General features: G+C 45.2%; 4 protein-coding genes across 9 annotated transcripts; 3 read left to right on the plus strand and 1 right to left on the minus strand.

Moving 5' to 3' along the window:
- Positions 1–32,479: 32,479 nt before the first annotated feature.
- Positions 32,480–45,035, plus strand: irf3 (interferon regulatory factor 3). Of its 2 annotated transcripts, none has more exons than XM_068019757.1 (9): positions 32,480–32,621; positions 36,203–36,368; positions 36,610–36,781; positions 37,926–38,023; positions 38,698–38,752; positions 39,710–39,955; positions 41,340–41,708; positions 42,110–42,231; positions 43,852–45,035. In XM_068019757.1, exons 2-9 carry the CDS (start codon positions 36,204–36,206, stop codon positions 44,002–44,004), a joined length of 1,380 nt encoding a protein of 459 aa, XP_067875858.1. In that variant the 5' UTR covers positions 32,480–32,621; position 36,203; the 3' UTR covers positions 44,005–45,035. The 2 variants fall into 2 exon arrangements, with proteins under 2 accessions (XP_067875858.1, XP_067875859.1); XM_068019758.1 differs by having other exon boundaries at positions 38,701–38,752.
- A 2,868-nt stretch (positions 45,036–47,903) lies between these two features.
- scaf1 (SR-related CTD-associated factor 1) lies at positions 47,904–85,124 on the minus strand. 5 transcript variants are annotated; one of them, XM_068019762.1, is made up of 12 exons: positions 85,021–85,124; positions 72,275–72,389; positions 67,652–67,773; positions 66,403–66,478; positions 65,223–65,350; positions 64,625–64,761; positions 62,971–63,107; positions 57,390–61,472; positions 55,526–55,599; positions 54,457–54,720; positions 53,387–53,515; positions 47,904–50,766 (listed from the first exon to the last, which is right to left on the minus strand). In XM_068019762.1, the coding sequence occupies exons 2-12, from the start codon at positions 72,366–72,368 to the stop codon at positions 50,584–50,586; spliced, it is 5,427 nt and encodes a 1,808-aa protein (XP_067875863.1). In that variant the 5' UTR covers positions 72,369–72,389; positions 85,021–85,124; the 3' UTR covers positions 47,904–50,583. The 5 variants fall into 5 exon arrangements, with proteins under 5 accessions (XP_067875863.1, XP_067875862.1, XP_067875861.1 ...); XM_068019761.1 differs by having other exon boundaries at positions 72,275–72,392; XM_068019760.1 differs by having other exon boundaries at positions 85,016–85,124.
- A 4,077-nt stretch (positions 85,125–89,201) lies between these two features.
- On the plus strand, positions 89,202–94,933 carry LOC137353458 (ATP-sensitive inward rectifier potassium channel 11-like). The gene is made up of 2 exons (XM_068019765.1): positions 89,202–89,373; positions 93,358–94,933. The coding sequence occupies exon 2, from the start codon at positions 93,383–93,385 to the stop codon at positions 94,625–94,627; it is 1,245 nt and encodes a 414-aa protein (XP_067875866.1). The 5' UTR covers positions 89,202–89,373; positions 93,358–93,382; the 3' UTR covers positions 94,628–94,933.
- Positions 94,934–113,567: 18,634 nt separating this feature from the next.
- Positions 113,568–139,106, plus strand: LOC137353463 (ras-related protein R-Ras2-like). The gene is made up of 6 exons (XM_068019774.1): positions 113,568–113,763; positions 130,463–130,550; positions 131,993–132,095; positions 133,379–133,487; positions 133,581–133,699; positions 135,795–139,106. Exons 1-6 carry the CDS (start codon positions 113,665–113,667, stop codon positions 135,880–135,882), a joined length of 606 nt encoding a protein of 201 aa, XP_067875875.1. The 5' UTR covers positions 113,568–113,664; the 3' UTR covers positions 135,883–139,106.
- The last annotated feature ends 5,073 nt before the right edge of the window (positions 139,107–144,179 follow it).

The raw sequence follows: 144,179 nt of genomic DNA on the forward strand, positions 1-144,179 counted from the left end.
ATCTAGGGTTCCCTTTCAGCCTTCACCTGGTCTTACTGTAACAGGGTTTAATTTTAAACACACTGTGTTTTTAGTTCCCCATTAGTGAATCATTGTTCACCACTTTCCAATTATAAGGCAAAGAAACCAGCACAAACAGGCTTTCTTAGGTTGAAAGAAGAAAAGTTGAAATTTATTAAACTTAAACTCTAATTTAGTTAATGCCTACGCTAGCATGCATACGTGATACACACATGCAAATAGAGACAGAAAAAAACATAAGAAAAATAGAGTGAAAAGTTTGAGGTAATATCAGAAGAGCTTTTGTTACAGTTCTTTGATCTCATTGTAGAGTCCTTGATTGCAGGTAGATCTTGCTTTTCGTTGCAACCCAGTATTCTTCTTAAACTTTTTTCGCTGTAGGAGACTTTTCTCTCTTGGGGTTCATGTGTCTTCAGTGGATTCAGAGGCTTGGTGAGAAAGAGATGGGAGCAGACAGGAGAGATCTTCTCAGTCCAGGAACAAACTGCTTTCTGCCCAAACTGTTTGTACAAATTCAAAAAACTCAGGTTGCCCAGCAGGTTAGTCACGTGACTAGCTGGTTTGACCATATCCGTTTGTGTAATCGGCCATCTTAGCAGTCAACCTGGAATGTGAGCTCCCCCACCTTCAATGTCTGGTGATCAAAAGTCCATTGTAGGTTGAATGTGTTGGGAATGGCTGCTTTGTCCTTCCAAATACTGTCTGTTAATATGCAAATGTCATTTCCAGCCATGGCTGATCTGTTTAACAAGTCCTTTCTTCACTCCAGTAACAGTTTAAAATCAATGTTCATGACAAAATTAATGTACCTCATTCTTGGCAGGTGGGGGCCTAGTATGAAAATACATACACACACACGCACTCGCATATGTATGGTCCCACATGTGTATGCTTTGTGACACATGAATGCTCATGGAGACAGGGAGAGAGAGGCAGTGTGGATTCGTTGAGACAGAACTAGGCATGAGAGTTAAGAGAGATCCAATAGGAGTGTTTAAATTCTGAAATGGGTAGGTGGGGGTAAATAGTGAAAGTTTGTTTTTACTGAATCAGCAACAAGGAAGCAGAGGCTTTAGATTAGTTCTGGGGAAGAGGAGTGGGTTATAAGAATATACAATTAATTACCACAAGTGGGTATTTGAAACAAGGGAATCGCTATTTAAGGGGTAAATAGAGGTAACATGAGGTACAGCATAGAATTAGGGAGCTCTCATGGAATCTTGCAGCACAGAAAGAGGCCATTCAGCCATCTTGCCTGTGTGGCTAAAATAATTATGTCCAAAATTGGATGGTTGAAGTTTATGGTAACACAGGAGCTCACGTACATAACACCATATGCCCTAACGCTGAACTACATCCCCAAAGCCTGCCAGTGTCCTGGACAACATTTGGACTAAGAGGTCGGTTTTAAGGAGCGTCATAAAGGAGGAAAGCGAGGTAAAGCATTGGATAGGTTCAGAGAGGGAATTCCATAGCACGGGGCAGAGGCAGCTGAAGGTCAAAGGTCTGCAAAGGAAAGCCGACCCCAGTCCGAATGCCGGAGCCGGAAGCCCGACATGACCTGACCTGAACCCGACACGTGTCGTCGGATCCCGTCGGGTCGGGTAGCAGGCCTTTACATCAGTACACGGGTAAAGTACTGCTACCCGACCCAACCCCTACGGGTCCCAACAACACGTGTCGGGTTCGGGTCGGACTTCCAGGTCCGGAATTCGGGCTCGGTCGGGTTTACTTTGCACACCTTTAGCTGAAGGTGCAGCCCGCCAATGGTGGAAGAATTAAAATTGGGGGGTGCTCAAGAGGCCAGAATTTGAGGAGCGCAGAGATCTCAGAGGGTTGCAGGAGGTTACAGTGATAGGGAGGGGGCAAGGCCTTAGAGGGATTTGAAAACCAGGATGAGAACTTTAAAATCGAGACGCAGCTTAAGAGGCAGTTACGGTTATGATATGTTACCAGACACACACTCCCAACATATGCTGTGGGCATTGCATCGCAGCACTGTCACCTCACCCCGTGTGGGTCTGTAAATGACAACAACAAAGTGAAACTCTGCTTGGTATCATACTGGGTTTTATTCATCTGTCGCTAAAAATCAGCTCAATTCTCATAATCCTTTAGCATATGATACAGAAAAGCACGTGCAATAAATAAATAAATATACACTCGAACGATACGTGGCAAGAAAATGTTACAGAAAACTTGACAGGATATACATAATACGCTATCAGGTGGCATTGTCATAATTTAAAGGGACAGTCCACAGTTTATAAGTTGTTGACATACCCATTATAGAATTAATAATGAATTGTAGGGGGAGGGAATGGAGGGGTGGGGGAAGATTTTCTTTGTGCTTGGTATATACTATAATTGTAAATGCATCTATGAACAACAGGTTCACATCCTCTGCATTTAAAGTGTGAACAACTAAACAGACCAGGGGTGGGGGAGAAGGAGGCCGAGGGGGGTGGGGGGCGCATATACAAGCTGCCAGGTTCACTCTACGTTCCCCCGCTGACCCCCACTTTCCGTCCTCCCTCCCTACCCCAAGTGGCCATTCATGACACATGAGCCATGACTGTGAGCTTCGGCAGGCCATTCGACTATGGAGGGCATCGCAATGGAGCACAGTCCACTGGCGTGGTTAGCTAACCCAGCATCAATGGGGGTGCACTGAACTTGGGGCTTTCAGCCAAGTAGGGTTTTAAGGGGACAAATACAGGTCGGCCTTGATCCACAGGGGCATTGGGGGAGAGTGGGGGTTAGGTAATTGAACTTAATTGTTTGGCATCTATACCCAGTAAAATAAGATGGAGGTCTGGCAGTGTAAAAAGTTTTAAAGGGATTCTGTGAATTGCCTTTCTGGTAGAGGTGGAGAAGAAAGAGTTTAATCAAAAGGTCCTATTTTTTCCCCCTCAAGGCACAAGTCACTGACAGAATAAGGGAGGATTCATATACACCAAGGAGTCCCAATCCTGCTTACTCCAGTTCCGTGTTTTATTAGAGGGCTGTGGTTGTGTTTCAAAGATTCCAGACTTTATTGAGGGTGGGGACAGTGGGGAATAGAATAGTGGAGGTAAGAGGTTGCTCTCACTGGGGTGAGATCCTGTCAGTCCCTTCCACGGGATGGTGATCAGCTCTCCAGTGCCTTTGAAAAAAAAACAAAAAAGAAATCATCAAAACCCGTAAGTAGAGATATTAAGAATAGGAGGACATGCAAGCCCTTGAGCCTGTTCCTCTATTCAATCAGATCGTGGCTGATCTGTAACTCAACCCCATTTTACCTGCCTTTCCTTCCTCAATACCCTTAACCAATAAAAACTTATCCATCTCAGTTTTGAAAACTGCAATTGACCCCCAACATTCACAGTCTTTTGGAGGAGAGAGGGTTCCAGATTTCCATTGCCCTTTGTGTGAAGAAGTGATTCTTGAGTTCATGCCTGATTCTGTTTTGAAGGTAACTCACCCATGTTCTGGATTCCCATGCCAGAGGCAATATTTTCTCTGTCTTGATGTTATTGAGCAGGCAATTCTAAAGCTGAGACTGTCCCTTTCCCCATATCTCCCAGCCATTTGCACGTACACGCCCAAGCAATATGTGCCAGCGAGCTAGTTGACAGTGCACTAAGCACAACCCTGTCTTCCATTTCCCAGCAGCGTTTGCAAGTTAGCGATTGGGAACAGGAGTCTCCTGACTTCCCAAAGCCTGTTCACCGTCTACAAGGCACAAGTCAGGAGGGTGATGGAATACTTTCCGCTTGCCTGGATGGGTGCAGCTTTAGCAACACTCAAGAAGCTCGACACCACCCAGGACAAAGCAGCCCACTTGATCGGCATCAGATCCACCACCTTATACATTCAGTCCCTCCACCACCGACGCACAGTGGCAGCAGTGTGTACCATCTACAAGATGCACTGCAGCAACTCACCAAGGCTCCTTCGACAGCACCTTCAAACCTGTGACCTCTACTGCCTAGAAGAACAATGGTAGCAAATGCATGGGAACACCACCACCTGCAAGTTCCCCTCCAAGCCACACACCATCCTGACTTGGAACTATATCGCCGTTCCTTCACTGTCGCTGGGTCAAAATCCTGGAACTCCCTTCCTAACAGCATTGTGGGTGTACCTACTCCACATGGACTGCAGCGGTTTAAGAAAGTGGCTCACCACCACCTTCTCAAAGGCAATTTGTGATTGGCAATAAATGCTGGCCTTGCCAATGCCACCCTCATCCCATGAATAAATAAATAAACAAAAAAAGAACCTTGGCTGAATTTCCCTCCCCTCCCTACCCCATGGCTTTGGGACCAATTGCCATATCCTTTTATTTTGCCACTGAGGCTGAGGTCAGTTAACTTGGACCAGGGCAACTCCACTCCTCCTCTCTGAAATAGTGGCTGTGTAACATTTTACATTCACCCAAGACAGCAGATGGGTCTTCAGTTTAACACTTATCCAAAGAACAGCACTTCAGTAGAGCAGCACTCCCTCAGTACTACACTGGGATGTCAGGCTGTATCACATGCTCAAATCTCTGGTGTAGGACTTGAATCTACAGTCTTCTGGTTCTGAGACAAAAAGCACTACCCTCTGAGCCACCAAATCCTGGAGACCCAAGGATAGTAAGAACTGGATTAAGACTGACAAACTCATTTCACACAGGACCCAGGTAGAGGAGACCTTTAACCCCTCGGTGTGGGTGGATTTGAACCCAAGTTGGCGAAGTGTCTAGTTGACTGAACAACCCTTCCCCTCTTTAAGTTTGCATAAATGCACCAAATCTTCATGAAAAGGAATTATACACATGCTGGATATACCTGATTATTGAAGGTCAATTGTGCTCAGGAAGGCTTGTATTTGCAGCTTTATTAATAGCTGGCGAATGATCGTGCACGTTTGGTGATTTTTCGGAGCTGCAACTGGCAAATGGAAATCACCGGAGAAAATACTGAAAACAACACAAAGGAAAAGCATCAGTCCAGCTGGATTGGACCGGGCTGGATAAATGACCTAGGGTATAAGGAATAGGAACAGGAGGAGGCCATTCAGCCCCTCAAGCCTGTTCGGCCATACAATGAGATCATGGTTGATCAGTATCTTAACTCCATCTACTCCATCGAGCCTTGGTTCTGTAAGCCGAATACTCTTTCCTAACAAAAATCTATCAAGCTCAGCTTTGAAATGTTGAAGTGACCTCCAGCCTTGTTGGCATTTTGAGGAAGGGAGTTCCACATCCACTACCCTTTGTGTGAAGAAGTGTTCCCTAACATCACCCCCGAGCTACCTAACTCTAATGAAGTAACATATATTCTGATTGACAAACCAGCTCCCATCTGTAGCGTCCAACTTCTCTCTCCAACACAACCATTTTTTTCTTGATTTTATCATTATGACTACAGTCAGTCCTTTGTTAAATTTCCTCTCTTCCTCCTAAGTTTCCAACCCCTCCCCCTTTCTCTATAGTCTTTGTCCTCCTTGCATCCTCACTGTGTTAAAATGGAGCCTTATCATACCACCTCCTACACTAACGTCATCTTTCTCAGGACCTCCCTCAATCTAGTAGAGGTCTTTGAAATTATGGAAGGTTTTGATAGATTGGAAACAGACAGAATGTTTCCTCTTGTGGGGAAGAGTATAACTAGAGGCCATCGATGTAAGATAGTCACCAAGAAATCCAACAGGGAATTCAGGAGAAACTTCTTTAGCCAGAGTGGTGAGAATGTGGAACTCGCTACCACAGGGAGTAGTTGAGGCGAATATTATAGATGCATTTAAGGGGAAGCTGGATAAACGCTCGAGGGAGAAGAGATAGATTTGGATGAGGATGGATGGGAGGGGGCTTGAGTGGGGCATAAATGTGGCACGGGCCGGATGGGTGAATGGCTGGTTTCTGAGCTATATGTTCGATGTAATTCTGTGAAATTGTCTCTTCCTCCTACACTCACAGGGCTTTTCAATCTCAAAATTAGACATTACCTCAACCCTCTGCTTTCTGTTTAAACTCAACTTCTCCTTTACTCTTTTCAAACCTGGTGGTGTCTTGCCCTGTGAACTTTGACCCCTCCTCAATGATACCAATTGTTCTAAAAAAAGATTAGCTGGGTTCCACGGTGAGCATTTAAACCAGGTTTTGTTTGATTAAAAATGACTGTAAAATCGCTTTACTCTGGTTAAAGACCAGCTTAACGTTCCTCACACCTACACCTGCATGGTCATGTTGCAAGTGCTCTGGACTCCAGGGGACTGGGGTCTCGCTTTTATATAAGTGCTTTGCAACATGACAAATTACTTTTAAAGTGCAATTATTGAGTTGATGTAGGCAGATGTAGTAGCTATTTGTGCACAGCAAGATCCCACAAACAGATTTTGAGACTAAAGGGTCAGTTCATCTGTTTTCTAGTGGTTGAGGGATAAATATTTGGCCAGGACACTGGAGAGAACTCCCCTGCTCTTCCTTAAAATAGTGGCTGTGGGATCTTATCCATCCACCTGAGAAAGCAGAAGGGGCAGATGGGAAAGCCAACAAGATGACTTGTTACCAAGGACAGTCACAATGATAAGGAGTTTCTTTACCTCATTGCCTGGTAGTAGCTGTGGAACCATCTCATGCAGGGCTGCTCTTGCAAACTGTGCAGCCTCAGTAATTTGCTCAGCATTGTTGACACTTCATGGCTCCTCAGCGAGAGTTCATTCTCTTTGCTGAAAAGTAGAACAGAAATAAAGACTTGCATTTATATAGCACCTCTCATAATCTCAGCAAGTCCCAAAACTTTACATTGTACTTTTGAAGCGTAATCAGTGTCATAATATAGAAAACATGGCAACCAATTTGCACACAGCAAGCTCCCACAGACAGCAATGACCAGATAATCTGTTTAGTGATGTTAGTTGAGGGATAAATATTGGCCAAGACACTGGGGCAATCATTCACTAGGTAACCTTCTTCAGATAGCCCCATAGGATCTTTTATATCCATGTGAGAGAGCAGAAAGGTGTCAGTTTAATGTCTAGCCTAAGAGAGAGCCGCTCTGATAGTGTAGCACTCCTGCAGTACTGTACTGGGAGTGCCAGCCTGGACTTTCTGCTTGAGATTCTGGAGTGAGGACTTAAACCCATAGCCTTCCTGACTCAGAGGTGAGAGCACAACCCCTGAGCCACAGCTGACACCAGACAGTATGAAGAATGGTCTGCTCAGGCGCTCACACAGCAACTAACAAGGAATAGGCCTTGGATTGGCTCAGGGTTGCGAAGCAAGCTCAATTAACTCAAGTCAAGCTCGTAGATCAGAGCCTGGAGTGGTCCAAAACCAGGAAGTGATCGAAGCTGCTCTGGAGCAGCACAATGTCAAGGAGCCTCCAGCTACATTGTGGTTAGTCCCTATTTGCGAGAATTCTGCACAACAGTGAGTGCTGGGCAAGGTACAGGCAGCTGAGACAGGGCCAGGGAAGAGGAAGCAGGTATCAATCTGCCACTGTATCCCTGGGAGTGAGCTTGTGATGCAGTGATATAATTTCTGCCTCACGTTCAAATCCCTCACCAGACTGTGGAGACCAGAGCTCCGAATAGGAATTCTGGAATGATGCCCAGCCGGATACTTATGTCCTCTGGGCGTGGGTGGTCCCATATGGATTGTGGGAACCCATAAAACCCTCCTCCCATATCAGACCAACCCTGCTATTAGCTAGTATAAAGATGGTTGCCCCCCCATTGAAGGAGTGTTCATGTTACAGCCTCTCAGACAGTTAATAAGGGAAAATCCTTTCACTGCTTCACAAAGGGGAGCAGTGCAAAAATATAACAACAAATATATCACTATTCCTAATTATTAACTCTCTCGGATTGAGATTTCCCAGAGCAAAGAGACTTTGTGACCCAATCATTCAAAAACAAATACTATAGACTTTAAAAGTATACTATGCTGTGGTAAAATACTACACTCCTGATGTGTTGGGATTAGATTCCTTCATCGGTTATTTGAAGGGATTTATTGGAAATGGTCTGACTTACGCAGATATTTCATGGTTGAGTTACACATGGGGAGCCAAGACTTGAGATCTGAGTCAACTGAGGTTTATTTCCAAAGGTTGGGCCAATCCAAGGTCCTCGAGTGACCTGTAGTCTTCAGCTGGGGTTAGAGGGCAAGGGATGATTGGACGAGGTCCTATAGGTATAATTCAGTCTCCATTTTAAAATTCTATATTCTATTATTTTTATGCATTGCTTTGACTTCCTATTATTTCTAATTCAATAGCAAAACTTACGGCAGAGAAGTAGAGTTGGTTAGAGTTTCCCTGCAGTAGTATTTGGGAGCTGGGAGATGCAAAACGGAGGTGCTGCAGTGCCACCACTGGTGGGACGTTATCATTCACATGGTGATGAGTTTACATAGGAATTGCCCATTATATGGACATGGGAATTTATAATGGAGAAGCACTGGCATAAAAGTGTGACAAAAAACATATCAGCAGCAAGTAAGGTCTTGCAGATAGGAAGTGTGCACAGACATACTATTTTTATAGTTACAGATGGGTTAGCATTACCGCACATTATGTTGTGTTACTAAAAATCGAAAAGTGTGAGTAGGCAATGCTGCTTTAATAATGATTTTCCTCTCACCTTCCTTCATCGAGCTGGAGGGCTGTGAGTAACTCGAGCACATTCTGCAATGTGGCGGATGAACCCGGGTGCACAGTGTCCTCTATGTCACTGAGATGCCTCTTCACTTTTCCAGGACTTGAGCTCAGACTAGAACTAAAACACAGACAAAAGCAAGGGATAATCCACTGGTGAGCAGTCCTTCATTGGTTGTAAAGCACCTTAGGACTTCCTGACGTTGTGCAAGGTGCTATATAAATGTAGGTTTTTTTTTTCTGAGCATTGCGTCTGTCAGCTTCACCCGTCATTATCTGAGAATTCTTAATTTTTCGTGTTAACTCTAAAGGTATCAGTTGAAAGGACAAACACCATTCCATTTATATAAAGCACCTTGCTCCTCTCCAGGAAGTTCAGTCACTGTTGTTATTTGGGCAAACTTGCCAATCAATTTTAACAGAGCAAGATCCCACAAACTCCCTTTGCTTAATGGTTTCATGAAATCCCTCCCATTTACCAACCTCAGTTCGATGTCTCACTTGAACTCCCTCAGTCTTGATTTTGTGCTCACTTCTTGGAGTGGGACTATGAACCTGAGCCAAGCTAGCACTCCTGAGCATTGCTAAGCCTGTTATCAAATTCCCCCCCTCCATTCTGGGATCTTACCTTGTTTGTGTTCCTAGAATCGAGTTGAGGAAACTTCGAGCCACTGCAGTTCCTCTCACTTTACTTAACTCACTGGTGAACAAGCTGTCTGAGTGCCTCTTGTGTCTGTTTTAAAGGAGGAGAACACCTTTTAAAATGTTAAGTGGTTAGTAACCCTGTGTCACAGGGTTAGTAACCCTGTGTCACAGTGAGCACACAATCATGGGATGGGGCAGAACATATTCTGACAAGGTTGGAAACAGGAGCAAAGTGCACACTAATGCAAAACAGACCCGACTGAGCACAGGCAAGTGTAAATGTCAGTCAACTAGTGCCTGTGCACAACCTTTTCAACCACATTAGATTTAATAGAGGTGTTCAAAATGAGGAAGGATTTTGATGGAGTAGATTGAGAAAATCTGTTTCCACTGGCAGGAGGGTCAGTAACCAGAGGATACAGATTTAAGGTAATTGGCAAATGAACCAGAGGGGGAGATGAGGAGAATGTTTTTACACAGCGAGTTGTTGTGATCTGGAACGCGCTGCCTGAAAGGGCGGTGGAAGCGGATTCAATAGTAACTTTCAAAATGGGAATTGGATAAATATTTGAAAAGCAAATTATAGGGAAAGAGCAGGGGTGAATGGGACTAAGAGGATAACTCTTTCAAAGGGTCAGCATAGGCATGATAGGCCAAATGGCCTCCTTCTGTGCTGTATGAGAATGAAGATCAGACTTTCCATTCCTCAAAATGGCAAGGCAACCACCTGCAGCCTGCACATCCTACCTCACAACTCTGGAAATATTTTGCTTTGAACAAAAGTACTGTTGAGAAACCTGTGTCTGGGGTGATGATCCTCACCTGTTCAGAGGTACTGACTGCGTCACTTGTACAAAGGATGCCGCCATCAGGAGAATCTGTATTTTGCACAAGGGTCTGGTTGCCATGACTCTGTAAAAGCATATATATTTTTAACCTTGTGTTTGCCTCAGCGAGATAGAAGATTTACATCAAGCTTCTTCTGACTTTCTGCCCATTCCCTTCCCTTCTGCATAACCCAGACATTTTTCCCAAGAGTGATTCGACAAAGAAGATCCTTTGAGGTAAGGGGGTGAAAGGTTATCGGGGGGTCGGCGGGAATGTGGGGTCGAGGTTACAATCAGATCAGCCATGATCTTGTTGAATGGCGGAGCAGGCTCGAGGGGTCGAGTGGCCTACTCCTCCTCCTAATTCATAAGCTCCATTTTTTTCTTGTTTTATTCATTCTTGGAATGTGTGCCAAGGCCGCTATTTATTACCCAGCCCCAGATTGTCCTGAGCAGGTTGTGGAGGACCGTCTTCTTGAGCCACTGGTAACATGTTTGATACAACTGAGTGGCTTGCTGGGCCATTTCAGAGGGCAGCTGAGAGTCAACCAAATTGGTGTGGGACCGGAGTCACATATAGGCCCAGACCGGGTAACGACGGCAGGTTTCCTTCCCTAAAGGGACTTCTTTTGGCACCAATTTTATATAAAACTGAATTAAAATTCTCAAAGTGCCATGGTAGAATTAGAACATACGCCCTTGTTGTTTCGTTAGTCTAGCTCTGGGTTACCTAGCAAGAATACCACTACACTACTATACCCAGTTAATCTCATTGAATTTCACCCCTTCCAGAATACCAATCCCACCATCTGCCTGTAACAGAATTCAGTTGTTTCTTATATGAGTCCAGTGTCCTGACTTTGCCCACAGTGGGAAGAGATGTTTACTGGCATCGCTTTGGCACCATGAGTGCTGATGCAACAAGGTGGGATTTTTCTGTTTCGGCACTGCTGGTTCGCCCTGCAACCAACGCATAGGGGATCTGTTCTGGAGTAGAGAATCCCATTGCTGGGTCTCGATTTGTGTCAGGATTTGTATCAGGCCTTTAGTGTAGGAGAGAACATGAGGTAGATCTGCAGCTTGACAATGCCAAGCCTGGGTTCCAGATTGTAGGGAGAAAGGAAGGTAAGCAAGAACTCTGTTTTTGAGATTACAAGAATGAGGCTAGAGTAGGAGACAGAACAATACTTTCAGCATGGTGAGGGTGCACGGGGAGTTTCCAATGACATACTTTGAAGACAAGAAACAACAAAGACGAAAATCTAAGAGAGCATTGGCTGTAACATAAGGCAGATAGAGGAAGCTCTGACAGAGAAAGAGAGGTTGGGGAGTTAGAGGTGAAAGAGATCTTAGGAGGAAATTCTTTACTCAGATAGTAATGAGAATGTGGAACTGTATGAAGTGGGTGAGGCAGATAGCATTGATGCATTTAAGGGGAACTATGCAAAAATGAAGGAGGAAGGAATGGAAGAATAGGGAGGGACAGATTGGGAGAGGTAATTAGAGTGGGAGGAGGCTGGTGGGGAGTAAAAGTACAAAAGGCCATCAACCCTTCAGTCTATCAACTTCCATAAGAGCATAGGAAATAGGAGCAGGAGTAGGCCATTCGGCCCGTCGAGCCTACTCCACTATTCAATTAGATATCATGGCTGATCATCTACTTCTAAGCCATTCATCCCCACTATCCCCATATCCCTTGATGTCATTAGTATCCAGAAATCTATCAATTTCTGTCTTGAACATGTTCAATGACTGAGCTTCCACAGCCCTCTGGATAGACAATGCCACTGATTCACCACCTGCTGAGTAAAGAAATTCCTCCTTATCTCAGTCTTAAATGTCCTGCCCCTTATTCTGAGACTCTGTCCCCTGGTTCTAGACTCACCAGCCAGAGGAAACATCCTAATCACAATCCACCCTGTCACGCCCTGTAAGAATTTTGTAAGTTTCAATGAGATTGCCTCTCATTCTTCAAAACTTTAGAGAATACAGGCCCAGTTTCTGCAATCTCTCCTCATAAGACAATCCCACCATCCCAGGGATTAGTCTGGTGAACCTCCGTTGCACTCCCTCTATGGCAAGTATCCTTAGATAAGGAGACCAAAACTGTACACAATACTCCAGGTGTGGTCTCACCAAGGCTCTATACAATTGCAACAAGACATCTTTACTCCTGTACTCAAATATCCTTGTAATGAAGGCCAACATATCATTTCCTATCCTAATAGCTTGCTACACTTGCACACTAGTTTTAGTGACTCATGAACAAGGACACCCAGATCCCTTTAGACATCAACACTTCCCAACCTCTCACCAATTAAGAAATACTCTGTCTTTCTGTTTTTTTCTACCAAGTGGATCACCTCACACTTATTCACATCATATTCCATCTGCCATGTTCTTGTCCATTCACTTAACCTGTCCAAGTCCCCTTGAAGCCTCCTTGCATCCTCCTCACAACTTACATTCCCACCTAGTTTTGTGTCATCAGCAAATTTGGAAATATTACATTTGGTCCCCACATCCACATCATTTATATAGATTGTGAACAGCTGTGGCCCCAGCACTGATCCTTGCAGTACCCCACTAGTAACAGCCTGCCATCCTGAGAATGACCTGTATATTCCCACCCTCTACTTTCTGTCTGTTAACCAATTCTCAATTCATATACAATCTACCCATCCATTCAAACCCCTGGTAGGAATTTCTGTATGAACACTCCCTAATTCCCAAACAAACTCACGACCACAGGGAGTAGTTGAGGCGAATAGATTAATCTAAAGGGGAAGCTAGATAAATACAAAAGGGAGACAGGCTATGCTGATAGGGTGAGATGAAAGTAGGGTGGGAGGAGGCTCATGTGGAGCATAAACACTAGCACTGACCGGATGGGCTGAATGGCCTGTTTCTGTGTGGTAGTCGCGATAGAATTCTATGAAAGCAAGCAAAGGCCCAGACTGTTTACACACTGTCTGACTTCCATGATATGTCTCTGGTCTCTACTTTCCCAACTCAGGAAACATCAGACATTAATTATCTGAATATGTCGTTAACTTCAAATCCACCTGTCCCATTCCCTAGCTGTTATTTATCCTTTCTGAAAGAGTTCAGGAACCAAGCTATCACTGAGAGTCCATTCTCCATGTTCACTAAAGCTGTCAGGTAAAGATTCCTTCTCATCTCCATCAATGTCCCACTCACTGCAATGCTTTGGGACAAGATCAAATAAATGGCAAACTATATATGTATTACAAAATGCCGCAAAATTACCCGGGACATGATCCCACTATAAAATATCAGATGTTACAAAATGCTGAGGATATATTTTGCTGAGCTGGAGCAGCATTGTGTAGGCACAGCTGGGATCTTTTCCTCCCTGCTCTGTGACTGATGTTTGTTGCTGGCACTGCTCAGGATGCGGAGGGTAGGCTGCCAGGGTAGGGCATCCCATCTAATGAGCAAGCACTGTCTCTGACTACGTACGGGCAGGTTTATGCACTGGCATCCCTACACTATGCTAGCAGAATTGGAAGAAGAGTAACATCGCAAAGCTGCTACTTACATGTCTGTGGGCCTTTAAGAAGCAGCTAGTCTGTCCTCTTGTGAACTTGACAATCCAGGAAAAGCCTTTGACTGAGGAGTTCGAGAAAACTATCTCTCTCTATATACACTCCTAATCGGATACACCCACTCACTCAATCCTTGTCAAGCACCCTTCCCGCAATTAATTTCCTTTATTGACAATCAGAATGTTTCTTATCTTGTTACTGGAAGGTCAAGGACAGATAACCGCAAATGTCACTGAGCTTATTCACCAAGGCAAGCCAAGGAGCTCGGGGTGGGGTTGGGGGTGAGCAGTTGGGAATGGTCTATGATTCTAGGGTCTATCTTCCTGGTCCACCAGACAATCAACATTCAATATATAAAAGCTGAATAAATTTTTGACAACTGTTAATCGGGGCATGTGTATTCATTAAATTCCTTTTATGAGAAAGTGCTTATTCTAAAACTATCAATGAATAACTAATGATCCAATGCCAGCCCGTCAGTTTCACTAGTTAGCCTTTATTGGTATTGATTTCAAATATAGAAAATGCAGCAGGAAGTCTCATCAGATAGTCTGGTCTGATTAAATGAACCATCGCATCACCATCAATATTCTGCAAGAGTATCGGGTTAAGGGAGCATTTAGACAATCCTGAGATGTGCTCTCAAAGCTATGTTGAATAGCGTCCAATGCCTTCTCCTGTGTGACATTTTTGTAGATTTGCTCATTTTTTCAGGCGTTGACTTGTTACTTTTGTAAATGTTCCATTTGGATAAGGTATCTCTCTTTGGCACAGAGCTATTGGGTAAAGTGGCAGAGTGGTTTGAAAGTGACCTTGGTGCACCCCCCCCCCACCTCCTCCGGAGAGGGATGAGGACTGGGATGTCAGTGCTCACTACTGAATACTGTAAAATGGGCATCAGCGTGCAAGATACAACTCACTGTTGAGTGAACCAAAAGTGTGATCACTGACTAATTGTCTTCTAGAGTGATCACAGAATTATACAGCCCAGAAGCAGACTGTCTGGCCCATCGAACCTGCACTGGCTCTTTGGAAGTGTTATTCAATTAATCCCTCTCCTTCCTGCTCTTTCCCCGTAGATCTGTAGTTTTTTTTCCCTTCAAGTATTTATCCAATTCCCCATTGAATCTCGTTATTGAATCTGTTTCCGCCACCCTTCCAGGCAGCACATTCCAGATCATAACAATTCACTGTGTTAAAGTATGTCACCTCTGGTTCTTTTGCCAATTCACTTAAATGTGTTGTGGCCAAATAGTAGAAAGATTTGAGGTTTTGGGCAAGAGGTATAGGGGGGAGGTGAGGAAGAACTTTTTTACACAGCGGGTGGTAATGACTTGGAACTCGCTGCCCATAAAGATGGTGGAAGTGGAGACAATGATTTCAAAATGAAAATGGATGGGCACTTGAAGGGCTATGGGAATAGAGTGGCGAAATGGGTCAGAACAGATTGCTCTACAGAGAGTTGGTATAGACCCAATGGGCTGAATGGCCTTCTCCTGTGCTGTAATAACTCTATGACTCTAAATCATAATTGTGAATACAACTTGGACGTCCAAAATCTGGCTGTCCGAAAACTGGAATTGTCCAAAAAAACGGACATTTTTGCAATAGTTTAAAAATTCATGGTTAGCTTGGTTAGCTCATTTTATGCCCTGGTAATCCACAAAAATAAAGTCAATAATTACTTAATTCTGGATATATTTATAATTAATAATCTAGTGACTTGGAGTGTCTTGAATTCATTGATCACAACAGCAGTGAAACTGTACAAAAGCCTCAAAATTAAAGTTTAAAAACAAATTAAGATTAAAGTTTATTTAGGATGTTACCACGGAGACCCCCTCGCAGTTCCGGGTAGGGAATTCTTCTTCTTCTTTCTTTTGGGCCTCCTTATCTCGAGAGACAATGGATATGCGCCTGGAGGTCCAAAATCCGGGAAATTCCGGAATCCGGCACGGTCTTGGTCCCGTGGGTGCTGGATTTTGGACAACGGTCCTGTAGTGCGATAACAATGCATTCAGTGTGTTCAGCTATGGCAAGTTAACCCATATTATTTTTTGCTCAAGGATTCCTCTCAGTTACTGGTCAGTGCTGACATGTCAGTAGGAGCTGCCTTTGGAACAATATCTGGGGGAAGCCCAAATCTAACAGTGAGTTTGCCTTGGGCTAATATCGAAATGATATCGAGCCGTAGCTGAGATGTTGTTGGCTGGTATTCACCTACTGTCTGACTGAGGATGAGGCATTGGTCTACAAGTGGGAGCTGTGGAAGAAAATTGACCTGCGTTTACATGGCAACGTCAGGACATCCCAACATGCTTACATAACCAATGATGTACCTTTGAAATGTAGTTACTGGTATAATGTAGGAAACACAGCTGTCAATTTGTGCACAGCAAGCTTCCACAAACAGCAATGAGATAAATGTTTCAGTGATGTTGCTTGGCCTGTACACAGAGGGGGGGGGGAGGGGGGGGGGTGGAAGCTCCCTTGCTCTTATTCAGATCACACCACAAGACCTTTTACATTCTACTGAGAGAACAAACGGGGGCCTCGGTTTAACCTGAGCAACGGCACCTCTGACAGTGCCGCACTCCCACAGTGCTGCATTGGAGTGTCAGCCTAGGTTATAGGTTCAAATCTCTGGAGTTGGATTTCTTACCCACAGCTTTCCTGACTCAGAGATGAAACAGCTGCCAAGTGTTGGTTACTCTATGTGAGCACTTTGCAGTTTGCACCCAGCCACAAACTGAGGTGATGGATGTTTCTGCATTCTTTCATGTTTCATTTGTACTTTCAATTCACGAAATAGCAAAATCTAAGAACAAGATGAACAGGCAGCTCGAGAATAAAATCTGCACTGACTAGACAAATGAGAAATAGATTGATGGCTAGAATGTTCAGCTTGGGGCAAATCAGAATGTGCTTGTAGCTTTGCTAGTGATAAATAAAAGCAATTGAAAGCAGAGTGCAACACTAACACAAGACAGTCATGCGATAGAGTACACGACTGTCCTGTGGACTGGGAGTTATTGTTGGTTAGCATTTTTAGTTCCAGGATCTGGTTGAAATGCAGTTAAGTAAAAACTCTTCTCTCCCTGTAGAGCAGGAGGGTTACGACTCTGGGGCAGTCTAGCTCCATAGAGTCATAGAGTTATACAGAACAGAAACAGTCCCTTCGGCCCATTGTGTCTGTTCCGGCCATTAAACACCTAACTATTCTAGTCCCATTTTCCAGCACTTGGCCCACAGCCTTGTATGCTATGGCGTTTCAAGTGCTCATCTAAATACTTAAATGTTGTGAGGGTTCCTGCCCCTACCACCCCTTCAGGCAGTGTGGTCCAGATTCCAATCACCCTCTGGGTGAAAATTTTTTTCCTCAAATCCCCTCTATACCTCCTGCCCCTTACCTTATATTTATGCCCCCTGGTTATTGGCCCCTCCGCTAATGGAAAAAGTCTCTTCCTATCTACCCTATCAATGCCCCTCATAATTTTGTATACCTCAATCAGGTCCCCCCTCATCCTTCTCTGCTCCAAGGAAAACAACCCCAGCCTATCCAGTCTCTCTTCATAGCTGAAATGCTCCAGCCCAGGCAACATCCTGGTGAATCTCCTCTGCACCCTCTCCAGTGCAATCACATCCTTCCTATAGTGTGGTGCCCAGAACTGTACACAGTACTCCAGCTGTGGCCTAACTAGCGTTTTATACAGCTCCATCATAACCTCCCTGCTCTCATATTCTATGCCTTGGCTAATAAAGGCAGGTATCCCATATGCCTTCCTAACCACCTTATCTACCTGTGCTAAAATAAAAGCAAAATACTTCAGATGCTGGAAATCTGAAATGAAAACAAGAAATGCTGGAACCACTCAGCAGGTCTGGAAGCATCTGTGGAAAGAGAAGCAGAGTTAACGTTTCGGGTCAGTGACACTTCTTCGGAACCGTCACTTACCCGAAACGTTAACTCTGCTTCTCTTTCCACAGATGCTGCCAGACCTGCTGAGTGGTTCCAGCATTTCTTGTTTTTATTATCTGCCTGTGCTGCTGCCTTCAGTGATCTATGGAAAAGTACACCAAGGTCCCTCTGACCCTCTGTACTTCCTAGGGTCCTACCATCCATTGTATATTCCCTTGCCTTGTTAGTCCTCCCAAAATGCATGACCTCACACTTCTCAGGATTAAATTCCATTTGCCACTGCTCCGCCCATCTTACCAGCCCATCCATATCATCCTGTAATCTAAGGCTTTCCTCCTCACTATTTACAACACCACCAATTTTCGTGTAATGTGCGAACTTACTGATCATACCTCCTGTATTCATGTCTAAATCATTAATGTACACTACAAACAGCAAGAGTCCCAGCACTGATCCCTGTGGTACACCACTGGTCATAGGCTTCCACTTGCAAAAACAACCCTTGACCATTACCCTCTGCCTCCTGCTGGCGGGGGAGCACCCTGACTGGAGGCAACCATGTTCCAGACTCTGAATAGATCCCGGTAAAAGACAGGCAACTCCCTCAGAGAGGGGCAGTTAATGTTCTCCACTGGGAGCTGCCTGTCGTCTTGAAGGCAGTGCCCCTGGTGGAAAAAGTATGTCACCAGCCCATGCATCTAACCCCATCCTGTGCCTGTCCTGGGAGTGTTTGATGGGGACAGTGTAGAGGGAGCTTTACTCTGTATCTAACCCCGTGCTGTACCTGTCCTGGGAGTATTTGATGGGGACAGTGTAGAGGGAGCTTTACTCTGTATCTAACCCCGTGCTGTACCTGTCCTGGGAGTATTTGATGGGGACAGTGTAAAGGGAGCTTTACTCTGTATCTAACCCAGTGCTGTACCTTAGTTTAGTTTAGTTTAGAGTTTAGAGATACAGCACTGAAACAGGCCCTTCGGCCCACCGAGTCTGTGCCGACCATCAACCACCCATTTATACTAATCCTACACGAATCCCATATTCCAATATCATCCCCACCGGTCCCTATATATTTCCCTACCACCTACCTGTACTAGGGGCAATTTATAATGGCCAATTAACCTACCAACCTGCAAGTCTTTGGCATGTGGGAGGAAACCGGAGCACCCGGAGGAAACCCACGCAGACACAGGGAGAACTTGCAAACTCCGCACAGGCAGTACCCAGAATCGAACCCGGGTCCCTGGAGCTGTGAGGCTGCAGTGCTAACCACTGCGCCACTGTACCTGCACTGAGAGTGTTTGAAATTGACATGGGTATGAGAAATAGAATATACTACACAATCAGTATTTATTTGATAATCTTGTACAAAGAAGCTCAGACTGAGGGAACTGGAAATGTTTCACTATTGTAGGAGACTGATGCTTGATGTAATTATCAGGACAATGTCTCGGGAGATAGGCACCTGTGAGCACTATATAGTTTGTGTAAGATCCAGCTGACTGCGTGACACACGCAGAATCCTAAGAATCTCCAAATCAAACTGCTCAGCAATCTCTTTAGGAAGGTGGGTTCAAATCCCACCACCGCAGTTTGCGAATTTGAATTCAGTTTTGAAAATAATCTGGAAATAAAAGGCTGGGATCAGTAAAAGTGACCATGAAGCTGTCAAATTGTTGTTAAAAACCCAACTGGTTCACTAATATCCCTCTCGGAAAGGGAACCTGCCGTCCTGACCCAGTCTGGGCCTGTATGTGACTCCAGTCCCAGACCAAGGTGGTTGACTCTTAACTGCTCTGTGACATGGATTTGTGAGACACTGAGTTGAATCAGACCCGGGGCAATGAGGGATAGGCAACAAATAATGGTTTTGTCAGTCCCGAGAATAAATCAAAATAATCTATTGTGGAAATGCCACAGTGAACCTCAGCAGTCCTGGGGTAAGAGATTCAAGGAAGGGACAGAGTCAGACAGGGGTCTTGTTTCCTGACTCCTGTCCAGTCATTCATGCCAGACAGTGGAGTTGACTGAGGACAAGGATGAGGCCTGTGCTATTTGAACTGAGGGCGGAGTGGTCTCCTGGCACTCAATGAGCTTGCACTTGAGAGAATGCAAACTCACGCCCGAGTTTCTCCAGGGGAGCAGACGAGAAAACGAGCAAAACAAAAACATTAGGTTTAGTAGACTTGTTGCTATTAATCAGAAATGAAAAGGATTGTAGCTCCCAAGGTCACCGACAGGTAATGATAATATCAGCAGTGACCTTACAGAATGGAATGCAGCTGAAGTATGCATGCAGGATTGAGTAATATGATTAAGGACACAAAAGGATCAGACTTTCTAAGATCTGCTTGGCTCATGTCCAATGGTCCCGATTATCCCTGGTATTCTAGGCAACTACTTAAAGGATCATTTTACAGCCAGTTGTTCAGCCATCATTGATTAGAGATAGATTCAAATGTAGCATCATGGCCCTTATTCAACCTTCGTCCACCACTGGACTCTTGATTCAATGTGCAGAGCTGAACCCTGTGGTTTCAGTGTTCATTTTGTTAGGGGAGACAAAGAGACCATGGATGTTGGTCTACTCCTGCTCCTAATTCGTATGTTCTTTGAGATCTTCTGGACAAAAGAGAGGAAAAATAGGCTGAGCACTTCTGGGGATGCTCCCTCCCTAGGTGATGGGTGAAAGTGGAGATGGGGGGAGGTGGTGGTGGTTGGTGGAAAACCGGGTCCCAGGCTGGCCTTGCAAATTCGAGAAGGAAGATATAGAGCAGGATTGAGAGCACTGTGAAGGCCGGTGCCAAAAAGTACTCCAGTGTGCAGGGCTTCAGGGAGGAGGGGGCTGGGTTCAGGGGGAGGGATGGAAACCAAAGAAAGAATGTAAACAAAACAGGTGAAAAAATGGAAATCAAATATATCAGTGTAAAATATTTGAAAAATGCACAAATGACAGGCCCTTATCTCCCAGTCTGTGGATAAACACATGAGAATATTACTCTAATAAATGTCTGTAAATGTTTATCTCCTCAGTGATAAGTTCTGTACGTTGTTATTGTCTGCAGGTGTTGCTTACACTGGGAATTTCAGAGCTTGGGGCCCAGGCAGCTGAAGGCATGGCTGCCAGTGGTGGAGCGATGAAAATCGGGGAGGTCAGAATTGGAGGAATGCAGAGATCTCAGAGGGTTGTGGGGCTGGAGGAGATTACAGAGATAGGGAGAGGGCCGAGGCAATGCAGACACGACTCTCTCGTCCTCTGGCAGATGACTTAATCAAAGTGACACATTGCCTGCACTCACCATCACCCAGGGAGGGAGATTCCTCTCCCTGCTCTCTGTGCAATCTGGGATTCCTCGCATAAGGACTTGGATGCCGACTCAGTCAAGGGTATTTTCAGTTTCTATGGTAACTTGAGTTGTCTCAGCATCTTGAGCAAGGGGCACAATTCAGCGGAATAACCCGTGTTGTATGTCATGCACACCACGTCACTAAACAGTAAAAGGGACGTGTGCTTTATTTTTATCTGGTAAGGGGCAACATCTGCATGCGAAAACGGTTGCCAGATGTTTCTGTGTTTGCAAACACACAGCAAGCTGATGTAAATTCATCTCGAAAAGTCCTTTTGTCACTTTGATTCGACAATTTGTCAGAGGGAGAGGGACAGAAGGACATCTCCTCGTCCCCTCTCTATCTCTGTTATCTCCTCCAGCCCTTTAACCTTCCCAGATCTCTGCGTTCCCCCAGTTCTGGCTCCCTGAGAGAGGGGACTGAGAGACACCAGTCAGTGTACAGATATCTTCCTGAGAGAGAGGACTGAGAGACACCAGTCAGTGTACAGATATCTCCCTGAGAGAGCGAGACTGAGAGACACCAGTCAGTGTACAGATATTTCCCTGAGAGAGGACTGAGAGAAACCAGTCAGTGCACAGATATCTCCCTGAGAGACAGGACTGAGAGACACCAGTCAGTGTACAGATATTTCCCTGAGAGAGGACTGAGAGAAACCAGTCAGTGCACAGATATCTCCCTGAGAGACAGGACTGAGAGACACCAGTCAGTGTCCAGATATCTCCCTGAGAGAGAGGACTGAGAGACACCAGTCAGCGTACAGATATCACCCTGAGAGAGAGGACTGAGAGACACCAGTCGGTGTGCAGATATCTCCCTGAGAGAGGACTGAGAGAAACCAGTCAGTGTACAGATATCTCCCTGAGAGAGAGGACTGAGAGACACCAGTCAGTGTACAGATATCTCCCTGAGAGAGAGGGCTGAGAGAAACCAGTCAGTGTACAGATATCTCCCTGAGAGAGAGGACTGAGAGACACCAGTGTACAGATATCTCCCTGAGCGAGAGGGGACAGAGAGACACCAATCGGTGTACAGATACCTCCCGGAGTGAAAGGGGACTGAGGGACACCGGTCAGTGTACAGATATCACCCTGAGAGAGAGGACTGAGAGAAACCAGTCAGTGTACAGATATCTCCCTGAGAGGACTGAGAGACACCAGTCAGTGTACAGATATCTCCCTGAGTGAGAGGGGACAGAGAGACACGAATCAGTGTACAGATACCTCCCGGAGTGAAAGGGGACTGAGGGACACCAGTCAGTGTACAGATATCTCGCTGAGAGATAGGGGACTGAGAGACCCCAGTCAGTGTACAGATATCTCCCTGAAAGAGAGGGGACTGAGAGACACCAGTCAGTGTACAGATATCTCCCTGAAAGAGAGGGGACTGAGAGACACCAGTGTATAGATATCTCCCTGAAAGAGAGGGGACTGAGAGACACCAGTCAGTGTACAGATATCTCCCTGAAAGAGAGGGACTGAGAGACACAAGTCAGTGTACAGATATCTCCCTGAGAGAGAGGGGACTGAGAGACACCAGTCAGTGTACAGATATCACCCTGAGAGAGAGGGACTGAGAGGCACCAGTCAGTGTACAGATATCACCCTGAGAGAGGACTGAGAGACACCAGTCAGTGTACAGATATCTCCCTGAAAGAGAGGGGACTGAGAGACACCAGTCAGTGTACAGATATCTCCCTGAAAGAGAGGGACTGAGAGGCACCAGTCAGTGTACAGATATCACCCTGAGAGAGGACTGAGAGACACCAGTCAGTGTACAGATATCTCCCTGAGAGAGAGGGGACTGAGAGACACCAGTCAGTGTACAGATATCACCCTGAGAGAGGAGAGGGGACTGAGACAGATATCTTCCTTGAACAAATTACCATTGAAAGGGAGGAGGTATTAGTTATTTTAGCAGGCTTTAAAGTGGATAAATCCCCAGGCCCAGATGAGATGTATCCCAGGCTGTTATGTGAGGCAAGGGAGGAGATTTAAGGGGCTCTGACACAAATTTTCAAATCCTTTCTGGCCACAGGAGAGGTACCAGAGGACTGGAGGACAGCGAATGTGGTACCATTATTCAAGAAGGTAGCACGGATAAACCAGGTAATTACAGGCTAATGGGTCTAACATCAGTGGTAGGGAAACTAATGGAAAAAATTCTGAGGGACAGGATTAATCTCCACTTGGGGAGACAGGGATTAATCAGGAATAGTCAGCATGGCTTTGTCAGGGGGAGATCATGTCTAACAAATTTGATTGAATTTTTCGAGGAGGTGACTAGATGTGTAGATGAGGATAAAGTAGTTGATGTAGTCTACATGGACTTCAGTAAGGCTTTTGATAAGGTCCCGCGTGGGAGATTGGTTAAAGGTAAGAGCCCATGGGATCCAGGGCAATTTGGCAAATTGGATCCAAAATTGGCTTAGTGGCAGGAGGCAGAGGGTGATGGTCAAGGGTTGTTTTTGCGATTGGAAGCCTGTGACCAGTGGTGTACCACAGGGATTGGTGCTGGGACTCTTGCTGTTTGTAGTGTACGTTAATGATTCAGACATGAATATAGGAGGTATCATCAGTAAGTTCGCAGATGACACAAAAATTGGTGGTGTCGTAAATGGTGAGGAGGAAAGCCTTAGATTACAGGACGATATAGATGGGCTGGTAAGATGGGCAGAGCAGTAGCAAATGGAATTTAATCCTGAGAAGTGTGAGGTGATGCATCTTGGGAAGACTAACAAGGCAAGGGAATATACAATGGATGGTAGGACCCTAGGAAGTACAGAGGGTCAGAGGGACCTTGGTGTACTTGTTCATAGATCACTGAAGGCAGCAGCACAGGTAGATAAGGTGGTTAGGAAGGCATATGGGATACTTGCCTTTATTAGCCGAGCATAGAATATAAGAGCAGGGAGGTTATGATGGAGCTGTATAAAACGCTAGTTAGGCTACAGCTGGAGTACTGTGTACAGTTCTGATTGCCACACTATAGGAAGGATGTGATTGGACTGGAGAGGGTGCAGAGGAGATTCACCAGGATGTTGCCTGGGCTGGAGCATTTCAGCTATGAAGAGAGACTGGATAGGCTAGGGTTGTTTTCCTTAGAACAGAGAAGGCTGAGAGGGGACCTGATTGAGGTATACAAAACTATGAGGGGCAGAGATAGGAAGAGACTTTTTCACCTAGCTGAGGGGGCAATAACCAGGGGGCATAGATTTAAGGTAAGGGGCAGAAGGTTTAGAGGGGAATTGAGGAAAAACATCTTCACCCAGAGGGTAGTTGGAATCTGGAGCACACTGCCTGAAGGTGTGGTAGAGGCAGGAACCCTCACAATATTTAAGAAGTATTTAGATGAGCACTTGAAACACCATAGCAAACAAGACTATGGGCCAAATGCTGGAAAATGGGATTTAAATTGATAAGTCCTTGATGGCCAGCATGGACATGATGGGCCGAAGGGACTGTTTCTGTGCTGTATAACTCTATGACTCTCTATGAGAGAGAGTGGACTTAGAGACACGAGTCAGTGTACAGATATCGCCCCGAGAGAGAGAGGAGGCTGAGAGACACCAGTGTACAGATAGCACCCTGAGAGAGAAGGGACTGAGAGTCCAGTCAGTGTACAGATATCTCCCAGACAGAGAGGGGACTGAGAGACACCAGCCATGCGAATATGAGCATTGAGATCACATGACCAATGACGGTGTTTGTTAGTAATTTTTATATTCACTTATCAAAATTCAATTAGCCACATCTGGATCCCCAATTAGCCAGAAGTGTCTAGTGTCTAGTATAATAGTCGGCACTGTATGGGGCTAATATATTGGCCCAGTTCACCAAATTGTTGTGCTATTTGATGCAGTCTGGGCTCTTTGAGCACACTCTCCTGTACCAGGTGGAGTCAGGGAGTCAGGAGCAGGAAAATTGGATCAGGCTGTGCGTAGAGCCCCAGTATGGAAACACCAAGTGTCACTATGTGCTGAGGTTCTATCTGTCCCTGGTGTTGCGAAGGATGAGTCTGGTCACATTGCTGCGGAACGCTTCATCCATTGGACCGTGCCGTATCACCTATCCTTTGTGGAAAAGTTTGTGCAAATAAACACATCAGGCAGTGGTCTGCACGGAATGTCGTCAAGGCCCTACGGGAAAAGGAGATGGTGGATCCGGTCAGATGGTTCCCCGAGCAGACTGCCAAAGTTATTTGGCAGAATGCCTCATCACCAGAACTTTCAAACAAGCACCAAGACGTAGCTTGGCTGGTGGTGAGAAGAGCCCTCCCCGTCAGATCCTTCCTGCACGTCCGGAGTCTCGCCCCCTCCGCACACTGCCCTCGAGGTGACTGTGGTGGGGAAGAGAGCGTTGCCCACCTCCTTCTGGAATGTGTCTTCGCAAAGCAGGTGTGGAAAGAGATGCAGTGGTTTTTGTCGAGGTTCATCCCAAGCAGCTCTGTAACACAGGAGTCTGTGCCCTACGGGCTGTTCCCAGGGACGCACACCGAGATAAACACCAACTGATGCTCTTTGGTCTGCCCGAAACTTGCTGGTCTTCCACCGCAAAGAGTTGTACATGACCGAGTGTTGCAGACTGGCACATTCCAAGGTCCAGGACTACGTGCTGAGGGACGCACTAAAGCTTGGGGCAGCCGCTGCAAAGGCTCAATGGGGAAAGACCACTGTGTAAGGCCCCCCCCCACCAATGTGAACTGAGGGGCTGGATCCATGGGAAACCCCTCGAGCTGTATACACCAAATATGGGTTTGCTGTAAAATGTACATGACGTAAAATGGAATGGAAGGGTTGTGAGGCAACTCACTCCTGTATCGAAGAAAACTGATTTCCTTTGCACTTTTTGGAATGTCAACTTGGTGCTGTTTTGAACTGTTCTGTAATGTATTTTTTACAAATTTTTATGAATAAAGTATATTTTTGGGGAAAAAAAAGAAAATTGGAAAATTGAAATGAGAAGGGAACGGACAGACAGACACCAGGAGTTCGCTGAAGGCAGCAAATGCTTTGAGATACAAGCGTGAAGATTAAGTCCTCCTCCACACCCTCGCCCATATCCAAGCTCGGGAACATGCAGAACCCTAACAGGACATCTTAGGTTCTTTTTTTTTCAGAACAAATTCATATAAACAATGATCAACATGGTCTGATATTCCAAATAGTCTCTGTCTGTGGGAATAAATTGCTGAGCACTGTTGACTCTCAGTAAACAAGTGCAAAAACAGATAAAAGGTCACAGCCAACAGGGTTGGGAGAGTCAGGGTGTGTTTTGAGAGTTTTGTGCTGATCAGAGGTATACATAGGATAATCATAGGGGCAATGCCACGTGCAAATTGCTGATTTTCATCGCCCTGACTTCAACTGCCTGGGCCCTAAGCTCTGGAATTCCCTCCCTAAACCTCTCTTCCTCTCTCTCCTCCTTTAAGATGCTCCTTAAAACCTACCTCTTTGACCAAACTTTTGGTCACCTGTCCTAATATCTCCTTATGTGGCTCAGTGTCAATTGTTTGTCTGATAACGCTCCTGCGAAGCACCTTGGGATGCTTTACTATGTTAAAGGTGCTATATAAATGCAAGTTGCTGTTGGAACGCACACAAGGGGTGGGTGATTGGAGGAGTGATCACACATCTCGCTTGATACTCCAGCCAGAAACCCTAAACATCCAGGCCACAACTAAACATTTTGGACGCCTAAAAGTGCACAAAAGATGGTCTTGTTTGTAAAGTAAACTATAGCTACTTTCAGGGTTTCAGTGGGTGCAGACAATGTCTGAGTCTGGTACTGAGCCACACAGACAAGCAATTTCCTAGGTTTGTTAGATCTATGTCGAGTTAGCCAATCTCAGTGGGGACAGCAAGGGGAGAGGCCTTTACAATCTGTCACATTGTCCTCCCGAGAGGAGGGAAAACTAGCCATGGTTCCTGCTCCTGAACCTGACCCATAACTGGAGCGAGGAGAGGATGCGGCTTCTCTGTGAAGCTCTCCATAGTCATTAGCCTCCAATGTGTGTTGATGAGGCTCACCGTGAGGAATGACCATGTAGATGAAGTACCAGAGCCTATGCAACCTTACCCTACCCAGCTAAGAGTCCATGCCTTCAGGAGAGGAGGGTAGACAGTGATTCCTTTCCCTTAACCCTGATCCAATTGCTTTTTTAATATCTCTCGTATTTTGACTCTACCATGCTGCTTAGGGATGAGGCCTTTGCCTCACTGGTAATACTCACTGCAGACAATCTAAGTGAGAGTGCAGACTACAATATGGTCTCTAAATAGCTGGTTGACAACCAGTGGGGATACTTGTGTCCAATGTGTATGGGTGTCCTCCCCAGTATTGTAAAGCTTAGGTCAGGCTCTTTAATCTTGGTTATAGTTCACCTGGGTGAAAGGACTCCAAAGACATGGCATGGCACTGTGCCATCTATGAGGAAGGCAATGGAAAACCACCTCAGCTCTCCTTCCCTGGTAAGTGTGAGAGTTGAGTTAGGGTCTCCCCTGGGGTGGAACACCAACAATTACACTGAAGACCTCTTTGAGTAAATGAGTTCTTCGTATTACCTGTTTAAATTCCACATTGTGTCATCTGGTTCCACTTCCTTGTTTTAATTTGAAGTAATCTCTGTGCTTACCTCATCCGTATCAGTTAACATGTTATTCACCTTGAGAAGATCGTCATAATCTTCTTTGTATGACTTAAGCCTCTCTAACATTTCCTTGTTGCTCCTCCCATTCCTTTTACATGTGGGTTGCCAAGGTTGAGTTTGCAAGACTCTACATTGTGTCAGGAAAGGTTGAAGAGACTGGGGCTTTTTTCTCTAGAAAAGAGAAGGCCAAAGGGTAACCTGGTAGAGGCCATTAAGATCATGAAAGGATTCAATAAGGTGAATGTAGAGAACATGTTTTCACTTGTGTGGGGGAGACCAAATCTCGGGGCCATAAATATAAGATCATCACTAATAAATCCAATAGGGAATTCAGGAGAAACGTCTTTATCCAGGGAGTGGTGAGAATGTGGAACTCACTACCACAGGGAGCGGTTGAGGTAAATAACATAGATAAGCATTTGAGGGCGAAAGGAATAAAATGTTAAGCTACTAGGGTGAGATAAAGAGGGGTGGAAGGAGGCTGGCGTGGAACATAAACACTGGCAGGGGCCAGTTGGGCTGAATGGCCTGTTTCTGTAATAGAGGAGGAAAGGAAGGCTGCCTTGACAATGCCCAAGTTCACTAGACTGATTCCTGGGTTGAGAAGGTTGTCCTATGAAGAGAGATTGAATAGAATATATTCTCTGGAGTTTAGAAGAATGAATGGTGATCACATTGAAACATATAAAATTCTGAGAGGGTTGACAGGGTAGACACTGAGAGGCTGTTTTCCCTGACTGGGGAGTCTAGAATTAAGGAGCTTAGGGGTAGGCCACATAGGACTGAGATGAGGAGAAATTTCTTCACTCAGAGTGTTGTGAATCTTTGGAATTCTCCACCCCAGAGGGCTGTGGATGTTCAGTCGTTGTGTCTCTGACTCTCTACACCTCTCTCCTCCGTACAGATGCTTCTTAAAACCTAGCTCTTTGACCAAGCTTTCAGTCGCCTGTTTTAATATCTCCTTATGTGGCTCAGTGTCATTTTTTTTGTGGATTGCACCTTGGGACATTTTACTACATTAAAGGTGCTACAGGAATGCAAGTTGTGTGGTTGTAGAATCACAGGCGAAGAACAGCCATCATAAAATGTCTGGCAGTGTCACATTGCTCTGTAATAGGAGTCAGTGACCTCTGGGGAGGAGGGGAGAAGACTGGAGGGAGGTGGAGGAGATAAACTCCAGGAGATAAAAAGTAATAATGTATAGGAATGTGAGGTGATTGAAGGAACCGATAAAACAAGTAGAAGGAATGCACATTCCTTCTTCCAGCTAGACGTTTTATTGATAAGGGACGGGTGGTGTTACAGAGACAGGGTTTGGGTCTGATTCTCTACTCTTCTCTGTTGAAGAATGTCTTGAGGAAGGATTCTTCACATTCTCATTCACTGAATGTTGTCAAAAATGGACAAATTTGAGGTGTGTGAGTCGCGGTTGTGAGCCATATAAAAAAACAACTTGCATTTCTATAGCGCCTTTCACAATCTCAGAATGTCCCAAAGACCTTTACAGCCAATGAAGTACTTTTGTAGTGTAGTCACTGTTGTTATGTAGGCAGCCAATTTGTGCATAGCAAGCTCCCATAAACAATAATGAGTTAATAACAAGATAATTGGCCTCAGGTATTGCTTAAGGGCTAAGTATTGGCCCCAGGGAGAACTTCACTGCTTTTCTTTGAACAGTGCTCCAGTTTAATATTGCATCTGAAAGACAGCACCTTCAACAGTGCAGCATATCCTCAGTACTGCACTGAGAGTGTCAGCCTTGTTTATGTGCTCAAGAGCAGGGACTTGAACCCATAACCTTCTAGATGTAGAAGTGAAAGTGCTACTTACTGAGCCACAGCCCACATGTAATGGCTGTTGCCTCTGCTGGTGAAGTGCCTGGTCTTTCCCATGGTCAAATAGCTGCTCACATATATGGGCCTGGGTAAAATCCTGAAAGGCAACAGGCTTGTCTGGAGCCTTACCCTTGTGAGGGGTCTCTTTGGGTCCTTTGGGACAGGAAGGGAAAATTTGGCAGAGAAAGGACTCGGCTTTGATTACACAAGGTTGCTGGTGGGAACCCTGTGTGTGTTTCTGTGTGTGGAGCCCAGCGTTCCTCAGCTTCGCAATAATGCAACAAGCAGTGAAACTGTGGCTTCTATTTGTGTCTGTGTGAAAATAGATCCCTTATTATCTCCATCAGTCTGACGTCAGGTGACATGAATGCACCGGCCTCTCCTTTACCCTCTCTGCTGTTCTCCTCTTTTGCCCCAACTTTTGCTGTCTGCTGTGCTGGGCAGGCTGTACGATTGATCTGAGAGTACAGGGTGTGGTTCAGCCAGGCCTTTTCCCTCTTGTTGTTCTCCAACAATCTCTGCTGGATATGTGTGTGGGTGCATGTGTGCGCGTGAAAGTGTGCGTGTGTGTTATGCATGTGTGTGTGCATGCACGTGTGCACACATTGAGAACAGGACTGGGCTTAGCTGTGATGCCCACTGGAATGTAGCACTGGACAGGCAGCGAGTCCTGTGGACCCTGAATCCTCAGGAGAGATGGGATAAGGATAGAAAACCCGTAATACTGTCGGGAACCCATCTCTTTGTGTTTCTTGGTGCACAGCTTGAGGATTGGCTCGTGCGTAGGTCCATTACTGAACAAAATCTAAAACAGAGGAGAAAAGCACCACAGGTTGCCTCTCTAAATGTATAGCACAAGGGCTCGTGCTGGCTGCTTGGCATGGCAGAATCTGAATGATTCTTGCATATCAAGAGTACACTGAAAATGAGCATAAACCGGATTGGTGCCTTGCAAATGAGACGCATCGTAATCAATATTGTGTCCGTGGGCCACACATCGCGTGTAGTTTGACATCACTGGGACTTGTGTGGGTTCTGTGCAGAATCATAGAATCGTATCGCACAGAGGGAGGCTATTTGGCCCATCGTGTCTATGCTGGCTCTTTGAAAGAACTATCCATTTAGTCACACGCCCCCTGCTCGTTCCCCGTAGCCCCTGCAAAGTTTCTTCCCTTTTGAAAGTTGCAATTAAATCTGCTCCTGCCACCCTATCAGATCGCAACAACTCGCTGCGTAAGAAAATGTAACCTCATCTCAGGCTCTTTTGCCAATTATCTTAAGTCTGCATCCTCTGCTTGGCAACAGTGGCGCAGTGGTTAGCACTGCAGCCTCACAGCTCCAGGGACCCGGGTTCGATTCCGGGTACTGCCTGTGTGGAGTTTGCAAGTTCTCCCTGTGTCTGCGTGGGTTTTCTCCGGGTGCTCCGGTTTCCTCCCACAAGCCAAAAGACTTGCAGGTTGTTAGGTAAATTGGCCATTATAAATTGTCACTAGTATAGGTAGGTGGTAGGGAAATATAGGGACAGGTGGGGATGTTTGGTAGGAATATGGGATTAGTGTAGGATTAGTATAAAAATGGGTGGTTGATGATCGGCACAGACTCGGTGGGCCGAAGGGCCTGTTTCAGTGCTGTATCTCTAATCTAAAAAAACACTCCTGCCAATAAAAAAATGTTTTCTCCTTATTTGTTCTGCCAAACCCTTCATGATGTTGAACGTCTCTATTAAATATCTCCCTGCTCTGAGGAGAACAGTTGCAGCTTCTCCAGTCTTTCCACATAACTGATGCTATGTGAGAGATATCAATCCACAGTGCGTTCCGGGTGGGGGGGATATTGCCTCAGTAACGATTGCTCACTAGTATTCCTGGTCTGTGGTATTATGAATATACGAATTAGGAGCAGGAGTAGGCCCTCGAGCCTGCTCCGCCATTCAATAAGTTCATGGCTGAACTGATTACTCCACATTTCCACCTACCCCCAATAACCTTTCACCCCCAAGAATCTATCTACCTCTGCCTTAAAAATATTCAAACACTCTGCTTCCAGTATGCTGTTAATAATTGGACGGCTAGCTGTTATAAATTGGGAGGACCTTGTACAGAGAGACAATCAGCAAGTTGGCCAGGTCACATGTTCATCATGCACTGGGCATGCTCATAACATAGGAATACATTACACCAGCCATGTTTGTTAATGGGGTGGAGCTGAATAGGACAGACCCATGAATCCAGCCTTCCTCCCATTCACCTCCATAGATAACACAACCACAAGCCAGCAGTAACTGCACAAGCAGCCAGAAGCTGAACGCTCAGAGTTGACTAAACCCCTGCAGTGCCCCAGCACAAAGCCAACCTGCACTTACTTTCTCTGCACTTAAGTAAGTTGGGTAGGTGTCCCTATAGGAAGAGAGTCCATATCTTTTTTCAAAATTCATTTTTGGGATGTGGGTGTCACTGGCAAGGCTGGCATTTATTGCCCATTTATTGCCCATCCCCTAGTTGCCCCTTGAGAAGGTGCTGATAAGCCTTCCTCTTGAACCACTTGAGTTCATGTGTTGAAGCTACTGTTAGGAAGGGAGTTCCAGGATTCCGATGATGAAGAAATGGCCGATATGCGTCAAAGTGGGGATTATGTGTGTGACCTAGGTGGGGAACTTTTAGGTGATGTTGTACCTCATGTGCCTGCTGCCTTTGTACTTCTAGATGGTGGAGGTCATGGGTTTGAAACTCGACCTGAGCGAATTACTCACCTGTTTGGCATTGGGTTGTGTTTCCATGTGTGTCACACACCCAACTATCCAAAAATAGAGTGCCTAATTGAGGGGCCGAATGGCCTACTCCTGCTCCTATTTCTTATGTTCTTGTGTCTGGGAATTTTGCTTCATAAAGAGTGCAGCAGCACTGGGTCCAAGATGCAATCACATCTTTGTTTTATAAGTGGTGAAATTTCCCTTTAAGTATTTCCAGAGAGAAAGGAGGAACTGATGTCATGGAAGGAGGGACATCCTGGCTCTCTAAATGCAATTGGCTCTCTGAGGGAAATTCTGAATTGTAAGTATAAGAACTGGCCTGTAGCTGGGGAGACTTGATCTTCTCCCTTCTCACAAACTTTGAGAGACTGTTGAAAATTTGGACCGGATTTTTTTGAGTCCAAAAAGGGACAGATTGAGAACACAGTACAAGGTAATGATGTTTTCATTCACTTCTCTGAGTTAAAGAGGCTCTTAAAGAAGCCTAACCTAGTCAGTCTTCCTGGTTTTTAAGAAGCCTGACTTTTTACAAAAGTGGACAGGGACAGGATAGGGTTAGGACTAGGGTGTAACCATAGTGATTGTGCTCTTATTGTCTATAGCCAGGAAAAAAAATGCCATTGAGCATTTTAGTAATGAATGGCTGAAGGTGTTTTAGAAATTCGCACACAGCCAGGTGCAAAAAACTGGATGGTTCAGTTCAGGATCAAACAACTAGTGACCTTATTTGCAAAGCTCACCATCCTTCCTTCATTAGCGGATTGTCAGCCAGCCAGTGGGTTTGATCTTGGAGCCCAGGGAACGATTGGAATCAAAGTAGTCAAATGCCCAAGGCCAAGGGAATTTGGCTCAGAGTCCCAAGGCCTATATTCCCTTGAGTTTAAAAGAATGAGAGGTGATCTTATTGAAGTGTATAAAATTCTTAGAGGGCTTGACAGGCTAGATACTGAGAGGCAGTTATCCTTGGCTGGAGTCTGGAACTAGGGGTCACAGTCTCAAGATAATGGGTTGGCCATTTAGGACTGAGTTGAGATATTTCTTCACTCAGAGGGTTGGGACTCTTTGAAATTCCCCACCCCAGAGAGCTGTGGATGCTCAGGCATTGAGTATATTCAAAACTGAGATTGATATTTTTGGGCATCAAAGGAATTGAGAGATATGGAGATAGGATAGGAAAGTGGAGTTGAGGTCAAAGATCAGCCATGATCTTATTGAATGGCGAAGCAGACTTGAGGGGCTGAATGGCCTACTCCTGCCCCTATTTCTTACATTTTAAGCCGTCATGGGCCAGAGGTCTGAGGAGGAACCCCTCATTTGCGTCTAATAACCACAGGTTCTGAGAGGTTTTAAATGTTCCAACAACAGTGCAAAGGGCAAAGAAGAAAGGTTCGATCAGAAAAATGTGTAAGTGTGTGTGTGGGAGAGAGGAAAGAGGTACCTGATAACTGCTATAAATCCTGGGAGCTATCAGCTGACTCTCTCAGATTAGAAAGGCACCAGGATTCATCCCAGTATTTTTTTAAATTTATTCATGGGGATATGAGCATCATTGGCCAGGCCAGCATTTATTGCTCATCCCTAAATGACCTTGAGAAGGTGGTGATGAGCTGCCTTCTTGAACAGTTGCAGTCCTTCTGGGGGTAGGTACATCCACAGTGCTGTTAGGGAGTGCCAGGATTTTGACCCAGTGACGGTGATCTCGTTCCAAGTCAGGATGGCAAGTGGCTTGGAGGGGAACTTGCAGGTGGTGGTGTTCCCATGCGTCTGCTGCCCTCGTCCTTTATTTAGAGATACAGCACTGAAACAGGCCCTTCGGCCCACTGAGTCTGTGCCAACCAACAACCACCCATTTATACTAACCCTACAGTAATCCCATATTCCCTACCACCTACCTACACTAGGGGCAATTTACAACGGCCAATTTACCTATCACCTGCAAGACTTTGGCTGTGGGAGGAAACCGGAGCACCCGGCGAAAACCCACGCGGTCACAGGGAGAACTTGCAAACTCCGCACAGGCAGTACCCAGAATCGAACCCAGGTCCCTGGAGCTGTGAGGCTGCGGTGCTAACCACTGCGCCACTGTGCCGTCCTACTGGTTGATGAAGGCCGCGGGTTTGGAAGGTGCTGTCAAAGGAGCCTTGTGGAGTTGCTGCGGTGCATCTTGTAGATGGTACACACGGCAGTTTGTATTCAGTCAGCCAACCTCAGCATTTCAGATGCTACAGTGAGTTTCCTGAGCTTAGACGGTGTGTGTGGGGGGGGGGGGGGAAATCAGCCAGGGTTCCAACTCCTGATTGTTGCCCAGTGACATCACACCCCCTCCCCCCACCTCCCACCCTCCCCACTGCTCCAGCTAGTTTGGAGCCTGGGCCATTTGGGCCAAATGGCCTGTTTCTATGTTGGACATTTCATGTATTGGCCCTTTCCTAATCTCCAGGCCCATGTATTCAAACAGGGAAAAAACCAGCAAGAAATAAAAGAGAAAATAGGAAGGAATTGCTAGGAGTTCAAAGGCTGGATTGCTGGGGTTCAAAGGTTGGACACCAGTCTGGACTATTAAAAGGCAAATTTAAGGTTGATATGAGGAAGTTATTCTTCACAGAGAATAAGAACACTTGGAATGGGATTCCATGGTGGCAGCTGGAGGAGAAAATCCTGGAATAATTTGAAGAATCTATTGGTTGCTGCAGTCTATCTGGATGGATGGGTTGAGGCTGGCTGACTGGCCTCCCTCAAACATAGTGATCTTGTGAACAAGAGTGGTGTCGAGTGGACATGGAATGAGCTGTGACGACAGCTAGAGAAGCTCAAGTCCAATTGGATGAAAGTTAGAGGAAAGACTCACTGAGATATTTCAAGTGTTAAAAATGTATTGATGAGGTGAACACATAAAACGTAACTTGAAAAGCTAGGGGACATACAAGTAATGAGTGAAAAATAAATTGAAAAAAGTGCTTAGAAAAAATGTATTTATCAAAGGTGATAAACTTTTCGAAATACTGTTAGTTGATTTGCAGTGCAGGTGATAATCTAGGCATCCGATTCAGTGGCCGTTCTCATCCTGAGCTCTTATGTTCTTTAGTTCTTGTGTCCATTGACGCCAAGCTTGGATATTAAAAGCCTCTAACAATAACAAGTTGCATTTATATAGCATCCTTAACATTGTAAAACATCCCAAAGCACTTTAGAGTAGCAATTTATCAAAATTTGACACCGAGCCACATATGGAGATATTAGGAGAGGTGAGCAAAAGCTTGCCTAAGGAAATAAGTTTTAAGAAGGATCTTATAGCAGGAGAGGGAGATAGAGAGGTTTAGGATGGAATTCCAGAGCTTCAGACCTTGGCAGCTAAAGGCATGGCTGTCAGTGCCCAAGTGATTAAACTCGGGGCTGTGCAGTGATCAGAATTGAAGGAGCACACAGAGGTCTTGGGATTGGGGAAGGTTGCAGAGATGGGGAGGGGGCAAGGATCTGAGGGGATTTGCAAAGAAGGGAGAGTATTTTAAAATTGAGGCATTGCCACACCAGGATCCAGTGTAGGTTGGTGAGCACAGGGCGATGGGCGAATGGGACTTGGTGCGAGTTAGGATATGGTCAGCAGAGTTTTGAATGAGCTAATGTTTGCGGAGTGGGATGGATGTAGGAGGAAGGTACAACTGTGGAAGGTGTAGAATTCCGCAGTTTATTCGACTGGGAAAGAGTGATAGATTATGGTCTCCTCCCAGGTGATGCCAGTATTTTATATCCATACTCTAGCTATCTTTGAACATATACATGGAGCAGAAGGAGTGAAGGACTACTGTTAAGCAAATTTGCTTCATGTCAGAACATCTACCTCACATTTGTTTTGCTTTTCCCAATTTTTCTTTCTCGCTCTCTTCATTCCTCCTTTGTTTTTTCTCATTCTTTATCCCTCTTTTCCCACTGATGCCCCTCCCCGCACTGTGCTCCCAAACCCCCTACATCTTCAGTTCCTCAGGCAGTTTCTACTTTTTGCCTTCTTCCCAACAGAATGGGTTCCCAGAGGCCTTTGCTATGTCCGTGGCTTATCGAGCAGATAAACAGTCAGCAATATCCTGGTCTCCACTGGATAAATGCAGAGAAAACACAGTTCAGGATGCCATGGAAACATGGTCTAAGGCAGGACATTTCTGCAGATGATACCAAAATATTTGAGGTAGTATCAATTTGCTACTTGTCCAAAATGTTTATGATTTATTTTTCTAAAGAATCTTGTTTGGCTGTAAAATTGCTGTTAAAAAGAACTTGTATCCATTGGTTCAGCTGGGTAAGGGCTACTGGTTATAACTGTATAGAATTCCTGTTTATTCAGCAGGGTAAGCGTTACTGACTTGTATCTGTATGGAGTTCCTGTTTGTTCAGCAGGGTAAGGATTAATATATTTGTATGTTCTGCAGGCTTGGGCAATAACAAGTGGTCGATACAGACCATGCATCGATTCCCCTGACCCTTCCGTATGGAAGAGAAACTTCCGAAGTGCTTTACATAGGAAGAAACATTTCCGCAGAGTGGTGGACAATAGGAATAACTCAGAGGACCCTCACGTGATCTACGAGATCCAGAGCATTGGTGAGTAATGAACATCCCAGATCCCAGTCACAGTGCTCTCTCACTGCTACACTAGACTAGGTGCCCAAGTCTCTGGAGGGGGACTTGAATCCACAACCTTCAGACTCAGTGCTACTGTCATGGAACTGTTTGTTTTTTCTCCTCTGCTTAAAAACAGTGTGCCTTTAAAAACTAAGGGGTATGGTGTGCCAGCAGCTGCACCCTTTTCCTAGGCAACAGCAGGAGAGAGGAGGTCACATGGTGTATTGTAACTTTTGACTGTGTGTAAAAGATTGGCTATAACCAGTCTGAACCAGAGACCAGCGAAGCATGTTTTACACTGAAGGAAGGTTCTCTAAAATTTTTTAAAAAACAGAACGTGTTGGAAATACTCAGGATCTCTCTCTCTTACAAGAAAATCTACATTCCTGCAGGCTACTTATTTATTCCTAAGAAACATCATTTTTAAAACTGGTTAACCATTGGTTTTTGAATATGTGTGTGCATTAGGGTTAAGAGAAATAAGAAGTTATAAAGTCTTTAGACATAGATTTATCTCAATATTGTTTAAGATTTAGTTTATTAATACATAGTTAATTCTTTGTTGTTCAAAGATACCTGTTTAGTCTGTTTTATTCTGGAGGTTACTAAAGTATTTAATTTGGCTAATTTCCAGTAGGTGGGAAAACTTTCATAATATGCTGCAACCTGTGGAGTATTGGGACTGAATTGACAGTGCATTACTCCCGCCTCAGTCGTAACACTGCCCACAGAGCCATTGCTGACACCTTCTGTACTGTTTATCGGAAAATGGCTGGGTTAAGGGTCTTGGAGCTAATTGAACTTACTCAATCCGCAGACTGTCAGGGAAATGAAGAGAAAATGCTGGAAACACTCAGCAGGTCAGGCAGCATCTGTGGAAAAAGGGAGAGAGAGGGAAACAGTTAATTGTTTCACCTCCATGAACTCTTATGACAACTGTCAGTATGGGTTCTAGACCTGAAGCTATACTTGAAATGCAGCAAGGAATAAGGAAATCTGGAAGCGTCATTGCCACTGGCATGGTACAGCCTTGCCGGTTTGTTGAAATCTGTGTTTTACCTCAGCTTGTGAAGTTATAAAGTGGATTCTGTTTCACTGTATTTTAAATCTTCTTTCTCTAAAGACGAGGGGGCCAGTGTCAGTGCTGAGGAGGAGAGTGAGGATGTCAGTCCTGCGACAGACAACAGCTACAGTGGACTCTCCAGCATATCTCCAAATCCGGTACAGTGTGCCCATGTTACAACTTAAAGTGTAAATAGTCAACTGGAATGTCAGTGTTTTTTTTTTTACTTAGAACTTACAGCACTGAAACAGACCATTCGGTCCAACTGCTCCACGCTAGTGTTTATGCTCCACACGAACCTCCTCTCACCCTCCATTTTCTCCTTTTATCATTTCCTTTCTCCTTCATGTGTTTATCCTGCTTCCCCTTAAATGTATCTATTCTATTCACCTCAGCCACTCCCTGTGATAGCGAGTTCCACATTCTCACCACTCTCTGGGTAAAGGAGTTTCTCCTGAATTCCCTTTTGGATTTGTGAGTGACTATCTTATATTTATGGCCTCCCACATACTTTTGTCTACTCCACAAGCGGAAACATTTTCTCTGGATTTACCCTATCGAACCCCTTCATTATTTTAAAGGTCTCCATCAGGTCACCCCACAGCTGCCTTTTTTCTCGAGAAAAGAGCCCCAGCCTCTTTAATCTTTGCTGATAGTGTAGATCATAAATCGCCATGGATACTGCCCTTGCCAAAGCTCCCATTCCATATTCAAGTGGGGGTTTGGGTGTGTAGAAGGTGGTCGTGAAGAAGATCACTGTTGAAATCTGAGCTGTCTTTTATCTCCTGCCCCTGTAGTTTGATCTGGGCAATAATCTATCTTCATCTTCCAGCAGAGAACCCTAGAAAGCAGCTTGAAAGACATGACGATATTGGAGCAGCTAACAGGTACCTTGATGTTGTTTTTGCTCAGCTCCTATTTCAGGCTGTTTGTCGTTGAGGCTCTGGTCTCTCATCATAATGCGCATCCCCACAAAAGAGCCACTCTCGAACAGATTTTTACCTTTTCACTTTAAGGGGACTGAGGCCAATTAAGGACCCCCTTTCCACCATCCCATAACTGAGTCACAGATCAGGAATGCCACAATCCAGCTCACTGGGCAGTATGTTTGCAAAGGAAGCTACAGCCACGGAGTATTGGAAGGGGGAAAACTGTCCCCTTTACCGAAAAAATAATTGGTCTGCCTTTCCTCCAGTGGGCTCAGTGGATATGTCTCTCGCCTCTGAGTCAGAAGGTTGTGGGTTGAAGTCCCACTCTAGAGACTTGGAGCACAAAATCTAGGCTGACGCTCTGATAAGGAGTGAGTGTGGGGGATGGAAGAGTGGGCTTTTCATTTCCAGTTTTCCATCCCCTCCTCAAAATGCACTGCCTCAGAATGGGGGAGGGGGCATCATTGTACGGGTAATAGTGGAGGTGATAAATAGGCCTCGGGTGGGGAGGTAGAAACAGGGCATTGGGGGAAGTCTCTCCTGACTGAAAACCACAGCATTGCAAGTTCTGCCTTCAACAAATTTAGATAGATTGAGTTCTCAGTTTAAAGGCTGCACACTCCCCTGATCCCTCCTCCAGAGTAATCCAGGCCTTTAACCTTTCGACGAGTGCAGTTTTGCTACTGGAAGCACATGTTGTGAGGCAGGGACTATCCTTGTAGAGTAGAGCAGCCTATCTGACCAGGGGCCAGTGAATTTGAAAATGGGTGCATCGGGACGTCCAGTTGAGACATTGTAATTTCACCTCGGCGGGGTGGGATGGGGTGCTGGGCTGTCGGGGCTCTCACACCAGTTGAGACAGCAGCACGAGGGGCAATCTTGTAAATCGATCTAACAGTGTCTCTCTCATTTTAGTGGACAGTGGAGAAATGACCCAGTTGGAGAGGGACATGGCCTTCAGTGCTCTCAATTATTCTCCAGACCATGCTGTGCTACCGAGCCATCTGAGTCAAACAAGTCCCATCACTGAGCCCCTCCTTGGTGCGAGTGGAGGTGCTGCTTGGGAAATGCCTGCCCCAGTCGAAGATCCCAGCAGCATGACCCTGAACATTGGTGAATTTCAAGCACAGATGAGGGGATATTTTCCAAATGGAGAATTCGGTTAGTTGTAGCTTTCTGACCTTTTTTTGTTTCTTTTTCACCTTTGTGGCTTTCTGTGTACACAACGTGGCTCTAGTCTTTGGGTGCTTGGTACGTTGGATTCTGAGCTAATCACAGTCTCCAGCTCCCAGATTCCATGCTTTGTGCAAAGTTGCTGTTTCATTCGATATTTGTGTGTCTCAGGATATGAAAACACTGACACTACGTTTCAGAAAGCACTTCATTGGCTGTACAGAAATGCAAGTTCTTTCTCAAGTGTCAACCTTGGCTCAGTGGTAATACTTCTATGAGTTAGAGGATAGTGGGGTTGAGCCCCACTTAGAGACTTGACATTTCAGTGCACTGCTGAGGGAAGGTTACATTAAACCCCTGTTGACTCTCTCAGAGGGATGTAAATGATTCCTGGACACTATTTGGAAGAAGAGCAGGCGTGGTGTCCTGGCAACCAACACCATCAAAAACAGGTCATTCATCTGATTGCTGTTTGTGGGATCTTGCTGTGTGCTAATTGGCTGCCAGAGGGCAATGGCAACACTTTAAAAGTGAAACATTGACTGTAATGAGCTTCGGAACATCCTGAGAATATGAAAGGTGCTATATAAATGCAAGTCCTTTTTTTTTCTCCCCTGCACAGCCGGGAAGAGGAATATAACAACTCTGAATCCCGAGCACTTCACCGCTTAGCAACATGGGAGCAGGAGAAGGCCATTCAGCCCCTCAAGCCTCTTCCTCCATTCAATGAGATCATGGCTGATCGGTGACTTAACTTCATATACCCAGCATCGCCCCATATCCCTAATATCTTTAACAAAAATCTATCCATCTCAGAGTTAAAGTTAATAATTGAGCATCAGCTGCCATTTGTGGAAGAGAGTTCCAAACTTCCACCACCCTTTGTGTGTAGAAGTGTTTTTTAAATTCACTCCTGAAAGGTCTGGCTCTAATCTTTAGACTCTGGCTCCCTAGTCCCAGACTCTACAACCAGCGGAAATACTTTCTCTCTATCTACCCTACCTGTTGCCCTCAATAGCTTGAAAACGACACTGAAATTATCCTTAACTTTCTAAATTCCAGGGAATACAACCCAAGTTTATGTAATCTCTCCACTTATTTTAACCCTTGGAGCAGAGGAATCATTGTGCTAGGCTGACCAGGAAAGGAGTAACCACATGTCTGCTAAGGGTCATAGGTGAAGAAGTGTGGGGTGTAAATAAGCCCCGGGCTGTGGAATGACTAATGGCTGTACTAGGTAGGGGGGTCAATGGGGGTGAAATCCAGACCTTGAAATGGGACAATTTGATCTGAGGGATGGGATTGAAAGAATTGCAGTTAACACGCTGAGTGTAAGGGAGGAAATATTCACGCAAAACTTGTGTTTCCACAGTAACCGAGTTTGAGGTCGCTGTCTACTATCGTGGCAGGAAGGTGCAGGAGAAGACTGTGAAGAACATCAATGGCTTCCGGCTTTTCTATAGCTCAGAATCTACCTTCCCCTCCCTGCAGGACCTGCAGTTGCCAGACATCTCTATGATCTCAATTAGTGACCAACAGCAAATCAAGTACACAAACCAATTGTTGGAACGGATGGGCCAGGGCCTCATAGTGGAGGTGCAGAACAATCAGATCCGCGCACAGAGACATGGGAGCTGCAAAGCCTTCTGGTCGATGATGCAAAATCCCGGCAGTTCTGAACCTCAGCAAATTTCGAGCAAGGAATTAACCGTCCTGTATGACTTTCCCCAATTTAATAGAGGTGAGTGGTGGGGATGATAAAACGCATCATGCCGTTACATGGAGACATCTGCTGCATTTCTGTCACACTTTGGGTCACACTTTCGATGTCCCGCTTCAGAGGTTTGTGCTTTAAGGCGTGAAGTGAGAAATGAGCAGAGTCGGGACTGAGTGCCTTCATTTGAAGGAATCCAATTTCCAGGGCTGTGGGCCGAGGGGCAGCACACAGAAGCCCATGTGTTGATGTTTGGACTTCTTGGGGAGCCCATGTTTAGTTCTAAAGCCAACTATTGGTATAAACCCTGTCAGCTCAAGTACTGTTTGTTACCATGGTGATGGCTATTGCAGGTTGCTCATTGCCACCACCACGTGAGATCGCTGCATTGTTAGGGTACTGTAAATATTCTAAACCTTCCTCCACAGAAATAAATGCCTTTCTGAACTCTGCGGGTGGCTCTCCGCAGTACTCGATGTGGCTGTGCTTCGGGGAACTTTGGCCGGATCCTGACGGTAAACCCTGGAATAAGAAGCTCATCATGGTGCAGGTAAGGCCAACCTGTGATAGTATCAGAGTGAGGCAAGAGTTCACCACTTAGCGTGTATACCTTCCTCCCAGCCCTGCCTGCCTCCCTCCCATCTCTCAATCCCATTCCTCAGTCCCAGCTCACTTGCTCCCCCAAAGCAATCGTCTCAGTCTTTCATTTGCCCCTGACAATCTCTCCATTTAGTCTGCTGGAACTCTCTCTGACAGTCCGTTAGACAGAGGTGTTTCAGACCCTGAGCAAACGATTGCCCATGACTGGTACTAACTTCATGCCTCTGAGTAAAACCAAGAACATTTCGGTCATCCACTTCTCCCCTGAAGCTGCCTCTCTAAGATCATTTCTTGCCTTTCTCTGTTTCTTTCTCAACCCAAGCGCTGACTACTTTTCACTGATCGGTTGGTCTACCTTGTTAATTTAATTTCAATTATGTTTCTGGCATAGTAACAGCTATGCAGGTTGTGTGCCTGTATCAGTACACTAGCTGGATTTACTGAGTCAAAGCGAGTATCATTTTTCATACCCGACATTTCAAAGACGTGGGGCGCAGCGGTTAGCACAGATCATCTCCGTCATAGGCAGGATGACCATACCTGTTCATCAGTCAACCAGCCTTGACTCAGTTGGTAGCTTTCGAGTCAGAGAAGGTTACGGGTTTAAGCCCACTTGGGACGGGCTGATAGTTTAGATTACAAACCACCAAAAACATCAGGAAAGATTGAACAGGCTGGAGCTTTTTTCTTTAAAAAAGAGAATGCTTGGGTGATCTGATAGAGGTCTTTAGAATGATGAGTGTTCGATAGGGTGGAGGTAGAGAAGATGTTTCCACTTGTGGAGGGGGTCAGTAGAGGTTATAAATATAAGACAGTCATTAATAAAACCAATAAGGAATTCAGGAGAAACCTCTTTACTCAGAGAGTGGTGAGAATGTGGAACTCGCTACCACAGGGAGTGGATTGTGGTGATGAGTATAGATGTATTTAAAGAGAAGCTAGATAAACACATGATGGAGAAAAGAATAGGATATTTTGATCAGGTGAGAGAAAGTAATTAGAGTGTGAGGAGGCTCATATGCAACATAAACACCAGCATAGAGCAGTTGGGCTAATGGCCTGTTGCAATGCTGTACATTCCATGTGATCTGGGCTGATACTTGAGGTGTTAAACGAAGGGCCCTGCCTGCCAGTTTGGATGGTTGAGAAAAAATCTCAGGCCAATATTTGAGGGAGAGCAGTACCCCAGAAAACATTCCCACAACCAACACCACTGAAACCCACTTCATTTCCCTACAAAACGGACTATTGTGTTCACTTATATAACTGGAATTAGCAACTATAGGAGGCCATTCAGCCCCTCAGGCCTGTTCTGCCATTCAGTTACATCGTGGCTAATCTGTACCTCAACTCCATTTTCCTGCTTTTGCTCCCTATCCCTTGATACCCTTACCCGACAAAAATAGTTATGTGAAGTGATTGGGGATGTTTGAAAAGTGCAATTAAGTCCTTTGTAAATGCGAATAATTAAAGACCTGTAATCCTAAGTTATTGGAGATATTACCCATGGCTTTAGCTTCCTCAATTTTCCAGCTTCTGTATTAATGGGTCGTCTTTCCCCCTTGTTCAGGTGACACCTGTAACCTTCAAATTATTACATGAAATGGCTCATGGAGTGGGCGCTTCCTCTCTGCAGAGTGACGATGTAAACTTACAGCTCTCGGACCCTCTCTCCACCTCCAGCTTCCTATCCATACTAGAGGAGTTCATGGACATTGAATAGGCGTGCACCATCTCCCTCTACCTGCCTGCAGTCGGTGACCATTACTGAGTTGGTGGTCGCGGAGAGAGCGATTGTCTCTGGATGAATAATCCAGAGAACGTGAGTTCAAATCCCACTACGGCAGGGTGAGAAATTGAATTCAGTCTTTGTTTAATAATCTGGTACTTGTAAAAGTGAATGTGATATTGTTAGATTGTGGTAAAAATCCAGCTGGTTCACTAATGTTTCTTCATGGAAGGAAACCTGCTGTTCTGATTGTGTCTCGGCCCATATGTGATTCTGGGCCCACACCAACATAGTTGACTCTTGACTGCCCTCTGAAGTGGCCTGAGTCCCTCAGTTGTATCAAACCACTGCAAACCTGTTGAAGGAGGAGGTCTACCAGCTCCTTGGGGGAACTAGGGATAAATTCCAGCAATGGCGACACCCTGTAAAAGAATATATAAACGTCCCATAACAATTGAACAATTGATGTGAAATGAAAAAGAAAAGGTGGGCAGACACTGGAAATCTGAAACGGGAACATGTCGGTGACTGTTGACTGATCTGCCCTGTCCACAGATGTCTGAAGAGGCTCCCTGGAAACGTTAATGTGTTAACAATGTACGTGGCATACCTGCCTTGCAGTGGGAAGTCCTGCTCTGAATTGGGTTTGGCTCAGTACCTGGAGACACCTATAAACAGATGAAGATGCAAACCTGCCAGTCCAGGTAGCCTTTGATTCTGACTGTGGGCGGGATAATGCTTTTTGTTCTTTTTTGCTCTGAGATTCGCCCACGAGCTGTTTTAAGAATCTGTAATGTAATCTCTAACAGAGGAAGCAATCAAAAATAAGGACAACTCTGCTAATGGTACGTGATTGCATGGCTACTTTTCCTTCATCGATCATATATCAGCTAAGCAGAGGCTTCCCCTGCTGTTAATCTGCTCTGGATTTTTTTTAAAGGAGTCTCCGATGTTCTGCATATTTTACTTCAAATTGAAAATTTGATTGCATGTAAAAAGTTTTCAAATGTTGCATTAATGAATAAAAGAGTTAAATTTTGCAAGTGCATGCTTTCATTGTTTAGTGTCATAATAAACCGTCACACTTGAATGGTACCATCCCCATTGTTATATGGTCCCCTGACTCAGAATCAGTGCCATGGGAGATCTGTCAATATAATAACTTCTGTATTTGCTCTTCTGGTGATCTGATTCATCTCTCTGTATTCTTTCTATCATTTTGATTGCTCCATGGCGAGCTATGCATTAGGGTCTCGCTGAATGTTTGCTCTTTCCTTAATCGCGCTGCATTGTCCTCCTCAGACCATTGCCTTGTTTGCTCCGAGTTACCTCCACCCTTCTCTCCTACCAGCATATCGTTCTATTCCTTTCTCCCTCATGTGTTTAGCTGGCTTAAATGCATTAATGCCAGTCACCGCAACCATTCCTTGTGATAGCAAGTTCCACATTCTCACCACTCTCTGGGTAAAGAAGTTTCTCCTGAATTCCTTATTGGATTTAATCAGTGACTAACAAATTTATGATCACTAGTTTTGGAATCTTGCACAAGTGTTGTATCATCTTTACAACTACCCTATCAAACCCCCTAATAATCTTAAAACACTTCCATCAGCTAACCCTTCAGTCTTCTCTTTTCTAGAGGAAAGAGACCCAGGCTGTTCAACCTTCAGAGTTATAACACCTCAGTTCTGGGATCAGCCTTGTAACTTTATTTTGCACCTCCTTCAATGCCTCTAAATCCTTTTTGTAATAAGGAGGCCTGAACTGTGCAGAGAGTGGTTTAACCAAGATTCTGTACAAGTTGAACATAACCTTTCTGCTTTACAATTTTATTCTTCTAGAAATAAACCCGTAGCTTGGTTTGCAATTTTTATTTTATAATTTTAAATTGTAAAGTATTTTGAACTGGGGAGCAGTTGGAAAAGTTAGGAATGTTCTCTTCGCAATAGAGAGATGCCTTAAAAAGATTAGGGGTTTTGATTAGTGTAGAAAAAAATTTGTTCTGGTGAGAATATTTTAAGCATTGGCAAAAGATCTAGAGGGGAGATGAGGAAACATTTTTCAGAGTTGTTGGGATCGGGAATGGATTACATGAAAAGGCGGCGGAAGCTGATTCTTTAATGTTCAAAGGAGGGTTAGGGACAAAAGACAGGGGTGCGGGACGAAGCACAACTGCTCTTTCAAAGAGCCAGCACAGGCACGATGGACCAAATGGCCTCCTTCTGTGCTGTAAGTTTCTATGAAAGAAACTTCTGTTATCAGTCTGAAGGATGGGCATTAAAAGAATACAGATACACAGCACTGGGGAAGTCACTCGCAGCTCACTTCACTGTGGCACTCTACAGGGCTGTTCCTGCCGGTCTGTCTCTGGGCCTTCATATGCCAGAGTGGACAATCAGCCCTGCTATCTCACCTCTTGCATGATCTACTTTGTCCATGCCCACTTCTATCCGCAAGCATGGATCTGCCCCATTGTTTTCAGTTAAATTTGGATCCCGAACAGGTGAGGCTGGAGCATTAATTCAGGCCTGGGCAAAGTTACTGGCTTCCATTGACCAAATAAGCCCCAGTTTCGTTTCAGTTACAACAGAGTTCTGGGGTCTTTACTGGTGTTCATGTGGATGGGGCTGTCCCATTTCTCCTTGGACATCAGTGGCCTCGACGACTAACCCTGTTTCATGCACAGAAACAGCCTTTGTTCAGCAAATTATGTTTTATATTATGAATTATCAGGTAGCTATTTGATAGAGAGAAACTCTTTCCTACAGAATGAGCGAACGTTACTTTAAAATTAGAGCTAGGCTGTTCAGGGGACAGATATCAGGAAGCACTTATTCACACAAAGTGGGGTGAAAATCTGGAACTATCTTCCCCAGAAAGCTGTTGAGGCCGTGGGTCAACTGAACATTTCAAAACAGAGATTGATAAGAATTTTACAAAAGCAAAATACTGTGGATGCTGGAATTTTGAAATAAAAACAGAAAATGCTGGATATACTCAGCAGGTCTGGCAGCATCAATGGAGAGAGAAGCAGAGTTAACGTTACAGGTTCATGATCGTTTGTCAGAACTGTAACTCTCTTTTGATAAAATTTTTGTTGGGCAAAGGTATTAAGGTTAGGGAACCAAGGCAGGTAAGATACAGATCAACTTGGCTCCAATTCATTAGAGCAGGCTCGGGGGAGATGAATGAGATGGCCTCGTCCTGTTCCTATTGCAAAGCCAAATGGGTGGCCTGTTTAATCAAATTTGCAAAAGTGCCCAGGACACATCTGCCACAGCCTCCTAATATTCTTAAGCTCTTCTGTGCATGTTTTGGAATTTATGCAGCTATGCAATGGTAGACTGATGACACTAAAAATAAAAAGGAAATCCAAGTTTTTAAATTCCTAATATGGCATCTGATGCTGCAGTTAACAACAGGGTGTGATTCTCTCCCTTCTCGTCCCATCCTTCTCTGCACCTCCCCCCCATGCTTTTTCTCCCCGTCTCACCTGAAACCACGTGACTTTCTCCGCTAGTCGACGTCCGCCAGACACTGGCAGTTCCTCCGCTACGTGGCTCCAAGTGGCCATGCTCTGCACTTGTGTCCGGACGGCGGGCTATCCGACTGTGGGGGGGCGGTGCCACAGTTCAATTTCTGCACTGGCCTGATGTTCTCTATGCCACTTTCCAGCAAGTGGCCACCCCGGTCAATCAACAACAACCCACCCAACCCCTCACACTAGGCCAGCGACCCTGAAGCCAACTCTCCTGGCCTAACTGCTGGTCTGGAAGGAATAACCACAAGTTTGGGCAGGTGTAAAGGGAGGAGAATTTAAAAAAAAGTACAGATGCTGTCTCATGCCTCCTGTCTGGTTTTTTTTCTAAAAGAGACAAGCACTTCTGTTCTGTAACAATCTGATTTTTATTTATACAATAATCTTAACAACAGGCAGATAAATACAATATTAGCACGGCTGATGGAGCACCAGGGCTGTCCCCATTAGCTGACCACCTCCCCACTGCCCTGCCCCACTGATAACAGCCCCCATTATCACTTTAGTTCTGGCGGGGCATCATTGTACAATTGACATTTTCTTTTGGATAAAGATGCAAACTTTTAAAATGGTTTTGTTTTGTCCAATTTTAGCAAGGACCAAGTCCCTCTGAGGGAATCATTTTCTATATTCAGTTGCTCCTTTTTCTTTGGCAACGGACCCTTGTCTCGGTACCTAGTTGAGCCAATCAGAATCATTGCTGCTTCCCCCAGACCCTCCTGAGTGATTTATTTAGTAGTGGTGCTGTGATTTCTGAGGTTGCCCATCATGTTGGTGAAAGAACACAATGGGATATGTAGCAAGAATAACAGTTAAAACTCAGAATACCATCCAGCTCTTAAATCCTGATAGCTCAGCAAATCCTAATATCGATGTGTTCCTCATTTCAGCTGTGCTAATACTGTTAGTAGTTTTTTCTTCAGGGTGGAGGTGCAGAAAAACCAGGGTGGACCCCTCAACTGCAAATATAAACAGCCCAAATAAATTAGTTGTTTTACAAAACAGTTTGTCCAATTTTCTTGAGGCAGTGAGCTCATTTTTTTTTACTAAAAAAATTGTTTTGATGAGATACTGTAATTTCACAAGAGGGGCTCCATTGCCTCCTTTTAAATGTGCATTTCGTTATGATCTAGTATTTAAAAAGGCCAGCAAAACCCCAAATATCAATATATATATACTCCTTGGGTCAATGAAACCTGCCTTGGCTCCACAGACAGACAGACACACACACACACACACACACAGTCTCATTCATCAAACAACCACCTTTCAACACATACGCACTGGCAAATCCATTCAGAAATATAGATAACACCAAACAACAGTCAGAGGCTCGTGCCCAATCAGTACTGGGTATGTGGTGCCAAGCACTGCTCTCATCACAATGAATCTCTCATCCCACCCTTCCTCTCCTCCCCAAATCCATCACCCCCTCCTTGAAATGACAGTACATACAAGACACAGCCCCAGCTTAAATCTTAAACCCAGCCCCCATCACGTTGCCAGTAAAGGCATAAAAGCAGGTCACACATACAAGACAATGGTACTTTCTTTGTACTTTTGAGCCAGAGACTCTTCCAGGCAGAAGCTAAAGCAAATTACAGTAACAAATGGAGTCAGATGTTGCTATTCGGCAATGGGGTGCACAACTGGGCTGTGATACAACAGGCAAAAGGCCTGAGTTAATCCCCGTGTTCTATACATGATTGGCGGCAGATTGAGTGGACTGGCCGGGGGGTGGGGGGGGTTGCTACATGGTTACTGATTAAAAGCACTAGAATTAAAACAGAAGACACACTGCTGCCTAGATACCCCCCCAAAAATAGGAGCATTATTTCACTGCCTCCTGATTGCCCAAGCGTACAATATAAAATCTGGGTTCAAAACTAAAAACTTTTTTTGGGGTGGAAAAATAATTGCTGAAAACAGCAAATTAAAGGTATTCTTTCATGACGATTTTCATGAGCATTCCCCAATTCTCTGTTGTGGGTCCAGGACTTGTCAGAGAGTCTAAGCAAGTCTGCCAGTCCCTTCTGCGGCCCTCATGCCTTGCATTTCACCTTCATAAATGGTTCTGGGAGAGAAAACAGGAGATGGGTGGCAGAGGGCTATAACAAAGTGGACATATCTGATTAGGAGGTCCCATAATACAGAATAAAACAGCCCTTCCCTTCTCAGAGAGCTGACACTAACTTTACGACAGTGAGCTGTAGATGAAAGTGTTTAACCTGATGTCTCAAGGGACCATCAACTCCAGTATAAAGGTAAATGATGGAAGTAAGTGCATCGATATAAAAAGGAAAAAGTGCCCAGAGACTGCAATCTTGGCCCAGTGGCCACCAGTACAATCCCTATCACTTTCCTAATTACAATGCGCAAACGAAAATACTTAGCGACTGTCCTCTGCCTTTTACCAATGCTGAACTATACACATATATATATATATTCTTTTAAAAAGAGTAGCATAGACATCGACAAGAAGAATCGTTCCTCTCTGATACATTGCCTTCTCTCAGATGGCTGACCGTGTAATATCGTTTATTACCATTTAAAAGACAGTGCAGCTGTATGGAATTCACTGACCTACAAAAAAACTTCATGCATGAAGAAAATGGGGAGGGAGGGGAAGGGAAGGAGGAAGAGGAGGAGGAGAAAAACAAACAAAAATTAACAGGACACGAGAGGAAATGAGAAAGCTTGCCAGTGGCTCCTATCTTATATACAGCGATCAGGAGATACAGTAACAGTTTTAAAAGGTTTTTTTTTCCTTTACTTTCCAAGAATATTCTGTCCCCCACAACCACCCACCCCCCCCCACCCCTCAGCATTTCATTAAAAGTGTCCCAAGTTTCTTACATCTAATTCAGGATCATCAGGCACTGCCACAATGAGATAAACCCAGGAAGGTCAGAATGACTTTCTAAAGTTTTCTTCTTTTTAAAAAAAAGTCTTCACACTCATTAAAATGAAAATAAAAGGAGGTGCGCAAAATTATTGAATTCTGGTAAATAATAAAAACTGTCTCTCATTTCTGTTTACGTCTGCGCCGACGCTTTTCCGTGTTTTTCTAACTTCCCGGCTTCCTTCCCGTTGCTCTGGCGGCCTCCTTCCTCCGGTCTCTTGCTGTGCCTCCGTGCGTACTTGTATTTCTCTACGTAAGCTTTCACCAGGTTGGCAACTTTGACAGGGTTGATTTCGCCACTTTTACTGTGGCAGATCTGTAGCGGAGAGAAGTGACATGAGTTTGGGTCGGGGATGGTGCACCATGTAAGCTGGATGGCACAAGAGCTCTGTGCTCCCTTTCTGTGGTAGAGGGGCACTTCTGCTTTTCCTTGCCCAATTCCTTCTCCCCTTCAGACACAACTTCCCATCTATTTTCAGGCAAACCACCTTTCCCTTGTCACCCAAGTGCCCTCCCATTAGAAAATGGTCATGTTGCTCAAGTTAATGCGTTTGGTACAACTAAGAACCCAATGGTCAGTGGTGAGGAGGACGCAAAGAAGCTGCAGAGGGATATCGACAGGTTGTGGCCAAGAATGCCGCAGATGGAATACGACGTGGCAAAGTGTGAAATTATCCACTTCGGTAGGAAAAAGAAACAGAATTTCTTTTTGAAGGGCGAGAGACTGGAAAATGTTTGCATTCAGAAGGACCTGGGTGTCTTTTTTTTTATTTGTTCCTGGATGTGGGCGTCACTGACAAGGCCAGCATCTGTTACCCATCCCTAACTGCCCTTGAGAAGGTGGTGGTGAGCCGCCGGCTTGAACTGCTGCAGTCCATGTGGTGCAAGTACATGAATCACAGAAAGTTAACACAGAGGTACAGCAAACAATTAGGAAGGCAAATGCTATGTTAGCTTTTGTTACAAAGGGTTTGGAGTATAAGTGTAAAGAAGTTTTTCTACAATTGTACAGGGCAATGGTGAGTCCACACCTGGAGTATTATGAGCAGTTTTGGTCTCCTTACCTAAGGAAGGACATAATCGCCCTAGAGAGAGTTCAACAAAGGTTCACTAGACTGGTTTCTGAAATGAGGGGATTATGAGGAAAGATTGAGTAGACTAGGCCTATATTCCCTGAAGTTTAGATAATTGAGAGATGATCTAATAGAAACATATAAAATTCTTAAGGGACTTGACGAGGTAGACGCTGAGAAAATGTTTTCCCTGGCTGGAGAATCTAGAACACAAGGCCACAGTCTTAGAATAAGAAGTCGGTCATTTAGGACTGTGTGGAAAATTTCTCCTCATCTAAGGGTTGTGATCTTTGGAATTTTCTACTCCAGAAAGCTGTGGATGCTCAGGCATTGAATATATTCAAGACAGAGGTCAACAGATTTTAGGGCACTAAGGGAATTAAGGGATATGGGGATAGCGCGGGAAGATGGAGTTGAGATCGAAGATCAGCTGTGATCTTGTTGAATGGCACAGCAGGTTCAAAGGGCCAAATGGTCAAATCCAGCTCCTATTTCTAACGTTCTTATACGTATTTGCTGCAACCTGCAGTTGATTCCAGTCCTATGTACAAACCTACCTTTTCTGCCCACCTCCAGAGAAGTGCAAAAAAAATTGGAGGCCTTCACCAATTTAGTTCTCTGTCACATTTCTCTTCATAGTTAGGGGGAAGGGAAATCTCTGGTGTATTTTGGCCATATATTACTCTTAATATATCAGCTCAATCTGCCACCAGCAGAGAAACCTGCAGCCACCAGTACTTCACCCTAGTGTTATGCAGGCCAGAATCTATGTTGACTGTTCCTTCACCGTCACTGGGTCAAGATCGTGGAACACCCTCCCTAACAGCAGTGTAGATGTACCTACACCACAATAATGGCTCAACAAGGTGGCTCACCACCAGCTCAAGGGGCAATAGGGATGGGCAATAAATGCTGACCTTGCCAGCAATGCCCATGAACCAGAGAGAGAATATTTTCTCCAGATACAACCCAAGTTTGGAAGGACAGCAACTATAAATTGCACTGCTGGGAGTTTTTCACACTGACTTAATTCTGGTGACAATAATGTCCAGTCATATTCGCCCTCCAACTTCTCTATTCCAATTCTCTTGCTTATAGCCTAAGAAGGGAAAGACAGGTGGGTGTCCCGCAGGATTCTTCCAATTCAGCTCTGGTGTATAGAGGAACTGTACTGGTTACTGGAGATAACTGTGGGGCTCCATTGTCCTAACTAAGATTGTATCATTACATATCGTACATTAGTACCAAAATGCTCCGTCAAGGCACTTTTTGCATATTCTCAATTTGTCACTTCAAAATGCTCTCAGGTGTGGAACTGAGCCAGATAGAACGAGATATTTGATTCACAGTCAGTGTTAAGTTGTCTGGGAAAGTTGTAGGTGTGTCACAAGTGATTTCGGTTTCTTGGAGTTAAAAGGGGAGAGAAATTAATTTTTTTTTAAAAATCGGTCTTGGATCACTCTCCAATGACTTTTTCCAGGAAACTGAAAATTTGAGGACGTTGGAGGCCCGGGGTTGTGGCTCTGCTGTGATGTCCGAAAGAGTTGAATAGGCCTTCCTACAGTCACCGAACAGCGCATGTGGCCAAAATTGGCTCATTGAGCACTGAAGAGATCCTGGTGCTTGTGGAACAGAACCCAACCAACAAGCAGTACCTTCAGAACAGGAGTGAAATAAATGGAGAGCAAGACAAAGCACCCCATTAGAAACTAAAGTCCAACAAAGCAACTACTTCAAACCAAGAGGAAGAGGATTAATGGATGATAAATTTTGGCTTCAGTTGGGCAAGATTGCCAATTCTCTCTCCATTTTGCATTGCTCAATACAAAAACAGTTAACGTGCGAAAGATGAGAAGTGCTTACCTTATGTACAGCTTTGCGGAGAATATCTTTGTAATCGTCCTTGTTGATCTCTTTTCTCTGATAGAAGGGTTTGATGGCCAATTTCACCTCCTCCACTGCACGCTCCTGCGTGTGTAGCTTCTTCAGGTACTGTGAGCACAGGATACACAGGATCAGTGATGGAACATCTTGCCTGGTTTCCCCAAATATCTCATCCCGAATTGGGCAACACTTCATGTGTCAGCACAGGCCAGTTGAGCACTGGCAGTCTATGTGACCACAGAGTATGTCATAGTTCAGTCAGGAGTCATTGGAGAGGGATCGCAGGGGTCCTGGGGGCACACTTGTCTGTTTTTTTACAAAACGTTCTACAGCCCTTGGGTCCACTTAAAAATTAAAATTGTTGGGAGGGAAAAGGAGGCAGAAAGCCTAGGCTACCACTTTTAACCAAAATCATCTTGTGGGGAAAAAGGATCCAGCTAGGGTGCAGAATTCAATGGATATAGGGAGTGGGGGGAACCAGAGAAGGAGGAATAAAGATTGGGGAAAGTGTGAGACGGAGAGGGAAGACAGAGTAGAATAGGTTTATATTTTTTTTTAAGAGTTTAGAAGAATGAGGGGTGATCTCATTGAAATATATGAAATTCTTTTGACAGGATAGATTCTGGAAGGCTGCTTCCCCTGGCTGGAGAGTCTAGAACTAGGGGTCACAGTCTCAGGATAAGGGGTTGACTATTTTGGACTGAGATGAGGAGAAATCTTTTCAGTCAGAGGGTTGTGAATCTTTGGAATTTTATTCCCCAGAGCTGTGGATGCTCAACTGTTGAGAACATTAAAGACTGAGGAGGATAGATTTTCGGACTCTGAAGATGGTCTCTTGCAGTTTGCTCATGGAGGAATGACCCAGGGTTTCTCCAGAAATTAGCCACAAATCATTAATTTTGCTGTGCCGATCCCCTTTGGAGCGAGCAGTACAAGGTTGTATCACAGATGGGATGAGTTCTTCTCTCTTCGTGCGCTGTATCAAAAAAAAAATGGATAGGACTCTTACAGTGCATGATCAAGGTAGAGCATTTTTTCGAGAGGCTTACCCTGTCGCTATCCATGTTGCTGTCGTTGCTGGTGGTCCCTTCCATCTTGGTGCTCTCAGTGTTTTCCAACATTCCGAACAGCTTCCCGGAGGTGGTGGCCGGGGGCTGCACTGCAGATCCTGACAGTGCGGGTGGTCCTGCCGAGCCGCCCAACATTGACAAGGAGCTCTGGCGGAGAAACTTGGGCGCAGACTGGCTGGCAGGGAGATGGGCAGAGAGGCTGGTCGGCACTGGTGGTACAGGGGCCTTAGTCTGACTTAGAATCTGTAGAGTAACAGATCAGTTATCAGGTTTTGGTGTGCGCCTTGTACTTTATTGAATTTTCTTCAACACAAGAGATCACAGATTGCAATTATCACAATATTCACTGTTGTCACAAGGCCCATTTCATAGAATCACATAGCACAGAAGGAGGCCATTCGGCCCATCGTGCCAATGCTGGCTCTTTGAAAGAGCTATCCAATTAGTCCCACTTCACCCTGCTTTTCCCCCATAGCCCTGCAAATTTTACCTATCATCAATACAGGAACTAAAACGTGCTTTAAAGTTACACAACTATATTGCTAGTGTGATGCTCTTAATAAGTCACCATCTCTGACTCCAATCACTACCTTCACCAGCAACTAGACCTGTAACTACTGGTCAATGGTCACAGAAAGCACCACACATAAAGCACAGGGGTGGGGGGAAGGTTGCAAACAGTTGCTGCTCTGCGCTGAGGAGCTCTACCTGAATTCAGCTGCTCGAATGGAACCAGTGCAGCTTAGGCACAACAAAGGTAGTCTTCTGTCACAGAAATGGGGAAATACAGGCTGTGCCAATGCTACCATTCATACACACACACACACCACACTTCTCAGTTAGGTGCTTGACTGCAGCGTGTTATCATCCGCTTCGATTCTGCTGTGACTTTAACTAAAGAAAGATGCAGTGGTAATATACATGTGTATATGTGAATGGGCCAATTTCAACCCAAGTTTAGAAGTAAATGCTGCTCTACCGGACAGACGATAATGAGAATTTGGAGGCAAATATAATTTGAGCTGTGATTTGGCGTTGGCTACAGTACCTGAGTGATTGCTTGAATAGAATCGTGGGCCTTTGCTCGGTTCGCTTCCTCCATCTTGAACAGCAGTGCAGTAACTTAAAATAAAAACACAAGGGAAATGTTTAAAATTATATTCGCAAGGCACAAATGCCAGTCTCAGTACTCAATAACCAGCAGGCATACTGACATACACAGAGACTACAGCCAATATATAACTACCAACAAACCTTCAGGAGTATGGCGGCTGTTCTGAGATTTGGGCTCTTGCCTATCAGCTTTTTCTTCCCCCTTCCCCTACACTCGAGTTCCCAGTGGGGCTGCACTGAGCAGAGAGGAGGCAAGTAGGGTATCTCTTGCTCAAACATTAATTGGATAAATACTTAAAGGGGAAAAAAATTACAAAGCTATGAGGAAAGAGCCAAGTGAAGTAGGACTAATTGGAGGCTCAACCAAAGAGCCAGCACAGATGTGATGGGCCGAATGGCCTTCTTCTGTGCTGTACCTTTCTATGAAAATTAAGAGAATATACACATTTTTATGGTGGGGATAAGCAGGAGGGGAGACACATTGTAGTGGGAGGACATTGGAAATGGCCACTCATTGGACATTCATGTCAAGCGATCCAGCTCTGCCCAACATATGTCATGACATTTCAAAATTGGGCTGTTTATTGGTGTGCCTCCCACACACACCAAGAAAGGTGCTTTCCTTCTTTGACCTCAGTCTTGAATTTATATCATAGAATGATATAGTACAGAAGACCATTCGGCCCATCGTGCGTGTGTTGGCTTGTTGAAAGAGCTATCTAATTCGTCCCTCTCCCCTGCTATAGAAACTTACAATAGAAGGGGAGCACCATTTTAAAGGGGAGCATTAAATTGAATTGTTTTGGCCTTCTCACGGATGATGTCAAGTCAACCACAAAGACAAAAGTAGGCATTAAAAAAAACCCTGAAATGGGACATTATTAGCGACTTGTAGAACAAGCTAGTCTCAAAGGAGTTAAAAACTGCCAATAGAGAAGAGCTGACTTCAACCTTTTGAGCTCGACAAGCTTTCAGACGACTCAGGGAACATTGCTTTCGCTCAGAGTTCGACTTGACCAAATACCGATGGAGCCATTCGGCACAGGCAAGCACACCCGGCAGATATTGGCCTAGGCTTGTATAGGTGCCTTCCATGCCCATATCTATGACTTTTTGGCCAGGTGTCTACTGCTCGAATCCTTTTATGTATGGCTTTCAATGTTTCTCGTTGCCAGTGAAATCAGATGTTCAGGTGACAACGTGTGTGCAGTAGTAAGCAAGCCCCTGATGTTTACCTCCTTTCAGCCAAGACATAACTAAAACATTATATGCCTCCCAAAGTCCCTGCACTGGCTGTGGATAAACACACCCTTAAGTATTGTACTCAGCTAAATGAACCAGAAAAGCCCCAGTTTCATAGAAACTTCTTGGTAGGAGAGACAGCAGGAGTGTTATGGCTGACCTTATTGCCCTTTGTTGCAGAGGGAAGCCAGTCCCATATCCCTCTACCTAAGCACATGCAGGCAAAGATCAAGCTCGAGTTAGAGTAACCTACCAACATTCCCCGAGAAGCCTTCCACTCGACGGAGTGCTGCCTTTGGCAATTAAATCTCATCCCAGCCTGAAATAACACCTTGAGGGGAGGGCAGGGAGGGGAAAACTCTGATCTTAACAACACTTACTCTTCTAGGAATGAATTTACTTCCAGTATGAAGTACACAGTACAAACAGGAAGATTCGTGCACCAATCTGATGAGGATAATCGCTGCCCACTGTTTAACTCAGAACTGTGAGATATACAGTCAAAGGCAGAATTTAATGAGGCCTCCTCACCAAGACTGTCTCAAGACATGACTTACGTGCTAACATTCCTCCTCCGGTTTGGAGGTCCCATGACAACGGTTTGCCTGGTGCTCTTGGTTTGTCTCCGTTAACCTTTGAAGTGTCGCTGTGCTCATGGTAGTCCTTCTGTTGCTGTGTAGGGGGTGCAGGAGGGGGCTGGTGCTGCGGGGGTTCCTTTGGCACGAATGTCGCCTCCAGGGGCTGGGGGGCGCTCTCAGAGATCTGTGAGAGGGGGGACAACCCCTGCTCCACCACGTCCTTTGCTGGGCTTGGGAGGTTCCCTTTGTCGTCGGACTTCTCTGAGGAAGACCATGACAGCTCTTCCTTGATCCTGAATGGACTGGAGTCTTTGCTGCTACTGCTGCTGCTGCTGCTACTGCTGGTTGCTGCCTTCTTTAAAGCGATTTTAGGTTTGGCTTCCTTCTTCTTTTTCCCAGAGCCCTTCGCCTTGCCACTAACCACTTTAGCTTTCTTTGCCGTGGAGCGGGGTTTTGTCGCAACCTTTCCCTTTGGTGCCCGTGAGGGGATGCCTTTGTTATCCGAGCTCTCAGCTCGATGCCGGCTAGGCTTTGAGTCGTGGATCTTGTCCTCGGTCTTCATGAACGGGGATCTGCTCTCCCTATCGCGGCTGAATTTCACGCCGATCAAACCTCCCCCTTTCCCACGGTCGTCCTTCATTGAGGCAGCACAGCTCACCCCGTCTCGGATTAGAACGGCTACTTTGGACTGGAGTTTAACTTTCCTTGGTACCTGTTGCTTGCTTTCCTTGGGCGCCGACTTGATCTTTTTACCAGATTGGCTACCCATTAAATGCTCTTTTCCCTTCTTCTCCACTTTCAAGCTATCTACTCCCACTGTCCCCTTTTGTCCATCAGCCAGCTTTTTCCTCCGCTTCTCCTTGCCAGACTTCTCGTCTGGGTGAGCTCTCTTTCGGTCCTTCATTTTGACCAGTTTAGAGCCACCGTCTCCTGCTCTGTGGCTTTTCTCGTGACTGCTTCTCCTCTCATTTTTGTTCGCTTGCCCCTTTCCAGGTACCCTGCCCTCCTGCATGTGGTCTCCAGGCTCTACATCAGAGAAACTGTTCTCAAAACCCAACTCGTCCGAGTCGTACATGGCTTCCCGGTTTGGGGACAAGGCTGCCACCTCCATTGAATCCTCTTGATCTTCTAAAGACTCAGCTGGATTCACAGTAATCGTTCTGGTAATTGAGCGAGCTTTGATTAATATATCATCATCATTTAGGTCTTGAATCGAAGGAGGAACCACTATTCTGCTGTCCCGCCTCCCTTTTACAGTTTTCTCATGTTTCTTTTCGCTTACAGGGTTTCTTTCTCTACTTCTGTCCTTCTCTTTCTCGTTCCTTTCTTTTGACCTTCTGGGGGAAGGGCTGTGAGGCCTCTTCTCCCTCTGTGACCGCTCTTTGGATCTTGATCTTGAATGCCTTCGCCGTTTTGCTGCTTCCAGCTCCCGATGTTTTTCCTTCTTACGCCTTTCCTTTCTCGACTTGCTGCTCGACCTGGAACGATGGAACGACCCACTTTCCTTTGACTGAGGTGCGCGGCTTTTCCACCTTTCAGCAGAAGCCCTCATTGACCCTATAGCAGATATGCTGGTGCTGTTGGACGGTGACCAAGACCTAGATCTTCGATGCTCTCTAGAATGAGTTCGGGACCGAGATACCTTATGACGCGATCTAGAACTCGACCTCCTTCGCTCCCAAGATCTAGATCTGGATCTCGACTTCTTGTGATGGATTCGCAACCTGCTTCTAGACGTGGATCTTTTATGCTCCCGCGATTGGGACCTGGATCGTTTTCGATCCTTTGACCGAGCTTTCTTGTGCTCCCTCTTGCGTTTTTTCCGGCTGCGGGAGCTGGACTCTGAATGTGATCCAGACTGACCCTTGGACTCTGCTGGCGACCTGGAGTGTTTAGCGTACTTCTCCCTCTGCTGGTTTGATACCTTTCTTCTGTGATCCACTTTCTTTCGTCCTCCGTCTGTTGGGTTCTCGCCCAGGTCTATCTGTAACGCCCCTTCATCAGAATCAGCATGGAGAGAGATAAAATCATCTCCTTCAATTCCCCTCAGACGCTCGAAGATTCTGCCCCGACTGCGAAAAGTCCGAGCAGGACTGAAGCTCTCTTCATCTTGCTGCACAATTTCGCCTTCCTCAATTTCAGAGTCATCGTATTTATGCGCATCCTCGGGCCATTTAGAAACGTTCACTGTGAAAACAAGGTTGTCTTTTCTCTCAACAGTACGGTGGGATTTGTGATGATACCTGGAAGCAGAAGCCGACTTGCTTTTGTGCTCTGCCTTTGAATGCACTTTGGCATCTGATTTATCTTTCCGAACTGCTTCAGTTCTTGACCGTTGCCTTGGTGTGGACTTGGACGTGATGCGACTACTTGAACTCGTCTTTGTCACTGACCGACTTTGGGATTCCAGAGCTTTTACCGGCTCGGACATGGTCCTTTCAGAGTCCTTCTGATACCTGGGTGCACTTTGCAAATCTGAACCCGCTTCTTGTTTAATTGTTTCCACGGGTCCAATGCTGGCTTTTGCTTCACGACCCAGCTCTTTTGCTTGTTTGTTTTTCCAAAGGTCTTTCTCCTGCAAGGAGCAGACCAAGACTTCTTTCTTGGTAGACTTCAATGAAAGCTTCAATGCATCAGTCTCCATTTGTACCTTAGGATCAGGACTTTGCATTAAGCTATAATCGATCCCAGGTGGTGATAATACCGGTTCCTCCTCTTCAAGCACTGCATTGCCAGTTCCCTCTCTAGCCAGTTCATTTTGGGATTGAATATCATTTTCTGAGTCAACAGATTCAGTATCTGGTTGAGAGATTGAGTCAAGCTGAACATCGATCTGCAGTTTAGAGTCAGTTTCAAATTCAGTTTCGATTGCAGAGCTTAACCCTTGTGCAAAACCTGTCTGGGACTCAGGTTCCAAATCTCTATACTCAGGAGAGCTGTACAGATCAGGTTCTAGACTGGATTTGACCACGTCCCCACAGTCAATCTGCAATTCTACATCTGACAACACACCTGTTGTTGATTCTGGTGACTGATCTTCCTCATACTCAGGGCTCAAGCATTCCTCTTCCTCGGTTAGTCCCGCATCACTAACAATTTTCAGCTCGCCTTCTGAATCATCACCTACTGGACTTAAATTGTTAGAACTTGCAATGGAACCAGTGGGATCAAAAGGGTCATATTTCTCCTCGTCCTCCTCCTCCTCAGGCTCCTCCTCATCAACCAATTCAGTCCTGTCTTTTGGAGAAAAGTCACCACCTATAAACTCTCCGTTGATATTCTCCTCATCAGTTGGATTGAATGGGTCATAGGTATCAGGTCCCAGTCGACCATCAGAACAAGTAATCCGATTAGTAACATTCTGCTGGCAAGGGACAGAGCTCGATTCAGCCTTTTCTGGACATGTTTGAGACATGCTTGACGAACCTGGTTGGTTCCCCGAGTTGGAGCATCCACCCCCATTCAACGGTCTTTGTTGACCATTTGAGATACCACTACCATTCCCAAGGACCAGGCCCCAATTGGCTCCTTCAGAAGGATGCAAGCCCTTTGCATCACCCACAAGCCTTTTAAAGGGAGAATCCACTGACTGTTTTTGATCTGTGCTAGGATTTGCAATTACACCAAGCCCGTTGCTTCTCTGAGACAGACAACTGAACTCTTCATCCAATGGATCCAACCTTCTCTTCATTGCCAAGTCCCTATCTGGGGAGGAAACTGGTGCCCTGAAGTCTTTAGTCACTGGCTGACCACCCATCTCTGTCCTTCTATCTGGGTTTCTCGTTCTAGAGGCCCCCAGAGTTTCAGTTTCATCCAGACTGCCCATGTTCCTTAGCAACCCGCGTCTCAAACAGTCCAAGGACGCTGGTGACAAGATATATGAATCCAACAAACTCAACCCATCGTTTGTCTTTTTAATGCCATGGGACTCGACGGATCTGTTTCCATTGTCTCTTATGCTAGACAGTCCACCACTGCATAAGCAATCCCTGTAAGGTAAAGCTTCTCGCAAGATGCCGTGAAATGGTACCCTCTGTGATCGAGATGGAAGGCCAGCAGAGGCTGCAAGGAGAAACAAAGAAAATGTCATACCAAGTTGCAAACGGCTCGTGTTAAGTTATATCTTTACTTACACGCCATCCCCTCCCTCTAATTTCCTCCTGAAGAGGCCGATTCGCACTGGTTTACAAGTGCCTGGTTACCAAGAGGTGAGACTTCACATACGACCCCAGGCAATGAATGTCCTCACCAGATGACACCAAGCACACGCTTTGCCGCTGGAGTTACTAGATAGTAACCTACCTAGCCCAAAGACTTTGAAGCCAATTGAAACTCTGACCTTGGCTGAAAATAGCCAACTCAGCGTAAACCAGCAACTGAACTGAGGTCTTTCTTAGTCTGTTTGGCTGATCAGTGGAGATCGAACTTCTGTTATACAATTATAAAAGGGGAGCAATATTAAATATATTCCCTTTTAATGTAGATTCCACCAATGGCCACATGCTTAGCTAGAGAATTTACTTAAGTAGAGTCCACGTAAAGATTATGGTCCAGAAACTAGAGTGTTTTTTTCACAAGCACTGACAACAACACTGTGCAGCCTGTTTATTTCCACAGGGTAGTTCTCAGCATGTAAAATTAACAGATTACACTGTGCAATAGTGAGAGGTACGGTAGCATAGTGATAATCTTAGTGGATTAGTAATCCAGAAGTTCGGACTATACGTTCAGACAGGAGTTCAAATCCCACCACGGTTGCCAGCGAATTTAAATTTAATTAATAAATCTGGAATAAAAAGCTAGGCTCATTAATAATGATCATGAAACTATCAGATTGTCATAAAAATCCATCTGGTTCACTAATCCTCTTCAGGGGAGGAAATCTGCCATCCTTACCTGGTCTGGTCTACATGTGACTCCAGATCAACAGAAATGTGGTTGACTCTTAAATGCCCTCTGAAATGGCAGCTAAATTGAATCAAACAGCTACAGAGAAAAGCATTGTACCACATTGACTGCAGCGGTTCAAGGTGGCGGCTCACCACCACCATTTCAAGGGAAATTAACAATGGGCAATAATGCTGGGAAAAAAATGTGAGGAATGACGCAGAGAACCACATGGCATGGATGAGGCGAACAGCATAGATGCCCTTAAGGGGAAGCTAGACAAACACATAAGGGAGAAAGGAATACATGGATGAAGGTAGGTGATAGGCAGCTTGTCTGGAGCATAAATACCAGCACGGATTAGTTGGCCGAATGGCCCGTTTCTGTGCTGTAAATTCCATCTAATGCAATTCTGAACACCTCCCCCCTGCCGAGATTACAGAGGAGCAACTAATTCACTCAATGCTTAGCAGTCACATTCATAGCTTGACGGTAGCGCATGACTGGTGTAATGCACCTTGTAGGTCTACCTGAAAGATACCAACAGTGCATCTACTCAGCGCGACGCAATCTAATGATAGGTGTCACTCTCCACCCCCCCACAACCCCGAGTTTGGTGCCTTTAGGAGGGGCAGGAAACAGTGGAGAGGAAGGAAGAAAAGCATTTCCCCACCTGACTTTTTGTATCTCCAGGCCCGATCTTTCTTAAGAGTAAACCCTGGGTGACGTACAACACGGATGCCAAGGCTGGAGATGCCATCTTCTTGCAGGTCGGTTGCTGCCTCTGCGTTTTCCGGCTCCAACCTGCTACTAGGAGAGACACCAACGCATATGTTCAAGAAACAGAACGGATCGAATACCTACTGGAGCTGAGCCAAACCATGTGGAAACACGTGCTATCAACTTAACCAATCAAATTCACCCTCAGTCAAGGGCCCCGGCCTTGCTTCATGCTGCCTGCTGAAAAATAATGGATGTCATTTTCCAAATGGTGGAATGGATTGAGGCATCACCCAGTGCAGAACTGGGCCAGCTCTTGTATAGAAACAGCAGGAAGCCATTCAGCCCCACAAGCATGTTCCACAATTCAATTAGATTGTGGCTGATCTGTACCTCAACTCTTTCTACCCGCCTTGGTTCTGAATACCTTAACATCCTTGCCTAACAAAAATCTATCAATCTCAGTTTTGAAAATTTCAATTGACTTCCAGCATCCAGGTTTTTGGGAGAGTTCCAGATTTCCACTACCCTTTGTGTGAAGAAGGGCTTCCTGACATCACCCCTGAATGACCTAGCTCTAATTTTGAGGTTATGCCCCCACCAGAGGAAACAGTTCTCTTATGTATCCTCTTAAATCCTTTATCATCTTAAACAACTCAGTAACCTGTTAGTGACATTTTTCCATTTCTCACCCTAGCCAATCCGAAGGTCTCTAAGTGAAATAGCTAGTTTCTGTGTTGAGGTAGGGGCAGTTTTTGTTTCCAAATCCCTCCATGACTTCTCCCCCTCCCTATCTCTGTAACCTCTTCCAGCCCTACGACCCTCCAAGATAACTGTGTTCCTCTAGTTCTGGTCTCCCCAATTTTCATCATTCCACCACTGGAAGCCATACCCTCAGCTGCCTAGGTCATGAGCTCTGGAATTCTCTCTTTCCTTCTTTAAAATGCTCCTTAAAACCTACCTGTTCCATGTGTCCATGTATCTCTTTATGTGGCTCCCGTGAACTGCCTAGGGATGTTTTACTATATTAAAGGCACAATATCAATGCAAATTATTGCAGTTGTAGCTCAGTGGGTATCACTCCCAGTCAGAAGGTTGTGTGTTCGATTTGAGCACAAAATCAACACTGACACTCCAAGTGCAGTACTGAAGTAGCGTTGCACAACCAAGCCTGCCAGCTTTTGGATGAGATATTAAACCAAGGCCCCGTCTGCCCTCCCAGGTAGACGTAAAAGATCCCATGGCCACTAGGCAGCTAAAGATATGGCTGCCAATATTGACATCCCTCAACCAATAGCATGAAAAAAGAGAGATGATCTGGTCATTATTATATTGCTGTTTGTGGGAGCTTGCAGTGTGCAAATTGGCTATCGCGACTCCTACATTACAATAGTGATTACACTTCAAGAAGTGCTTCATTGGCTTTGAAGTACATTAGGCAGAGGGATGTCTTGAGATTGTGAAAGGTGCTATATAAATACAAATTTTTTATTTCTTCTTTAGCTGAACTAGCCTGAAATACACTTGCGCGTGAGTGAGGGAGGAAGGAAGGAAGGGTGACTGCACATGTAATTCAGCAATAAAGACAGAAGAAAAGTTATCCTTACAAATAAGAGGTCCCCAGATCTGCAACGGGTTCGGACTCTGGATTCAGCCGTGTTCGGAAAGTGGTTCCATACGTGGATCCGATATGTTGCAGTGCACTGGTGAGATGGGACAGTAAAACAGACACCACTTCTTTCTCCTTCAAATGAAAAAGAACATTAAAAAGCACAGGAGGTCAATCTATGGAATAAGCTCACTAGACAGTGGAAACAGTGCTGATTCATTCAAATACAAATTAGACAGATTTCTTTCTGTAAATAACATTTTGGGGATCCAGTGTATGAGTAGTAGGAGACATGTTGTGTGCCGAGTATAGCGAGCTTGGGTGGAACAGCCTGCTTTGGTCCGATGGTTCCCAAAGCTCTCCACCACTGGGAGTTTTCCTCACCTCATGTCTGCTCTGTTGTAGACTCACTGATAGAGATTGATCGCTGTGATTAATAAACAGCTCCGTTATCGGTGTATTATGTGACACCAGGATGGTAGAGGTGCAAGAGATGGACCCTGGTCTTTTATTGTCCAGCAATTCCTATGTTTCTAGGATGTAACATGAGAAGAGGACTCCAATTAATCATCAAACAGTCTGTTCCGAAATCTTACCGGGTTCCCATTTCCAGCTGTACCATGAAGACTGGTCACTGCAATCTCTGGTGAGCTTCCTGTGATGGCATTTGATCCTGCTGGTGTGCATGTCTTCCTCCTTCTAATTTGTTTCTGCTTCCTGGAGTCTGGGGAAGGAAAAAGGCCCACAAATAGAATCATGCAGCACAGGAGGTGGCCATTTGCAACATCATTGGGACCTCTGATTTTGTTACAGTCACAGAACACATCATTGCTCTGGACTGCAGGTCTGCACAGTGTAGTGTGGCCATGTGTATATACAATGCTTCTATGCATGCATGGACACTGTGAACCTTTATTAAGTCAAAATGTGGCCCTGCAGCATCGGTGCTGTGCTGTTACTTGGATTTTACTGAAGAACAATGGTTGGGGTGTGAAATGTGCACACAATGTCTACTTGCACCTAGCAGTACAAGTGCGAGCTTTGTCCTCTCAGACACGTGGGGTGGTGGTGAGTACAAGCCTGTCACAGGCAATGGTAGGGCAATTAGGGATAGGCAATAAATGCTGACCTTGCCAGAGATGTTCACATCCCAAGAATGAATTCAAAAAAAGCAGCAGTTGCAGCTTGAGATGGCAAGTAAGAATTAGCACACAATGTGGACTGTCAAATCAAAACTCACTGGTTTTCCCTGCCAATATCTACGTCAATTGATAAATTACATTTATTATGTACGTCATTCCTTCCGTATTTGGGCATCGCCAGTCTGTGCCAGCTGTTTCTGCAGCTGCACAATTCTACCACTAGATGAAGCTTCATAAGTAGCAGATCCCTACACCTATTCTTGCAGCATCACTAATGCACTCTGCTGGAAACTCACCTTACAGAGGAACAGAAGGAGGCCGTTCAGCCCCTCAAGCCTGTTTTGTCATTCTAGCAGATTACGGCTGATCTGAACATCAACTCCATTTCCTTTTGTATCCATATCTAATAAAAATCTTTTGATCTCAACTCCTGCAAATTTCAACTGATCCATCAACCACAGTTTTTTTTGTAGGACAGTGTTCCAGATTTCCACCACCCTTTGTGTGAAGAAGTGCTTCCTGATTTCACTCCTGAACTGCCAAGCTCGAATAATAGGGATCACTAGACCCGATCACAAGGGTGGATTTTAATGGCATTTGTGCTCATTTGCACAATATGAAAAGTAACACATACCTCGCTGACATGTCTTCCCGCAGTCGCTTGGTTGTCGAGTGGCCGCATTCATACCTCTTAAGTGCTGCAGGGTGTTCTGTGAAATAAAATCAGAATTTTTGTTTAGCACAAGCTGATGTGACAGTGGCAGCTCATTTGCAGTCATCCATAAACCAGTAAATGCCATTTTGCCACTCTGCGTGTTATCTCAAGCAGAGAGGTGGCACTCTCATCTAGGACCATGACAGAGATGAGGACAGATTTCTTTACTCAGGGGGTTGTGAATCTTTGGAATTCTCTATCCCAGAGGGCTGTGGAAGCTCAGTCACTGAGTATGTTTAAAGTAGAGATTGACAAATTTCTAAATACCAATGACATAAAGGGATATGGGGATAGTGTGGGAAAAAGACATTGAAGTGGATGATCAGCCATGATTGTATTGAATGGCAGAGCAGGCTCGATGAGCTGAATGGCCTACTCTTGTTCCTATGTTCTAACCCACTCCATGTTACAGTATGATAGTTACTTCAAACAAGGCAATGGTACTATCATTAATAACTCAAGATGATATGTCAGTTACTGGACTACAGCCTTGACTCACTGGGTCGCACTCCCGCCTCGGAGTCAGAAAGTTGTGAGTTCAATTTCCCTCCAGAGACTTGACCTCAAAGACTTGGCTGACATTTCTGAAGTACTGAGGGAACGCTGCACTGTCAGAGGTGCCATCTTTCGGATGAGATGTTAAACTGAGACACCGGTTGCCGTGTCAAGTGGATGTAGAAGACTATGGCACTATTGAAGAACAGTTCTCCCAGTGTCCTGACCAATATTTATCCCTCAAGTAACACCTAAAACAGATCATCTGATCACTGTCTTATTGCTGTTTGTGAGAGCTTGCTGTGTGCAAATTGGCTATGTTTCCTATATTTCAAAAGTGACTTGATTACAAAACTGCTTTGGAATGTCCTGAGCTTGTGAAAGGCTCAGCAGGTCCTGCAAACAGCAATGAGTTAATGACCGGACAATTTGTTTTGCTGATACTAATTGAGGTTTAAACATTGACTGGGGAATACATCCCCAGAACTTGTTTAAAATAGTGCCGCAGGGACCCAATTCAACTTTAAAACCTCCTGAGCTGAGAATGACTAATTATGTGCAAATCAGAGATTGAGTATCAGATCCTACAGCTCGCTGCAACTCAGTAAATTGACTGACTGAGACAGCAGGAGGAGCTCTGTATCATGTACGGCATTATAGTGCTAAACGTTACCTTAACTTGCTGTGCGCACGGCGAGGTGCTGCAGTTAGCCTGTGTTGAATTGTTGCATCCCGCCCATTTACCATGCGGGCTCCTCCCCAGTGGCTGTAGGATCAGCCGTACCTGTTCAGCACCTACAATACGTGGAAACAAAGCTGCATTTTAAAACAACATCCAGGAGAACTGGAATCTGGCAAACATCACCTTGTAACAACTAACAAAGACGCCGTTTTTCTCATCTTCGCTTAAAACAAGTCTAAGAGCAAATTGGTGGTAAGCAGAGGAAGATAGGCAAATACTGTAAGCATAATAAAAACAAGAAATGCAGGAAATACTCAGCAGGTCTGGCAGCATCTGTGCAGAGTACTGAGAGCAGTTCTGGCACTACACCGTAGGAAAGATTTTTGGCCTTGGTGGGAGTTCAGTGCAGATTTACCAGAATGAAACCTGGACTCCAAGAGTTAAATTATGAGGAGAGATTACACAAATTAAGATGTAGTTTCTGGAATTTAGAAGATTAGGGGGTGATTTGATCAAAGTCTTCAAGATATTAAGTAGTTAGTGATAGTGTAGTTAGACAGAAACTATATCTGCTCTGTCTTCTCAGCCTTGCAATAAGATTCAAGTGAAGGGCGAAAGAAAGTAATCACAGTTCAAATGAGATTACACAGCAAGAGTGTCTTTGGCATGATCAAAGTTTATAAAAAGACTTTTAGTGGGTTCAGCAAGGCAAACTGAACACTTTCAACATTCTCAGGTCAGTGACAGCATGGTTAGATGCACTGTATCTCTTCTCTTTGGCCTCCTTGTCTCGAGAGACAATGGGTAAGCGCCTGGAGGTGGTCTGTGGTGTGTGGAGCAGCGCCTGGAGTGGCTATAAAGGCCAATTCCAGAGTGACAGACTCTTCCACAGGTGCTGCAGAAAAATTTGTTTGTCAGGGCTGTTACACAGTTGGCTCTCCCCTTGCGCCTCTGTCTTTTTTCCTGCCAACTGCTACGTCTCTTCGACTCGCCACACTTTAGCCCCGCCTTTATGGCTGCCCGCCAGCTCTGGCGAACACTGGCAACTGATTCCCACGACTTGTGATCAATGTCACAGGACTTCATGTCGCGTTTGCAGACGTCTTTAAAGCGGAGACATGGACGGCCGGTGGTTCTGATACCAGTGGCGAGCTCGCTGTACAATGTGTCTTTGGGGATCCTGCCATCTTCCATGCGGCTCACATGGCCAAGCCATCTCAAGCGCCGCTGACTCAATAGTGTGTATAGGCTGGGGATGTTGGCCGCCTCGACGACTTCTGTGTTGGAGATACGGTCCTGCCACCTGATGACAAGTATTCTCCGGAGGCAGCGAAGATGGAATGAATTAAGACGTTGCGCTTGGCTGACATACGTTGTCCAGGCCTCGCTGCCATAGAGCAAGGTACTGAGGACACAGGCTTGATACACTCGAACTTTTGTGTTCCGTGTCAGTGCGCCATATTCCCACACTCTCTTGGCCAGTCTGGACATAGCAGTGGAAGCCTTTCCCATGCGCTTGTTGATTTCTGCATCTAGAGACAGGTTACTGGTGATAGTTGAGCCTAGGTAGGTGAACTCTTGAACCACTTCCAGAGCGTGGTCGCCAATATTGATGGATGGAGCATTTCTGACGTCCTGCCCCATGATGTTCGTTTTCTTGAGGCTGATGGTTAGGCCAAATTCATTGCAGGCAGCCGCAAACCTGTCGATGAGACTCTGCAGGCACTCTTCAGTGTGAGATGTTAAAGCAGTATCGTCAGCAAAGAGGAGTTCCCTGATGAGGACTTTCCGTACTTTGGACTTTGCTCTTAGGCGGGCAAGGTTGAACAACCTGCCACCTGATCTTGTGTGGAGGAAAATTCCTTCTTCAGAGGACTTGAACGCATGTGAAAGCAGCAGGGAGAAGAAAATCCCAAAAAGTGTGGGTGCGAGAACACAGCCCTGTTTCACGCCACTCAGGATAGGAAAGGGCTCTGATGAGGAGCCACCATGTTGAATTGTGCCTTTCATATTGTCATGGAATGAGGTGATGATACTTAGTAGCTTTGGTGGACATCCAATCTTTTCTAGTAGCCTGAAGAGACCACGTCTGCTGACGAGGTCAAAGGCTTTGGTGAGATCAATGAAAGCAATGTAGAGGGGCGTCTGTTGTTCGCGGCATTTCTCCTGTATCTGACGAAGGGAGAACAGCATGTCAACGGTCGATCTCTCTGCACGAAAGCCACACTGTGCCTCAGGGTAGACGCGCTCGGCCAGCTTCTGGAGCCTGTTTAGAGCGACTCCAGCAAAGACTTTCCCCACTATGCTGAGCAGGGAGATTCCACGGTAGCTGTTGCAGTCACCGCGGTCACCTTTGTTTTTATAGAGGGTGATGATATCGGCATCGCGCATGTCCTGAGGTACTGCTCCCTCGCCCCAGCACAGGCATAGCAGTTCATGTAGTGCTGAGAGTATAGCAGGCTTGGCATTCTTGATTATTTCAGGGGTAATGCTGTCCTTCCCAGGGGCTTTTCCGCTGGCTAGAGAATCAATGGCATCACTCAGTTCCGATTTTGTTGGCTGTCTGTCCAGCTCATCCATGACTGGCAGAGACTGGGCTGCATTGAGGGCAGTCTCAGTGACAACATTCTCCCTGGAGTACAGTTCTAGGTAGTGCTCAACCCAGCAGTCCATTTGTTTGCGTTGGTCAGTGATTATGTCCCCTGATTTAGATTTGAGGGGGGGGGGGGGGCATCTTCTTGATGGTTGGCCCAAGAGCTCTCTTAATGCCATCATACATTCCTCTGATGTTTCCGATGTCTGAGGCCAGCTGAATATGACTGCATAGGCGTTGCCAGTAGCAACACCTATGCAGTCATATTCAGCTGGCCTCAGACACCTAGATGCACTGTATATCTGCCTCCAATCTGTCCAAACTTCAGAGGAATGCCCCACACTGTACAGTGGGACAGTTTTCCACTTTCCTCACTAGTCTGCCTGAGAAGCATCTTGGGGTGTTTTACTACGTTATAGGTTCGATATAAATGCAAGTAGCTCAGGTTCCTCTGAGCAAGGCTGCCATTTCTTCCCTTTCAATTGAGAAACTGACCTGAAGGACTAAAGTTGATAAGATAAGACAGCACCAACATTGAAAAGAAAAGAGATGAGGTAAATTGGGAAGCATTGGTTAGCTGATGACAAGTAGACTGCAAAAAATCTATAAAAATTCAAGACGACTGTGGAAGGAACGGAAGATTGATGGACGTGAGGAGTTCCACCTGCTTCTGGGAAAGACGAACAGCGAAGACTGTGTGGTAAGTAATACAGTGAGGACACAGGAGGAGGAAGAGCATGTGGCATGACATAGTTGAGAAAAGAGGAAAGTTCAGAAGCAGACTGACCATAGCACCATTGATAAAACAGAAAGACAAAACAGGTATAGAGAAGTAAAAAATAATAGGGCAACCTTTATCCCATCCAAATGATGCTAAAAAAGAGCCTCTCTAGTATTTAAAAAAACAAAAGCAAAACACCGTGGATGCTGTAAATCTGAAACAAGAACAGTTAATGCTGGAAATGCTCAGCATGCCAGGCAGCATCGGCAGAGAGAGAAAAACAAAGAGTGAACGTTTCAGGTCAATGACCTCTCATCAGATTTCCGGCATTCAAGTCTGGGTTGGATTTGGGATTTACGGATTTTTGCGTTTCTTAGCAGTTTACAAAATAAAACATGAGCTTCGAGAAAGCAAAACCGTAGAAGAGGTGGCTCTCCCAATATGGCCACGATGGTGGAGCCAAAGGAAACAGGTGGCAGCAGTTGGTTAGGCTGATGAGAGGCAGATGCCAACTTAGGCAGAGTTTTGTGCTATGGGCAAATGCCTACTGAGACAGGAATACAAGCACCTGACTCGTTTTACGCAAGAGCCTTGCAGCCTTGATCTGGACTAAATTTGAAGTCAGGTCTAACAAGTATCTAACTTAGTACAGTATCCAGTCACTGTGCAACACCATAAAAACCCAGTAAGAATCACACAGACGCTCCTGTGACCAAACACTGACACCATGTGGGCCTGGATCACTACTGCACATCCACCATGGAATATTTCCTCATTGGCAGCCAATGTGGAAAATAAACAACGTTTTTCTTTTCAAAACAGGAGCAGGAAGACAGGCTGATGTTCCTCAGGTTCGGAAGCACTTTTTCACACAAAAGACAGTGGAAATCTGGAAGTCTCCCCCCAAAGAGACTTTTGAGGCTTTGGGGGTGTGTGGATGGGGGGAGCGCGATTGAAAGTGTCAAAACTGAATTTGGTAGATTTTTGTTCGATAAGGGTATTAAGGGTGAAGGAAGCAAGGTAGGTAGATGGAGATGAGACACAGATCAGCCATGATCAAATTGAATGGAGGAACAGGTTTGAGGGGCTGAGTGGTCTCCTCCTGTCCCTAACCCCACCGCAACCACCCCCTCCACCATCAGCTCTTCATCTATGGACAATTAGTCTGCCAACAATAACCATCTTAACTCAGACATGGAGAATTCCCACTTGGGTGAGGTACCAGGTGTTAGTGGAATTAGTACCTTCAGGGTGGGGCAGAAAATTGGCAGAACTAAATGAAGAGACTGTTTTATGGTACCTCTCTCCCTGTGCGATTCAGTGCACTGATCCAATCCCGATTCATTCCCTGGAGTCTCGCTCTGCTGTGGATCCTGGTTTTCATCATCTTCCATAATTCTGGATCAGGAGGGGAACTGCTGCAGAAATGAGATACAATTGATAAGTAAGGGGTTGTAAGGATGACATGCTGTTTAAAAAGAATGCAACATAAAAGTATTATTGTGCTGCGAAAGACCAGCCTTTTGTGCAACAAAGTCTAATTGTTAATAAAAACAGAAAGTGCTGGAAAAACTCAGCAGGCCTGGCAGCATCTGTGGAGAGAGAAGAGTTAACATTTCAGGTCAGTGACCTTTCATTAGGACAGCAACCTGAAACATTAACTCTGCTTCTCTCTCCACAGATACTGCCTGATCTGTTGAGTATTTCCAACACTTTGTGTTTTTATTTCGGATTTCCAGCATCTGCAGTATTTTGCTTTTATTGAAGTCTAATTGTTGTTAAGTAAACACAGGCTCAGATCAATCAGTTTAAGTGCTGCAGATTGGAAAATGCTGTAGCTCAGAGGCACCCAGAATTTTAAGATTTAGGAACATCGGAAATAGGAGTAGGCCATTTGGCTCCTTGGGCCTGCTCCGCCAACAGCTAGATGATGGCTGATCTTCTACCTCAAAGCCATTTTCCTGCACTATCCCCATATTCCTTGATGCCTTTAATATCTAGAGATCTATCCATATGTCTTGAATATACTCAATGACTGAGCCTCCACAGCCCTCTGGGGTACAGAATTCCAAGGATTCACCACCCCTTGAGTGAAGAAATTCCTCCTCATCTCAGTCCTAACCCCTTACTGAGACTTTGTCACAAAATGCTTCACAGCCAATGAAGTACTTTTGAAATTTAGGAAATGGTGCCCCCATAGCATTCACTGCGCTCAGCCATTGGTGGCTGTGCCTTCAGCTGCCTGGGCTCTAGACTCTGGAATTCCCTCCATAAACCTCTTCACCTCTCTCTACTCTTGATGCGCTCCTTAAAACCTGTTGCTCTGACCAAGCTTTTGGCCATCTGTCCTCCTATCTCCTGCTGTGGCTCAGTGTCAAATTTTGATTAATATGCTTGCGAAGCACCTTGGGATGTTTTGCTATGTTAAATGCACTATATAAATGCAAGTTGTTGTTGCATCTGTAAAAAAGTGAGTTATCAGATCTCCTTTGGCATTGTTCACTACTAGTCGGAGGAAACACCAAAATGTGATTTCTGAAGGATGACGTCAAATTGTGACAGGAAGTCCAAAATTTAAAAGGAAGGTCACACTACACCCAAGATTCTAATACATCATTGATAGCTTGGAAATTACAGGGAAAAAAAAGATAATCCAGTAAACTAATCCAACGACCTAGAGTTTGGTGTACAGGACATAATTTCAAAATTTGCAGTTCATACCTTGGGAAAATAGGAAATAGGAGCCGAGGTGGGTCCTAGTTCTCTCAGACCATTCTAAATCAGGAAGAGGGCCTACATTTTTTTTAGGCCCCTCATTAATATATTCGAAGGGGCCTATCAACTGTTTCAGGTGGCTCACATGGGCGCTTGAAAAATGGCCTGACTGAATAAGGGGTCGAGTGTATTTAAGTCGTTGACGGGGCATGGGTTACCTCCCCCCACCAATTTTCCGCCCCCAAAACAGGGGCAACAAGGTCCAATTCCTACCTCTCTGCTTTTATTTAAGAAAACATACCAAACTTAGGATGATCCCTTTGTACTCCATTGGAGAGTATCATGCGTTCGAGAGGCAATTAGATATGGTTTGGAAGACTTAAGGTTTTGCCGGATGGGACGAGGAGCTTGATGAGATCTATGAGAAATTGTGGGCATGTTTGGAACGAAAGCTTTTTTTCAGACTCCCAATCCTTTGAACAATATGTTTTTAAAAATAGAGAAACCAACTCAACCCATTGGTTAGTTAATTAGTTAGACATGTCAGAATCTCTGCGTTAGAATTACAGGAAAAATTCCTCAGTTATTGGCGAGATGAAAACTTCAGTTCCAATGAAATAATGGGGTAAGTCTCCATATACTGAGTAAACGTGGCTTTAAGCAGAATACACAGACACTTATTGATACACAACTTTGGTACCCTACCCAATCTTCCATCCTCCTACATTCTCACTTTGTTGAAATCAAATTTCTTCCACTGCTTTTCTGCTCTAACCCATTCTATCCTATCCCCCAAACTGTGCCACCATCCTCCAACTTCCTTTCCCTGCACAAATCTTTAAAGCCCAGGCTTGAAATCTCCCATCACTACTGGCTTCATATTCACTTTGTCTACTCTTCTACTTTCTTATAACCGTTGAAATAACTTTGATGTAGAGCAGGGGAGTTCTCCCCGGTGTCCTGGGTCAATATTTATCCCTCAACCAACATCATTAAAGACAGAAAATCTGATCATTTATCACCTTGCTGTTTATGGGGTCCTGCTGTATGCAAATTAGCTGCTGAGATTCCTATAACATTTCCAAAAAAGACTTCATTGGCTGTAAAGTGCTTTGGACCAACTGAAATGTGCTCTATAAATGCAAGTTCTGACTTTTTCCTTTTGAACTTTGGCAGCAGCCTGCACAATGGATGAAGTCTTTTCCCCAGTCTTCTAGAGAGACAGGAGGTGGTGACTTTATATGAGGTTTACTGATGACCTTGAAACTATCCCAGGGGATTAGGACTCAGGAACCATCAGGGTAAAACTACAAATAAAAGGCCAGGGAGCTCATTGCTAGGTCAACAACACAGTTAGAAATGAAAGAATGGCATGAGAAGGAAGATACAAGTTTCACGAAGCGAAGATGTCCCACCAGTAAAGGCAACATGAGGAAAAACATTTTTAAGCAGAGAGTGGTTCGGATCTGGAATGCACGGCCTGAGAGATTCAATCGTGGCTTTGAAAAGGGAATTGGATAATTATCTGAAGAAAAAAAAGATTTGCATGTATTCGGGGAAAAGGAGGGGGAGTGGGACTAGCTGATTTGCTGTCACAGAGAACCGGCAAGGACACGATAGGCTGAATGGCCTCCTTCTGTGCTGTAACTATTCTATGATTCTATCTAGCCTGTGCCGCATCGAGTCTACACCACAGAAAAAGGCCATTCAGCATAAATGGTCCTTAGCATTGTTTATGCTCCACTCGAGCCTCCTCCCACCCAATTTAATTTCACCCCATCAGCATATCTTTCTATTCCTTTCTCTCTCAAGCGTTTATCATGCTTAACTAGGAACATAGGAGCAGGGGAAGGCCATTCAGCCCATCGAGCCTGCTCCGCCATTCAATCAGATCATGGCTGATCATCTACCTCAATGCCACTTTCCCGCACTATCCACATATCCCTTGATATTATCCATTTATCTAGCGATTTCTGTCTTGAACATGCTCAATGATTGAGCTTCCACAGCCCTCTGGGATAGAGAATTCCACAGATTCACCACCCTCTGAGTAAAGAAATTCCTCCTCATCTCAGCCTTAAATGGCCTGCACCTTATTCTGAGACTTGGAACTTGGAAACATTGTGATCTGTGAGGAGGATAGTGTAGAACTTCAAAAGGACATAAACAGGTTGGTGCAATGGTTCGACAAGTGGCAGATGAAACTTAAGGCAGAAAAGTGTAAAGTAATTAATTTTGGTAGGAAGACGAAGGGAGACAATATAAAATAAAGGGTGCAATTCTAAAGGAGCAGAGGGGCCTGGATATATACGTGCGAAAATCATTGAAGGGCAGATTGAGAGAGCAGTTAATAAAGCATACAGTATCCTGGGCTTTATTAATAGCGGCATAGAGTATAAAAGCAAGTTATAGCTGTTAAACTTGTATAGATCACTGGTGAGGCCTCAGCTGGAGTATTGTGCCCAGTTCTGGGCACCATACTTTAGGAAAGATGCGAAGGCATTGGACAGAATGCAGAAAATGTTCACGATAATCGTTCCAGGGATGAGGAACTTCAGTTATGTGGGTAGATTGGAGAAGTTGGTACTGTTTTCCTTGGAGAAGGCCGAGAGGTGATTTGATAGAGGTATTCAAAATCATGAGGGGTCGGGACAGGGTAGATAGGGAAAAACTGTTCCTATTGGTGGATGGATCGAGAACAAGAGTGCACAGAATTAAGGTAATGGGCAAAAGAAGCAATGATGACATGAGGAAAAACCTTTTTCATGCAGTGAGTGGTTAGGATCTGGAATGCACTGCCTGAGAGATTGGTGGAGGCAGGTTCAATCGAGGCCTTCAAGAGGGAATTGGATTGTTAACTGATAAGGAAGAATGTTCAGGGCTGGGGAGTGGCACTAGGTAAATTGCTCTTTCGGAGAGCCAGCACAGAGACGACAGGCTGAATGGCCTCCTTCTGTGCTGTCACGATTCTGTGAACTATTAACGATGCACTAATTTGTTTCTTGGGTCTTACTCTGAATTTGTTGCCTCAAAATGCTACCACCCATTATTGTCACCTGTACTTCAATCAAAGGGATTCAGTACTCCAGTGTGGTACTGAGGGAGTGCTGAATTGTCAGAGGTGCCGACTTTTAGATGAGACGTTAAAGCGAGGTCCCGACGGCTCTCTCAGGTGGATGATAAAGATCTCATGGCACAGGGGAAACTCTCTCCAGTGTCCTGGACGATATTTATTCCTCAACAAACACCTAAAGCAGTTTAGTTGGTCATTTATCTCATTGCTGTGTGCAAATTGTCGTTTCCTTACATAATAACAGTGACTCAGCTTCAAAATGTATTTCATTAGTTGTAAAGCGCTTTGGGATGTCCTGAGGTAGTGAAAGGTGCTATAGAGATGCAGGTTTTTTTTATTTCCAAGCTGCCTGAACAGAGGGGCTATCTGTGTTGCCTACTTGGTTAGGCCTGCCCTAATTGGTCTGAGATGGTTCATTTAGCTCAGTGAGAGCAACTTAAAATGAGCAAAACAAATAACTATCCTTCTATCAATCTGATCAATGGACATTAACTTCATAAAAGCCAACATCTGCAACCTTCGTTCAGTGTCATCAACCTTTCAGACCCACAAAATGGATAAGGAAAGCCATTTGACCAGCTAGAAAAACTTTTTCACCCGCTATCGTAGAATTCAACTGTCTCCTAAATGACTAGGATATTTACTTCCACAATATTATACTTAATGTGAAGAATTTCCTGACACCAGTCCTGAATTTACCCTTTGGCAGTTTGACCATGTGCCCCTCCCAAATTTGTCATACTTTCAAGATTTACCTCGAAAACACACTCCAGGTGGTCTTTTCTATAGCGTGTAGTAATTCAAATATCTTATACCTATACTTCATATAGCCCACATTTTTCCAGCCTTTCCTCAGAACTTAAGCCTCTGACTTTTTCACTTGTTTTTTTCCTGTTAAAGTGTTGCACATTTGTAGGTTTGGAAAGGGATTGCTGCGTTGGTGGATTAATTGTGAATCAAAGCACCCAGATCTATAAGCCTCTTCTCGTCATCATCTCCATCCTCTGAATGTTTTCTTTGCGTCTCAGTGACCAGAACCGGATTAAAGTACTTAAGGTGTGACCGGACCAGCGCTGTAAAAGCTGGACCAGCTAAGATGTCCCTAATAGCAGGAATTTGCTGCAAATTTCCAAATATAGTCATTTCGTATTATATTTGTTTCCCTACATGACAACAGTGACAACACTTTAAAAAGTACTTGAGTCACTGTGAAGAGTGTGGGATGTCCTGTGGATGTGAAATGCTCTATAGAAATGCATGTCTTTCTCACTTCATTGTAGCTTTATGGAACTCAAGTTACAATTGCACTGCATTAAAGATGAATTAAAATAACATTTACATCCCTACACCACTCACACTATAAGTTTGGAGTGTTACACCAGTAGTTACATATGATCAAGCTTTCCCATTGTGGCATTGACTACACAGCCAGATTTTCTCAGCTTCTTATACTTTCTGCACTGTTATTTCTCTCTCCCCAGTGAGCAGTGGAATGCTGTTGCTTGACGGGGGGAGGGGGTGGGGGGGGCAGGGAGGGGAGGTGGCATGTGGGGACAATTTTGAGAACTTATGAAAGTGGAAAAATCCCTGCCCAAAGTTCTTGAATGTGCTGCAGTCTTAATGTTGCATTGTGTTACAATCTAGACAGTGCACCCCCATTTCCTATTCAAACTCAATCCTTCCTAGGGGTTCAAACTATGGCACGCCTTACTTTTCTGGGTCTTCTCTTCCTCCCATGGTCTTTCAAGCTTTTAAAACCCAACCCTGGCGTTACTTAACCATTTCATTCCTCCTAATCTTTGCGGTAACTTGCACTATGGGACTTGGCCTTTCATAGTATTACCCCCACAACCCCACCCCCCAAAACAGGCTTCTCTTTGAAGCTAGATCACTGACCATTCACCTGATAGCCTAAGTCAAATTACTGGAGGCATCAGTAATTTCAGCCTCTCAAATATAACAAAAAGACCCAATTTTTTGGGGATAAATCAGCCTCAATCTTCAGTGATGAGGTGAAGGACTGCAGCACTCAGAATGAACTCAATACTGAGTTAACACCGTGAAATGTTAAGAGTGCAGCACATCCAACAGGGAAATTCTAAGTTCTGGCAGGGTTGTCATGTACTGTACATACCTCTCCTCTCTGGTGTTATCATACACAGCGAGTGCATTACTGAACAGAAGCATTTCCAGAAGATATTTAGCAGGCCTAGGGCAGCATTACTAGGTATAAAATGCTAATATACTCCTCATTCAAAGTACATAGGAATGCACTTATCACAAGGGGAATTGAGTATAAAAGTGGGTAAGTTTTACTGCAGCTGTACAGGGCCTTGGTGAGACCACATCTGCAGTGCTGTGCACAGTTCTGGTCTCCTTATTTGAAAAAGGATATAATTGTATTAGAAGCAGTTCAGAGAAGGTACACTTGACTCATTCCAGGGATGAAAGCCTTATCTTATAAAGAAAGGTTGAACAGTTTGGTCCTATACGCACTGGAGTTTAGAAGAATGAGAAATGATCTTACTGAATCAGACATGATCCTGAGGGGACTTGATAGAGTAAATAGCAGGAAGGTATTTCCTCTTGTGAGAGAGACTAGAACTCGGAGACACAGTTTAATAATAAGGGGTCTCCATTTTAAGATGGAGATGAGGAATTTTTTTTCTCTGAGGGTCTTTAGTCTATGGAATTCTCTTCTCCAGAAAGTAGGTCATTGAATTTATTCAAGGCTGAGTTGGATAGATTTTTGATAGACAAGGGAGTTAAAGGTTATTGGGGGGGTGCGCAGACAGGAAGGTGAAGTTGAGACCACAACCAGATCAGCCATGATTTTATCAAATGGCGGAGCAGGCTCGAAGGGCCGAATGGCCTATTCCTGCTCCGACATCCTACATTCCTATGCCTCACACAGCAACAAGACTGCACCACTTTGAGGTTCGTCATCACAGAGTGACAAGACTACACTACCATGGGGTCAGTCTGTCACAGTATTGTAGTGTTATCAGTCATACAGTGATGGGATAGCATCAATTAGACTCAAAGCAGTAGGCTATACCAGTCAGGGGCCTGTCAGTAACTACCTGCACAAAAATCTAGAACCTGTGAATGAAAATGAACAGTAAATGGTTACGATCCTGTGACCCAGACATCAGCGTGCTTCATGGACAGACAGGCGCTCCAGAAGAGAGTCACCCAGGCGTGGATTGATTGGATCCCTTTTCAAAGTAGAGCAATCACCACTGAGGTCCACTGATGACTAGAAAAGTAAGAGGTGAGGAACAGAGACACACAGAACAGGAAGGCCACAAGTTCAGTCTCTACTCAGTTAGCTTATTTCAGCTGGTGTTGCAATTCAAGCATTGCCAATTCGCCTCAGTACCAACAGGGCTGGGGAACGAATAAAAGATCAGCCTGAAAGGTGCATGTGCCGAATGTCCAGTGAGGGTCGCAGCTGGCTAGGCTTTGCCGCTCCCTGTGGTCAAATAGCTGCCTAAGCTCACAGGTGGTAAATGTTCTGCTGGGGTTTCTCAGTGCTGCTGTCACTGGTGCAGTCAGCAGCCTCCAAAGGAACAGGAGAAAACAGAAGAAATAAGTTAGAAGATTTAAAAAGAAACCTCACAAATAAGTACAAATTATTTAACAGACAGACAATCACAAAACATTTATAGCACAGAAACAGGCCATTTGGCCCAACTGGGTCTATGTCAGTGTTTATGCTCCACATGAACCTCCTCCTACATTACTTTATCTCACTCTATCAGCATATCCTTCTATTCCTTTCTCCCTCATGTGTTTATCTAGCTTTCCCTTAAATGTATCTATGCCATTCACCTCAACCACTCCCTATGTTCTGCATTCTCACCACTCTCTGGATAAAGAAGTTTCTCCTGAGTTTCCTATTGGATTTATTCGTGACTATCTTGTATTTATCATCACCTAGTTTAGGTCTCCCCCATAAGTGGAAACATCCTTGCTCAGCCAATCTCACCGCTTAAAATTAGTTACTCTCAGTGTATCAGAATCTTTACACATGGCTCCACTGCTCTGTCAAACTTCTATCAGATAGGGTAGTCTACCAGCTTTCAGCATGGTCCTGCGACTTGACTATACCCGAATAGCTCAGGCTTTTATTGTTGAGTAAAAATCCTGTGTGCTTATTGTACTCGTTCCTGAAGGCTGCCCAGTGACTTCCTCTTGGAAAAATGCACACGCATGTGGAAGTTGGGTGAGAACTGGATCGGGACATGTCTGTGATGCCGTCAGCAGTGGAATGACCTTCCAACACTCACTGTTTGGGTTCACACAGGCAAGACGGCCATTTGAATGAGGTGCTATAGAACCACCTCTAATTATAAGCCAAGACCCAGCAACAGGCCAAGTCAATTTGAAATGGTGTCAGACTGCCGCAGTCTTTAAGACGTTGGAACAATCTGCCTGGTTCGTGGTGTCAAACTTCACTTGGTTGAGGTGCAGCCACTCAATTTAGTTGTTTGTTTATTCTGTTTATTTTAAGAAAATCCAACATCCAAGGCCTGTAGTGCAGACACCAAGGTTGGGAGGAGTGGGACAAAAGATGAGGTGAATCATGAAGAGAAGCCTGATGATTTTGGGCCAAAGGGAATACTGAGGGAGGTAAAGGACTCTAAGTTCTGAGGTCCTGGGGACGAATGAGTTAGTCAGAGACAGGTCAATGACTGTCCATTTCAAACTCCAATCTCTGCGATGACCAGGAAGAAAGTTTCTTTATTTTATATACAAGGCGCTCTATAAATATTCCCCAGGTTACAAGAACAGCAAACTTGATCATCCTCTTCACCAATAGTGCCTTAGGAAGGGGTCAATCTTCTCCCTTTCTCTCCTGAATGTAAATGGAGGCTATAGTTTAATAGCTGCTGTGTGCCCACTGATCATCTCACCCAGTGGTCTTTTTATTACAGCCAAAATGAGAGAGGTCCAGACTGCACCCCCACAGAGACATGCTGACCCCAAGCTCTCCAATCCAGCACTCAATGCTGAGGTAACTCCAGTCCTATTGATGCTTATATTTCTAACCCTGTTTGAATGTGTGGGGTGGGTCGACTGAATGTTTGGAAAGGGCTATTCTTAGAGTTGTTCAACGACTAGACAAATCCTAAATCAGATCAAGATCGGTTAGTACCAGCATCATGAAATAGATGAAAATCAATGGGAAGAAGAATTTAAACTTTAATATAAAAAAAGAAAGGAAGACTTGCATTCCTCTAGCACCTTTCACAAACTCAGGACATAGAAATATAGGAAATAGGAGGAGTAGGCCATTCAGCCCCTTGAGCCTGCTCCGCCATTTAACTAGCTCATGACTGATCATCTACCTCAACACCATTTTCCCACACTATCCTCATATCCCTTGATATCTTTAATATCTAGAAATCTATCGATCTGTCTTGTATATACTCAATGACTGAGCCTGCACAGCCCTCTGGGGTAGAGAATTCCAAAATTTACCACCCTCTGAGTGAAGAAATTCCTCCTCATTTCAGTCCTAAATGGCCTACTCCTTCTTCTGAGACTGTGTCACAAAGTGCTTTACAACCAATGAAGTAGTTTTGAAATTTAGGAAATGACGCCCCCACAGCATGGCTTCACTGCAGCTGAGATCAACTAACTCAGCACAGACTCGGGTGGAGGGGGAAGAATCAAATTCTAGAACCTCCTGGTTAAAGCCAAAGATACTTTTTTCCTGGCTCTGCATGTTGCCAGAGTTCTGCATTGGGATATTTATTCCCAAATCCTGGTAAAACCAGACATTCCTAGTTAGTCAGGGACACACTGGCTCTGGTTCTATGGCTGCATAGCATCTGCCACTATTTGGTGAGTTTGGCCCATTTTCAGATGAAATACTAGTCAGAGTGACTTAGAACTGCAGGACACTACAGATATTGAAGGTCCTCACCTTCTGCATGTCAATCAGACAAGGTAGAGGAGGCAGGTTATCTTCCCTGAACATAGGAACAGGAGGAGGCCATTTAACCCTTCAAGCCTGTTCTGCCATTCAATAAACCACAGCTGATCTATGACCCAACTCCACATACCCACCTTTCCCCAATATCCCTTAACACTTTTGGTTAACAATATATCAATCCCAGATTTAAAATTAACAATTGATCCAGCATCAATTTGCCATTTGTGGAAGAGAGTTCCAAACTTCTACCACCCTTTGTGTGTAGAAGTGTTTCCCAACTTCACTCCTGAAAGGTCTGGCTCCAATTTTTAAGGCAATGTCCCCGAATCCTAGACTCCACAACCACCAGAAATAGTTTCTCGCTATTTTCCCTATCAGTTCCCCTTAATATCTTGAATATCAGAAAACAACATGGGTTTTGATGACAATCCACCAGCTTTCATGGACATTTTTTCTCTGTACCAGCCTACAAATTACCAGCTTTATTGAATTCAGTCTCACTATTTGCCAGAGTGGGATCTGAACTCTCAACCTCTGGGTTACTAATCAAGTACCATAGCTGTTCCAGTAACGTTATGCACAGGCACACTTTCCAATCACTATTCAGTGAAGTTGACTGGAAAGTGTGTGTAAATTGGATTGGGCTGGACTTCTGATATTTATCGTGCAGCTTCACATCTGAAAAATAGCTTTTTAAGAGGAGGCAGTGGGGTGGAGACGAGGACCTGGGAGAGAGAGAAAGAACAACCCCACTGCTCCCTCAGTAAACAGCGCAAACTCCTGTCAGTGAGCACAGCAACGTAACCAGTGGACAGGGGAATGGAAAGACAGCAGAGCAAGAGGGGAGCCTGTGTGATTATAAACGGATTTCTATGAACAGGAGAAAAGTTTAAAATCACCCAAACGTGCCTGCTAGAGTCAAAGACCTGGAGTAGTAAAGAATCTGTGATAGTTGCCTCTTTCTTTCAATCACTTACTCTTTAAAGACAACACTTCTGGAAGTCCAATTCACTGGCCAGTCGTCTCCAGAACCTGGGTTCTAATTTAGCCCAGACTAATACCTTGAAAATATGATGCCTGTAAAATTCCTTAATGAAATGAGTTTTGGGCAGTCTCAATTCAGTCCCTAGCTGATACAGCACCAGAGTATAGCTGCTACAAGAAATATTCAAGCCAAAAGACTTGCAGGTTGATAGGTAAATTGGCCATTAGAAATTGCCCCTAGTATAGGTAGATGGTAGGGAAATATATAGGGACAGTTGGGGATGTGACAGGAATATGGGATTAGTGTAGGATCTGTATAAAATGGGTGGTTAATGGTCGGCACAGACTCGGTGGGCCGAAGGGCCTGTTTCAGTGCTGTATCTCTAAACTAAACTAAACTAAACTATTGCACAGTAAAGACTATTCCTTCAGTTTTAGGCTGAGGCACTTGGTTGGGCCAAAGACGATTTATTCTGCTTCTAACTCTGCAGGGCATGCTTAATGCCAACACTGGGCGCCTGAAATAGAAAAATGCTCTTTTTCCCCAGCCTCTGTCATCAGTCTTCTCAACCAGAGGAAAATGTACAAAAAAAATTGCAAATGGAAAAAGAACAGAACTACACTTTAGATACATCGCTAATAGCAGTGATCCATTCTTCCAGAAGCATTTCAAATGAGACACAAAGCTCCTGTAAGTGCAATCAAGCCATCCACATACATTCTTTAATATTTTTGACACATTTATGATCTAGGATATTTAATAATTTACAATTTTCAAAAAAAAAAAGCAAAAATGAAAAACCTTTCTTTTAAAAGAAGCATATATTCTGGAATTAAGTTTCACTCAAAAAAAGGTTACGTTGCCAACTCTCCCGAGACAGTTGCAGATACAGGCACGGTGGGTGGAAGGGGCGGCACGCTCAAATCATCCCGCTCACCGCGAAACAGTGAGACGGTACCACAAACCTCTGAGTGATACGGTGTGAGCAGCGCCTTACAGTGCCTGTTAAGAGGGGTGGGGGAGGAGGGGTCTATGCCCAATCTTCCAAAGTTGGGTCTTGATCATTGTGGTTTGCAAATCATCCAGGGAAAGGAAAGAGGGGGAAGAAATTAGCAGCAGCACCAGCTCTAATGGGCTAAAATGTCCTCAGTTACTGTGGATTGCAATAGCCTGGCTCTCCTACCTGGAGATCCCCAATGATGTCCTGGTGCTTTGCTCCCACTGTGATTAATATATTCCCAATCCATTACAGTCAAAACCCCAAATCCCTAAAAAGAAACCCCACTATTCCCATTAATTTTTGCACAGATGGGTTTATTATTACCTTACATATGAATTTCAGGCCTGATTTCCTCCGCCAGTCGCTTTCAGGGGATTTTTTTCTCTTGCAAACACACAGCTGAACAATGGAGCAGCCACCATCTTACCACAATGCACTGTCGGCTCCCCCAGCCCAGCGCGCAGACGCGGGCGCCACCGAGCACGCCGGGAGTTGTAGTTTGGCGGCAGCGGCTGTTGCCATGGAAGCGAAGGGCGCCGGGCCAGGTGGAAAGACTGCAACACCCAGGATGCAAGGCGCGGCGGGGGGCTGAGCGGAAGCGGGGAAGGACGAGGGGCGGGCGGAGCGGCCCGGAGATTGCCGAAGAGGGTGGGAGAGGGGGCGGGGCGGGCCGGCTGAGCCCTGACGGAGATTGCCGAAGGGGGTGGGAGTGGAACCGGGGCGGCCTGGCTGAGCCCTGACGGAGATTGCCGAAGCGGAGGGAGGAGGTGGGGCGGGAGTCCCGAGCCCTGACGGAGATTGCCGAAGCCTTTGAGCTGCTTCTTAAAGGGGAAGGCACAAGCTATAGGAAGCAGAGTTTGCACTTTGGGCGCAATCGGGAAACTTGTGCCCAAAAAATGCACTGCTTAGCTTACGGTTCAAATTGCTGCTGGTATTCATCTGCATAAACATGAAAAGCTCCAAACAGTGGCGTTTTGATGAAAGGTCATTGACCTGAAACATTAACTCGTTTTCTATCTCCATAGATGCTGCCAGAGCGCTGAGCATTTCCAGCACTTCCTATTTTTATTTTAGATTTCCAGCAACCATACTATTTTGTATTCGAGGTCCAAAGAGTCTTCAGGGGTCCAGGTACATAGATCATTAAAATGGCACGAACAGGTACAGAAAATTATCAAAAAGGCTAATGAAATGCAAGAAAGAAATGAAAGTCTTGCATTTATATAGTGCCTTTCATGACCACCAGACATCTCAAAGCACTTTACAGCCAATGAAATACTTTTGAAGTGCAGTCACTGTTGTAATGTAGGAAATGCCTGCACCACATGGACTGCAGCGGTTTAAGAAGGCAGCTCACCACCACCTTCTCAAGGGCAATTAGGGATGGGCAATAAATGCTAGCAACACTCACATCCCATGGAAGAATAAAAAAATGTCCTTTATATCTAGAGGCCTAGAATACAAGGGTGTAGAAGTCATGCATCAGCTGTACAAAGCCTGGTTAGACCACACCTCGAGTTACTACGAGCAGTTCTGGACACCACACCTTAGGAAGGATATATTGGAGGGAGTGCAGAATGATACCTGGCCTCCAAGGGTTAAGTTACGGAGAGATTACCCACACCCGGATTGTAGTTCCTAGAATTTAGAAGATGGAGAAGTGATTTGATCAAAGTTTTCAAGACATTAAGGGGATCAGATAGGGTAGATAGAGAGAAAATATTTCCGCTGGTTGGGGTATCTAGGAGTAGGATGCAGAGTCTAAAGATTAGACTCAGGAGTGAAATTAGGAAGCACTTTTACACACAAAGTTTGGAACTCTCTTCCACAAACGGCAATTGACACTAGATCAATTATTAATTTTAAATCTGAGATTGATAAATTTTTGTGAACCAAAGGTATCCCTTAAGGGACCTTAATGGAGGTTGGTCACAGATTGGCCATGATCTCAATGAACAGGCTTGAGGGGCTGAATGGCCTCATCCTGTTCCTAGGTTCCTTTTCTTTCTTAAATAAAAGCAAAATACTGCAGATACTGGAAATCTGAAATAAAAACAAGAAATGCTGGAAATAGTCAGCAGGTCTGGCAGCATCTGTGGAGAGAGAAGCAGAGTTAACGTTTCAGGTCAGTGACCCTTCTTCAGAACTGGCAAATATTAGAAATGTACATATTGTTTGCCTTTGCTCCATGACCTTCTGGTCAGCTATTCTGTGACCTTATCCTATCTACACCTTCTCCTCTGTTATCTCTTGCCCCACCCCCGCTTTACTTGCTTATAACCTTTCACATTTCTAATATTTGCCAGCTCTGAAGAACGGTCACTGACCTGAAACGTTAACTTTGCCTCTCTCTCCACAGATGCTGCCAGACCTGCTGGCTATTTCCAGCATTTCTTGTTTTTATTCCTTTTCTTTCTTGACTGACTGAAAGATACCAGTAAGCATTATGGCATGAAAGGGTAATGGAGAAATTGGACTGAAACATGTCCCTTTTAAGTAATAGTTACTTTGCATTGGCTGCTGTAGGAAACTCTCTTAGAAATGCAGGTTCATTTACAAATTGTTCTTGTTTATTGCGGCCAAGAATGATACCTGAGTCTTCACTGTCCAGAGGTGTAATACCACATTGTTCTTGCAGGTGGCGCTTGGGCCCTGGAGCCCATTATCACCCCCACTAGGGATCAAATGGTACTGCAACTGCAAAAGCCACAATTGAGGGCGCACCGAGCACCAAAACTGCCTTGACTGTGAATCAGTTCCATCATGCACCAGTGTTACAGCTGTAACAATTTTCTTCACTCCACCATTGGCAGCCATGCCTTCAGCCCTGCCTACATCCTAACCTCCGGAATTCCCTCCCTAAACCTCTCCACCTCTCCTTTAAGATGCTGCTTAAAACCTACCCCTGACCAAGTGTCCTAATGTCTCTTTTATGTGGCTTGCTGTCAGATTTTGTCTGTTAATTGCTCCTGTGAAGCGCCTTGTGGCATAAAGGTACTATCTAAATCCAAGTTGTTGTTGTATCATACCATGCAGCTGTTTCTGGAGTCACGGGTCTGCCTGGAGGAGAAAGCCTCACTTTAAAACACTCTGGACCCGGGCCACACCCTGACACCAGGTTTATGTGGCACAAATCTTTAACATCGGTGCGATGTGGAAATTGTTTCACACCATTGCTAAACTTGTAGTGTGAAGGCAGTCTGAACCTGTAATGAATCAGCTGAGAAAATGAGAGACAGCATGACGAATGAAAAAGTGCCCACGTTCTTCAGATGATCTTCAGTGACCAAATCGCACGATCTTCCTCCTAATCCCACAAAAATGTTGACTATTAAGCTCCTAGAACGTTTCCAAAATGGTGATTTTGCTGGCAACGTTGTGAATTTTATGCACCAGTTCCCCAAAATAATAGATGTGGTCAGACTCCTATTCAGTCACATAGACTTGAAAGTCCTTGGGGGCTGGGGTAGACACTTGTAGCCACTATTGCAGTGATACAATAGAGCTCAATATCACAATCACGGTTCAGTGACACCTCTTCTTTACTGGAAACAGCAAGCATGTGGACATCGGGGGGCAATGGGGGATGGAGGAAAGACTACAGATTTAAGGTAATTGACGAAATGAGGAGAATTTGTTGTTTAACACCCAGCGCATTGTTGTGATCTGGAATGCGCTGCCTGAAAGCAGATCAGTAGTAACGTTCATTTTTTGGATAAATATTTGAAGGGGGAAAATTTGCAGGGCTATGGAGAAAGAGCAGGGGGAGTGGGACCAATTGGATTGCTCTTTCAAAGAGCCAGCACAGGCACAATGGGCTGAATGGCCTCCTCCTGAACTGCGAAGAAATCTGGCTAGCCTCTGATGCCATTGTGGTCGAATATCCTGCTCACACTCAATGACCAGGACTTCAGATAAAGATTGAGTGGAACACCACGTAGCAGCCAATGACCTGAAGCCCAGTGAGGAGTCAGCGGGGTAGGTTCTCAACTTGCATTTCTGTGGCGCCTTTCACAACCTCAGTCCATCCCAAGCGCTTTACAGCCAATGAAGCACATTTGAAGTGTAGTCACTGTGTTAATTTAGGAAACGGAAAGCCAAGCTGTGACACAGACTATGCTTCCTGGAATAACTATACAAGAGTGTTATACAGTGACAGTTAGCATTCTTGTAAATCCCTAGAATTTCACAAAGAAATAACTCTTAGGAAAATCTGAAGCCTCTCGCTATCTCTAATCATCAATTTTCAAACAAATAAAGCAAATCGAATGAGACTGAGAATCTGTGAGGAAATCTTTCATCTAATATTTTGGTTAGGTACTTCCCCTTTAAGGCAGGCTGCCACAGCAATTTGGCAAAATAAAATTCTCCACTTGCCCTTAAGCCGTCGCTTTAAGGGTCCTACCCATTACTTGTTTCCGTGGGGATTGATGGATCAGCTGGTTTCTTTTGTGTCACTTCTCTCAAGCTACAACCCTGGGTACCTGGTATTTTTGGACCGATCTTTTACAAGCCGTTAAGAAAATGACCTTCCCTCTCAGGTGAGGCCAGGGAAGTCCTTGAACGAGAGGGATGCTGAATCCGAGCTTCGAGGATCTAAACGAGCAAATTAAACACAGCAGATAAACAACAAAGGTTCAGAGGGGGCTTCAATTTTTAATCCGGCCCCTCTTGCATTCAAGGTCAGTAAATGTTCTGCTTTCTGGTCCTTTTATGTTCACAGAAAAACGTAGCAAGATAACACAAGGGAAAACCCTGGCTAGTTTGTGCTTAGCACATTCCATCTTTACTGAGATGAGAATGAGAGGATCAGGTGATGGTTGAATTGAGAATACAGTTCACATGTACCCAGAATTAGATGTGACCGAACACTAAAATTATTTTAAAAGTCAAACATCGCACAACTTTAATTCAGTGTAAGAAAGAAATACTGCATTTATATAGCACCTACCACGACATCTCAGAGCACTGAAGTACTTTTGAACTGTAGTCACTGCTGTAATGCAGGAAATATGGCAGCCAATTTGTGCACAGCAAGCTCCCAAAAACAGCAATGAAATAACGACTAGATAATCTGTTTTAGTGACGTTGATTGAGGGGTAAATATTAGCCTGGACGCTGGGGAGAACCTTCCCTGCTCTTCCTCGAAACAGATCTTTTACATCTACTTGAGTGGGCAAACGGGGCCTCATCCAGAAGGCAGTCACTGTACTGGAGTGTCGGCCTTGATTTTTGTGCTTATGTGTCTGGAGTGGGTGTTGAACTCACAAATTTCTAATTTAGAGGCAAAAGTGCTACCAACAGAGCCACAGCTGACAGTACACTGGTTATAGTTATTTTCTCACCTGTCCCCTCCCCCTTTGTGAGGGCAGCAAAAGATGAATTGCCCCAATTTTCTCTCTGTCTCTTTTGCCTTGTGAGAAAGTTCCCCGTCTCTCCTTCTCCTGTGGTACACTGAGATTTAAAGCTCGCTATTTGGCGAGATTCTGACACAGACTTTTGGCATGCGTGTGCCCCATGTGTGGTATTTTACATTGAAATGCAACAGTGATCTCAAGATCCATACTTCCAATCTTGCCTCTTTCTCTCCTAACAGCAATAACTCTTTTCTGGAGTGCAGCTCCCAAATGGCTATTCCGTCAGCCTGAATTTCAGACGGTGAGTGTTGGTAGGCTATTCAACCCTGTAGGGCATCACCATACCACCCAGTCCTATTCTTACCTGATGTCCACATGTGTACGTTCCAGGAGTGGGTAAAGCAGGGGATTTTCCCCCTCACTAGCCCTGGGCCCTCCTACCACAACCCCATGTGACAGCAGGGAGCTCCAACCCGAGTACAGCATCACATTGGACTGAGCATCCACCCAATACACCACAAGGGAAACTTGTCTTTTTTTTAAAGAGAAAAGTTCAATTGGATCTTTGGAAATTTACATACATTTCCTACATTCCTACTAACAGCGACTACACTTAACAATAAAAGCATTACATTGGCTTTAAAGTTCTTTGGGACAACCTGAGACTGTGAACAGTGCTATAGATATATAAGTGTCCCTTTCTCCCACTCTGTTTCTCTCTCTTTCTCTCTCTCATGCATGAACAGAAGTCCTGTGGCTCTGTTCACAGTAGGTCAAAGTTTGCACCTTTTTTATAGGACAGAGGCATTCTACTATGTAACATACAAAGCATTATTCTTCTACCAAAGTGTAGGTGTAGATAATTTAGCATGTCTCTTTAAGACCTAAGGTAATATTATGTTCCTTCTGGGGTCAACTAGAGGCTCATTGTTTTCAGGTCTACCTCAGTATCCTTGACTTTAGTGGTTAGGTTGACTTTCCTTCCTCCTCTCTCCCTTTCTGCTGTTGGGAAAGTTTGAATGATTGTCTTTCACCGTTTGTGATTTAAAAAAAAAATGTGATCCTAGGTGTGACTGCGTGACACCTCAAGTGTGGAGGACGAGCGTCAAAATCCCTAGTTGTGGGATTGACCAGAATTAGCCTACCACTCAAATCTCCCCCATGGTTGTTTGACACTCAGCAGACGCTGGCCCAGGTTATCCAATTATTATTTTCAAACGTGTGTGTTCATGCAAAGTTTTAAAACAATATCCGTCAGAAAATCTGTTGAGCTGAGCACAAACTTTTACAATGTGTTTTTGTGCTATTGAATGTGTCGCCTCTCACTGGACTGCTGGTTGTAACACTCCGAGCTGTGAGTCAGAAGGTAATAGGTTCAAGTTTCATTCTAGGAAACTTCAGCGCAAAATCTAGACTCAGTCTCAGTATTGAGGGAGCACAGCCTTGTTTGAGGTGCCGTCTTTCGGAGGAGATGTTAAACTGAGATCCCACCTGCCCTTTCAGGATGTAAAAGATCCAATTGTCATGATTTTGAAGAAACTCAAGAGAGTTCACCCCAGTGTCCTGGCCGATATTTATTCCTTAACCAAAATCGCTAAAACAGATGATCATAGAATGGTCACAGGACAGTAGAAGGCCGTTTGACCCGTCACGTCTGTGCCAACTCTCTGCAAGAGAATTTTAGTTTATCCCTCTCCCCTGTCCTTTCCCCATAGCTTTGCAAATCTTTTCTCTTCAGGTGCTTATTCAATTACCTTTTGAAAGCACGACTGAATCTGCCTCCACCATATTTCAGGGAGTGTATTCCAGATCCTAACCACTCGTTGTAGAAAAAGGGTTTTCCTCGTGTTGTCTGTGGTTCTTTTTTCCAATGTCTTTAAATGGGTTTCCTCTGGTTCTCAATCCTTCCACGAATGGAAACAGTGTCTCTCTACCATTCTGTCCAGATCCCTCATGATTTTGAACAGCTCTATCAAATCTCTCAAACTTCTCTTCTCCATGGAGAACAATCCCAGCTTCTTCAATCGATACACGTAACTGAAGTTCCTCCGCGCTGGAATCATTCTTGTGAATATTTCCTGCACCCACTCTACTGCCTTCACATCCTTCCTAAAGTGTGGTGCCCAGAACTGGACACAATACTCCAGTTGAAGGCAAACCAGTGTTTTATAAAGGTCCATCATAACCTCCTTGCTTTTGTATTCCATGCCTCTATTTGTAAAGCGCAGAATCCTGCATTCCTTTTTAAACGCTTTCTCAACCTGTCCTGCCACCTTCAATGATTTATGCACATATACCCCAGGTCCCTCTGCTCCTGCCCCCACTTTAGAATTGTATCCTTTTTTTATATTGTTTCTCCTTGTTCTTCCTATCAAAATGTGTCACTACACACTTCCCTACATCAAATTTCATCTGTCACATGTCCGTCTGTCTATGTCCTTTTGAAGTCTATCACTATCCCCACAGTTGACAATACTTCTGAGTTTTGTGTCATCTGAAAATTTTGAAATTGTGCCCTGTACACCCAAGTCTGTGTTGTTAATATATATCAAAAATAACTGATCATTTATCTCATCGCTGTTTGTGGGAGCTTCCTGTGCACAAATTGGCTGCCACGTTTCCTACATTATAACAGAGACAACACTTCGAAAGTACTTCATTGGCTCTGAAGTGCTTTGGAACATCCTGAGGTCGTGAAAGGCGCCAGAGAAATGCAAGTTTGATTGGTTTCTCTGTCTTGCGTTCTTTCTTTCTCTCATTCCCTCTCTCTTCCTTCATGGAAACTTTACCTTTATATCAAACAGATGCTATTTTGTTTGAAGAAGGGTTCGCTGACAGCTGAGTCAGTAAGTCCCCACAGCGGAGTGCTGCTGAGCCATACAGATGTGGAAAGTCTCAGGTTCCGTCCTCTTGTGCTGAGGGAGTTAATCTCAAACCAGATGGTGGTGAAAGTGCCACACTCAGCTTGAGGAGACCTGAGCAAAGGACAGGAAAGAGAATCAGCCAGGTTCTCTGTTCTGGATTGCTACCCATGACACCAGCTGGGTGGAATCGGGCTTAGCTGTGATGGTCTGCACAGCTGAATAGCTTGGCACCACTTATTGGCTTGGCTCGCTTGGGTGAAGTATTGAACACCATCACAAAAGGGAGGGAGAAAATTAGAGGCATGAGGAAGAAATTAAAAAAGAAAAATATTCAGACACCTACAATGTTGCTAAACATAGCCCAATAACCAGAATATAGAGGTATTGATGCACAGTCAGGCAGCAAAGAGATTAACCCTTGTCCATGTTCATTATGGTCCTATAGGTAGCCATATCCACCCACAAGAGCAATGTTGGCGAGAAAGGGAATCATTCCGGAAGAGTATTTACTGACTAGGCTGGCAGAGGATGACCTGTCACAGCCTCGTTACCGTGCCAAGTCAAGAAAAGCCCGCTTTGTCGCCAAAAGTGGAGGGTGCAATGTGGCCCACAAGAACATCCGAGAGCAAGGACGCTTTCTTCAAGATGTCTTCACCACCTTGGTCGATCTCAAGTGGCCTTATACACTTGTGATCTTCACCATGTCATTCCTGTGCAGTTGGATGCTGTTTGCAATACTTTGGTGGCTCATTGCCTTTGCTCATGGAGACCTGGACTCCAAACAGGACAGTGTTGTTCCCTGCATCACCAGCATCACATCTTTCACATCCGCCTTCCTTTTCTCCATTGAGGTCCAGGTGACCATAGGCTTTGGAAGCAGAATGGTGACTGAGGAATGCCCCTTAGCCATCACAGTCCTGATCATCCAGAACATATCGGGCCTCATTGTCAACGCTGTCATGCTGGGCTGCATCTTCATGAAGACTGCCCAGGCAAACCGAAGGGCGGAAACTATCATTTTCAGCAAGCACGCAGTCATCGCTCAGAGAAATGGGAAATTGTGCTTTATGTTCCGGGTGGGTGACTTAAGAAAAAGCATGATCATCAGCGCCACTATCCAAATGCAACTGGTGAAGAAGACCACCACCCAGGAAGGAGAAGTGGTCCCCATCTCTCAGATTGACATCCAAGTGGAGAACCCAGTGGGCATCAATGCGATCTTCCTGGTTTCCCCTCTCATCATTAGCCACACCATTAATGATAAGAGCCCGCTCTACGATCTATCAGCAGCTAGCCTCCAACAAGAAGACCTCGAGGTGGTTGTCATACTTGAAGGTGTGGTGGAGACCACAGGCATTACTACCCAAGCCAGGACATCTTATTTGCCGGAGGAGATACTTTGGGGCCACAGGTTTGTGCCCATTGTGACTGAGGAGGAGGGAAGGTACTCGGTTGATTATTCAAAGTTTGGCAACACTATGAGGTCCAAAACCCCACTTTGCAGCACAAGAGAACTAGAGGCACAGGAGAGAAGCCAAAACCAAACGAACACTGGCCCAAAACTTCACATGAATGCCCTGAGGGAAAGGATTTTCTCCAAGACTGTCAACGTGCCTGGAGTGCGCATAAAATCATCTGTGCATTTTCAGTCCCTAGATTCTTTAGCAGATTTAGAGTCACAGGAGGGAATTGGGCAACAGTCAGTGCTCCTCTGAATCTTCTTCCCCTGAACCTCCTTAGCTGAAAATCTGCTGTTCCTCCTACCTGCATCTTCACAGTGTTGAAATCATCAGCCACTCCGCTGGCTCTAACTCATTTGGACAATAAGGGGATCAAGGGATATGGGGATAGGACGGGAAAGTGGAGTTAAGGTTATAAAACAGCGATGATCTTATTGAATGGTGGAGCAGGCTCGTAGGGCTTTATAGGCTCCTCCTGCTCCCATTTCTTATCTTCTTATTCTTTACCAGGCCTTTTCAAACTGTGAATCTCCTCACCACCTTTCCTCTTACAATCTACTGTAGCTACTACCTCCTAGTTTGCCTGGTCTTTGCTCCTATTCTTTCCAATATGGGTAAAGTCCATTATAGGCCTTAACTTTACGCCTTGTGTTTCTTAGTTAAAAAAAAAAAGACCGTGGAGCTAGATCATAAAGTGACTTAGACACTGGCCATAAGGTTCTCCTCCATGTACAAGAGCCCTACATGAAATGAGGTGGGCAGCCTCAGTCCACTTCTTAACAGATCCATAGCATGAACACACTTTGGTAATCTCATTTAGGGCAATGGAATAATGGTGAGGAGTGGAAAATATCACACAGTCACAGTAGGCTGAGCTGAGGCACATTTGTTGAAGCAGAGTAGAAGATTTATCTGCATCTAGCCATGATATATATGAGTTGTTGCTACCAGCGAGTGCCTGATATGAAAAAGTGTTCCATTCCCCAGCACTGCATTCCTCACTTTAAGCACAAGATTCACGAGGACATTTGGGGAACTAACACAAAGCATCTTGCATTTAGACTGGACGATAATTGGAATGAAGCACAAGAAGTACGATATGAAGTGTCGAAGCACATCACAACAATTGTCAAGTGGAATGTTCTAATGTGATCTTGGCCATCTTCTTCATGTGTAGCCAGTCGCCATGTTTGGGGGTGGGAGTGGGGAAAGGGGCTCATTGGTATCACCCTTGACCCAACAGAGGACAGTTGAATTCCTTGCAGCAAACCTGGGGAAGGAAGTGGAAGTGGTGGGCAGGCAGCGTGACTTGGGGGAGGAGGATGCGGAGAGTGGGTTGTCACAGTCTCTGGAGTTTAGAAGAGTGAGAGGTGATCTCATTGAAACATAGAAAGTTCTCAGTGGGCTTGACCGGGTAGTTGCTGAGATGCTGTTTCCCCCTGGCTGAAGAGTCTCGAACTAGGGGTCACAGGCCCAGGATAAGGAGTCAACCATTTAGGACCGAGATGAGGAGAAATGTCTTCACTTAGAAGGTTGTGAAACTTTGCAAGTTTCTACCCAGAGTGCTCTGAATGCTGAGTCGCTGAGTATATTCAAGACGACATCAATAGATTTTTGGGCACTAAGGAAATCAAGTGATAGGGGAAATAGGTTGGGGAAGTGTTGAGGTAGAAGGTCAGCCATTATTGAGTGGAGGAGCAAGCTCGAGGGTCCATGGCCTAGTCCTGCTCTTATTTCTTATTTTCTTAGTCAAGGCATAAGCTGAAGTGCTGGTGGGATAGATAAACAGAGATGAGTAACATAGCTAAGATGAAGAAGACAATTGTTTCCACAGCTTAGCAAGACCATAACAAGTGGGCACAAATTTAAGATGACCATAAGAAGCCATAATGGGAAAGGTTAGCAAAAAAAAACCCTTTTACACAAAGGATGATAGAAATGTAGAATTTTCTAACACCAAGCATTGTTGAAGTTGAATCCATTACCTCTTTCAAAAGGGAATTAGACACTAACTTGAAAAAAATATTAAGTGGAATTAGACTAGATGATTTATATGGAGGAAATCACTAGCACATACTGGATGGGGCCGAATGGCCTGTTTTCTGTGCTGGAGCATTCTAGATTCTGTCTGCTCTCCTCCATCTCCGGACCAAACATTTCACGCTTTGCTGTTGTTGTGTTAACTTTAGTTACAGGTTACAGAAATCTCCTGTGAGATTCCAACATATTTGTTCATGTTATGATTAGATGTTTGGATCTGTTGGGATTTATTCTGCATTGACCCAGATTGTCCCTTTCTCTGCTTCTATTTCGAGGGATATGCGGTGGCTTCTGATTGTCCTTTCACCCTCCCACTGTCTCCAGGTCAGAAAGCTGAGCTATGTTTTCCTTCTGCTCTTGACCAGAAGCTGTGACAACCCAGATTGTCTCCATTTTTGTTCCCAGAAGGTGGGGGTGGGGGAAATGTGGGCACAGAATGTGCAAACTGTATATTGCCCCTCCACCCTTTTCCTGGATGCGGGGGATTTGAGTGAGGATAGCGTGTTGCATCCCATTGTTGGGTGTAAGGCTGAGTGTGCGAAGGGGAATGCTTTAAGAAATAAGGCTTAAAGCGCTGGTTTTGTTCGGTAACATATGCAGATTCAAGTTTACCTTACTTTAAGCCAAGCCCTTATGAGCATAACATATATTGAAAAGAGAAGGCAACTCCATGTGGTCTCTACACATCATTGTCCACAACCATTTCCTCCCTTCTGGAACGGAATCTAAGAATTGGTGCGGAGCATTCATGAGGGCCTAATTTCCCCTCTGCCTTATTTTATGCCTGTTTGCTCAGTCAGTCGCACTTTCCCCTCTGAATCTGGAGATTCTGGGTTCGAATCCCACTCCAGGACACGAAGGCTCTATTGAAGCTGACACTCCAGCACAGCATGACGGGATTCTGCATTTCTTGACGTGTCTTGGGATGAGTCATTAAAGTGATGGCTTGTCTGCGGTTCTGGTGGATGTTAAAGATCTCCATGGTGGAATCAGAACTTCACTGACCAACAACATCCCCTCAACCAACCACCACCAAAAGACGTTCATCTCATTGTTGTTTGTTGGAATGTACTGTGATTAAAATGACTGGGTGTCTTCACCAATGTAACATTCAATGCACGCCAAAGTAATTCATCCTGTGTGAAAATGTTTGAGAGTTGTGATAAGGCACAAAATACATACAAATCTTCATTTCTGTTTTATAGTCTGTTAAGCGTTGTTGCACTATTGATGGAACAAGCAACCTTTGATATGTATCGTTGGTGATATGTGTTACCATTTAATGAGTTACAATTACATCTTACCATGCCTTTTGTAAAGGACTGTTTCCAAACGTGGCCCATGGCTATGAACCAAAATATGACCTGATGCACAAAGTAATCTGGGAGGTAGTGTGCTCTAGGTTAATAATAAACCCATTTACCATTTAATAGGTTGATCGGAAACAGCAACTCATGCTACTCTGACTTGTTGTAATTCTCAGGCTCAAGCTACGAATCGGGTTTATTCAGAAGTAAAATTAAGCAGAAGCAAGAGCAAACACAGCAGATTTGACTAGCTTGCAAAAGTTTATTCAGTGTGCGTTCCCTGTTTCAAAGCAATAAAGTCTTGTGTTGTTTGTACTGTGCTCTGTTCTGTTAAACTTTTACTTAGGCCTGTGATGCAACTTTTATATGTGAAATGAGATATTCAAGGAGTGTTCCATTAACCCCAGTTTAATGGTTACCTGGTGAAGCAGAAATACATCAAAGAAACCTTCATACGGGACACATTATACTCCCTCTTTTCCTTGAAGTGAGACAAAGGAGGATCAAAAGGTATCTTTTACAATTGAATGAAGCAGTCAATTATAAATAAGTTTCAAAAGACATACACAAACTGTCAGCTTTCCTGGCATAATGCTTATGAATGTGAAACAAAGCAAGTCTTGGATAGTAAGTGATAGCGTTCTCCTCCCTCTTGCCTGATAGACACAAGCGTGTCCACCTTGGTGTGACAATTGCACAGCCCATGAAGAAATGTAACCAATTAATAGCCTGGTGATTTAACATTAGCTGTACTAGTGCCTGGATGAAACTAATTTCTAACACTTGTTAGGCTGTCCACCGAGATAGAGATGACTGATCTTCTTTCCAAGTGGTATCTGCAAGAGAGAGAATCTGCATATCACAAACACACAGACAAGCTCACTTGCGGAACACCTCCGCTCAGTCCGCAAGCAGGACCCCGAGCCTCTGGTTGCTTGCCATTTCAACACTCCCCCCTGCTCTCATGCTCACATCTCTGTCCTGGGATTGCTGCAGTGTTCCAGTGAACATCAACTCAAGCTCGAGGAACAGCATCTCATTTACCGATAAGGCGCGCCAAAGCCTGCTGGACTGACCATTGAGTTCAATAATTTCAGAGCATGGGCCCCTCATTTCACTTTTATTTATTTAGAGATACAGCACTGAAACAGGCCCTTCGGCCCACCGAGTCTGTGCCGACCATCAACCACCCATTTATACTAATCCTACACTAATTCCATATTCCTACCACATCCCCACCTGTCCCTATATTTCCCTACCACCTACCTATACTATGGGCAATTTATAAAGGCCAATTTACCTATCAACCTGCAAGTCTTTGGCATGTGGGAGGAAACCGGAGCACCCGGAGAAAACCCACGCAGACACAGGGAGAACTTGCAAACTCCACACAGGCAGTACCCAGAATTGAACCCGGGTCGCTGGAGCTGTGAGGCTACGGCGCTAACCACTGCGCCACTGTGCCGCCCCAATTTTTTCCTTTTTCCTTTGTTTAAATTTTTTTTTGTGTTTATTTTATTTTATTTCATCTTAGTTTGTTCAGTTTGCTTACCTACTGTTTTTTTTTTCATGTTTGTACTTGCGACTGTTCAATTTTCAGTCCATTAACACCCTATCTGTACTAATGCTTAGTCTTTCAACACACAGTGTTGCAGTGGCGCAGTGGTTAGCACCGCAGCCTCACAGCTCCAGGGACCCGGGTTCGATTCTGGGTACTGCCTGTGCGGAGTTTGCAAGTTCTCCCTGTGTCTGCGTGGGTTTCCTCCGGGTGCTCCGGTTTCCTCCCACATGCCAAAGACTTGCAGGTTAATTGGCCATTATAAATTGCCCCTAGTATAGGTAGGTGGTAGGGAAATATATAGGGACAGGTGGGGATGTGATAGGAATATGGGATTAGTCTAGGATTAGTATAAATGGGTGGTTGATGGTTGGCACAGACTCGGTGGGCCGAAGGGCCTGTTTCAGTGCTGTATCACTAAACTAAACACAATTAACATATTGTTTGCCTTTGCTCCACGACCTTCTAGTCAGCTATTCTGTGACCTTGTCCTATCTACACCTTCTTCTTTGTTATCTCTTGCCCCACCCCCGCTTTACTTGTTAAGAACCTTTTATATTTCTAATATTTGCCAGTTTTGTAGAAGGGTCACTGACCTGAAACATTACCTCTGCTTCTCTTTCCACAGATGCTGCCAGACCTGCTGAGTATTTCCAGTATTTCTTATTTTTATTTCAGATTTCCAGCATCCGCAGTATTTTGATTTTATTTAAGATCACTTCTGATCCTGGGACAAGAGGGTTGAACTATGAGGAGAGATTGAATAGAATGGGTCTATTTTCTCTGGAGTTTATTTAGCCTTGTTTATTTATTTTATTTAGAGATACAGAACTGAAACAGGCCCTTCGGCCCACCGAGTCTGTGCCGACCAACAACCACCCATTTATACTAACCCTACAGTAATCCCATATTCCCTATCACCTACCTACACTAGGGGCAATTTACAATGGCCAATTTACCTATCACCTGCAAGTCTTTAGATGTGGGAGGAAACCGGAGCACCCGGAGAAAACCCACACAGACACAGGGAGAACTTGCAAACTCCACACAGGCAGTACCCAGAATCGAACCCGGGTCCCTGGAGCTGTGAGGCTGCGGTGCTAACCATTGCGCCACTGTGCCGCAAGAGGTGATCTGATTGAAACATATAAGGGATGGCCTCCCATGGTGCAATGATCAAAATTGTGAATGCGCAACAGGGCAGAATTGGAGGAGCACAGAGATCTCGGAGGGTTGTGAGGCTGGAGGAGGTTACAGGTATAGGGATGGGGGCGAGGCCATTGGGGGGGATTTGAAAACAAGGATGAGAACTTTAAAATGGAGCTGCTGCCAGACTGGGAGCCAATATAGGTCAGTCTATATTTACAACATCTAGACAAGCCACTTTCATGTGTGCCATTTCTGACAGATACGTCCTTTAAAGGTGCGGGTCAAAGGCTGGCTGACTGGAGTCCAGAGAGATTGAGCAGCACAGTTAGGAGATTAATGGCAACACCGAGTCAGTGATAGGGACTTCATCCAGAGTAGAACAGTGAGAGCATTATTGTGCTGTGCCAAAGACTGGAACTGCCAATGCTCCTTACACCCAGGTCCCTATTGGACTACGCAAGGCACTTTCTCACTTCAAGGGGAAATTGGAGGCAAAGTGTTGGCAGGGACTTCCATCTGTCAGGTGGAGTTGGCAGATGCCTTGGGGTGGGTTCCTCATCTGTTACAGGGAGAGTAACCCGTTTTAAGCAGTGAGATTTGATTGTGAATGTCTCTGATTCAACAAGGGTATTCCATTTGTGGGGGAGACCAGATCTAGGGGGCCATCAATATAAGACAATCACTAATAAATCCAATACGGAATTCAGGAGAAACTTCTTTACCCAGAGAGTGGTGAGAATGTGGAACTCGCTACCACAGGGAGTGGTTGAGGTGAATAGTATAGATGGATTTAAAGGGAAGCTGGGTAAACACATGAGGGAGAAAGGAATAGAAGGATATGGTGATAGGGTGAGATGAAGAGGGGGTAGGAGGAGGCTCATGTGGAGCATAAACACAGCATAAAGCCATTGGGATTTTGAGGTTTAAGATGCAGTGATTGGCATAGTTAGTAAGGCATAGTGTTTGGGTGACGGAGTTCTGGAAGAAATGGGTAACAGGTCATATTGATCAATATCAGGAAATGTCAGCTCAACACAGCTCCTATTGAGCAGATCACTTCTGCAGGAGCTTTATCCTTCCATTTGTTTCAGAATTGATGAGACCATCTTACTTAGTGCTGGGCAGAGACTGAAGCTTGTTTTTCCGGTGTAGATAAGACGACAAAGAATTATTTACAGCCCGGAGGCTGATTGTTACTTGTGTAAAGTTTATACTGCATCAGTCACTGAGGCTGGTGTATAACAGGATCATACAGAACAGAAGATCTCAGTTATGATCCCAGGACTGTGCTGATTGCAGCCAAAGTGATGGCCTGCAGCTCTTAGGCTAGGAGAGGGAGGGGTGAGAGATCTCCTCCCGCTTCCGTACCAGCATTTTCTGCTTGGATGTAACGTGTTTGTGGACTGAACTAGGCTCAGCTGCCATCTCCTCATCCTCCTGACAGGCTTTTTTCACCCAAAAATATACTTTTGTCAGAAAATTTAACACAGTTCAGCTGCGGCAGTAAAATGCATTACAGATCAATTGGTCAAAGACACTCTGGGGTGTTTCACGCTACTTACAATGATGTTTGCACCCACCCTTACATCGCATTTCAATATTTTCTGAAATTATCTGCCCGAGGGGTTTTACACTGATCCGAGCCCACTCTGGGAGCTATGGTGGGAGGATCCTAAACTTTGGCCTTTCCCCATTTGAGCCTTTGCAGTGGCTCCTGACACTCATACACGAAGAGTAACAATTTTTGGGGAAAGTTGCAGAGGAACCAGTGGAATATATTCCAGCAAGAGTCAGACAACAACAACTTTCATTGAGATAGCATCATAAAGAGTCATAGAGTCATTTACGGCACAGAAGGAGGCCAGTCAGCCCATCGAGTCCATGCCGGTTCTCCGTGGAGTTACTCTGTCAGTTTCCACTCCCCAGCTTGATCCCCATAGCCCTCCAACTCTATTTCTCTCAGGTGGCCATCCAACTTCCTCTTAAACTCATTGATCACCTCCACTTCCACCACTGGGCAGTCATTTCGAGGTCATTACCACCTGCTGTGTAAAAAAGTGCTTCCTCATATTCCCGCTGCATCTTTTGCCCAAAACTTTCAATTTGTGTCCCCTAGTCCTTATTCCATTAGTTAATGGGAACAGTTTTTTCTTGTCTAACCTATCTAAGCCTGTCATAATCTTGTACACTTCTATTAAATCTCCCCTCAATCTCCTTTGTTCTAAGGAGAACAAACCTTTTCCAATCTAACCTTGTAAATAAAATCCTCCATCCCTGGAACCATTCTGGTAAATCTCCTCTGCACCCTCTCAAGGACCCTCACATCCTTCCTGAAGTGTGGTGACCAAAACTGGATGCAATACTCCAGTTGGTGCCTAACCAGAGCTTTATAAAGGTTCAGCATAACTTCCCTGCTTTGTAATCAATGCCTCTATTTATGACACCTAAGATCTCATATGCTTTATTCACTACTCTCTCAATATGTTCTGCCACCTTCAAAGATCAATGCATATGCACCCAGAGGCCCCTCTGTTCCTGCACACTCTTTAGAACTTTGCCATTAAGTATATATTGCCTCTCCCTATTCCTTCTGTCAAAATGCATCACCTCACACTTGTCAGTATTAAATTCTATCTGCCAACTCTCTGCTCATTCTGCTAGCCTATCTATGTCCTGTCGCAGGCAGTTCATATCATCCTCACTATTTGCCACACTTCCTAGTTTGGTGTCATCAGCAAATTTTGAGATACTCCTCTATATTCTAAGATCCAACTCATTTATATATAGCAAAAAAAGCAGTGGTCCCAGCACTGACCCTTGGGGAACACCATTGATTACCATCGTCTAGTCTGAAAAACAACCATTTACTACGACTCGCTGTTTTCTGTCCTTAAGCCAATTTTTTTATTATATCGCGCCTTTAACATAGTAATCAAACAAACTTTGACGCTGAGCCACATAAGGAGATATTAGGACAGGTGACCAAAAGCTTGGTCAAAGAGGTAGTGTCTTAAAGGAGGAGAAAGAAGTTGAGAGATCGAAGGAGGGAGTCAACCAGGTTCCACTTTGATGCTGTGTTGGGGCAGAAGCTGGACCTCTACAATGGGTCTCATGTCCCTGGGTTGAGGAGGGAGAAAATCAGGCAAAACCCCTGCCTTTGTTTGCTACCCAGTAACTTCTGCGGAAGGTGTGGGCACAGGATCAGACATACTTGTGATGTTACATAAGAAATAGTAGCAGGAGAAGGCCATTCGGCCCTTCGAGCCTGCTCCTGCATTCAATATGCTCATGATGTTCATGGTTGAGCAGACTGCTGACACCCGTTCATGAGGCTTGCTTGGGGAATGTTTTGGGAAGTGCAACTATTCCCGAGCAAGAGATGTTCAGGAAAGGATGAGGAAATTGGAGGGAAACAAAATCTATAACCTTGTCTTTACTGATAGGAACAGGAGGCCATTCAGCCCCTTCAGCCTGTTCTGTCATTCAATGACATCATGGCTGATCTGACATATTGTAGCTTAAAATAGGTTTATCGATTCATTCAGGAAATAGGGATCAAGATGGATTTTTTTCCTCTCTCTGTAACCCAAGACACTGAGGTGCTGCTTTGCTACTTGGCAGAGTTCAGTAAAATAATCACAGGCCAGGGATTGAAGCCAGAATTTTCCTGTATGACTCAGCACTATGACGCATTGACCCTTCATGATTCATGAGGAAAGTTTCCAATTAAGAGTTAGGTGGACATGCCAGTTTTCAAACAAGAGCCAGGAGTCCTAGGAATGCCTCAGCCAACACGTCTCTTCCAACCAACACCACCAAACATAGACTAACTAGTCATCCATCTCATTTGCTGTCTGTGGAATCTTGCTGTGCACAAGTTAGCTACTGCTTTTGCCCAATAACACTGATTGCACTTGAAAATTAATTCACTTCATGTGCATAGCTTTGGGATGTTTCTGAGAGATGCGATTAGGCACTATTTAAATGTGCGTCCTGCGCACAGCAAGCTCCCACAAACAGCAATGTGAAACCTACAAAATACTTAAAGGGATAGACAAGGTAGATGCTTGGAGAACTCTTCTCATCTTCTTCAAATAGTGCATTGGAATCTTTTACATCCACCTGAGAGAGCAGATGGGTCCCCATTTAACTTCTCATCAGAAAGTCAGCACTCTCTCAGTACAGCACTGGGACCATTGGCCTAAATTATATGCTCAAGTCTCTGGAGTGGGACTCGAACTCGACATTCTGACTTAGTGGGTCGTGAGAGTGCTGTCCACTGAGTCATGTCTGACACCTATGATGGCATGTGACCCTGAACTGCCAGTGAAGGTGTGGTGTCTCTTTAAGAGAGTCGATGAACTCCTGACCCTCGAGTCTGGAAGCAGGCCTGCCAAAACTCGCAGCCTCTTGACTGGCACTCAGCTCAGTCCACTCCCCCAGGACATGCCTCAGGAAGGTGCCCCCCAGCAAGTTGCGATCTCCCACCCACCTCTCTGCAAACCCCCCAGCTGGATAGTGTCCGGGCCACTATATTAAACATGGGTTTGATTGGCAGAAAGGCAATGAATCACTTCCTCATCCACATACCACAGGAATGCTAACAATGCAGCACCTCCCCAAGCATGCAGCTGCCCTCAGGGTCTTAGTGCTCTATAGAAACTGAGCAGGAATAGGGAAGAAAAACAGACACAATGAATTAAATGAAAAAAGGGGTTAAATACAAGTGGAGTAAAGAGAGAGACAAACTAAGTGGTGACAGATATTGTAATAGATTTGTTTGTGACTGGAAAGTATTTTAAGCTCTTCGCATATTGCTGTTTGAGGTAGCTTGCTGTGTGCCACAATTCCTATATTACAATAATAAACCTCAAAAGGAGTGCATTGACTGTAAAGTACTCAGGTAGGTCCTGAACTTGTGAAAGACGCTTTTAAAGGCAAGTTCTTCCTTTCCCAGCCAGGGCTGTTGAAGGCCACAGCCCACTTATTATCTCTTTCTGACAGATACAGGGCTATGAAGGGGGCCTGGGCACACATGGAACAGCAGGCCTGCCAAGAGTCATGGAGGAGAGCAAGATGGATTGCAATTACTTCTTGGTGGTGTTGGTTTTGGCTCGGTGAGATAGCACTCTCACCGCTGAGTCAGAAGGATGTGGATTCAAACCCTGCTTCAAAGACTTGAGCACAATATCTGGTCCGAAGCACCATTACTGAGGGAGTGCTGCACCGTCAGATAAGATGTTAAAAAAGGTGGCCTTGTCTGCCCTTTAAGATGGGCATCAACGATCTCGATGAATGATTGGAAGAAGAACAGGGGAGTTCTCCCCGGTGTCCTGGCCAATATTTATCCTTCAACCAACATCACTAAAAATAGATGATCTGGCCATTATCTCATTGCTATTTTTGGGAGCTTGCTGTGCATCATTTGGCTGCCATTTTCCCTACAACAGTGGCTGCACTTCAAATGTAGCTCGTTGGCTGTTTTGTGACATCCTGAGGTCACGAGAGATTCTATATTGAGGCAAGTCTTTCTTTTTCTTTTCTTTCTTGACCACCTGAAGTATTTATCCTTCAGTTTGAGAGGCTGCCTGGGTGTGCAGGGATGAGGGGGTGGATGCGTGGAGAGGGAGGGTACAAGGAGGGAGTGAACTGGGAAACATAAACATTAACATCTTTAAAGTTGCTGGTGTTTCATCAGATTCCATGAACAATCCTTCTGCACAAAGAGAGAAACGTCCAAACCCAGAGTTTGACATTCTAGCTTATCAGAGCTCCTGATGGTGCCAATATCACTCAGTAACCACTAGTTAAATAGGAATTTCAAAGCAGGAAGGCTTACTGACTCATTTTCATTTGCATTCCCCTCTCCGGCAGCCAGAAAATAGACCAAATCAAATCTCAATCTTAACCCTTAATGATCCAGATCATTTCTCAGTAATTTGGGTAACAGTTTCCTTCACTCCACCTGCCAACACTCCCCCACCCACCAACACTCCCCCTACCTACCAACCCCGTAACCCCCACTTAAGCTTGCAACAACTCGGAAGATGTATTTATATTCCAGCTGGAAATGACTGGTGGAATTAGCTTTTGAGCCGTGGGTCAGGACACTGGGCTTTCAACGTCAAAGTCTGGGGCTCCAGATTTAGGTAAAAAAGGATGAAGAAAGACTTACATTTATATAGCGCCTTTCACAACCTCAGGATGACACAAAGTGCTTTACAGCCAATGAAGTACTTTTGAAGTGTAGTCACTGTTGTAATGTAGGAAAACGCAGCAGCCGATTTGTGCACAGCAAGATCCCACAAACAGCAATGTGCAACGCGATGTTGGTTGAGGGATAAACACTGTTCCAGGACGCCAGGGAGAACTCTCCTGGCCCTCTTCAAAGTATTGTCATGGGATCTTTTACATCAGGTAGATGGGGCCTCGGTTTTAACGTCTCACCTGAAAGATGGCACCTCGAACAGTGCAACATTCCCTCAGTACTGCAGTGGGAGTGTCAGCCTTGATTTTGTGCTCAAGTCTCTAGAGTGGGACTTGAAACTACAACCTTTGATTCAGAGGTGAGGGTGTTATCTACTGAGCCACAATTGACACCTTAATGTCATTAAGGATGCAATGATGGTGGGAAAGTCCCAACTCAGTCTCTGCTCGGTTTAACCTGGTCATCAGGTGCGAGGCGCTCACGTTGTTGCTGTACGTGGCGCAGGTCTGGCTCATACCCCACTCCTGCGCTGTGGCGGTCACCCGAGGCATTTTCCGCTTCATCTGGACAGGGTCCGGAGGGACAAAATGTTCAAACCTCTGGATAAGGGCGGGAAAAATGTACCCAACATCGCCCTCATCCTGATGACCACCTTCGTGTGCGGCTGCATCAAGCTGTATGTAGAGCCCCAGTATGCAAACTCCAAGTGTCACTACGTGCTGAGGTTCTATCTGTCCCCGGTGTTGTGAAGGATGGGCCTGGTCACATTGCTGCGGAATGCTTCATCCAGTTGGACCGTGCCGTACCACCTATCCTTCATGGAAAAGTTTCTGCGGAAAAACACCTTTGACCACCAATCCATCAGGTAGTGGTCTGCACGGAATGTCCTCAAGGGCCTACAGGAAAAGGAGATGGTGGATCCTGTGGTATGGTTCCTCGAGCAGACCGTCAAAGTCATTTGGCGGAATGCCTCATCACCAGAACTTTCAAACAAACACCAAGATGTAGCTTGGCTGGTGGTGAGAAGAGCCCTCCCCGTCAGATCCTTCATGCACGCCCGAAGTCTCACAATGCCCTCAAGGTGGCTGTGGTGGAGAAGAGATGGTTGCTCACCTCCTTCTGGAATGTGTCTTTGCAAAGCAGGTGTGGAAAGAGATGCAGTGGTTTTTGTCGCGGTTCATCCCAAGCAGCTCTGTAACACAGGCGTCTGTGCTCTACGGGCTGTTCCCAGGGACGCACACCGAGACAAACATCAACTACTGCTGGAGGACTATCAATTCGGTGAAAGACGCTCTTTGGACTGCCCGAAACTTGCTGGTCTTCCAGCGCAAAGAGTTGTCCATGACTGAGTGTTGCAGACTGGCACATTCCAAGGTCCAAGACTACGTGCTGAGGGACGCACTAAAGCTTGGGGCAGCCGCAGCAAAGGCTCAATGGGGAAAGACCACAGTGTAAGGTCCCCCCACCAAGCTGAACTGAGGGGCTGGATCCATGGGAAACCCCTCGAACTGTATCCGGGAAATATTTGTTTGCTGTAAAATGTACATGACATGTAAAATGAAATGGAAGGGTTGTGAGGCAACTCACTCCTGTATTGAAGGAAACTGATCTCCTTTCCACTCTTTGTATTGTTTGACTTGGTGCTGTTTGGAACTGTTTTGTAATGTATTTTTTTACAGATTTTTATGAATAAAGTATATTTTGGAAATTTAAAAAAATCAATGACTAATAAACGGATTAATTCACTGGATGGCTGATGTGTGAGTGACCACATTAACACAGTCAGAGCTACTTTCTGAGGACGGGGGAAAGCCACATTGTTGATGAGGATGAGATGCAGCTGTACCCTGCAATCAACTGGTGCTATGTGTAGTTACATAATAACATTGACTACACCTCAAAGGGGTCCGTGGTCCACTGACGTCTCAGTTTAAGAATTCTAATCCTTGTGCTCAAATCCCTTCATGGCGTCACCCTTCTTTATTTCTGCAACCTCCTCCAGCCCTCTCTGAGATCTCCACGCTTTTCCAATTTTAGCCTTATGCGGACTCCCCATTTCACTTTTCCCCACCATTGGCGACCATGCCTTTAGCTGCCTGGGCTCGAAACTCTAGAATTCCCTCCCTAAACCTCTCCGCTTCTTTCTCCTCCTTCACGATGCTTCTTAAAATCTACCTCTTTGACCAAGCATTTGGTCACCTGTCCTAATGTCTCCTTCTTTGCCTCAGTGTCAAATTTTTGTTTGATTACACTCCTGTGAGGCCCCTTGGTTGTTTCATTATGTTAAAAGCACCATATAATCGCAGGGTGTTATTATAGATAGATCTGTCTTCTGAAATCTTGCCATTGTCACTTAAAGGGTACTAGTTGCTCATTTTCCCCTGTAGGTTAAGCCTATGTACAGTTAGGCTTCAGTGGAGCATTTGCAATGTGCTGCCTTGGGATGTTTACTATATTAAAAGTGCTATATAAATGCATGTTGCTGAAAGGGTGGTGGAAGCAGATTCAATAGTAACTTTTAAAAGTGAATTGAGTAAATACTTGAAGAGAAATATTTGCAGGGTTACAGGGAAGTGGGACTTTTTTAATTCATTTAATTCAGGATTTGGGTATCACTGGCAGAGCATTTATTGTGCATCCCTATTTGCCCTGCTCGGTCATTTCAGAGGACAGTTAAGAGTCAACCACATTGCTGTGCATCTGGAGTCACATGTAGGTCAGACCAGGTAAGGATGGCAGATTTCCTTCCCTAAAGGGCATTAGTGAATTACATGGATTTTTATGCTGATCAGTAGTTTCATCGTCACTATGATTGATACTAGCTTCTTTTATTCCAGATTTATTTAATTAACTGAATTTAAATAGGCCAACTCCCGTAGTGGGATTAGAACTCATGTCTCCAGATCCTGAGTCCAGGCCTCTGAATTACTGATCCAGTGCATAACCACGACAGTGCCTTATCCCAGTTTTTTAAAACCTAAATGGTAGTTCTTTCGAAGGGTTGGTACAGGCATGATGGGCCGAATGGCCTCCTTCAACACTGTATGGTTCTATGATTTTCGAAGCATACACTTCATTCTTTGGAACTTCATTCTGCCACTGTTTATTCTCATACCATTGCACGCAAGCAATCCAGTGATGTAATTTCTCCTTTGAGTAGGTTGACCATTTTCCAGTAAAATTAGTTTTAAGAAGCTGCAATTTCTATTCTTGCAAAGCGCTTCATGTAATATGATGCGTTGTATTATCAAACCACAGTGCTTGCCAACCAAACCGATGTAAAGACATGCAAGTCAGGGCTTTCTGCTCCTAATCATTATCCAATATCCCCCCACACCATTTGAAAACATGTGTGCAGGGATGCCAGGCGAGATCTTGAATGCGATGCCTGCCACAGTTGGATAGGCTGTCAGCTGTCAATGTCAAGGGTCCTACATGGAGATTGGCCACTTGGGTGAGAGAAACCATTAAAGAAACGATTGGCATTTCTATAGCGCCTTGGGATGTCCCAAAGCACTTTCCATCCAATTAAAACTATTTTGAAGTGTAGTCACTATTGTAACATAAGAAACGTAGCAGCCAATTTGCACAAAGCAAGCTCCCACAAACAGCAATGTGATAATAACCAGATCATCTGTTTTAGGTGCTAATTCATGGTTATTTTATTGGTCAGGACACCAGGTTGGGGAGGGGGGGTGGGTGTGGGGTGGGGGGGGGGATCTCCTTCGAAATTGTGCCATGGGATCTTTCATGTCCACCTGAGGAAAGACAGCACCTCTGGCAGTGCAGCACACATAGAGTCATTGAGTTATACAGCACAGAAACAGGCCTTTCGGCCCATCGTGTCTGTGCCGGCCTACAAGTCTATCTATTCTAATCCCATTTTCCAGCACTTGGCCCGTAGCCTTGTATGCTATGGCGTTTCAAGTGTTCATCTAAATACTTCTTAAATGTTGTGAGGGTTCCTGCCTCTACCACCTCTTCAGGCAGTGTGTTCCAGATTCCAACCACCCGCTGGGTGAAAAATGTTTTCCTCAAATCCCCTCTAAACCTCCTGCCCCTTACCTTAAATCGATGCCCCCTGGTTATTGACACCTCCACTAATGGAAAAAGTCTCTTCCTGTCTATCCTATCTATGCCCCTCATAGTTTTGTATACCTCAATCAGGTCCCCCCTCAGCCTTCTCTGCTCTAAGGAAAACAACCCTAGCCTATCCAGTCTCTCTTCATAGCTGAAATGCTCCAGCCCAGGCAACATCCTGGTGAATCTCCTCTGCACCATCTCCAGTGCAATCTCATCCTTCCTATAGTGTGGCAACCAGAACTGTACACAGTACTCCAACTGTGGCCTAACTAGCGTTTTATGCAGTTCCATCATAACGTCCTTGCTCTTATATTCAGCTAATAAAGGCAAGTATCCCATATGCCTTCCTAACCACCTTATCTACCTGTGTTGCTGCCTTCAGTGATCTATGGACAATTACACCAAGGTCCTTCTGTACTTCCTATGGTCCTACCACCTATTGTATATTCCCTTGCCTTATTAGTCCTCCCAAAATGCATCACCTCACACTTCTCAGGATTAAATTCCATCTGCCACTGCTCCGCCCATTTTACCAGCCCATCTATATCATCCTGTAATCTAAGGCTTTCCTCCCCACTATTTACGACACCACCAATTTTCGTGTCCTCTGCGAACGTACTGATCATACCTCCTATATTCGCATCTAAATCATTAATGTACACTACAAACAGCAAGGGTCCCAGCACCAACCACTGGGCACAGGCTTCCTGCAAAAAACAACCCTCAACCATCATCCTCTGCCTCCTGCCACTAAGCCAATTTTGGATCCAATTTGCCAAATTACCCTGAATGCCATGGGCTCTTACCTTCTTGACCAATCTCCCATGCGGGACCTTATCAAAAGCCTTCCTGAAGTCCATGTAGACTAAAGGCCTGCTCAGGTCAGGAAAAAAAAACCCAACCCAATCTCGACAGAACCACATTGCGCCCGAGCCCAACCCGGCCCGAGTCCCTCCATTTTTTCGCGCCCCCGACCCGACCCGAGCCTGACTCGACCACCGGAATGTTCACTTTACCTACCTCCCATTCCGAACCTGCAGGAAGCTGCAACGTGAGCGCGATAATGTCATGGAGGCACTCACTCGCTCACTGCGCAGACTCAAGAGTTTCCCTCCTTGACGTCCCGGACTCCCAGCTCAGGTAGGCTTTTCAACTTTTGACACTGCCCAACAAAGCAAAATGCAATACTCACCCAGATCCGGCCCGACCCGAGCCCGAAAGCCGGATCTGGAAGATCGGCCCAACTCGAGCCGTGCCCGACACATGTCGTCAGATCCTGTCGGGTTCGGGTCGGGTAGCAGGCCTTTAATGTAGACTACATCAACTACGTTACCCTCATCTACACACATAGTCACCTCCTCGAAAAATTCAATCAAATTTGTTAGGCATAATCACCCCCAACAAAGCCATGCTGACTATCCCTGATTATTCCCTGCCTCTCCAAGTGGAGATTAATCCTGTCCCTCAGAATTTTTTCCAATAGTTACCCTACCACTGATGTTAGACTCACCGGCCTGTAATTACCTGGTCTATCCCTGCTACCCTTGTTGAATAATGGTACCACATTCGCTGTCCTCCAGTCCTTTGGCACCTCTCCTGTGGCCAAAGAGGATTTGAAAATATCTGTCATAACCCCTGCAATCTCCTCCCTTGCCTCACATAGCAGCCTGGGATACATTTGGGCCTGGGGGTTTATCCATTTTTAAGCCTACTAAAACCGCTAATATATCTGCCCTTTCAATGCTAATTTGTTCAAGTATATCACAATCCCCCTCCCTGATCTCTACACCTACAATCGTCCTTCTCCATAGTGAACACAGATGAAAATTAATCATTTAAAACCTTACCCATGTACTCTGGCTTCAGGCACTGATTGCCACTTTGGTCCCTAATCGGCCCTACTCTTTCCTTGGCTATCTCTTGCCCTTAATATGCTGATAAAACGCCTTGGGATTTTCCTTTATCTTGCCCGCCAGTATTTATTTATTTAGAGATACAGCACTGAAACAGGCCCTTCGGCCCACTGAGTCTGTGCCGACCATCAACCACCTATTTATACTAATCCTACATTAATCCCATATTCCTACCCCATACCCACCTTTCCTCAATTCCCCTACCACCTACCTATACTAGGGGCAATTTATAATGGCCAATTTACCTAACAACCTGCAAGTCTTTGGCTGTGGGAGGAAACCGGAGCACCCGGCGAAAACCCACACGGTACCCAGAATTGAACCCAGGTCGCTGGAGCTGCAGTGCTAACTACTGCGCCGCCCCTTTTAAGTTCAAAGCATTTTTTTATGCCCCCTCTTTGCTCTCCTAATTACTTTTTTAAGTACCCCCCCCTACACTTTCTATACTCATCTAAGGCCTCCACTGTTTTCAGCCCTCTGAATCCGCCCTAATCCTTTTTTTCCTTATCCAATCCTCTATATCCCTTGACATCCAGGGTTACCTGGACTTGTTGGTCCTACCCTTCACCTTTACAGTCCACTTTAGCCAGATCCTGTTTTATCATATTGAAATCGGCCTTCCCCCAATTCAGTACTTTTATTTCCCTCAGTACTGCACTGGGAGTGTGCCTAAAGCTCTGGAATGGGGCCTGAATCTACAGACTTTTGACTCAGAGGCCACAGTTCTACCTCAACAAGAGTCAGCACCCTCAGGAGAGAGTGAGTCTAGTTGTCTCTATTCTAGGAGACTTTGGGACCCAGAAGCAGCCTCTCAGTCTCTAGCAGGGCGTATTGAGAAGCTCACCAAATAAGGGAAGTGACTGGGGCTGCAACCCAAGGAGAACAGCACCGCGATTAATATTCATATATGTATTAGCATAGATTTACATTTGGCAGGCGGGGGCCGGAGTTCGTGGCTGAGCCCAGCCCCAGAAGCTGTGGCCCCGGTCTCAGCTTCGGTTCCTCATTTTCAGTTCGTTCTTGTGCTCGGAACGATGAACAGCAAAGACGGCAGCTCGCAGGAGAAGTACAAGCTGGTGGTGGTGGGAGGCGGAGGAGTCGGCAAGAGTGCACTCACTATCCAGTTCATCCAGGTAACTGTGTGGAAGGGAGACACAGGCGGAGAAAAAAAGTTTGGAAAAGTTTTGTTTTGCGCCTGGGGCCGGAGGAAACAGACTCGCCCGTGCTGAGAGTGAAGTTTAACAAATCATTTCATAAAATAGGTTTCAAATTCACTTCCTTTTTAAAAAAAAATCATTTTGAGCCGCCTCCAACTCCGCGATGTTGTTATCTCTGGTTTTTAAGCCTACCTGGGGAGGGGATTTAAACTTTCTTAAAGGGACCCTCCCTTGGTCTGTTCGTTCCTCTTGCGGACAGTGAGGATTTCGAAACGTTGCAGTTTGGGGGGGGGGGGCCCTTTCCCATTCAAAAGAGAATTTGATTTTTTAAAATTTAGAGTTCAATCTTTAATTCAGGGTTGTGAGTTTGGGGTGACATAATTTACTTTTTTAAGCAGTCGGGCTGGTTTCTGAAGAAGCATCACGATGATTGAGTGAGGTTAGTGGTTTGAGCTATCTTGTTGGGAGAAGATTAATGATGGTAATTTTCCAGTTAATGCCTGCCCCATGTTGTGGGTGCTTTGCCGTTGCCAGTTTCTTTCGCTTGTGCAAACTGAAAAATGTGAATTGGTAATTTTATTAATAGTGACAGTGTGACACTTGCTATTCTTTTGGTGGGCATTGCATTGCAGGACTGTTCTACTTGGTAGTCCATAATCACCCAGGCACATGCCAGAGATGTAAAGATATCTCTGTAACATCCTCCAGCCTTATAATAACTTCTATTTATATAGCATCTTTAATGTAACAAAACATCCCAAGACTCTTTACAGGAGCATTATAAAATAAAGTGAGACACTGAGCCTCAGAAGGAGATATTTGATCAGATGTCTGAAGGCTTGGTCAAAGAGGTTGGTTTTAAGGAATGTCTTAAAGGAGGAAAGTGAAGTGGAGAGGCAGAGAGGAGTAGTGGGGGTATTTCAGAGTTAAGGGCCTGGGCAACTGAATGGGCAGCCACCAATTGTAGAGCAATTTAAAACTGGGGATGTACAGGAGGCCAGAATTAGAGGAGTGCAGAGATCTTGTGGTGGTTTAGGGCTGGAGGAGATTAAAGAGATAGGGAGGGGCGAAGCCATGGAGGGATTTGAAAATACGGATGAGAATTTTTAAATCAAGATGTTGCTTGACTGGGAGCCAATGTAGGTCAGCGAGCACAGGGGTGATAGTGAACGGGACTTAGTGTGAGTTAACACATGGGCAGCAGAGTTTTGGATGATCTCAAGTTTAGAAAGTAGAATGTGGGAGACCAGCCAGGAGTGCATTGGAATAGCCAAGCCTCGAGGTAATGAAGGCATGGTGGGGGGGGTGGTTTCAGCAGCAGATGAGCTGAGACAGGGTGAAGTCGGGTGATGTCATGGAGTTGGAAATAGGGGGTCTCCGTGATGACCCTCCGAGATCTCTGCTCCTCCAATTCTGGCCTCTTACACATCCCTGATTTTCATCACTCCATCACTGGCATTTACACCTTCAGCAGCCTGGGCCCTAAGCTCTGGAATTGCCTCTCGCTACCTTTCCCCCCCACCTCTCTCCTTTAAAATCTGACTCTTTGACCGAACTCTGGGTCACCTGTCCTAATATCTGCTTATGTGGCTCGGTGTCAAATTTTGTTTGATAATTGCTCCTGTGAAGCAACATGAATGTTTTTCACTATGTTAACGGTGCTATCTAAAAGCAAGTTGTTGTTGACTTGAGAACTGCTAAATAGATGCTGGTTTAAGTTGATCGATTCCATGCCAACAAAACTTTGTTAATGCTCTTAACAAAAGGGACGGTTTATTGTGTATTGGTTATTGGTGAAACTGAGGTGGAACCAAAGGTGAGGTTGAAACAACAGGATATGCGGGGGGATCTGGCATAACCTCAGAAAACACAGGATGTTCAACAGCAGCTGAGCGAGAACAGACAGGTTCAACACTTAGGGTGGAGTCTCGGCACTTTGAATGTTCTTTTTCATGCTTCTGCGATTACCTCAGACAGGCTGCAGAAAATCTGCAAAGAAAATCTTTTCAGAGGAATGGTCTCCACCCAAAAACGCCAACCAGTCCTTGTCTCATTTTTAGAACTGCTGTACATTTCCTGTTTTTTTTTGGAATGATAATTGTACACACACAGTTAGGTCACACTGGCTGTGACCCTTGACCCATTCAGGATTTGGGCCTGTATCCCGTCAGGGTGGCAGGCTTCCAGTGACTGGATTCATAGGTTGTACTTGGGTGGGGAAGGGTTGTGCTCCCAGTTGAACAAACAAAGCTTTTTAGCACCTAGTTGGAAATAGAGAGCAGGCGATTACTGAGTTGCCACAGTCGAGTGTGAGAGTTGTTTTGTAAATGGTCATGCTGCACTCAAACTGGGAATTCACCCAGCTGTGCAGTTATAGATTCTGTCCTTCCAGACTTGGCAGGTATCTGGAGAGTGTGTTTTAATCTCTGCAACTCTTGCGGTGAAGGGCTGATTGTTGCAGGTCTGTCATCGATGGGAGTGATTTTTGAGGTGATTAAATAAGGTAATCTTTTAATGTGTCAGCTGTGGCTCACTTGGTAGCATTTATCACTCTGTGTCACAAGGTTCTGAGTTCAAATCCCACTCCAGGGCTTGAGCACAAAAATCAAGGCTGACCCTCCCATTGGTGTGCTGCACAGTCAGAGCGGCTGTCATTCAGATTAGACATTAAATCCAAAGCCCCCATCTGCTCGGGCAGATGTGAAAGATCCCTTGGTACTATTTTTGAAGAAGAGCAGGGGAGTTATCCCCAGTGCCCTTGCCACTGTTTATCACTCAGTCAACATCACTTAAAACAAATTATTTGGTCATTATCACTATTGCTGTTTGTGGGAGCTTGCTGTGTGCAAATTGGTTGCCGTGTTTCTTGCATTACGACAGTGATTACACTTCAAAAAACACTTGATTGGCTGTAAAGTGCTTTGAAACATTCAGCAGTTGTGAAAGGCGTTACATAAATGCAAGTCTCTTTCTTTCCCTCTTCCTCTCTCCCTCCTTTACACCAATGCGATTTATACCAAATGGAGCTCGTGATAACTCCACTGTCTGTATATTTAACTCTCACCAATTCCAATTCACCCCCCGTGTTCAATGACTTACATTGGCTCCTGGTCCGGCAAAGTTTTAAAATAAAACCAAAGTGCTGGAAATACTCAGCAGCTCTGGCAGCATCTGTGAAGAGAGAAACAGAGTTAACGTTTCAGGTCTGTGACCTTACATCAGAACAGGCATACAGTGCCTCAGTTTAACATATCGTTCATAAGCCGCCACTTCCCTGCAGCTCTCCCTCAGCACTGCACTGGGAATATCAGCCTGGATTTTGTGCTTGAGTCCAGAAGTGAGACTTGAACCCACAGCCTACTGACTCACAGGTGAGAGTGCGAGCCACTGAGCCACAGCTGGCCTTGTACTTGCTTGACATCCATGTACCTTGGCAGGGACCAATGGGGGAGTGAGAACCCTTGATGATCAGCTAACACAGCCCAGCTGAATGCTGACTCTCCAGCTTTTCTGGTCTTGTGACTCACTAAATAACATTTTTTAACTTTCTTTGCCTGCCCACATGCTGTTAATAACACTATCTCTTATCTAAAAGCTGGTTGGAGTTCTTTTAAGACTCCCATCAGCTGGGATATAGCAGTGTAGTCTAGTGGATAAGTAATCAAGAGCCTATGACATTCTCAGTTTGAGAATTTGAATTGAGTGTTTTTAAAAAAAAAAAAAGTTTGGAAATAAAAACCCAACTTTTTCTTATCAGTAAAAGTGACCATGAAGCTGCCGGATTGTCAAAAAATCCAACTAATCTTCTTTAAGGAAGTAAAGCTGCTATCCTGACCTGTTCTAGGCCGATATGTGACTCCAGTCCACCATTGTGTTTTTTTTATTCATTCATGGGATGTGGGCGTCACTGGCCAGGCCAGCATTTATCGCCCATCCCTCATTGCCCTTGAGAAGGTGGTGGTGAGCTGCCTTCTTGAACCGCTGCAGTCCATGTGGGGTAGGTACACCCACAGTGCTGTTAGGAAGGGAGTTCCAGGATTTTGACCCAGCGACAGTGGAGAAACGGCGATATAGTTCCAAATCAGGACGGTGTGTGACTTGGAGGGGAACTTACAGGTGGTGGTGTTCCCATGTATTTGCTGCCCTTGTCCTTCTGGTTGGGAGAGGTCGTGGGTTTGGAAGGTGCTGTCTAAGGAGCCTTGGTGCATTGCTGCAGTGCATCTTGTAGATGGTACACACTGCTGCCACTGTGCGTCGGTGGTGGAGGGAGTGAATGTTTGTAGATGGGGTGCCAATCAAGCGGGCTGCTTTGTTTTGGGCTCCCAACTGCCCTCTGAAGTGGCCTAGTCAGTCATAGCAACATAAGAGCAGGAGTAGGCCATTCAGCCCATTGAGTCACTCAAGTTTTATCATACCTCTATCAGCAGTTCACGGTGAAGACCCACTACCAGCTTCTCGGGGCAACTAGGGATGGGTAATAAATGCTGGCCTTGCCAGTGATGCCCATATCCTGAGACTGAAGGAGGGAGAAAAGTTCCCCTGGCAGGAGGTGCCAATGTGGGCTGAAGTGACTTTGCCCTTTTTTTTTAAATGTCGTTTTAATCTGGGATCTTACTGAGCTTGATCCTCATTGAGTTGAAAGCCAGCCCTAAATAGTAGTTACAAGTAACCTAACATAAAAGCAAAATACTGCAGATGCTGGAAATCGGAAATAAAAACAGAAGGTGCTGGAAATACTCAGCAGGTCTGGCAGCATCCGTGGAGAGAGAATCAGAGTTAACGTTTCAGGTCAGTGACCCTTCATCAGAACTGGCAAAGGTTAGAATTGTAATAGGTTTTATGCAAATAAAGCGGGGTGGGGGAAAAGAGAATAAAAGGGAGGTATTGAAAGGACAGAGGGGTCAGAGAGATTAACTGACAAGGAAGTCATGGGGCCAAGTCTAAGAGAGTGTGCTAATGGTGTGGTGTAGTTTACATGTCACCCTTGCTTGAGTGGTACAATTGAAGATTAACAGCTTCATTCATAGGCCTTTCTGTTTTTGGCTGAATGAAGGGTCGGAGTTTAATGCTCGTTAACTTTGGAACACAATGAGGCTGTATCCTGATAGAGCTGTTGTCTTCCTTTTTACGGTTTGGACAGGGAGATGGAGCTGTGCGGTCAAGTACTGAAAGTGCTGGAAACGCTGACTGCATAGTAAAAGGCTTTTCATTCCATCACTCCATCCAGAGCCCATGTGTGATTGTTGAATTCCGCTCTAACCCAACCACTTTTCATCAGCACTCCGTTCCTTTGCTATGAAAACAATGTCATGCAGTTGTGTTAATCTCAGACTTTCAATCCTCATAGAATTATAGAATAGAATAAGACAGAGGGTGGTCATTCTCCCCATCGGATCTTTGCCAGCTCTTTCGAAGAGCTATCCAGTTAGTCCCGTTTCCTTACTGAAGTATTTTCTCCTTCAAGTATTTAGTTCCAGTTTGAAGGCCACTATGGAATCTGTATCCAGCGCCCTATCAGGCATTGCATTCCAAATCCTAACCACACGTTGCATAAAAATAGTTCTTCCCCATGTTGCCTCTGTCACCTTTAAATCTATGGTTATCGATCCTTCAGCCATTGGAAAAATGTTCTCTTTGTTTACGCTATCTAAACCCTTCATAATTTTTGAATACCTCTATCAAATCTCCTCTTGACCTTCTCTGCTCTAAGGAGAACAACCCCAGCTTCTGCAGTCTGTCCTTGTAAGTATAATCCCTCATCTCTGGAACCATTCTAATTCATCTCTTTTGTACCCTCTTCAAAGCCTTAACGTCCTTCCTGAAAGTACAGTGTCCAGAATTGGGCCCAATACTGGAGTTGGTGCCGGACTAGTGTTTTGCATAGGATTGCCATAACTTCCTGGCTTTGGTACTCCAAGCCTCGATTTATAAAGTCCAGAATCCTGTATGCTTTATTAACTGCTTTGTAACCTGAACTGCCATCTTCTCGGCAGATGACAATCCAGTTCCCTTTAAAAGGTGTCAATTGATCCTAACCAATTGTGATAGCATAATGTGGCCCTAATATTCAATTCCACATTTGCTCTCTTCGCTTCCAGTCCATTTTGCTCTTCCTGCTGCCAATCCACCCTTTCTTTTCCCCTGCAGCGGATGCACCTCTCGGGTAAATGTGAAAGATCCCATGACACTATTTCGAAGAAGAGCAGGGGAGTTCTCCCAGTGTCCTGATCAATATCAAATAACACTTGTGGGATCTTGCTGTGTGTAACTTGGCTGCTGTGTTTCCTACATTGCAACAGTGACTGCACTTCAAAAAATGCTTTATTGGCTGAAATGTGCTTGAGATATTCTGAGGTTGGGAAAGACGCTATATAAATGCAAGTTTTTTTTTTAATTCTTGGTTTTCTCTATGGAACATTGATTTTTCTCCCCCCGATCTTTGTTTTATTCTCCTGTTGTGCACTAACGCAGTCACCAGTCTGTGCCCCAGCCATGCCAACTGTGGGTGAATGAGTGCATCAGTTCCCTGTCCCCTCTGAGCAGATGGAGATGGGTGAGCGAGTGGAATTAGGGTTGCTGGAATCCCTCCTTGACCTCTTCCCCACAGGAGGAAGGGGAATGCCTGGCCTCTGCACATCCTGCATGAATGAAGATGGGGCCTGTGTCCTGTTTTGTTCTGGAGAATTCTTTCTATTCCGGGCCCCACATCTACTGAAGCTCAGGTCTCCTGTTAGGGATACGGTCCGACGGTGCACCTCTCCTTTACCCTGCCGATTAATCATTTTGCTCTTACTCTCCAGCGCAGGGTCAGCAAATACCCATCAAGAGTAGTCACCCTGGCAGATTTCTGCCAAGTGCTGAGAGTGATTATGGTTCCCTTAACACCATTTCCCCAGGCTGAGCTCAACAAATCCATACCCACTGGGAACTGAACACTGGCACCTGAATGGCTCTGTACAAGCCCACCTGGCACATCGGCCTACTGCTGTACCCAGAAATAGGGCAATTTTACTCCTAAATTTCCCACATTTTGGAAATGGTTCCTTTTGTAGGTCCTGGGGTGGTGAGTCTACATTAAAGCCAGCAGTATTGTCTTATCCCAAGGCTGATTGGCTGTAATGAGAGATGCTCAGCCTTATGATTGAACTGCTGATCCCCATTCGCTGCTGCCTGTGACACAGTTTGTTTACATCATGCCTCTAAAAATAAATTCTTGCAACCAGTGGAGGCTTGTTATGTCCAAAGTTCCTCTACCGTGAAGCCGAATCTGTCTTCGCTCATGGACAATGTGAAGTGCTGGATGGTAAAGACGGAGGCGGACGGTTTGAGTTGCGGTCAGGGTGTTTTGGTCAGTCTGTAAACCCAATTCCACTCTTGAGAGTCTCCCATTACTGAGAGATTCCCGTACGTCGAGCTTCTGTTTGCCGGATATAGGAATATTTTTCTTGTCTCCTTTTTCCTCTTTCCCTCTCGTTCGCTCGTATGCTCACTTTGTCTGTAGGGTCAGTTTTGAGAGGAACTCCAGCATTGAAAATGTCTCCAACTTTATCACCCATTCTCTCTCCCCAGGATATTCTGTTTGTAAATTCCCAACAGCATAGGGTGTAGGTCATGTTTGCGGAAGGGAGAATAGAATTCTGAAATCCAGACCCCGTTCTTATACTTTTGAAGACCTGAGCCTTGGGAATAAATAGGCTGCAAGGTGTATAGAGAGCCATAGCATGCAAAGCCCCAGGTTCAATCTTTTGATGAGGCCAGACTGTGGTGATCGCTCTGGTTGATTCATCCACCAAGAATCTCCCTGTCTGCTCTTGCATGAGCAATCTGTGGCAAATTGGAGGCATGTCGAGTTCTGTCAGGGTCAGCTGGTGTGCTTGAGCTTTGGCTTGGTAGAAGCAATCCCGCCTCCTGAGTTGGCAGATGATCGTTTTGATCCCCACTCCAGACAGACTCACCCACTCATTTGTGTAGCCACCCCATAATAACACTGATAACGAGAATATTGTTGGGGGGGTGGTGGGGCACCATTATAGCTGCTAGGGCTGGGGAAGAGTGGTGACCTTGAATCGGAGTCTGTGCTGTAGCTTAAAATGAGAATCTACCATGTGTCTCATTTACACATTTGAAAAGGCAGGTAAGGCATGAATTCAGATTTAACGTTCAGATAAAACTAGGTGTTCATACAATAGGACAGCACAGAAAGAGGCCATTTGGGCCATCAAGTCTGTGCTGGCTCTGCAAAAAGCAATTCAATTAATCCCACTCCCTGTCTCTTTCCCCTTTTTTATTTATTTTTTCTCCTTCAGGTATTTATCCAGTTCCCTTTTGAAAGCTACTATTGAATCTATATCCTCCACTTTATTGTGCATTCCAAATCTGAACCACTTTTTGCATAACTTTTTTTCTCTCGTTGCCTCTGGTTCTTTTGCCAGTCAACTTAAATCATAGAATCATAGCAAGTTTACGGCACAGAAAGAGGCCACTTGACCCATCCATGCCCTTTGATTATCAACACTTCACCCAGTGGAAACAGTTTCTCTTTTATTTACTCTTATCAAAACTCTTCATGATTTGAACACCTCTATCAAATCTCCTCTTAACTTTAACTGCTCTAAGGAGAACAACCCCAGCTTCTCCAGTCTCTCCACATAATTGTAATCACTCATCCCTGGAACTGTTTGAGTAAATCTTTTCTGTAACCAGTCCAAGGTTTCACACCCTTCCTGTATCAGTACTGACACCATTCTCTCCCTTTGGGACATGAAGCAAATACATTCTTGCCTGTAAAGAGTGAAGTTCTGGGTTAGCCATCAAAACATTTTGTGTTGCCCCCTCTGGACGTACAAGTGGTCCATTCATCTCCCCAGCAATACCAGCCCAGTCGGCTTGCTGCATACTCTCAACCCAACTCTGTGACAAGCGGGCGCATGTCATGGTTTGCCATTGTCTAGAAGGTTCTTTGTTGGCTATGGCTTCTTGGTTTTTCATTACAGTAAGAAACTTTATATCCAACCAAGTTCTTCTATTTTAACAAATCTAACGGTATCACATTGGGTCCGTCCCTCATAATGAAACTTTTGGAGCTTTGCAGGTTTAATTACGTGCTGGCCGGTCTCCAGTAGGTTGTGCCACAATGAACCACTGACGAATTGCACCGCACAGAAGGGGGCCTTTCGGCTCATCATGTCTGTGCTGGGTCTCTGAAAGAACTATCCAAATTGGGGCCGTTTCCTCTTTCAAGTATTTATCCAATTCCCTTTCGAAAGTTACTATTGAATCTGCTTCCACCGCCCTTTCAGGGAGTGTTCCTTTTTTGTTTGTTTGTTTATTTCTGCGCATCGACGGAGAGGAGTTGGATGGGAGTAGTTTTTAATTTCTGACGCCCAGTGTCGGCATCAAGCACGCGGGTCAGTTACAGCTTAGTTAGATGACTTGGCCTGAACTCCACTTTAATCTCAAGATGCTCCTTACTGTACTGTAAGGAAGTTTTGTTACAATTGTGCAGGGCTTTGGTGAGACCACACCCGGAGTACTGTGTACAGTGTTGGTCTCCATATCGAAGGAAGGATATACTCGCCTTGGAGGTAGTACAGCGAAGGTTCACTCGGTTGCTTCCTAGGATGAGAGGGTTGTCCTATGGTATGTTAAGCAGAATGGGCCTATACTGTCTGGAGTTTAGAGGAATGGGAGGTGATTTCATTGAAACATACAAGATTCTGAAAGGGCTTGATAGGGTAGATACTGAGAGGTTGTTTTCCCTGGTTGGGGAATCTAGAACATGGGACTGGGAGGGGTGGGAGGTACAGTTTCAGGATAAGGGCTGATCATTTAGGATAGGGATGAGGAGAAATGTCTTCTCCCAGAAAGTTGTGAATCTTTGGAATTCTCTACCCCAGAGGGTTGTGGATGCTCAGTCGTTGAATATCTTCAAGGCTGAGATCAATAGAATTTTGGACTTTGAGGGAATCAAGAGATTTGAGGATAAGGTGAGAAAGTGGGCATGAGTCAAGGATCAGCCATGATCTTATTGAACGATGGAGCAGTTGTGAGGGGCTATATAGCCTACTCCTCCTCCTATTTCTTATGTTCTTAAGCTCTTGTTTACCAGTGTGACAACTCCACTTCCATCTTTGGTGATCCTCTATAGTTATCCAACTGGCCATTCTTTTAGAGAAAGAACTTGCATTTATATAGCGCCTTTCATGACTTCAAGACATCCCAAAGCGCTTTATAACCAATGAAGTACTTTTGAAGTGTAGTCGCTGTTGTAATATAGGAAATGCAATAGCCAATTTGCACACAACAGGCTGCTACAAACAGCAATGTGATAATGACCGGTAATCTGTTTTAGTGATGTTGATTTGAGAGATGAATATTGGCCTAGGATACTGGGGAGGACTGTGTGTGTGTGTATGTGCGCGCTGCCTCTGTCACCCTTCTTTTGTATTGGTGGAGGTCCTTTCTATGTGATCTGGCATTTATTTCAGCTGTTGACGCAAAGACACTGTGGTGGCTGTTGCATTTATCTTTCTCCGGTATCTTGGGGCCTCCCTCATTCAGTCTCTTGCTAATCCTGCTGATGCTGACAAAAGTTTCAGTCCTTCAATGATCTGGTGGCACAGAAAAGATAGTCTCCTTTGGCAAAAATCAGGCTTCATCTCATCGTAACGATGATCTGAGATAAACTTGAGGTCAGCACTCCCCGCTTCTTTGTGCAGTCTTTGCAGCGGGTGAGTGGAGCTGCACTGTGTTTTGAGGCCAGCTCCCTTGAGATGCTCCTTCCTATCTCCCTTTTGAAGTTTTGTTTGTGATTGGCAATGGAAATGCTGTTTGGCAACCCATCTTCTTTAGGAGGATCTGGAACATCCTCTACAATGACTCGCTCTTCAATGCTGGCACGTATTTCTTTCCAACCTTGTTTTTCTACCCTAGTCTCCTGAAAGTATTGACCCAAGTCAATTGGGGGCGGTGCAGTGCTTAGCACCGCAGCCTCTCAGCTCCAGCGACCCGGGTTCAATTCTGGGTACTGCCTGTGTGGAGTTTGCAAGTGCTCCCTGCGTCTGCGTGGGTTTCCGCCGGGTGCTCCGGTTTCCTCCCACCACCAAAGACTTGCAGGTTGATAAGTAAGTTGGCCATTATAAATTGCCTCTAGTATAGGTAGGTGGTAGGGGAATATAGGGGCAGGTGGGGATGTGGTAGGAATATGGGATTAGTGTAGGATTATTATAAATGGGTGGTTGATGGTCGGCACAGACTCGGTGGGCCGAAGGGCCTGTTTCAGTGCTGTATCTCTAAATAAAAAAATAAATAAAAAAAGTGGGTATGGGTGTTTGGGCATTGATCAAATGCCGCTCGTTAACCATGACTCAGTGGCAGGCGCATGACAACAGAGTTCACTCGATAACAACTGGAAGTGGGTTACCATCCCTCCAGGATTCCCCTGGAGTCTCCAGGAATTAAAGATTAATCTCCAGGTCATTGCTACGAGGAAACGGGGAAAAAAGTGATAGATTAGTTTTTTAAAAATTGTTTTTACCTTTTTTTTCTTGATATTCTATTAGTTGTAAAAATAACGGAGGTGGCATAAAGAGGCTGTTCGACTGACATCATCCAGTTGGTTAATGAAGAGTCTGTTTGCTTTCTAATTGGCTACAGGAAAGCGGGGGTGCAGTGAGTCTGGCATGTGGAGTGACCAATGGCGGGAGTGTGGGGGAGGGGCAGTCGGAGGTGGGAGGTCATGCGATGGAACCTCCAGGTATATGTCCAATCAGAATTGGCATCCCTACCTTGTCATGGATTTGAGTGGGACTATAGTGGGTGGAAGGGTGCATTTGTAAGCAGAGAGCCCCCATTACTCCCCTCCCCCCCCCACCACCCCTGCCCCCAATCCTCCTGTGCCTTGTGTTGGATGTGAGTAATTCTGGAGAAGATACCGGAAGATTACACTGGGAATGTTGATCATTTCCACGTGTAGTTGGACTTCCTTTTCAGAGTTCCCTGTAAATACGCCTCTCCTCTTGTATTTTTCTGGAGTTATGTCATGGTTGAAGCATGTTTTTTTTAACATGATTTTATGTCCCTTCTGTTCCCATTTGACATCCAGTCTCTAACAGGCCTTGCCCTGTTAAGGCAGCAGTCCTGGGGAAACCCCTATCCATGATTCGGCTTGCAAAGAAAGGACTTCCGTTTCTGTAGTGCCTTTCATGACCTCCGGATATTCCAAAAGTGTCCCGTAGCCAATGAAGTACTTTCAAAGTGTAGTCACTGTTGTAATGTAGGGAAAGGTGGTAGACAATCTGTGCACAGCAAGCTCCTACAAACAGCAGTGAGATAAATTACCATTATATGATGTTGGACATCAGGGAGAATCCACTTGCTCTTTGATAAGGCCATGGGATCTTTTACATCTACCCGAGAGGGCAGATGGGACCTCAGCTCAACATCTCATCTTAAAGACAGCACCTTCAACAGTGCAGCACTCCCTCGGTACTACAGAGATGTTGGCCTGGATTATATGCTCGAGTCTATGGAGTGGAGCTTCCCATTAAGCCACAGCTGGCACCTTTAGTGGGATTCAGTAATGTGTTACCAAACTATTCTTTATTGGAAGTGTATTTTAGCTTTCTGCTCTTCACGTTGTTAGAGGCAATATATGTTGCCTTGCAGTGCCTTGTCCAACTGTGGGGCACCCAGGCAGACTGTGAGTGAAGGGCTATGGGAGGTGCTAGGTTCCAACCCTGTTGGGGTCTTGCTGTGAGATGCGGGCAGGAAAATGTGTTTCTCTGTAAATTCCCCACCCTATCCTGTTGTGAAACTAGTGTGTGCGTGTGTACAGTAAACCTCAAACCCATGGCATCAGATCACAATCACAGAATTGTTTAAGTGCAGAAGGAGGCCATTCGGCCCATCACGTCTGCACTAGCTCTCTGAAAGAGCAGCTCCCTCAGTTCCATTCCCCCACCTTCTCTCCATAACGCTGCACATTCTTCCTTTTCATATAGCTGTCTAATTCCCTTTTGAATGCTTCAATTGAACCTGCCTCCACTACATTCTCAGGCAGTGCATTCCAGACCATAACCACTCGCTGCGTGAGAGAGTTTTTCCTCATGTCACTTTTACTTCTCTTACCAAATATTTTAAATCTGTGCCCTCTCGTTCTTGATCCTTTCATGAGTGGGAACAATTTCTCTCTATCTACTCCGTCTAGACCCCTCTATCAAATCTCCTCTCAGCCTTCTCTTCTCCAAGGAAAACAGTCCTAACTTCTCCAATCTATCTTCATAACTGAAATTCCTCATCCCTGGAATCATTCTCCTGAATCTTTTCTGTACTCACTCGAATCCCCTCACGTCTTTCCTCAAATGTGGCGCCCAGAATTGGATGCAGTATTCCGGCTGAGGCCAAACTTGTGTCTTTTACAAGTTCAACATAACTTCCTTGCTCTTGTACTCTATGCCCCTGTTAATAACGCCCAGGATACTGTATGCTTTATTAACTGCTCTCTCAACATGTCCTGCCACCTCCAATGACTTATGCACATATACACCTACGTCCCTCTGCTCCTACAACCCCTTTAGAATTGTACCCTTTACTTTATATTGTCTCTCCGTGTTCTTCCTACCAAAATGAATCACTTCACATTTCTCTGCATTGAACTTCATCTGCCACCTGTCTGCCCATTCCACCAACTTGTCTATGTCCTGATGAACCTGAGTCTGCAACATGTGGTGAACGCGTGTTACATCAAAGTATTATCAAATACATTCCCTTATCCCGTCCATGAACGTGAACTCATCCAACACTCTGCTGCCCTAACTTGCACCAAGTCCCGTTCACCCATCGCCCCTGTACTTGCTGACCTATATTGGCTCCTGGTCCAGCAACTCTTCAAATTTAAAAATTCTCATTCTCGTGTTGAAAATTCCTCCATGGTCTCCCCTCCCTGTCTCCGGAGCCTCCTTCAGCTCCACAACCGTCTGATATTTCTGTATCTCCAATTCTGGCCTCATTTACATATGAGTATATGTATGCATATGTCATATGCATCTCCCACTCTTTCCATCCACCCGCCCAGGCCCGAAACACAATTCCCCTCCCTAAAATTCTCTGCCTCCTTTTAAAATGCTGCTTAAAACCTACCTCTTTGAGCAAGCATTTGGTTACCTGAACTAATGGCTGCTGCTTTTGGCTCTGTGTCAAGCAGTGTTTGATAACGCTGCTGTGAAGTGCCTTGGGCCATTTTACTATGTAAAAGGCGCTATAGAAATGCAGGTTGTTTGTCTCAGTAATTTCAAGCTTCTCCATGTACAATAAATGATCTGAAAGAGAGACTTTCATTTCTATAGCGTCTTCCACAACCCCAGGGGCGTCCCAAACGCTTTACAGCCAATGAAGTACTTTTTGAAGAACCCACAACCTTTCTGACGCAGAGGCGAGAGTGCTTCCCATTGAGCCACAGCTGTTATAGTGAAGTTACATGGCCTGTGTGGTAGCCTTGGTTTGTGCAGCTTGGTCTCAATCTTGTGATTATATCCACACTGCCTGTAGACTGGGTTCTCTCTTCAACTCACTGCAAATCTTGGTCCTTTCCATGAAATGCGCATTGTCCAGTGTGCAACTGACCAATGCAGATTGGCAAGATTGGTTTTGATACCCAGTGTGTTGGCTCATCTGTCAGTGGAGTGGCGTGGGAGAGCCCTGGAACAGGGAAGAGGTCTGGAGGAGAGAGTGGGACAATACGGATATCTGACACTTTGTCAGTGTATCTGAGTGTACAGCCCAGTGCTTTGAATGTTTTTTTTGTTCACGAATATGCTCACACAAGATTTCCAATGAACAGAACAATGAAGAAATGTCCTCTGCGACAATAGCTACATCTTCCTTTGAGCAGCTGATGCCATCTTTCAGATGTTTTTTTATTTTTTATTTATTTATTTAGAGATACAGCACTGAAACAGGCCCTTCGGCCCACCGAGTCTGTGCCGACCAACAACCACCCATTTATACTAATCCCAAATTAATCCCATGTTCCCTATCACATCCCCACCATTCTCCTCCCACTCACCTACACTAGGGGCAATTTACAATGGCCAATTTGCCTATCAACCTGCAAGTCTTTGGCAGTGGGAGGAAACCGGAGCACCCGGCGGAAACCCACACAGTCACAGGGAGAACTTGCCAACTCCGCACAGGCAGTACCCAGAATCGGACCCGAGTCGCTGGAGCTGTGAGACTGCGGTGCTAACCACTGCGCCACTGTGCCGCCCCCAAAGTGACCAGACCCTGACAACATGTCGCTGTTTGCCGTGGTGCTGGGGGTCTGCTCGTTTGCAGGGGTCCCTGACTCTGTTGCTCCCACTGTCGGTCACTCCCATTTGAAGGAGGGGGTGGGGTGTGAAGGAAGGGTTGTGCCCCATGTGGAAATGATTGCTACCCTAGAGAAAGTCGGTCGTCTTTCCTCCAGTTGAGCAGTCAGCTTGTTGGCCTTGAAGGGAAATGGCTCATTGATGACATCTTGAGTAGTCAGTCACTGTCAGGAAGTGAGTTGGCAGAGGGGATGAAATTGGGAAAATATGAAAGTGCTATTTATGGTCACACAGTATTATTAATAGTAATTCAGTTAATCGGCAAGGCTGTGTCGGGAACGCCTGCTAATTTAGCTGCTTTTATCACTTGCGAAAGTCTTGCTCTTAGTTTGAATCATTTTACACAAGGTTTCTGTGTGAGTTAGCGAGAATGGATGTTAACTCAACAGCTTAAATTGGCTAAAAATGAGGGGGGGGGTGGGGGAAGAAACCCTTCAGCTAAAGGGAATCTGACTGGAGAAGTGATGGAGATCGGTAACTGTAATAAGATATTGATTGTTCATAGACAGGGTGTCAGCACTCACCTCTGATTCAAAACGTTGTGGGTTTGAGCCACACTTCAGAGACTTGAGCATAAAATCAAGGCTGACTGAGTGCAGTACTGAGGGAGTGCTGCACAGTTGGAGGTGCTATCTTTTGCATGAGATGGTAAACCAAGGCCTCATTTGCCATCTCTTGTGCAACATAAAAGACTCCATGGAGCTATTTGAAGAACAGGGGAGTACTCCCTGGTGTCCTGTCCCATATTTATCACTCAACCAATAACACTTTGTAATAAATAAATAAATAACTGGTCATTATCATATTGCTGTTTGTGGGATCTTGTGTGCTGTGTGTTTCCTTACACGACAACAGTGACTGCACTTCAGAAGTACTTCATTGGCTGTAAAGCACTTTTGGGACATCCTGAGATTGTGAACAGTGCTTTGGAAATGCAAGTCTCTCTTTACAGACGTTTTCTTCAGCCTCTGTTGTATCTCGGACTGATATGAAAGTGTTGACAACTGCGCTGCGCGATGTGGAAGAGGGGCTCCGCTGGTAGAAGTGGAGTTCTCCAAAGTATAAATGCAGTAATTCTTTTCTGAGTGCCAATTATGAGATTGGGGCAAGAGCCAATGTTTCATAACATTTTGAATATTTAATTGTGAGGGCCAGTATTGCGACATCAGTGCTGCTGTTGGCCACTAGTTAGTTCTGTTCTGAAATAGTGACTGTCTGCAAGCTGTAGCTGATAAGCTAGCAAATCCAAGGCAAGGAAATCATCTCTCTTCATTCGCTGTTTAAATGTCGACCTGTTCTTTTGATTTCAGTCCTATTTTGTATCTGATTATGACCCAACCATCGAGGACTCCTACACCAAGCAATGTGTCATCGATGAGAGGGCAGCACGGCTGGACAGTAAGTTACACAAGTTGTGATGCATAATTCCAAGTATGGGCATAGAGGGTGGACCTCTTCACTGCCTGTCTCAAATTGCCCATCTGCCATCTGGTAATTTTTTTTAATATAACTGAGTGGCTTGCTCGGCCACTTTGACAACAGTGGTTAACATAACAAAACATCCCCGAGGCACTTCACGGGTGTGTCATCAAAACATTTGTTAGCAGGCCAATAAGGAGATATTAGGACAGGTGATCGCTTGGTCAAAGAGGTAGACTTTAAGGAGAGACTTGAAGGAGGAGAGGGAGAATGAAAGGTTTTAGGAAGGAAATTTCAGAGCTTGGGGTCTTGGCGGCCAAAGACATGGCCACCAATGGCGGGACGAAAAAAGTGGGTGATGCGCAAGAGGCCAGGATTGGAGGAGTGAAGGGACCTCGGAGGGTTATGGAGCTAGAGGAGATTACAGAAGTAGGGAGGGGTGTGGCCATGGAGGAATTTGAACGCATTCTATGACTTGAGGGCAGGCTTAGTTAATGATTATTTCCAATGTTGCCCATGAGCGGTCGCGAGTGAGGTGACTTGATGTCAGTGTGTTGGGTATTTATATTCCAGCATGTACATGGGTGCAAATTGACATTTGTACTTTGTTGGGGTGGGGAGGGGATTGTCTCTCCAATCAGGAGCTAGATGCTTTCTTTTTTTACATGCATGAATCTGAGCCTGATTGCGATCATGACATTAAATGGAAACCTTTTCCTTGCATGCACGGAGTCTCTTCCTAAATCCTCGTTCAAGTACTGAACACTGTGTCTGTCTGGACTTGTTCATGACGAATGACCACGTGTATAGGACACCAGAGTGCTCCTGGCCCAGGTGGAACTGTATCCCAGTAACAGTCACTCCCCTCAGGCGAGGAGGTAGGGGGAAATGATTGAGGGGAAAGAGAGAGGGGGGGGGGGGGGGTGCAGGGAAAAAAACACAGCAGTTGAGAAACTCAACCTTTCCCTTTTTTTTTGTTTGTTTGTTTTAATATTTCTGGCCATTTCTTTCTCTCCCTGCTGGTTTTGCGAGAAAGCAGAGGGGGAGGAAAGTGTAGATTTGAACGAGCGAGTCAGGCTGAGACTTGATTTTGGGCCCCAGTTGGCAACAACCTGTTAATCATCAAGGAGGATTCCGGTGTGGTCCTAGTGCCTGATCACACGATGCATAGTTTAACCATGAAGGAATTTTAATTCTGTCAGTATGGGGTAACTTCCTTAGTTGTAACTATGGAAACCATGTCTAAAACTTGCCTGTGCTGGTACGCACTGTGTAAACTTGTGAAAAGAAAAGTCCCCTGCGGACTTAAATATATTAAATACTTTCCTGATGAGGAAGTATTCTTTAGTGCTCGCTTCATTAATTTTTGATTTTTTTTGTTTTCCCCTCTCCCTCACTTTCCTACTTTTTCAAAAAAAAAGTTTTGGACACTGCTGGGCAAGAGGAGTTTGGAGCCATGAGGGAACAGTATATGCGCTCGGGTGAAGGCTTTCTCCTCGTCTTTGCCATCAATGATCGGGGAAGGTAGGATGTTCAATATCTTTTTATCAAAATGCTACATTGAGAATTTCCCCAGTAACCTGGCTGGTGATTGGACTGTCCATATGATACTGAGCCATGGAGACCTGGAAGGTGCTTGGTTCACTCACCCAGTCTGTGCCAGTCAGGGCACAAATAGAGTTTTCCCCTTGGTTTGGGGTGGTGGAGGCACCGAAAGATGGAGAGCGTGGTGAAACTTCTAGATCAGGAAGGGAGATGAGGAGAGATTTTTTTTTCATGGAGTTGTCGTGATCTGGAACACTCAACCTGAAAAGTTGGTGGAAGCTGATTCCATAAATAATTTTCAAAGGGAGTTGGATAGCTGCATGAGGATGAGGAACTGACAGGCTTACACGCACAAAGCAGGGTTGTGGGACTGAGCACCACTGCTCTTTCAAAGGGCCAGCACTATCGAATGGCCTCCTTCTGTGCTTTTCATTCTATGAAATAAACCAGAACTTCTGATTAGAGTTCCCAACTCTGATTGACCATGCTCCTGGAGGTTTCATCACATGACCACACGCCTCCAGTCACCTTGCCCCCACACTCCTGTCATTGGTCATCTATTCTCCCACCCCTCCATGCCAATTGGAAAGATTCATTACTTAAATGAATGGTTCTTGATTCAGTCAAACAGCCTTTTACCCTGCAGACTCAGCCCCAATCTCTCAATATTGTTAGAGCTGCTAAACAAATGTTCAAAGAAAATGGAAGGAACACATTTGTGTTTCGAATGCCCCTATGATTTTTCTCCCAAGGGTTTGAGATTGCAGCACTGTCCTGGAGATGAATCTTTAATTCCTGGAGACTCCAAACCAATCCTCGAGAGTTGGCAACCCTCCATCCAATAGCGATCCACAGAGCTCCACTGCCATACGTCTGCATGTGGATTGGGCTTGTTGAGCAGCCCATCTGCCAACTTGCTGGTCTGTGTTCGTACTTGAAGGACAGCTAGTTGCGTGAGGTGGGAAAGTGAGCAGTGCCTGTGGGGGCTGTAACCCCACTGTGAGTCTACACTTTCAGCAAAGGGAGGAAAATTGGAAGGGAGAACAGGAAGGTTGTTCTCTAGAATGATGTCTAGTTGCTCCTCACAGTTTGCAGTTGGCCACCACAAGATCCAGCCAAGCCATTCCTCGGCCTTCCTTCACCACACGGACTGCAGCAGCTCAAGAAGGTGGCCCACCAGCTCCCGAGCCTAGTGGCCTTTCCAGTGATGCCCACACTTTTCAAGAATTAAATTCAGAAATAAATCATTCTTCTTTTTGCAGTTTTGATGAGATTAGTAAGTTTCACCGCCAGATTCTCCGAGTGAAGGACCGAGATGAATTTCCCATGATCCTCATTGGGAACAAAGCCGACCTTGAGCACCAGCGACAGGTGAGTAACACTAGGGGTGGAAGGTCAGGGTGTGGGGCAGTGGTGGGGTTTCTTTAATAAATAACCACCTGTCCTGTGCTCGTTGTACTGTAGGTGATGAAAGAGGAGGCAGAGAATCTCGCCCGGCAGCTTAAAGTAACCTACTTGGAGGCCTCTGCAAAAATCCGATTGAATGTAGACAACGCATTTCACAATCTAGTGCGAGCAATTCGGTAAGCTCGTTACTTGCTCTCTCAGAAAGATGCTATACTAACATAATATTAAAAGCAAAATACTGCAGATATTGGAAATCTGAACTAAAAACAAGAAACGCTGGAAATACAGCAGGTTTGGCGGGATTTGTGGAGAGAGAAGCAGAGTTAACATTTTCAGGTCTGTGACCTTTCATCGGAACTGGCGAAGGTTAGAAATGTAAAGGGTTTTTAGCAAATAAAGCGGGGGGTGGGGCAAGAGATAACAAAAGTGAAGGTGTTGCTAGGACAAGGTCATGGAGAATAACTGACCAGAAGGTCATGGAGTAAAGGCAAACAGTATGTTAATGGTGTGCTGAAAGACAACGCGTTAGTACAGAGAGAGTGTTAATGGACAGAAAAATGAACAGCCCTGGCCCAAAGCACAAACATGACAAAACAGTGGGCAGGCACATGGTTAGAAAAATTAATGATGAAACAAACTAAAATCTATTATAATATATTAACAGTCGGTTCCAATGGGTTAACCATGTGACATTCAACAACAAGTTGCATTTATAGAGTGCCTTTAACTTAAGTAAAATGTCCCAAGGCACCTCACGGTTGAGTTATCAAACAAAATTTGGCACCGAGCCACATAAGGAGATATTCGGACAGGTGACCAAAATCTTGGTTTTAAGGAACATCTTTGAGGACAGAGAACGAAGCAGAGAGGTTTAGGAAGGGAATTCCAGTGCGTAGGATCTAGACAGCTGAAGGCACAGCCACCGATGGTGGAACAGTTAAAATCGGGGATGCATAAGAGGACGGAATTGGAAGAGATCTCGAAAGGTTATGGGCCTGGCGGAAGTTACAGAGTTGGGGAAGGATGAGGTCATACAGGGATTTGAAAACCAGAATGAGAATTACAGAATTCAGAAAGGCCAATATCTTTTGCATCACCTCATCACATTGCTTAAACTTTTCCTGAGCATCCTGTAATGAATCAACTATGAAGCAGAGCCATGGTTAGATGGGCAGGCACTGAATGCATTTCAAAGGAAACCTTTGTACGTGAAGTAACATTTGTGCCACTTAAGTGTCAGGAAATGACGATCACCAATAAATGGCGATCTAACCATCTCCCCTCGACCTTCAACAGCATTACTACTGCTGAATCTGCCACTGTCAACATCCTGGGGCTTGCCATTGATCAGAAACTGAGCTGAACAGTCACATAAATACTGTGGCTGCAAGAACATATCAGAGGCTGAGAATTCAGCAGTGAGTAACTCACCTTCTGACTCCCCAAAGCCTGTCCACAATCTACAAGGCACAAGTCAGGAGTGTCACACTTGCCTGGATGAGTGCAGCTCCAACAACACTCAAGATGTTCGACATCATCCAGAACAATGTAGCCCTCTTGATCGGCACCTCATCCGCCACCTTCAATATTCAATTACTCCACCACTGGTGCACAGTGGCAGCAGTGTATACCATTTACAAGATGCACTGCAGCAACGCACCAAGACTCCTTCGACAGCACCTTCCAAACCCGCGGCCTCTTCCGCCTAGAAGGACAAGGGCAGCAGTTGCGTGGGAACACCACCACCTGCAAGTTCCCGTTCAAGTCACACACCATCCTGACTGGGAACCATATCGCTGTTCCTTCACTGTCGCTGGGTCAAAATCCTGGAACTCCCTTCCTAACAGCACTGTGGGTGTACCTACCCCTCATGGACTGTAGCAGTTCAAGAAGGCTTTCACCACCAACTTCTCGAGCAATTAGGGATGGGCAACAAATGCTGCCCTTGCCAACGATGCCCACATCCCATGAATGAATTAAAAAAAAAATGAAGAACTTTTAAAACCTATCTGAGAGGGATTTGTGAGGGTTTACTCTTTAACCTGGGAAGATTCAGTTCTACTGGTCTGTACCAAAGATGCTGACTGGAATGGTTTTGAGGTTTCCTGTTGACATCCCTTTTTTCTCGTCTCTCTCACTGGCACGCTCTCCTTTTTTTCTCTCCTGCTCGCGCGTGCACACTCTCCCACTTTTTGTTTCTCCCCCCACCCCCCGCCATGTGACAATTTTAATGGCCAAGTGTCTTGACTCCTTTTCATTTGTTCCCCACAGGAAATTTCAGGAACTCGAGAGTCCGCCTAGCCCACAACCCCACCCACGGGAACAAGATTCTAGCGGGTGCCCGTGCGTTCTCCAGTGACACTTCCACGTCTTTGGCGGCGAGTTAGCTTTGCTCCGAGCCGGCCCGGGTGTGTCTGGTCCTCCTTCCTCCACGGCATCAACTGACTTCTCTTTCCCTTGCATTTCGTGACCACCATTGAATGACTGAAGCCATGGGCCTCGCCTGTTCCAAATGACACTTGGATAGCTCAGTCAGGTGACCGAGGGCCCACAGCTGGAGTTAGTTTACTGACTTGTCTATTTTTCTAAACTATTGATTTCTAAAACCTCTTAAAATTTAGTTTTGAGAATCTTCCTTTGTGTTGTAGTGCTGCGGACCAGGGAAGCCATTTTGGAAACCGAGACCCGGCGGGAGAAGGTTTGGGGTTTTTGCACTGTAGCTGTGTCGAGGGTGGAGTTAGGGGACATCAGCTGAGGTTAATCTTGTCCTACTGTAATTGACACTATGGGTGTGCGTGGTTAATTGTGTTTTCACTTGTTTTGTTGTCTTCGTCAAAGGGGAGTGTCTAAATCACACACTTCATGAGAGCGCACAGAATGGGTCAGGACGACTGCTGACCAGGACTGGTTGGCTAAGCAGTGTCTGAGCACCCCGGTGACTTGGTTGGTTGAGGTGTGAAATGAGTGGAAACAGACCTATGCAAAACTGTTTCCACATTGTCACTTAAATTCAGAGTCTCAGTTGGAAGGGCTACACATGGGAAGTGGAAGATGGGACACTGTGAGCTTGTGGTACATTATTGGAGCAGAGTAGATGGAACTTTGCTCTGTACTCGACCATACCCGGCTTAACCCGGGAGTGCTTCACACTGACACTGGGTCACTGAAGTGGTTCCTTTCCCCATCACCATCATCGTCTCGCCTTAAAGGACAATTGCAGGTGCTACAAGGGAAGAACCAGGCTGGTTCCTGATTTGAGAAAGGTCTGTACCAGGTTGGTCCTGGCCAAGGCTGTGGTAGCAACACTACAATTGCCCTCAGCATCTCTGGATAGAAAAAGTGCTCCTGATCAGTACTTGGTGGTTTGTGTGTGTACGCGCGTATGAGAAGTCTTCATAGAGGGGTGATCATTGCATGCAGTAGACTTGTAGGGAGTGGAGGCCTTTAATTTAGTTATTACGATGGCAAATTGGCTGAGCTTCCCCAGTCTGTGACCCGTGTCTGCCTCAGCCTGGTATTTTGGATGTCGTTTATGTTCACTTGTAGCTTGGTGCTGATGTTGGTGCTCAAGAGTAAATCCATATAAAACGGGATTCCTTTCCACTTCCCGCCCAACCCAGTACTGCTGCCTTTTGCTGGATTAACCGTCCGCCGCTGTGAGACTGGGGCAGGTGGGACTGCTGCTTTCCCCCAAGTGGGTAAATGTTTTTCTGTGATTTTTGCCTTGAAGTTTCTGCTGGTTGTTTTAGTTATCTGTTCCTCAGCCCCGGTACGTTCGCTGGTCTGTTTGTATGTTAGTCTGTGGGATTCATGCATCCTCTCCACTCCCATTCCCCATCTTCCCATCCAGGAGGGGGCCAAATACTCTTGCCCACCCTTATCCCCACCCCCCTGCACCTGGCTAGGACATTAATGCTAAGCTTGTCCAAGGTAGGTTTGTGCTCTGTCAAGGCAATTTCATTTTCATCCCTCTTTCCCTGACAATTCAACAGAGACGACAAAATCCGCGTGACTAGTTGGTCAGGAGTTGGAGAGTGGGGGAGTCTCCCAGTGCAAATTCCAGACATTCCTGCACTTCTAGCCTGGAGTATCTTTGTAACAACCTCTGACCGAGCTTCAGGACAAGTGATTGTGACATACTTAAACTCCTAAACCCAGTTTCCTCTGTATCGGGAACACTGTGGAGCTGGCCAGTGTTGTCTAACATGTTATCCCCATGTGGCTAATTGCGGGGGAGTCCAGATTGGATGATTGATTTGTAAATGGGGGGGGGAAAAAAATGTGTAACAGACCCTAATGGTCATTGTGGATCTCAATATTTGCATGGCATATACACATCAACTTTAAACTTTTTGTGCACTTGTTGGTAAGGTGAAATGCAGAGTGTGTGAATGTGTTTTTTGATCAATGTGAGTGCTTCATCTCCTTACTGAATGGTGGGAGATGTTAAGTAAATCTACACGTGTAAAGTATGTTTTTCTGTATTGTGTGTGTAATGTGGCTTTCACTAAAATTGATGCATGTGGTTAAAACAATGAGCAACTTCTATTGGACAAGATTGGTGTAGGCTTGGAATGGAACTAACTCCAATAATCACTACAGACTCTCTGCAGCATTGACGTTCGAGAGAAATGGGACTGGTTGTGTATTGTTTGATATGGAAAGGGTATAAAATTCTCCTGTAACACTCCACTGGTGACTCTACTTGACTATAAGTGCACCATCTTCCCCAGCGAGACTAGGTGAGGCATTTGTGTGTTGAGAACAACTTTCCAAGTCCGAGAAGCCGTGATGCCCTCGGTGTTTGAATAGCTGCCACGCTCGCAGGTGAAGTTTGGCTCTTTAGCTGGACTGGTGGCCAATGACTGGAACCATCTCGCAGAGTGTCAATGGCTTCAAGAGGGAGGGGACTTTTATTTTTTTTAAACTGTGGAATTTGGTAATCTATTCAAGCGAAGGAGAAAATGGCCCATTCTTCTGATGGGAGAAATTGGAGGTGGGTTAATTGACTTATTCCCCAGCCTGGGGATTTTTCCTGGCGCGAGACGATAATCATTGCTCTCTGTTGGAAGGTGAGCTCGTTCCAGAAGTATGAGGTGGCAACACAATTGTCTCCTCTTTCAACACGGGGCCAAGGACTTGAGGGGAGTGGGGTGAGAACACACCCAGGCTCCAGCATTGAGCTGTTTAATGTTTAATCCAGGGATGCCCACGTGTGTGAGGCCAGGTGCGAGAAAATGGCTGCTCCTCTGTTTCTGGGATGTCCACCAGTCGTCTGTAATGGAGTGCCTCACCCCTCACCCCTCACTTTACCACAATAAGATGGTAGCTTCCTCACCTTGACGAGGAGCTGCAGCCCCACCATCCATTTCTGCAACAGTATTTGCAGTCCTCCTGCACGGTGGCTGTAAGTGATGTTGGCTGCTGTAGGCCTTTTTTTAAAAAAATTTTAATCGTTTGTCTTTAACTATTAGATACTGGCTTTTAATGTACAGTTAGAGGTACAATGTGTTTACTGGCTGGGGTGTAGTCCCCTCACTGTAAATGTTCATTCAAAATAATTAAAAGTACATTTTTAATAAACTTTATTTGCTTGTTTGATGTAAACGTAGTAGAAATGATTACTGTGCATCCCACAGAATTGTTACAGTGCAGAAGGAGGCCATTCAGCCCATCGTGTCTGCACTGGCTCTCCGAATGAGCAATTCACCTAATGCCACTCCCCCGCCTTCTCCCCGGAACCCTGCACATTCTTCCTTTTCAGATAACCGTCTAACTCCCCTTTGGCTTGATTGAACCTGCCTCCACCACACTCTCCGGCAGTGCCTTCCAGAACTTAACCACTTGTTGCGTGAAAAAGTTTTCCCTCATGTCACTGTTACTTCTTTTAACAATTACTTTAAATCTGTGCCCTCTTTTTCTCCATCCTTTCACGAGTGGGAACAGTTTCTCTCTATATATACTCTGTCCAGAATACCTCGATCACCTCTCAGCCTTCTCTTCTCCCAGGAAAACAGTCCCAACTTCTTCAATCTATCTTCATAACTGAAATTCCTCATCCCTGGAAACATTCTCTTGAATCTTTTCTGTTCTCTCTCCAATGCCTTCACCTCTTTTCTAAAGTGTGGCTCCCAGAACTCATGCATTATTCCAGCTGAGGTCGAACTTATACAAGTTCAGCATAATGTCCTTGCTCTTGTATTCTATGAGCATATAAATAAAACCTAGAATCCTGTTTGCTTTATTAACTGCGCTCTCAATCTGCTGTGCCACCATCAATAATTTATGCACCTATATCCCCAGGTCCCCCCCCCCCCCCCCCCCCCACCCTCCCTTTTAAAATTGTACCTTTTTGTATTTTCTCTCCATGTTCTTCCTACCAAACTTGCTGGATGAGTGTAGCCACAACACTCAAGAAGTTCAACACCATCCAGGACAAAGCAGCTGGCTTGATTGGCACCCCATTCACCACCTTCAACACTCACTCCCTCCTGACACACACTGACACACAGTGGCAGCTGTGTGTACCATCGACAAGATGCACTGCAGCAACTCATCAAGACTCCTTTGACAGCACCGTGTTCCTCCAATACTCTGTCCTCTGGGACGTCCAGCAGTGGTGAAAGGTGCTATATAAATGCAGATCTTTCTTTTCCCTTGTGTCCTCACTGAGATTCAAGTATCTCCTAAGCTGACTCACTCTTTCCCAGGAGCGGAGAACTGTGGAACTCCTCACGTCCCTCAACCCTCTGTTCCTCCTACCATTCACAGGCATTTGAAAGCCAAATCTGACCTCACGTAGCCTCTGCAGCCCCCCACTGCTTACAGTGTTGGTGTTAACGCCATTTGCCTGCCATAGGAGTAGAAACTGTTAGGTGATGAAACAGAAAAAGCAAAGCTCTGGGTCACTGTGATTCTTCCCCTCGCTCCCTACAACCTGATTTGCCACTATAATACTCTGAGGAATTCAGTAAGTGTTACGTGGCTTTGTTACAGACTGAATCCATCCAAAAAAGAGCTGGGGAGCAAATTGAGAAAATTAAGGTGACAAAGCTTTCCTGCCTCTCAGATAGTCTGAAATAGAACGCATAATGAGACAACACTTTGATTTTAAAATTCTCATCCTCAATTCAAATTCCTCCATGACCCTCGCCCCTCTCTATCTCTCTAATCTCCTCCAGCCCCACCACCCTCTGGGATTACTGCGCTTCTCTAATTCCGGCCACTTGAGCATCCCTGATTTTCATTGGTCCACCATTGGCGGCCGTGCCTTCAGTTGCCGAGGCCCTAAGCTCTCTCCCTAAATCCTCCCTAAACCTTTCCGACTCTCTCTCTCTCTTTAAAACCTACCTCTTTGACCAGGCATTTAGTCACCTGTTCCTAATATCTCCTCATGTGGCTCAGTGTCAGATTTTGTTTGATAAAGCTGTTGTGAACTGCTTTGGGAGGTTTTACTGTGTTAAAGGCGCTATATAAATGAAATTGTTGTTCAAAGTGACGCCTTTACAATGATGGTGATGGCAAATGGTTGGCACCGTATGCCCAACACAGGCAACTGCCCGTGACAAGCTGGGATGGTATAAGTGGGTGGGGCCTGTCCTTGATACAACTTACCTTCCTTTCTATCGCTTTCACCCTCGTATGACCCAATATTGACTTTCCCATTTACCCTCAATTTTGTGGTGTAACTGTTCAGTGTACTCGTGTCGTATCCTGCAATCAGCAGTCCCACACTGTACGGGCGACGGCCGTATCTCTGTGTCAGCACTAGTATTTCTACCGTATGGAGTTAGGAAATTTCAAACTCAGTCTTCAGACAAATTTTCCTTTTGGTTAAATGATGTAGATTTCTCTTCACCACAAGACCCAACCTACCCCAGGTAAATTGCACCATTTTACATCCCAACATTCCTGCTCTTGCCACAAAAATTCCTATTCTCCACCTTGCAATCAGATCTCTCCATCGCCATGGGGATGACCCTGAAATGGGGCATGGCAGAGCAAGAGAGACAGGGATACTCTCCGCTTGCCTGGATGGGTGCAGCTCCAACAATACTCGAAGCTCGACACCACCCAGGACAAGGCCTGCTTGATTGGCACCACATCCACCACTTTGAACATTCACTCCCTCCACTACTGACGCACAGTGGCAGCAGTGTGTACCATCTACAAGATGCACTGCAGCAACTCACCAAGGCTCCTTAGAAAGCACCTTCCAAACCCGTGACCTGTACCACCTAGAAGGACAAGGGCAGCAGATGCATGGGAACACCACCACCTGCAACTTCCCCTCCAAGCCACACACCATCCTGACTTGGAACTATATCGCCGTTCCTTCACTGTCACTGGGTCAAAATCCTGAAACTCCCTTCCTAACAGCACCTACAACACATGGACTGCAGTGTTTCAAGAAGGCAGCTCACCACCACTTTCTCAAGGGCAGTTAGGGATGGGCAATAAATTCTGATTTTGCCGGCAATGCCCACATCCACGGAATGGTTTTAGAAAGGGAGGTTGTGCTGTGCTGTTGTGTTTGACCACGAAACTCCTTTGAAAGACACGCATTTGTGCTGTACCTTGTTAAACCTCAGAGACATCGCACAGACAGTGATCTGCTTATAGAGCGATTGTCATTTCAGCCATTCTGGGCATTGCAAGATCCCACAGGCAGCAATATGGTGCACGACCAGTTAATTAGATTAGAGATACAGCACTGAAACAGGCCCTTCGGCCCACCGAGTCTGTGCCGAACATCAACCACCCATTTATACTAATCCCATATTCCTACCAAACATCCCCACCTGTCCCTATATTTCCCTACCACCTACCTATACTAGTGACAATCTATAATGGCCAATTTACCTATCAACCTGCAAGTCTTTTGGCTTGTGGGAGGAAACCGGAGCACCCGGAGAAAACCCACGCAGACACAGGGAGAACTTGCAAACTCCACACAGGCAGTACCGGGAATCGAACCCGGGTCCCTGGAGCTGTGAGGCTGCGGTGCTAGCCACTGTGCCGCCCTTAACCCACGACGGAGGTGGAGGGGCGACATGATAGAGGTTTACAAAGTTATGAGCGGCATGGACAGAGTGGATCGTCAGAAGCTTTTTCCCAGGGTGGAAGAGTCAGTTACTAGGGGACATAGGTTTAAGGTGCGAGGGGCAAAGTTTAGAGGGGATGTGCGAGGCATGTTCTTTACACAGAGGGCGGTGAGTGCGTGGAACTTGCTGCCAGGGGAGGTTGTGGAAGCAGGTACGATAGCGACGTTTAAGAGGCATCTTGTCAAATACATGCATAGGATGGGAATAGAGGAATACGGGCCCCGGAAGTGCAGAAGGTTTTAGTTTAGGCAGGCATCAAGGTCGGCACAGGCTTGGAGGGCCGAATGGCCTGTTCCTGTGCTGTACTGTTCTTTGTTCTTTGTTCTATTGGTTGGTGGGTTAAAAAGTCAGTTAGACAATGGGGAGCACTCCTCTGCTCTTCGTCCAATAGTGCTTCGGGTTCTTTAATTTCCACCTGAGAGAGCAGCGTCTCATCCAAAAGACGGCACCTCCGACAGTGCAGCAGTTTCTCAGTACTGCACTGGGAATGCCTGAGAGTAGGGCTTGAACCCATGAGCGAGAGTGCTAAATAAATATATTCATTGAGATAAGCGGGGTTACGTTCTTCACTGGAACAGCAGATTTGTTAGTATATTCACTAATAGTGGAGTAGGATGATGAATTTTCACTTCCCCAGTGTAACATAGGAAATAGGAGCAGGAGTAGGCCATTTGGCCCTTCGAGCCTGCTCCGCCATTCATTGTGATCATGGCTGATCATCCAACTCAGTAACCTGTTCCCACTTTCCGCCCATATCCTTTGATCCCTATCGCCCCAAGAGCTTTATCTCACTCCTTCTTGAAAACATACAATGTTTTGGCCTCAACTGCTTTCTGTGGTAGCGAATTCCACAGGCTCTGCAGTGGTGAGAAATGATAACAATGCTGTAACAGTGGCAGACACATTCAGGAGAGAGGGCAGTGATGGAGAGAAGGGCTAAAACAGTGAGTCTGTACTGTCAGTAGGAGTGTATCCCTGATCAAATGAAATACATGACAGGGGGAGGGGAGAGAGAGAAAGTCCCATTGTGATTTACAGCCAGTGAAGAGCAGTCACTGTTGCAATGCAGTAAACACAGCAGCCAATTTGCACACAGCAAGATCCCACAAAAATATCATAATAACCAGATAATCTGATGTTGGTTGAGGGATAAATATTGACCCAGGACACCCCTGCCCTTCTTCGAAATAGTGTCATGGCATCTTTTACATCAACCTGAGAGGGCAGACATGGCCTCAGTTTAACATCTCATCCGAAAGACAGCACTTCCGACAGTGCAGCACTCACTCAGTACTGACCCTCCGACAGTGCAGCACTCCTTCAGTGCTGACCATCCCCACTGCAGCGCTCCCTCAGTACTGACCCTCCGACAGTGCAGCACTCCTTCAGTACTGATCCTCCGACAGTGCAGCACTCCTTCAGTACTGATCCTCCGACAGTGCAGCACTCCTTCAGTACTGACCCTCCGACAGTGCAGCACTCCTTCAGTACTGACCCTCCGACAGTGCAGCACTCCTTCAGTACTGATCCTCCGACAGTGCAGCACTCCTTC

Source organism: Heterodontus francisci, chromosome 41 (assembly GCF_036365525.1).
Source record: "Heterodontus francisci isolate sHetFra1 chromosome 41, sHetFra1.hap1, whole genome shotgun sequence".
Taxonomy (NCBI): domain Eukaryota; kingdom Metazoa; phylum Chordata; class Chondrichthyes; order Heterodontiformes; family Heterodontidae; genus Heterodontus; species Heterodontus francisci.

Coding starts and splice junctions, on each gene's coding strand:
- scaf1 (XM_068019762.1), bottom strand. CDS start 72,368: ATGGAAGATGATGAAAACCAGGATCCACAGCAGAGCGAGACTCCAGGG. Junction 61,473..62,970: donor CTGGAGATACAAAAAGTCAG/GTGGGGAAATGC, acceptor TTCTCCTTGCAG/CCTCTGCTGGCCTTCCATCT. Junction 54,721..55,525: donor CTATTCAAGCAATCACTCAG/GTACTGTAGCCA, acceptor GTTACTCTACAG/ATTCTAAGTCAGACTAAGGC.
- LOC137353458 (XM_068019765.1), top strand. CDS start 93,383: ATGTTGGCGAGAAAGGGAATCATTCCGGAAGAGTATTTACTGACTAGG.
- irf3 (XM_068019757.1), top strand. CDS start 36,204: ATGGGTTCCCAGAGGCCTTTGCTATGTCCGTGGCTTATCGAGCAGATA. Junction 38,753..39,709: donor GATATTGGAGCAGCTAACAG/GTACCTTGATGT, acceptor CTCTCATTTTAG/TGGACAGTGGAGAAATGACC. Junction 41,709..42,109: donor CTTTCCCCAATTTAATAGAG/GTGAGTGGTGGG, acceptor CTTCCTCCACAG/AAATAAATGCCTTTCTGAAC.
- LOC137353463 (XM_068019774.1), top strand. CDS start 113,665: ATGAACAGCAAAGACGGCAGCTCGCAGGAGAAGTACAAGCTGGTGGTG. Junction 130,551..131,992: donor GAGGGCAGCACGGCTGGACA/GTAAGTTACACA, acceptor TCAAAAAAAAAG/TTTTGGACACTGCTGGGCAA. Junction 132,096..133,378: donor GCCATCAATGATCGGGGAAG/GTAGGATGTTCA, acceptor TTCTTTTTGCAG/TTTTGATGAGATTAGTAAGT.